Here is a 142,160-nt window from a genome sequence, read left to right on the forward strand (position 1 = left end):
TACGAACAACGCCATCTATATAAAAAATCCAGTGAATTTATGTTTAACACCCCCATTGTCAATTATTTACAAGATTTGGTCACCCGTGAAGTGCTACCAGTACCTTTCAGTCATTTAACTTTCAACCTTGTTGTGTAAGAGGTTGGGTGCAGATTCCAATGCGAAATTTTTTTGAACAAAATTAACAAACAATGCTCAACTGCTCGTAATGAGCGTTTATTCATTTCCACTAGTCTTAATTTCACGGTGACCATTGTCCAGCACACTTCTGTTTCACTGAATGAAGTTCTTAACGCTTAGTAAAATTCCACACGCCATTTTCGACTTTGTACCTACTGAAATAAGGTTTACACAAACAACAATTGGCAAATTAACAGAATTTAGCGTGACTACCAAAAATTATGGCGTGATTTTGTCAGCGTGAAGGAATTTCATTGAGTTGTAACAATGTGTACATTTAATTTTGTATGTTTTTAATTATTGGGCCGGAGTACCGTTGAAATTGCTGCCGTATCCATAGTCCTGTTCTATTGTTTGTGAAATGAGGCACAAGTATGTTTTTATGGTGATTTTAGAATCATTGTTTTGTTTATTATTTTGTACTGTTCTTGTTTTTATTTTCTGCTACTTTAGATTATTATTATATGGCACACTACTTATACAAAGAAGTGTTATGAAATGAAATGAAGTGTAAAATGAAACAAATAATTTTTGTGGTGAAATGTTTCTTGCTGATTATATTCGCATAATGGATTATATCAAGGATATCTTACTATATTCATCTATATGGCATATTGTGAAACAGACTCTTAATTTTCTAGGCCATAATATCTCTTAAAACTTAAGTAACGACCACACATAACATAAACAAAACATGTCATTTGAAAAGTATTCACCTTTTACCCAAACAGGGAACACACAACCACTTAAAATCAATTAAGAACGACCTTCACCATCTGCCATAATTCCAACCCCTCGGCAGCCAACATCTCAACCTTTTGAACCAAACACAGATATTCAATTAACCCTCAAATATGTTGACGACACATGCAACACGTGCCAAGTTTTTGTGACACTCCAAGAAACACATGAGATACGTTGTCATAGGTATTTTATGAGGCAAAAAAAATTGATTTATTTGTTTTTAATTTATTATTTGTGGAGGAAGTGGTCTGTTTAAGTTTGTAGTGATGTAATTTTTTTTATAGACTTGTCTTCAATTTAATGCTAAAAGTTGGCATGACATAAAATATAGGTAATGTATAATTACAATAATATGAATACACGGCAGATTTTATTAGTTTTATCTATGACATTATAACAAGTCCTTCAAAATTACTTTTAGTATACAGTATTAATTCACAATTTAGAGAATTAAATTAATTTTACACACTGTTTAATGCAAATATAATAATTATTTATTCGGACTATAAATACGGTAAGTAAAATTGTTTGCATTCTGTAGACCGCCCGCGTTGATGTCTTTATAAGGGCGCTGTTGATGCGTGGATCCGTAGCAAGCAAAATGCTTTCATACGTAATGTTGCCTAAGGCTTTTCTCATTAAAATACATAATTTGAGGTTACATACACTTTATTTTGAAATAATGTAATACTAGTTGTTCTAATAACGATGTAAATAGTTATAGAATAATGATATGTTAAATAAGACTACGTTAGCGCTACGATGATGCTACGAAAGTTTTAAATTATTAATATTAATTATTGATATTTAATATTTTACTAGAGTTTGTAGTATAACTTATTTACTCTTAATTGTTATTTTAATTGAAATATTAATATTTAACTCGTTAGACCGTTTTGTACAAGGTCATTTTATTTTACGCCATTCGACAAGTTACAACTTGTAAGTACTTGTGTTACAATGTGTGTGTGTTTTTTTATTAAGTTATAGTTATTTTCTTCATAGCTTTTATATTTTAAAGATAGTTATATATAGATTTCATATAAATACTTAATTTTATTTATATTATATATTAAGTTTCATTTGGCATTTATGGTGATAGAAATATCAATTTGGGTAATATTAACAATAAATAACATATTTCCTTATAAATTCATAGCAAAATCCAACGCATGACTTTTTCTGAAAAGGTTTTCAAAAAATCGAGTGCCTCGCATGAAGCGCGTGGGCGCACGGCTTGAGCCGCACGTGGTCGCGGTCTAAATGCGCGGGCGCACCAGTGCTGTGCGCTGATTGGTTGTCGCGTCGCCTCCGCCCCTCCCACCACGGCGTGCAAAACGCTGACTCACGCGCATCGACAAGTGTGAAGTGAAATGAGGTTTTATTATTTTTTCAAGTGTTTTATATTGTTTTTATTTAATATTATAGGTGTTGGTATATTATCATTTGAAATCAACATTTTGTTATAATAAAGTCAGTATTTATCTAATAGATAATTAACTAGATACTGTAACTCATAAAGTGAATTACAAGAAGAAACATGGATCAAAGATGCAATGAACCTCTGTTTTGAATCTCAACTAACTGCATATTACTTACAAAGTACTAATTGTGAACCATATATCTACAGGGTCTATTGTCTACTTATTTAGTGTTCATGGTATTATTACATTGTCTATTATTTAAAAATATAGTACTTAGGCACCTTTGTAAGTACTAACTTGTTCGCAGAAATACGCGCAAGAGTTAATTTAATGATAACTGATGTTACAAAGTTGCGTACAGTTCAATCATAACGTTGTTACCTGTGAATCTAATATTTATTTAGTAATCCTTATTGTAAAGTTAATAAGGATTATATTTGTCTGGCTGGTAAGTGTTGCAAGTTGTGCGTTTAAGAAATTCCTTAGTGAAATTGATTGTTAATCGCATTGATGGTAAAAAATTACTATAAGTGCAGCCGGCAGTTTAATAGCAAGAATATTAGTTAATTTACAAAAATTAATAGAACGAATCAAGTGTTTCGGAAATAATACTTTTATAAATAAAGCGACGGATTTTATTCGAAAATGTTACAAAAAAAAAAAATTGCCATCGACTATCATAGTTACTGATCAAAGGACAAATTTACCAAAATACGGGCAAATTACCCAAAAATATCACACGTAACCTAATGACCTAAACACGACAAAGATTACTTATTGTAACAGCGAAAAAAAAAAACAGAAGTGTGAGACCAATCGGGCGGTGTGACAGGTAGATACCTCCCACCAATTCTTACAGCGACCCCGCCTCGATGTCCGTGGCTGTATAGCCCGCCAGACGTAAACGTGACTCGAAGCGCCGCGCTCATGTATCGCGGGGTCCGCCCATCGCAATGAAGTGCCTGTGGTTATTTGTGATCGTTCTGTGTTTTACGTGCGAAGCCGCAAACAAACCTCGGAGAGGACGCGGCAGCATGTGGTGGTAAGTCGTGTCGCTTTTAGTTGTTCTTAATCTTTGATTTACTCCCCCTAGTACTTATGTTAAGTAGTGCTTTGTTGACATTTTCTAGCATTAAACCATTTAACCGTGTTGGAAAGTTCATTTAACTAGTGTAGCTACAACATCGCATCTTAAAAGTAGTGTAGAAGTCGTGCTTAACCTAACACCAATCTTTTAAGTCATTCAGGTTAAACAAACTAACAAACGAACATCTTTGATCATAAAAATGTGAGTAAAATCTCTCACTATTTGATAATTACTCGTAGTGTCGTAAACTATACGACAGTGTGAGCAATTTGTCGTTATTGTCGTGAGCCTTCCGCATAACACGATCCTCACACTACATTGTAGACATAGTTACCAGATGTTCAACGTAAATTGGGCTCGAAATAATTAGCAGAGTATTAAACAAGGCATAAAACTTGCGTAGCAGTGTGAAATCGATAATAGCATACTAAAACTTAATACTACGGAGTAACCAATTTGTTGTACTGTTTGTAACGGATCGGTCATAAAACGAAATCAATTTAATGACTCTCTGACACAACTAACATAAACTTTCGACTTGAAGAAGTACGTGATAAAATCTGCGTACAATGATAAGTGATGAAGTGGGAACTCTTTAAAGATTAAATATGACATTTCACGTAGTATGTGTCTGTTTAATATCTAGTGACTAATGTGATACTTAAGTTGCTCATTGACAATCGAAGCACGTATGACAACCCACTCATAGCTTGAATATGGGCATGACACAGTAACACGCGTTAAAGTAAATATATTATGTTAAAACTGCTTTTTTGCCATCAGCTGTTAGATTTCATTTTGTTGGTGACAAAATATCTCACGTTGAGTTCTAGGTGACTGACAGGAGCATCAAGTGTTATTTGCATACACTATCACAGAGCTTCTGGTATGCGTCCCATCTAATCCCTTACTGTAGACTTATAAATGTTATAGAATACACATTATTTCATTATAATTATAATTTTAGTGTTAAAAATATTTATTGTTGGTTAAATTTTAGTGGAAATTATTGTGTTATAAAAAGTGAAAATAATAAATAAAGTTTATTAAAAATACATTTCGAATACAAACGAAAAAATTTATTACTTACAATGACGTAAATTAGAAAAAATCACGCAATAAAAATTATGATAATGACGATTAAAAAATAAATTCGCGTCAAAACTCTTTATAAAAATGAATATATTAATGGATATTAGTCAAATTTCCAATACATTATGGTTTAAATGACGATGACATTATTTTTCATCGTATTTATATTTAATTTGTCAATCTTACAAGTAAGTTTAAAGGTCGTATTATTTAACACCTACTTCTTAAGTCATTTATCTTAGTTTACGACTAGAGATAGTTAATCTATACTTATGATACATGCCTACTTACCTACATAGTATAATATATTGATTGATGTCTGTATGTGTGAAAGCGACGTGCTAAAATACAAGAATAAATTTTACTACAACTATATAAATACCGTCGCATAATATTTTAATAAATTTTATAAAAAAAAATAATAATATACAATACAAAATTTATATTTTATTTTATACAATTTTAATTAAATAAATAAACGTATAATAAAAATAAACTGCAATATTTATTCCAAATTGTTTTAAAAGCCGTCGGAAGCCATTAATTTTGTGTAAACATTATAAAGCAACAACACATAAATACTGCACCAATTAGCAATGTATCAAAGGCAGCATTAATTATGTTGATATTGAAAATGCGCATACGCATCCGCGCCGGCCGGAACGTAAACGTTTATTTACGATACCAATAAATGTGTTCAATGTTTAACCATTTTGTACATTTTAGTGATTTTCTAAATGCCATTTTTCTTGTTTTAATGTAATAAGATGATATGTAATTTGTACTTTACTAATTGTAAAATAGAAACATAATATGCATTACTTACAAATAGTTTTATATATCGGTAAGTAAAAGTGAATTGCCTGTGATTATTTTACATGAAACAATTACAATTTAACTTAAACACTAACAAACACAGTCAGAGACATTTAATGATTACTTAAACTTTTACTTCGTAACGATTTTATATTGAAATTAATCGCTAAGACTCTGAGTACCTAGTCATATATACTCAATTCGACTTGTTACCAGACATTCATGCATAATTTAATACAGAAATTGACATTTATAATTATAGATGTAAGAATAGGGCCCGACGGCTTCAGGTCTCTCCCAGTTAACACTCGTGTTTACGAACATAACCATAGAATCATGGCGTGAGAAAAAAAAAACCCATGTAAAGCAAAATGTGAGAAATTCAAATGCCCACAATTGCACATTGTCTTAAAAAAATATTCAATACTATTCATGAACAATATTTGAGTCGCCGCCGGCATTATGCGTGTCTTGTCAAAAAAGCCAATATTATGTTTTTAAAAATTCAATGGATCTTACTGATCTAAAATCAAAGCATTTTATTTCAATTAAACCATAAATGGTGCTTTTGAAATATCAACAAATAAAGAAATAAATAATAGTCTGTCAATCTATCTGTCAGTAAAGCTAGACGCTCGTTCCAAAATGTAAATTCAGAACGAAGAAGATGGAATGAGCCATAGGTTACTCTTATAAAAATATGTTTACAATTACTCTGATACATTATCCAATATTAAAATAATCAATCACAAAGGTATAGGCAGTTATGGGTCGTTTAAAAAATAAACGAATTACGAACTTCTTACTTTATAACACATTTTACCTAAAAAATACCGTATAAGGAATACGCTAAGTCTTCTTTCTGCTTGATGTAAAAATGTTATATCTAAAACAGTGTCTATATAATATAATTTACAGTAAATATAACTTGGGATTTCCCCTAAATTATGCAGACAAGCAAATAGTTTAAACCTGTCAAGTTTAAACAACTTAGTTTAGTCTATGACAGATATTGAAGGAAGTTATACCAATTAAGCTTGAAATTATTTAGTACTAAGTACTAGACTTGTCATGTAACCATGTTGTATTTATAATCATTCTGTAAATTAATAATCATTCTGTAAATTATGTTTCAATTAATTTTATTGCATAAATATAAATGCATAACTATCCCGTTTAAATGTTAAATTAAATATAAATTATTTTTTCAAAGCTATAAATTTTTAAATTAATTATTGCAATATATTTATAATTTGAATTATAAAAGTTAAAAAAGAATGAAAGTTTTTTAAATATTGTGTTCTGCTCTATACTATTTGTAAGCGTAAGGTTTTTTTTTATCTAGTTAATAACTATGCAAACACAGTGGCTCGTGCTATTGCATTGTACAAATACAGTTTATGTTTGTATAATTAATTTAAGATAAAAAAACATGAACGTTAAACTTTGCTATTATTTTGTCTCAACTAGACATACCTAAGCAGTAAATGAAATGAATAGTGAGATTCACTTATACATATTTATAAAAGAAAATAAAAAATACCTGGTAATTGACAATTCTACTTATAAAAAGAAACATACCTAATAATTGATCATGTATTTTATAATTAAACTTATAACTAATTGTCTATATGTGAACGGCCATCCGCCGACGGCCGCTGATATCTGTACCTTTTATTTATAAAATAATCTTAGTTCAATTAATCCGTTAATCATTCATAAATAAATATTAATTTATTGTCATATCTAAATAATTAATAACATCCATTAATATTTATCAATTACAATTATTATGTTAATATTACATCCATATGAAATATGTCCTATATTAATTCATACACGTACGACGACGAGCTGATAAATTAATCGCTTCACTCATTTCAACTCACTTTTGAGTGAATTTTTTAGTTTTTATCTTTTATCGTGAGTGTGAGAATTTTTTTATCCTGCTTTTTAAAACAAAAAGGCTTTCTATTTTAACATATAAACACGTATAAGAGCAATCAAAAGGCTGCGATACAATCGGACGCGGGCCGTCGGAGGCGTGAATTCTTTGAACGAAACTTTTTACCCACTTTCTACAAAAACAGTCGTAAATGTTACGTGAACTGTGTTAATATAGTACTTTGTTTAAAAAAAATAAGATTTATTTCATAATAAAATAATTCCCTTAAAAATAAATAGGTATTATTTGTTATTTTAAGTTTTGTACTATTTTATAATAGTAAAACATGAGTTCGTTTAAATTTTATTGAACTCATTTTAATCTCATTCATCAAGTTAATCAAAATACGTAGCTAATAGTTTTAAAAGCATTAATTAAACCAAATAACTATTTCTACAATTTCGGTAATCGAAAAAAATGATCCAAAAACGTCGAGCAAATCTCTTTAGTTTTATTATTTTGAACATTAATCACTAAACGCAGACACTGTAATAAAATTCAAGATTTTAATAGACACCAATTAATAAAGTTACTTTTTTTAAATAAATTGTTTTTTAAAGTGTAAAAAGAACTAAACTATAATATACTTTATCAAGTTTATATGAAATATAAAGCGGCCACTTAATTCTCTTAGCAGCTGCCGGAAGATGGTATATCGGTTCCATTCCTCTCGACCCTACACTATTAACGCAGACAGATTTAAAAATAAACCAACAACCACTTGAGACACGCAAAAATAAGTTAAACGTTCTCATTATAAAATAAATATCACAAATTATAATTAAGCCATATTTTAGTAACAATAAATAAATTATTTCATTCATAAAAAATGAGAATGACTTTTTATTTTTCAATAAAATATAAATCAGAGAAAGGTAATTAAATAAATAACTGTATATAGAGAACAAAATAATCAATATCGTACTTTTAATTAGGCCGTTTTAAAATATGTGCCCAGTGGTTTAAGCGATTGAACCCCGGGGCACTAATGCCCAACTGGAGCACATAAAATGCCCGTACACTGCCTCAAGCAAAAAAGAAATCGCCACACCTTACTTAATTCGTATTCATCACTCGTAGTCCATATTACATTACGCTCGAAATCGCGTGCCAACGTCACGATACCTCTGATAACGAAAACCATTGTAACAAGACACTTTACTTAAGTATAAAGTCTTATTACACAAGTGTCTTCTTAAATTGGTTTTTTACGTTGATATTTTGACGCCTTGCAAGTCGCCAACAAATTAAATAATAAAGGGCTGATTCGTATGCAGGTCGCGTACGACGAATGAAATCTTCCATTTTAAAGACATATGTCGCTAAATCCAAATTGCAAGGAAGTCGTTTTAAGGTAATATGGAATGGCGTTGATCTTTGAACTGTTATCTCAATCATCGTGTGCCTATTTTCATATACTTAAAGTAAACTTTATATTATAAAATACAAAAGATAAAATTAATCGATTATTTACCTTAATTTCAAAGTAAACAGCGTCTAAAATCCAATAACACAAAAGTAATACACATGTAACGTACAAACTAATCACGGAAAACGGGTTAAAACATTCCTGTAGACATAATACAACAAAACGGCACAGGACGACACTCTTAATTACTCAAACATGGGGACACAGGCCTCTAAAAGACAATATTTTGACATTCACACAGGCTTTATCGCTGTGCACACATCGCGTTTGTTCGTGAAAGCCATTCAGAATTTTTTCCACGAGGACTTTGGTTTGTAGCACTGTTTGGTTTTCTACCAACGTGACAAGTGCAAAGGACCCTATATTATGGTCAAGCAAATATGTTTATCCCTCGTTTTTGTTTTAAAGCACTCGTGGGTGTCAATAGGTATAACTCAGACCCAATTTACTGCACCTACGTACAGATTTATGCTCTTAAAAGATCACTGCACACTGACATAAACTAGATTGATTTATGTCATATGTTAATTCGTGATTCGGTTTTTTACTTATCCAATAAATGTTTGCTACATAATTGTATCCATTAAGTTTTTTCCTTTCACAAGAACTAAAGCGAAATTACCTAGTCTTATAATAGGCAATATAAAATATTATGTGTCGTTTTGACAAATGTGCAAATGAAATAGGTATATCTTATTGGTTGTTAATAGTTACGTCAATACATAATTATTTATTTCAATAAAAATATAATATAAAAAACTAGATTATCGATGATAAAACTTGACCGACGGTCGTCTTATAATGAAATCAAATTAGCTTGCTAATACGAAGTGTAATAATTTGACGTGTTGACGACTAACCTTTTGATAAATATGGTCATCGTAAGTGCTAATGTGTTTATATAATGTACAAAATACGGCAGACCTATTACCGGAGCTCCCACGTAAATTATGTGGGAATTGAGTCATCATAGCCGCGCACCGACCGCCGGCGACCGCGTTAACTATAACTCCTATATCCGTTTCATCTCTTTGTCTATTATTTTAAAAAGTAGAACAAAAATTTTAAAACCATCTCATCGTCTCCATGAATTCTCGAAGGAAACGAGAATTTCCGACGAACACGTTCATATTTACGTAACACTCGACTACAAAGAAAAGCAAATAGAAAAGTAATACGATTTCCAGCGGTCCAAACGCGAGGCACCGCGCGCCAGAGTGCACCGAGGCCTTTTTTTACTGTAGGCCGAATATGTTCGTGAAGCGAGGCCGAGTCAACAGGCCGTGATCTCGATCGCTCTCAGCCCGTGTTTACCCGCTCGGCCCTCAAGGATTAATGCGCGACGCAAATATTTATCTAAACGTCTGCGGATTGACAGTTCGGTCGTCAATTGTTTGTTGTCTTTACCTTTTCAAATGAGCATTTCATTTCGAGTTGCACCCATTGCCTTAAGTGGCGTTCGGGTTGTGTTTGTTTTTTTTTTTTCTTTATTAAGTTTTTCGAACGCCAGGCATTGTCTTTTACAGTGACAAAAGTCAATCTTATCGCTTTTGGACAATGAGATTTGTTTTTGTGACCACTTCATTACGTATTCTTACGGATGTCTTTGTAACCAATCCTATTTTGTTGTAGGGGTATAGCCAAAGCGGGAGAGCCAAATAATCTATCACCGATTTCACCAGGGGTTCTATACATGGACCCAGCAGTTCACGCCACACTCAGGCGGAAACAGAGAAGGCTCGCCAGGGAGAACCCTGGAGTCTTAGCAGCAGTAGCAAAAGGTGCCAGCATGGCTGTCGCCGAATGCCAACACCAGTTCAAATACAGAAGATGGAACTGCTCCACAAGAAACTTCCTCAGAGGGAAGAACTTGTTCGGCAAAATCGTGGACAGAGGTAAGCTGCTACAACACACATTAAACCCAAACAACTGACAAAGGTTGACGAGTTAATACTACAATCACGATTTTATTGTCCCCTTCGCAAACAAAAACCGAACATAAACGCAAAAACGTTTTTTAGCACACGCGTCATTCATTTGTCTCAATTTTGATATCGCAAAACAAAAAGGACAAAACATTAAAAAGAAGTTAAGAAGATAAGCCCTAAATACCCTTCTAAAATACTGAGGAAACAGATTACAGAGCATTGAGATGTTTAAAAGACTAATCTTTAAAAGAGTCGAATTGAAAACCTCTCGTCGTACTTATACTTTTTACATTTTAACCCTGCAAAGAGTACAACGGGGTACAAAAAGGATGTTTTGAATAAATCCCCAATTCCAGTTACAAAGAGAGGCTACAAATTAAGTGATATCTTTAGTTGGCAACCCTTTTAAAAGATTTTATCTGTATTCACCGGGAGGGTAGCGAGGCGGGGGCACATATAAGAGACTCATCAAGATAAAACATCTTGGATCAATTACACGAGCCCGAGTGACGTTTCAGTTCCCGTTTGTCGATAATTATTTTTTACGTCCATTTTTTTATTTATCGTCTTTCGAAATCCGTTTTATGATGATTTAAAATGAAATTTCACTTTTTTATGAATGAGATCATAATCCGTCTTTGATTCCGCATCGATTATTCTATAGTACGTTGAAAAAAACATGTTTTTATACTCCATAAACACCAGTCGCCTATTGCGCGAGCGTCGATTCCATTTAGTTGATTTGAATGGATGTAGATTATTATCAATAGATATAAATCAGCAAATAGATACCCATTAGCTCCACAATACTGGTTACAAAACCGTATTGAATACGCGAGGGACATTACTGGGAGTAATCCCTTTTAGAAGCTTTACTTTATACATCGTTTTAAATTTATTTAACAGTATAAAGACTTAGTTTTCAATTTAAAATAATAACCTACATTTATAAAGGTACACTTCGAAATTAAAATGTTTTAAAACGCAATGCGTTATTGAGTTTTCTGGTCGTGTTAAATTTGTGGGGTCTTTGTTGGGAGTGTTTAAGGTTTAAAATTGTTTGGCGAGCAAGTTTGGGAACGGTACGATGTAATTTTGTTGTCAGATCGGGGCTGCCCTATCTCCGGTGTCCGATTTCGATGCTTTGTACGCGATACGCCTTATTATGAGCCTGTGAACATCTGTTCGGTACAACAAGAATTATTCGCTATAATAGCAAAAAAAGTCAGCTTTGTGATTCACTGTCGTTTGCATTCTTTTTAATAAACTTTTTTGCAACAAATCTTTTTAGTTTCAATAATATAAACATGTTATCTGCTTGCAAAGAAAAAAGTTTGGCATTTTTTCGTAGTCGGGAGCGGATGTCTATGTTTAGTAGCGAAATCTGGAAATGTAAAAGATAAACAATCATTCATATGTTAGTATTAGAATAATATCGAAATTTACTTTGTACATAAACAACACAAAAGTATCTGGCACAATTTCACTTCCTTGAGAAGAAACAAAACTTTAAACTGTTTAAATTACTATCATTATTCGATTACGATAAATTTAAAATGAAAGATGCAAATGTACAAAAATACCAGAGCATCATATGCGGATGACACAGTTATTAAAAATAAAACTGAATTAACAAAAATGTGTTCCGTCAATAAAGCGAAAAAGCTTTTTCGGTATTCGGGTTCAGGGCGAGCATTAGGGGGTTATCATGGAAATTAAGAGCTATGGCTGCCGTATCTTGAGCTAATTCGATCTCATTTGGATCGAACGCAATATATCGAGCGTTCTGCTTCGGTTATTGACCCTCACTTCCAACACGTTAATTACTTACACAAACAAACAGTTTCTATGTCTCTTTTAAGTTGATAATAAGGCCCTTTAGATTCTTAAGTCGTTTTATATATTTTGAGACATTAATAACACACTTCTAGGATATGCCTTAGGCATTAGGATCTTGGTAACTTTTTGTACATGGGACATACTTAATTCAAAATGTAAATGATCAATTCGTTGATAAAAAGTCGATACTCAAAATCAAATAAAACGACGTCAATTTAACTAAATATCAAAATATCTTAAATATCAAATCATGTACAACTAATTCACATTTGATAAATGACATTATTAGCACAAAAAGTTCACACGAAAATAACTTTACGAAGGTCAAAAAATCAATTAAATTCGATTTAGTTAAAGGTAGAATAACAATAGTAGCTTAATATAAATGAACAATTAATAACATAATTAATGGGATTGTACTAATTAATTCAATTCAATCAAGAACAAGGCTGAATGAAAGGTCAAACTTTTTGTGGAACACTCTTTGTGTTTTGATGTCTGTCTGCCTGTCTTAGTAACATACGAAACTGCTTATCACATTTTGATTGAACTTCGTAAGTGTTAAAAAGATCGTTGACTCCTTTGTAATTCGTTTTGCAATGCCATAAATTTATTTAGAAACAGCGATCAAAACTAACATAACAAATGTATTGTTGATACAAACGACATTTTCTCATTAAAAACGAGATGTCATAAACCATTAAGCTTATAAAATATTCATGAAAACAGAATTGGTAACAAATCGCAATTAGGTACATGTTTACACAACGCTAATGTTCATCATAAAGAAAAAAGTCAGCTCGGGTCGTATAGCCTAAGGCGATGTGCCCAATATAATACGATACCAGAGACTTATAATAAACTATTTATATTCTAAAACCAATTAAAGTTATTCATGTTTTCATTGGCGATTAAGGTATTTAAATGTCAACACTCCTACACACGAAAGTCATTGAAAATTCTTCCAACAAACCTCTAGACAACATCACTTACCAGTCAGCTTACACCACAATGAATAACCGTTAATAATTCAGCTGGACATAAAGCCACCCATATAAATTTAAAACATTAAATCATTTAATTCTAGTGCTCGCATCCGAATGATATATAGTTCTTACGCACACAGCCACGTATTTACCATCGACAGCCATAAAACTAAACGCCTAGAGAAAAAAATAAATATTGATATTGTACGAGAGCATACAAACTATAAAAGCAAAGTACCATTTTTCTAAATTAAAAACCAGATATAGCACGGGCTGCGGACCACCATCGTAATCATTCCACATGATAAAAAGACCAAGTCAATTACAAAATTTATGTTATATGCGTGTGCATTTAGAGCATATTACTTTATTAAGGGCATGCGAGGCGGCCGCTCGCCGGTATTACAGACCGACGCAAATACACTCGATAAAAAAACTTAATACATTGCAATTACGTTCATTTAAGAAGCATAAAAACTGAGTCGACCCCGCGGGAGCCCGTCACAACGCTACTCAATAAACAAAAAACGTAAACTCGCAAATGTAATACCCGAAACTCATCAATCGCTAACGGAGAGCCTGGTCCCCTCATCATCACGAGCAGGGCACACAAAGACCCCCTGGATGCGACACCTGTAATTACTAATTTACACGTTGTCACACCATTGACACTCGGACGCGACAACTTCATCTCATTGTGGTGTAAACCTCAAGGATAGTATTAACACAAATGATGACAACGACACAATAGTGAGACCTTTATTCGTCGCGTCATTGTCGAGCCGAGAATAGAAAATATATGGTCCGAGGTCCCGCGGCGAGCCCCCTGCGGTGTAGTTTAGCGATTCCACTGCACTCGTACAAGCCCCACGGAAGCCACGTTTACACCTAACGCAGCTCCTAATGGCAGGTAACTCGGCCAATAAAACCCGACCTTTTTTCAAATATTTCCTGTTTTGGTGTTTATCGTACGCGCACCCGAGGTTCCGACGTCGTGGGTGGATAAAACGTATAAAACGATCGACATCGAAAATAAAGCCGATATAAAATGCCCTCGACGAAATATTTAATGCTCAATTAGATAAGCGTTTTGGGTTTTGTGGCGTTTGAATTGTTTTCGAGATAACGCGCGTTTTGTGAAACTGAAATGAGGCGATTAAGGAGCTGAGTCGTCGGCGACAGACGGAGCCGGCCGAGATCATATTTATCGACGGATTCCCAGTCTCGAACTCCGATCTTTTATTGTTTATGGACAGCTCACTTAAAACGAAATTATTTTCGGTACTTTTTTCTTAGTTTGAAAACAAATGTCATTGTCCATTGTGTGAATGGGTGTTGCGATGCTGCGCTGTGCGCTGGTAGCTAGTGGTAGCTGGCAGCGCTTTGTGCCACTCACAATGAGTGATATACGACCGACGTAATTTTGAATTGTCGCACCGGAGTCTCGGGACGCGGACTCAATGTGAAATTATCACCCATACATGGCATAACGAAAATGAATTATTGCTTTTTATTGCCCCATCTTCCAAGTGCCTTTACGGCGAAATTGCCTTCTTTGCTTCTATTCGTCTCCCAGTACGCATCAAATGCCATTCTTATTTCATTAACGGAAGAATATCCTCTTTTATAAAGTCTCGCATTCATTATTCAGTAGATAAAATATCATTATATTCTCGTAAAAGACATGTTTAGATACAAATAACACGACATCAATGACTTCATCGTAGTCCGATAAAGCAGTGCGAGCCGGAACGATTTCTAAACCGGCCAAACACCGTATTATAAAACCGAGTGATTTATGGATGTTTTGAGTAATTACGTCTCATCAAATTTGAATAATGCAAGTCGTCATAAATAAGGCTGGAGAGGCGCGACGCGAAACCTTTATAAGTCAATCTTTCAAATTAATCTTATGGAAACACCCCGGCGTGATGACTCAATGCGGACAGGAACATATTTAATTAGTACATTAATTTTGAATTATTTAATGGCAGTGGCCGCGGGGCCAGGTGTTCGTCAAATGTCAACAGTGATTAAGTTTTATTTTAACAGTGCGATGCGGCGGACTCGCACTCGGATTTACGAGTTTTTGACTTTTATAAATTCTCAACGCCTCGCCTTAACTGGCAATCCGTCGAGACGGAATTATCGCTTGGTGCTCGCGCTGTAAACCCACCACGGGACCATTTATTATCTGCACAGATAATCCACAGACAGCACTTTATTATCAGTTATAATAATAATTTACTTTTATAGATCCACATTACTCATGTTTGTTCTTATTTGACTGCAATTTGATGGGGCGAAATTGCCTCAATAAAATAATAGCGCACCTTAATTATGAATATTTTATTGCGTGGGCCTGTACCAGAGCAGGGCCAGTAACGGATGGCTATTTGTAGAAGTTGCAGCGTCCGGCTCGGATTAGCGTTGTTTGGCCGTTTAATTAGGCTCGTGTCGGGAATTCACATTATATTAATACCGTGACTAATACGCACACGCGGCCGAAGCCTTTTTACATCTGTCATAATTTTTCTACGTCGCGATTTATTCGCAAAACGCGACAATCGGCTTTGTTGGTCGTCGCACACACCACGATGAAATATTGAAACAATTTATTTATAGTTATAAATGGGTACTTGTGTTTAATGCAGAACAAAGCATCACTACTGTCCGATGTCAAAGAGGTCGAGGTACGGCCGTGAATCATCAATAGACGAGCCTTAAATTCTCACAGACCAATTAAAAATTATTTCCAGTTGTCGTTTATGTATCTAATTGGTCGGGTAGCCGCGTACCGTTAGATCATGTCGGAGATAAAGTAAAAGTAGCGATGTTAAAATCACAGCGGGCAGTGATTCACATCTGTGGTGGCCAGATGTGGCGACATTTATCTACGGGTTATGAAGACGTGTTCGCAGCACGTGGTGCGAGCACCTGCCCGCCGCCGCCCGGTGGCACCCCGCCGCACGACCTCCAACTTCGCTCACTCGTAACGCACTAAAACAGATATCCGTGAAGCCTCCACTTTATAACCCAACCATAAAACTCAAGCATTAACCTCGCGAACCGTCTCCATCCGCAGCCCAGCCCTAGTACACATAGCACATCACATCTAAATGTTAAACTCGATTAGCCGAAAGCTATAATTCCACGAGCATTATTTACGTGTGCCATATTTAATTGGCCTCACCTATACGTTATAGTTAATACGAGCGAACGTTTCCAAGTCATTACAGAAGATAAATGCACGAGTCCGCGACCGCTCGTATGTACGTATCCCTACCTTGAATTAATTTCGTCCGAGCATTGAATGATGGCGAAATTGACATTAAAATTCCCGGTCGAACGTCTCAAGTAATTGCTGAATAAAATACTTTTGTATAACATCCCAAAGGGAAGCACAAAAAGCGAATCCGAGAGCGGTCCGCGGCAGTGTGTGCGCACCGTAATTTATATCGGTGCACGATGACAACTCAATAAAAAAATGATTTCATTTGCTTATTGAGTCCTTAATAAAGATGGCGCGGCCTGCTCCGGGCCCGTTCCACATATTATTATTATAAATAACAACAAATACGCGTTCCTTATTATTTTTACATCCATACGGGGTCGGCGAGTTTTTTCCGAAGGGATTTTATAGTGGTGCGTCGGTGGCCGGAAGCCCACCAAAGGAGCGCGCGAGCCTCACTATATTACTAAATGAATGGCATTAGCCGGCGAGGTGACACGCGATTACACTTGTGTTAGAACGGCGTTAATTGTCAGTTTTATTTTCATTCAGGCATTTAGCGATCAAGATCAGCCCTTAATAGCTTTTGAGGAATTCCGTCATAACCTTGGATGCATTCAGGGCGAGCGTTTAATGAGGGCTCAACAATGGCCGTATTAATCCGCATTATGCCGTAAAATTACAATGTCTACGATGTAAAGTCAGAATATGACGGCCAAGGCATGATCGTCCTCCGAAATCACGTTCTGGTTGTTATAAATCATTAAAACTTATAATCGATATTTTAATTATGTCGTATGGTGAACGGGTTACGTCACAGAGGTCCCGGTGCGGTTAATAATATCGTCTCATTGTGGAGCCGAGCTCGCGTAGACAAAGGCTCGGTATGGTATTAATCGTTAAAAGTACAAGGGCCATTAAATCGATATTAAGAGAGAGAATTCGATGCGCGCGCCGTACCACTTGTAATGATCAAATTTATAATCTCTCGGGTAGGTAAGAGGTAGTTCTTTTATTTTCAATCTCAGAGATATACCTCTCTCTCTTTTAATTGTATTTTATGAGTATTTGATTCTAATGCCGGGCCATTAATTATTTATAGTATTCGATACGGGATGCAAGCATCGATTTATGTATTCGTCCGTTCGGGATGAATGAACGCGATGCAATCATTGCTCAAGTCTTTATTGTGTGAATATAAACTTAATGATCTTGTTGCTTTAAACGATTATAACCTCACTTGATAACTCCAAACACAGTAATTATACTTTATATTCAGTTTACTTTGATTACCCCTCTCGCCCCATTAAAGAATGTATCATTTAGAATTAATATCGTCAGACCCTCGCACATATATTACGAAGAATAAAATCGCGCGGACAGGTCGAAACATGAGATAGAATTTTACGAAGGAAATTAAAAAACTAATGTGCCCATTGCTCTCGAAAAGGATTTTGATACTGTCAACAAATTAAGAATGTCAATAAAATGATACGATTAAAAAGAGCAAAGCCAATTCAATCCCTCGGATTGCAGTTGCTTGATGAGCCCAAATGTTTTGCGTGTTTAAATTATAATACCTAAAATATTTTAAAACGTCGAGATTTTTTATCCCCATACCCGGAGCAATAATAAAATTTGATTAAAATATGGACCCCTCCGCAGTTGGGATGAATTAATTATACGAATACCAAACATGCCAAAGTGAAATATGTGTAACTGCCAAGTTAATAACGTAGGTATACCTACACGTGCTTTTTTAATCAGCAGATTTAATCAAAACGATTATCTAGATAGCCACCTAATTTTCTACGTCCCAAATCTATTATAGCTTCTAAGATATTTCAACAATTTTAAGTAGCTCGCACGACCACTTTTCCTTTCTTCATACATTAGCATAAATTAATGAAACAACATTTCTATTGTCACCAGGTTGCCGCGAAACAGCGTTCATCTACGCGATCACTAGCGCGGGAGTGACGCATGCGGTGGCACGCGCGTGCGCAGAAGGTTCCATAGAATCGTGCACGTGTGATTATTCACATATCGACCGCGTACCGCATCGAACCCGCGCCGCTGCCGCCGCCAATGTGCGAGTGTGGAAGTGGGGCGGCTGCAGCGACAACATCGGCTTCGGCTTCAGATTCAGCCGCGAGTTTGTCGACACTGGTGAAAGAGGCAAAACCCTGAGAGAAAAAATGAACCTACACAACAACGAGGCTGGACGAGCGGTAAGTGTCGAACACTCCTGTCAATATACTTATCCAATCGCCACTCGACGGTAGCACCTTATAAACATCCATAAAACAATCATTATCGCCAATGACGGCCATTGTCATCGCGCCGTGTTTACATTACCATTATGGATGGCGATCGATCGCCAGCCACTTGACATGTCGCGTTGTGTAATATTAATTATGCGTCGGGCGGCGCGGCCCAGCGCGCGACGACTGCGCAACCAGCACTCATTCGTTGCGCTCGCGCATCTCCCTCCCACCACACACCCACATTTGCATATCCACTGTCCGCTCCTGCCCAAAATTCATCAAAAAGGGACGTCAGGCGCCCCGAGCCACCCAGACGCGTCATTAACCGAAGCGCTTAATTCCTGTCACGACAGACGCACTGGGTGTCCAGCTGATGAATATTCACAGCATTCCATCGATTGTTTAACACATATTTGGACACTAGACTGTATAACATACGCGGCCATCTACATGTCAATGAATAAATACCGTCGTCCACGTTCTACGAAGCGCCTGCGCTCCGAGATAGGAAAATATTTACTGTCTCCCATCCTCGCGTCATTTATCTACCTTCTAAGAATGATGAATGTCCCTAGAGTATGATTTATGATCGGTCCACGCGCGGTGACGACCGGCCCACCTCTTCACGATTTGTAACAATTTGCTCGATCGTGAGATGCGATCGATGGAGTATGCTTAAAAGATCATCGATCACACTGTATCGAAGCTTATCGGTGGAATTTAAAGATATTTGGACATCATTATAGACCTCCCCATGATAGAATAAATTAACGTACGAGATATTAATTGTGTTGTTTTGTTCGCAGCATGTGCAAACGGAGATGCGACAGGAATGCAAATGTCATGGCATGTCTGGCTCGTGCACCGTCAAGACTTGCTGGATGAGGCTGCCCAGCTTTCGCTCTGTGGGCGATTCGCTGAAGGACCGCTTCGACGGCGCATCGCGGGTCATGATGCCTAACACTGACCTGGAGTCACCATCGCAGCGGAATGATGCGGCGCCGCACAGGGTGCCACGGAGAGACAGATATCGCTTCCAACTGCGGCCTCACAATCCAGACCATAAGTCGCCAGGAGCTAAAGACTTGGTTTACTTAGAATCATCGCCTGGTTTCTGTGAAAAGAACCCAAGACTAGGCATCCCCGGTACACACGGGCGTGCCTGCAACGACACGAGCATCGGAGTGGACGGCTGCGACCTCATGTGCTGCGGCCGAGGGTACCGGACGCAGACCATGTACGTGGTGGAGCGGTGTAACTGCACCTTCCACTGGTGCTGTGAAGTCAAGTGCAAGCTCTGTCCAACGGAAAAAGTGGTGCACACGTGTTTATAGACTCGCGGACGCTGATGACGAAGTGATCAATGAGAGAAACTTTAGTGCGGAACACATGTGATTGTGACTCAGACTCGAGAGTGGACCTGTTTTCTCATTCGGAGGCAGATAACGGACCTTGTATATAATCACTTCACTTTTTCATCTATCCAAGTCGTCGAAATCGTATATCATGTTGACTTATGTAAATAGTTTCTCTATCACTGTTTATTTCTTCTTTTATACATGATAATTGATCCGGCGTAAAATTAAAGTAAGCTACTCGTTCGGTTAATTTATTTGACTATTAAGTGCGAACATGTGATCTAGTAACTTTATTTTTTTGGACACTGTCGTTCGGAAATTAATGAGACCAGTTTACAGACGATTCATTTCTATCATCGGCTCATTTTGTATTTATTCTAAATTGGACTTATTGGTTTCCTTACGCGGTCAGCTGTGTAATTTATTTATTCGTAGGTATCGTACATACTCGACTGGGCATCCCAAGGAGACGCGTACGCGAACTGATATTTCGCACGAGACTTTATATGATATTACTTAATATCATTCCAAAGTTAATATTCAAGTTTTTCAGAGAAGTTATTTGCAATTATTAAAACAGCGGCAATAATCATTTGAGTTTTACAAATACTTTCTATTTTATGGACGTCCGCGTTGGGTGCATGCTCGCATAACTGTTTTGAGATTCAACAGCGAAATTATCTTGTAATTATAATTTCATATTATAATTAAACCGGCTAATGGAATTTGTGGCTTAATGGCATTTGCATAAAGTGTCTTCTTGGGTGTTCAGCGGCGGAGGTAGCGTTGGGCTTATCAGTCAGTAAGTAGCGCCGTCGTAAAAGTGTCCCACATTACGAGATAAACGCTCCGGAGAATTTTAATTAAATATTAAACGAATTAAATAATCAGTATTATACGTATAATATTGTATGCGTGTTGCGTCCGATACATGCAGATAGTGTTGCACGCGAACCAGGCTGACTCGTTACATTTATACATAATTATGCTCGTCTCTTCATCCGCCCTTAGTGTAAATGCATGTGCTAACAATAGCAACGTTAACTGTTAACGTTTTCTTAAACATAATTGTGTTTGTTTAGACAGGATTGTATAGCGAACTATTCACTTGGCGAGTTTCCATTCAAAACCTCATAATTAACTCATAACTTTTTTTGGACTAACTCACTAACTCCGGTTCTTTCTAGAATCAACTTTGACACTATTGACATAAATCTGCTTTTCCCTTTCGATGACAAATAGTTTGACATTCCAAATTCGGTAGTTTGCCAATTAATGAGGAAGCTTTATTGATCATGCAAGTAATTATATCAACTTGAATGATATTTCATATGTGATATATACATAGTATAGCCAGTAAGTACGTATATATAGGTAGTCTAATCCTACTGAGCTTAAATTGTGTATAATAATGCACTAAGCATACTAACTCGTCAAGTATGTTTTTTATAAAAAAATATTTATTAAAACATGTTTTAATTTATTTTATTTTACTTTAAAATTATTTAAAAGTTTTAAAGTAAAATAACGTGTTAGTTTTAGTAAAAAATCCGATGTTAAAACAATCGGTATTATTTAAAACAGGTATTTGAGTACTTATCGATGTACTGTTATCTATATTTAAAAAAAAAAACGCTTAATAAATCGGATCTCTGTACATAGGTAACTTTTTAAAAAATGTTTCGAAATTCAATGACAGAGTCTGAGGAACTGATACCGCATCGGATTTAAAAGACTGAAGTATTTTTTTTATAATTTTCCTAGATATAATATCCATGACTGGATTTTTCAAAGCCATTGTATTGAATTTTAGCATTATAGCTATTGTGATAAAAAAAAGTATTTTAATGTAATTTAAAAAAAAACCGTCATGAATTTCAAAAATCGATTTGGTGCCATTCTTTTTTTTAACATTTTTTAAACCTGACAGTTGTAGCAGTTTTTAACAAAATTAATAATTCAGCTTAATCGAATTAATGTCATTGTAAAAACATTTTTTTACGCATGTAAATATTGTCTTAATACAATTAATAATTTTAAGTTATTTATGTGAATGTAGCATTTTAAATTGTTAATATTAGGTAAAAATACATCTGAAATCAGCTGAACTTATCTGAATCTCAATTCTTATTGTTTGTATAATAATAAATGTACCTTTTGGAATATATTTCGTCCAGTGACCGCTTTTTGGGGGTTGACACAATTTATTATAATATTGGTTGTACATTAGCAGTATCTATTTATAATTAAAATATTGATTAGTTGTTACTAAAAATATTAAATTGATCAAAAATTTGAATTCAATGGTTTTATTCAATTATTATTATTCATCCCTTTATATATTCACTTCTTATTTTAATAATTAGCAAATTTCGTACTGCCTCAAACATTTTTTCTCACCATTTAAACCTTTCCTGAACTTCAACATATATATTTATTTAAAACCAAAATTTACCAAATCGGTCCAGCAGTTTTCGAGTTTTAGTGAGACTAACGAACAGCAATTGTTTTTTTTATCTATGTAGATAGATAAATCCCTTATTTTTATACAAAGAATACATTACATGAATTCACCAAACTGTTAAAGACCCATCAAGGAATAGTCTTTACGTAGGAGGGAGTAGGGCAAATATATTCTATTCTACAGTCACCACATGCTTTAATCCCTCTCTTACTCTTTTCCCTTATGAAAAAAGTCTTTTGATAAGGTAAAATATCGATAACATATTTCTTACTACTTACTAAGTAGTAAGAAAAATGAAAACACAAAGAAATAATTTATTTATTGCCATTACATAGTTTGAATGTTGCACCATAAAACATTTCATGTTTCATTTCATCACTTCCTTTAAAATATTACACAACATACCAGCGATATTATACAACTAGCTACTTCCACGTGGTTTCACCCGCTCTGCTCAGCTCCTATTGGTCGTAGCGTGATGTTTTATAACCTATAACCTTCCTAGATAAATTGAATATCCAACAAAAAAGGAATCATTTAAATCGGACTAGTAGTTCCGGAGATTAGCGCGCTCAAACAAACATACTCTTTAGGTTTTATATACGGCAGTTCCCCCCCCTCCCCCAAGTCTAGGCATTGATATTGATACAGTTACTAAATAAGACGAAACTTCCTCTCAAGTTAAAAATTATATTAAATGAGGGCCAACTTGCCTGAGGTAGCATAATAGGAAAAGAAGTATACAGCTATATGTATGGAGAGTTATACATCATTTATCACCACCCTTACTCTTCACGCGGGTATGATAAAAGCCGACCTACGATTTGGTAGAGACCAGGCAACAGCACTTCTTTTGGTACGGTATCAACTTGTTGCGCAACTAGGTTGCCGGCAACCAAATCAATTCTAATTGTGGGTACTCCTTATACGACCATGCATGTTAATAAAATTGGCAAAACTGAGCGCAATTGTCAAAGTTAACTTTCCTCCATTTCATCTTCCATCTCCCTCGCGCCTATTATAAAGTAACTCCATGTTAAAAGCATTAATTTCGATATACAACATAATACACCACCAAAGATGTCTCCTCGATAGTCTTCGATAAACGATGTTCTTATTTTAAAATTTATGCGCGCGCATTTATTTATGCAACTGTCACGCAGGGCTGTCTATGTTCCTCATTCCTGCGGTACTAATGGAGGGGATTTGTATCAGTAATTCCTTTGGCCGACATTTTGATTTATTACAAAATCATGTCGTACATTACAAGTGGACTAAGAATTTGAAAGATCCCCTATACATTTATATCCTGAATGTAATTTTCAGCAAAGTGTTTTCAACCAAACTACCATGCAAATAATAGTTCTACTAAAAGAGTAATAACATAATCGCTGTAATTGTAAACGAACTTTCATCAACACAAAAGAAATGCCAACCCTACAGCCATCGCCATTTTGTTTTATTGCAAACGCAACCGTTGTAGTTTTGATAGCGTGCAATTTTCTGAAACAGCTTTATTTTCTAGCTACATTTGACAGCGCACCGAAATTAAACTCTAAGTGCTGCGTTTCAGGGTTTAATTTCGGTTGGTTTTGGGTTGAGAAAGTGAAAAGTCGTTGAGTGTTGGTGGTCGCGAGAGCCCCGAGGTGGGTTCCCACGAGTATCGGCCCCGCTGGAAAATTTATGTTTATGAGCAGAGAAATCTGTCATAAGAGATACAGACGGTGCGGCTGAATCTGAAATAGCGTGAATAATTTTTCATGCAAACGTATTTCGGTCGTGTGAATGGTATTTCTCCGCTGGCGAGCGTTTTTGGGTTACTTTATGCTACACTAACATTGTGCCGGTAGCAGGATGCTCATTTACTTATTGAATGGAAAGAGGTTTTGGTATGTCTTAGGTTCATTTAGATTTCGTCACTGAAGCCCTGGCTTGCATGTTTCCTTTCTTGTACAGCACGCTACTGTAAATACTCAAATTATAATGTAAAGTTATAGAAGCAGCATCTAGTATGTGAGCAAAACCAATATATAAACCAATTATAGTAAAAAAGAAAATAAACATTTATTGGATTGACCATTAAATATTAAGAAATAGGTAATGCTTATCGGAGTGCTTATTTGATTTATTTTTATATTCATAGTATGTTTCTGCAATCGTTACTCAAATGTTCAATTTCATTTTTCATAATATTTTTGATATGCCCAAATGGTAAGTTAGCCAAGAAATTATTGATTGAAAATTTTAATAAAGTCAAGGTCGCAAGCAAGATAATTAAGCAAGAAGTCTCAGGATACACATTCAAAGTATTGACTAAAGATTTTTTAAGAGAGACCCAGACCATTGTTGATTTCCAGAAGATTTATTTTGTTTACTGTTTTTTAAAGGCATCCAAACCTTGGCTTCTATTGGCAAACAGCAGCAATATTACCATGCTGTCAGAAAATCTGGAGGAGCTGACTTTCAACAACCAATTTTAAGTTCAGACTTGACCAGACGTTTACTCCTGGAAGGGGATGATGAAAATCGATATTCAATAAATGAGGAACCAGGTTTTGACCTGACACCAGAAGAAATTAAAAAGTTCAAACTATGGCCTGATGGCATCATTCCTTATTACATCGACGTTGTTTCATTTAGTGGTAAGGAGCGACACTGTTTTAATTGGAATTCTACATTAAAATTAATTACAGTTTTAAGTATTCTACTGTTGTCTCAATTCATAGTTGCTATTTTCATAAACATTTCCTGGCAGACAAGGTTCTTCGCGATCAGATCCGTACATCACTGTCCTGGCTCAATAGCAAGACGGCGCTCAGCTTTCAAGAGCTACCCACACCTCCAGAGGACGGTGAGACTCGCTGGGCGTTTTTCGCTAACCGACGAGGTCAGCTGGGCTGTAGTGATCATTCAATCCAGAATTTCTCCAATACAGGTGTACAGGTCAGTAAAGTAAACCGCTACATGTAATGAGGAATAAATAATAGCACAGTTTTCCTTTATAAACCGAAAATAATTTATATGGAATCAAAGTTTACTGTTGATGCAGTACGTTATTCAAATTTATTCTTTTTTATTTATTCTTTTTTATTTCCTTTTTAGTTAGTACATTTGGGCTACGATTGTATGGGAGGAGACCTAGCAGATGCCTTACTATTACTGGTTGGGGTCCCAGCTCAGCATACTGCACCGGATCGAGATATATATATCAAAGTTGTTGAAAAAAACATCCTTCCCGGTAACATATTAATTTATACGCATTCAGAGGACTAATTTATAGTCCGTAGCCCCGTGTTTGTTGTACTTAGAGTCTCATTTCTCATCGTCATCATCGAAAATTTCTCGACTATAATAACCGGAATTCTTGATTAGTTATTAGTATATTTTTCTTTTTAACCACACACAGCTCTGTCATGTGTTTAATTAATTTCTTTCCAGAGAAAAGATACCTATACAAAAAATTAGCTAACACTGAGTGGTTGTTCCACGACGTTGCGTACGACTATGCGAGTGCTTCTCATTTTGATACCCATAGGCATTCAATGAACGGACGTGCTACTATTGAAGCTCAGGTAATATTTTAACATTAACCTACTTTAGATAGAATAGTCTCTGAAAATGAATGAAATAAAATTAAAGTGGTGATATTTCCCGGCAGGGCAAGTACGGTGACAATATAGGAGGCCAAGCTAAAATTACAAAAAGCGATTTAGAAAAGATCAGAATGCTCTACAATTATATAGTCAAGAAAAAGTCGAGGGAAATTCCTGATTGTGATAAACTTTTCAAAAAAAGCCCGAAATACTATAAACGATTAGACGTAGGAGACGAGCCTAAACCTAGGAAGAAATGTAATAAATATCTTGGCATTGATGAATCTGACGAACATCACAATGATGACCGTGATGATGACAATCTTCCATTGGTACCAAAAGAACCAAAAGAAGACGATGAGAATAAATCAGACCTAAATTCAAAAGAAAACACTAATGATGACAACGGATCTCTTGAGATTTCAACAGAAATGTTGAAAGTAACTGGTGAACTAAAAGCACCAAACATTAAGGACGTACCATCGATTCGAATGCCGGATAGCGATTATGAAACTCAAGAATCTTTAAAAGGATGGAGAAACCCCCTTTGACTTAATTTACACCACATAATTACTTTTATTATCATCTTGGTTGACAATATAGGAGAAATGAGCGTAATAAGCTCAATAGTTAAGTAAAACAGTGCATTCTGCTCTTTAAGCTGATCTCGCGAGATCTGGTCTAATCTGCGAATGAGAACAATCTCGCTTTGCATTTCCTAATCACAACTATCGGTTCTAGTTGGGCTAATATTACACTGAGATCCTATGTTACCTAATGAACCAGTTTTTAGATTAGCTGAGCAGAAATCCCGTATCTCTTCAAAACAGATTATGGCTTTCTTACCAGAATTCTTGACACTTGGGCTTCTGGTATAAAATTATCTCCATCACAGCTGGCAATTATAGCATTAGCCTATAAAAATTACAAATTATTGATCGAAATAGCTTTGTGGCATTTCTCTTCATCTTCTATTATTTTATTTATTTATTATACCTTAGCAGCACGTCCAAATCAATTTCGCAACCTGTCAAATTGGGTATTTATAGATTGGACATTGGTGAACCTCCGAAAACTTCACTCAGACGAAGAAACATAAGCTAATAGTTGTCACTTGAAGTGGCATCTCATCATCTCGCAACTAAATTTTAATGCAATTGAGCTGAAATTTTGTTCATGTTTGTAGTTCGCATTACCGTAAAAACTGAGTTGCTGTAATTAAAATGGTCTAAACCCGCCATAAAGTGGTCTTAAAACTTGTCGCGTAATTTAGATATCCTGATCTTACATTTACTAAAACTGACATTTCGCCACATGGAATATCTTTTTATGTGTCACAACTCTTATTTTTGAGGGGGTAAATCATCCAATGCTTTCTCCCGCCCTGGGTGAGACGAGAGGGAGTGTCAGACTCTTACTGACTAACAACCACCCCTTTCCTACTCCCGCTTGTCAAGCCGGAGCCCCGTAAACCCGCTAGGTAGTACGCTGCATGTGTCATAATTCTACATTTAAATGAAGTGATCGGTGACTAACATTCTTTCTGTATTATGTGGGACAGTACGTATCAAAATATTTTTTGAAGACCTAACGCCAAATAACTTATCTGATGATTTTTTTCACCAAAGTAAATCTTAGTAGTTTATTAAGATTTTACTTTCATATTGGTATCACCTATAATTCAAAATACTGAAAATTTTAATATCAAATAGATGAGAAGTTCAGAAAACTATTATAATTTACATAAATTATATTTCAAATAAATTGCGACAATTTTTAAAAAAAGTTAAGCCTTGTGTGGTTTCTTTTTATTTTTATAGTATTTAAGGCAGGGATTTTTAAATTAAAGTAGAATCTTTTCAACCACATATACATTTGATTCCTGCGTTTAAGACCTTCTCTCAGTTTGGATTTGTAAATAAACAGAAAATTCCAATTTCTTGAATTGATCATAAAATACCAAGAAATAATGCTTATCGTAAAGCCATATTTGATTTTCCTAATAAAAACAATTGTAATAAACAATATTTTGTTTCCAAATTCATAAAAATGACTTTGCAATTGTTACACAGATGTTCAGTTTCACTCTTTATAATATTCTTGATACGTCCAAGAGGTAAGTTAATATTAAAATATATTTCTAAAACTGAGTGATTGTAAGTCTACAACTGAGCTGATTTGGGAAAGTATTATTACGTTTTCCGCTTTTCCAAAAATTATTAATATAAACGCACGTTAGCACTATTTAATTTCAGACGATATGTTATGATTACTTACTGAATTTTTAAAGGCATCCAAACCTTGGCTTCTATTGGCAAACAACAGCAATACTACCATGCTGTCAGACAATCTGGAGGAGCTGACTTTCAACAACCAATTTTAAGTTCAGACTTGACCAGACGACTACTCCAGAAAGGGGATGATGAAAACCGATATTCAATAAATGAGGAACCAGGTTTTGACCTGACACCAGGAGAAATCAAAAAGTTCAAACTATGGCCTGATGGCGTCATTCCTTATTACATCGACGTTGTTTCATTTAGTGGTAAGGAGCGACACTACTTTAATTGGAATTCTACATTAAAATTAATTACAGCAGTTTAAGTATTCTACTGTTATCTCAATTCATAGTTGCTATTTTCATAAACTTTTCCTGGCAGACAAGGTTCTTCGCGATCAGATCCGTACATCACTGTCCTGGCTCAATAGCAAGACGGCGCTCAGCTTTCAAGAGCTACCCACACCTCCAGAGGACGGTGAGACTCGCTGGGTGTTTTTCGCTAACCGACGAGGTCAGCTGGGCTGTAGTGATCATTCAATCCAGAATTTCTCCAATACAGGTGTACAGGTCAGTAAAGTTCGGTTATTCGAAGATTTCTTAGTCGTAGTAGCACGGAGTCTGTAATTGTGCCCAGTGTATGGCAATAAGTTCATTCCCTATAACACAAATGGTGAAAAGTGGGTGTACATTATATCGGGGCATTATGCACCTCTGCCTACCCCTTCGGGGAAAAAGGCATGACATTGCAAAGTTGGCCTTTATAAACCGAAAACAATTTATATGGAATCAAAGTGGACGGTTGATGCAGTACCTATTCAAAGGTATTCTTTTTTTTTATTTCCTTTTTAGTTAGTACATTTGGGCTACGATTGTATGGGAGGAGACCTGGCAGATGCCTTACTATTACTGGTTGGGGTCCCAGCCCAGCATACTGCACCGGATCGAGATATATATATCAAAGTTGTTGAAAAAAACATCCTTCCCGGTAACATATTAATTTATACGCATTCAGAGGACTAATTTATAGTCCGTAGCCCCGTGTTTGTTGTACCATCTGGCCAAGTTTTAAAGCTTACTCAATCCAGAATAAAAACACCAGAAGTGAAAATTTCTTGACTATAATAACCGAAATTCTTGATTAGACGTACATGTACTATTTAAAATCATTGTATTTTTTTTTCTTTTTAACCACACACAACTGTCATGAGTTTTAATAATTTCTTTCCAGAGAAAAGATACCTATACAAAAAATTGGCTGACACTGAGTGGTTGTTCCACGACGTTGAGTATGACTATACGAGTGCTTCTCATTTTGATACCCATAGGCATTCCATGAACGGACGTGCTACTATTGAAGATCAGGTAATATTTTAACATTAACTCACTACAGATAGAATAGTCTCTAAAAATTAATGAAATAAAATTAAAGTGGTGATATTTCCCGGCAGGGCAAGTACGGTGACAATATAGGAGGCCAAGCTAAAATGACAAAAAGCGATTTAGAAAAGATCAGAATGCTCTACAATTATATAGTCAAGAAAAAGTCGAGGGAAATTCCAGATTGTGATAAACTTTTCAAAAAAAGCCCGAAATACTATAAACAATTAGACGTAAGAGACGAGCCTAAACCTAGGAAGAAAAGTAATAAATATCTTGGCATTGCCGAACCTCATCCATCTGACGTACACCACCAAGAATCTACTGGCAACAAAAAAACTACAGAAAAATTATCAAGAAATATATATATCCAACACGGATACATTAATTGGGGAAGTGATTTTATGACAAGCTATGAAAGATAGATAAATAATAAATATAGAGATATTTTAAACATTTATTGTACCATCTGACACATTATAAGCATATTTGTATGTTCGTTTCCCATATTCATCCTATACCTTTCCTTCTCTTTTTGTCGGTTCTCGAGACCTGTGTGTCTCCAATTTCATTTACCATAACTGCCTTATTAGTCTTCTGCAATCCGGATTCAGGCCTGAGCATAGCCCGAGAGCCTGAGGATACTATAACCACACTCCTCAAGGTCAATGGCCATGTAAAATCATGAATGGACGCCGCTGAGATCACAGTATTGGTTTTGGTGGACTTCTCAATTGCCTTTAACAAGGTCGACCACGGCATCCTACTAGATATCCTTTCCTATTCATTATTTTCGATCACTGATGATGCGTTGGAATAGTTTTCTTCATATCTTCGAGCGTCAGCAGTGAGTCCACGTTGATGAGAGTTCATCAAACTGGAACTGGAAATTGGCGTTCCTCAAGGCGGTATTCTCTCGCCTCTTTTATTTTCTATTTTCTTAAACCACTTCAGTGTGCGTACTATCTATATACCAACGACCTAAAGGTAAGATAATGCTGATCAAGTCTTCGGTTTTCCCCATCATTGATTATGCCGATGGTGATTTTACAACCTGAATTCAGAACTCCTTAAAAAATTCGATCGCCTTCTGGATAACTATATTCGATTTAAAAATACGTGTCTAATATTTAAAAAGAAGCTACAAGACGGACATATTAATAAAAATTAGGCTCCTACCTTATTATAAAGATGAGGAACTCGTATTTCTTAACTGACATTTCACGAAATGGAAACTGTATCAAGGCAAAGTATTATAAACCAGTGTTAGCGTGTGTGTGTGTGTGTTACAAATATACATTTAAATGAAATGGCCGGTGAATTACATTCTTTCCGTATTACATAGAAAGAAAGTACGTATAAACATTATCTAAATGAAATAACCTAAAGTGAAATTACTTACGGTTAAAATACCTAATGTTTCACCTTTAGACAATCGTAGTATTTTATTAGGATTTCAGATTCACATTGCTTTTACCTGTAATTGAAAATACCGATCAAAATGCTAAATAGATAAAAAGTTCATAAAACTATGTAAACAATACAATTTTTTATTTCAAATTCGACGATTAACATGTGTTTAAAAATTTATAAAAAAATCATTAATATCAGGAATTGTTAAACTAAGTTGTCTATTTTAAGTTATATAAATTGGATTCCTGTCTTTGATACTTTCTTACAAATATGGAAATAAACAGAAAATACCAATTTCTAGAATTGATCATAAATATCAAGAAATAATGCTTATCGTAAAGCCATATTTGATTTTCATAATAAAATCAATTGTAATAAACAATATTTTGTTTCCAAACTCATAAAAATGACTTTGCAATTGTTACACAGATGTTCAGTTTCACTCTTTATAATATTCTTGATACGTCCAAGAGGTAAGTCCGTCTAAGTTAATATTAAAATCTATTTCTAGAACCGATTTATTGAAAATCGTAATAAGTCAACTCATAAGCGACACAACTGAGCAGAAAGTCTCAGGTTTAAATCCGAGATCTGGAAAAATATTATTAAGTTCACCGGTTTTCCAAATATTTTCAATATAAGCAGCCACAGCAGCAGCAACGTCACGCCTTTAATCTCCGAAGGGGTAGGCAAAGGTGCTCACACATTATGCCGCTATACAATGTACACCCACTTTTCACCACTTGACAGTCTCATATAAAAGGGGGTGAGCCTATTGCCATATACGGGACACAATCCCAGACTCCGTGCTACTACTGAGAAATTTTCGAAAAACCGAATAAAGCCCAGTAATACTTTGCCCAACCCAGTAATCGAACCCGACACCTCTGGCCCGGCAGTCGCACTTGTGACCACTCGGCCAACGAGGCAGTCAATATAAGCATTTAAATTCATATAGATTCAAACTATTGATTATCCAACGCACCTTAGCACTGTTTAACTCTCGACTAATTACTGAATTCTTGAAGGCATCGAAACCTTGGCTTCCATTGGTAAAGAGCAGCAATACTACCATTCTGTCAGAAAATCTGGAGGAGCTGACTTTCAAGAACCAATTTCAAGTTCAGACTTGACCAGACGACTACTCCTGGAAGGGGATGATGAAAATCGATATTCAATAAATGAGGAACCAGGTTTTGACCTGACACCAGAAGAAATCAAAAAGTTCAAACTATGGCCTGATGGTATCATTCCTTATTACATCGACGTTGTTTCATTTAGTGGTAAGGATAGTTGAAATTTTAAACGACAATTATTGGCAGTTACAGCTCCCAAACGAATTGATATGAAGTAAAAAGTTACTAGGACATAATTATGTACACGTATTGAAACCTTCTAAAGCAACCTTACTGGTTTCTGGTTCTCTAATATCCAGTATAAGCTTCGAGAGAATTTTTACACTTCTAGGTACTTCTTTTCTCAAATATTCTACCGTAATAATATTACACTTATACAAAAATTAAGATCATTGGATCTTAATTTTTAAATTGAAAACTTTATTTGGTGGACTTGTGACGTCAGTTGTGTAGGACGTATTTGGAGTACTTGTGAAGTAATGGTCTGTCATCACAGTTCTAGTATTTTTTTTTATAAAGGCAAAAGTTACTTATTATACTACCATCCCATGCAAATAGCTGGATTAAATGATTTAAGTACCTATTCCACCACATGATACTGTTGCCAAAATTCATAGTTGCTATTTTTATAAACGTTTTTTGGCAGACAAAGTTCTTCGCGATCAGATCCGTACATCACTGTCCTGGCTCAATAGCAAGACGGCGCTCAGCTTTCAAGAGCTACCCACACCTCCAGAGGACGGTGAGACTCGCTGGGCGTTTTTCGCTAACCGACGAGGTCAGCTGGGCTGTAGTGATCATTCAATCCAGAATTTCTCCAATACAGGTGTACAGGTCAGTAAAGTAATGAGGAATAAATAATAGCACAGTTTTCCTTTATAAACCGAAAATAATTTATATGGAATCGAAGTTGACTTTTGATGCAGTATTCAAATTTATTCTTTTTTATTTTCTTTTTAGTTAGTACATTTGGGCTACGATTGTATGGGAGGAGACCTGGCAGATGCCTTACTATTACTGGTTGGGGTCCCAGCCCAGCATACTGCACCGGATCGAGATATATATATCAAAGTTGTTGAAAAAAACATCCTTCCCGGTAACATATTAATTTATACGCATTCAGAGGACTAATTTATAGTCCGTAGCCCCGTGTTTGTTGTACTTAGATTCTACATTTCTCATCGTCAACAACATTATCTGGCCAAGTTTTAAAGCTTACTCAATCCAGAAAAGAAACACAAGAAATCTTGATTAGACGTACCTGTTCCATTTAAAATCATTGTTTTTTTTTTTCTTTTTAACCACACACAACTGTCATGAGTTTTAATAATTTCTTTCCAGAGAAAAGATACCTATACAAAAAATTGACTAACACTGAGTGGTTGTTCCACGACGTTGCGTACGACTATGCGAGTGCTTCTCATTTTGATACCCATAGGCATTCCATGAACGGACGTGCAACTATTGAAGTTCAGGTAATATTTTAACATAAACCTACTACAGATAGAATAGTCTCTGAAAATGAATGAAGTAAAATTAAAGTGGTGATATTTCCTGGCAGGGCAAATACGGTGATAATATAGGAGGACAATCTAAAATTTCTAAAAGTGATTTAGAGAAGATCAGAATGCTCTATAATTATATAGTCAAGCAAAAGTCGAGGGAAATTCCTGATTGTGATAAACTTTTCAAAAAAAGCCCCAAATACTATAAACAATTAGACGTAAGAGACGAGCCTAAACCTAGGAAGAAATGTAATAAATATCTTGGCATTGATGAATCTGACGAACATCACAATGATGACCGTGATGATGACATTCATCCATTGGTACCAAAAGAAGACGTACCAATAGTAGACGATGAGAAAAAAGAAGAGAAAGAGGTAACAGAGTTAATGAAAGAAATAAAATCACAATAATTCAGATTTTCATATTAAACATTTATTGTATCGTCTATCACATTATAAGCATGTTTGTATATTTCGTTTAATGTAGCATGTTTCACATATTACTTCGCAACACCATTTAAATTGGCAGTTGCAATTTTCAGTGTCTCTGACAGAGGTTTCCTTGTAACCTCTCCTGCAGCATAATTGATCACAACTATCGGTTCCAGCCGAGCTGATATTACACTGACGTCCTAATGTGCCTAAAGAACCAGTTTTTAGATTAGCTGAGCAGAAATCTGGCGACTCTTCAGAGTAAATGATGTCTTTCTTGCCAGGTTTCTTGATACTTGGACTTTCTGGCATAAAACTGTCCCCATCATTGCTGGCAATCACCTGTAAAAAGATGAAATTTTATTAGTCTTCAAATTGGTACAAAAGCTTTGTTACATTTCTGTCAATCTTTTTTTATTTTCTTTTATTTTACCTTAGCAGCACCTTCGAATCGGTCTCTTAGCCTGTCCCCAACTTCTCTGAAAGTGGGCATCCTCCACCAGCATGTCCTTAGTGTGCACGAGCCGGACAGTCCGTGGCACTTACATTCCATTTTCATATTGTTCTTGACAGCCTGATAACAAAATATTATGACGTCATTAAAAAATCTCAAGTAACTTGTTGAAATATCTTGAAATAGAGACTTGACTTCATAAAAGGTAAAGTTAAAGTTTAGTTTAGCTACTGAGTCATTAGTCAATCGATGTGGTGATCTATTTGACTTCCAAAATAAAGTGATTACTAACCAACCTCCCAGCATTATGGTTATGCAGTTTGATGAGGGTTTTGATATCACTTCGTTTTCTGTAGCGACTATCCATAAATTCTCTGGACTTCTTGAGCCCGAAGCGTACATTATCGCTGCATCCCCCCCATTGCCACCTCTCTGTTGGCACTTGGGATGGGGGGAGCGTTACTGATTCGCGCCCACGGCGTGGTTTTGGTGCTCCCTGAGAAAAAAGAGAATGTATTAGAAATATTAGACCTATTAGATGCCCCGTGAAGACTTTGCTTTACTAGATGTTAAAATTTTCGCAGCAATAGTTAAGGCTAATTCTTATTACCTATCTACTTCTCGAAAACTGCTTGGTATGTATTTACAGTATATCTCTTATTATTAAGCGAATAAGGACATATTAGGAGAAGGAAACTGTATTAATTTCGTCGAAATTTAAGTGTTATCTTACCTTTTCACAAGAGCACTCTAGCAGAGATCCTGCTGTGCACGCCCTGGTAATGGAGTACGTGACGCCAGCGGCTGTGATCGCATTCACGAAGCCCGTCTCCCTGGTGTCTGTAGGAAAATAAAAAATATTATTAAATATGGAAGAAAGTATGAGAAAGAACTTATATTAATAAAATTATAGGTAGATGATGATGATGAAGATTAACCCCAACTTAATGCTAGAGCTAGTAATTTATTTATAATACTTATTGATAAGGTAAAAAAAAAGAAAATCATTAGACATTATCAATACCACTTATCCCCTACTCAGTAATGTAAACAAACAATTCAAACAAACGACTAGTTTTATCAACATAAACAATGCATACTAATACGGCACGTACATAGCGAAACAATACTAGTCATTTTGTCATTTGCCGACAATTTTATCACCGACCATATTAGTCGCGGCCGAAGAGTATAGAAATAAAATCCAGCATCATAAAAGCGAACAAATGATACAAAGTGAAGCTGTTGACCCAAAAATCAATATTCACACGGGTCTTGTAATAAAACACGATGAGCTTCACAAATTGAAGGTCCCATCCATAAAACATGGTTGGGATACAATGGAAAACTGTTCAGAGGAGTTTGCTTACCAACTTACTTGAAGGAAAAGTCTTAACACAATTAAAGAATAGAAAATGAAAGAACCTAATTTATATAGGAGAAAGACGTAGCGTATGTAATAAAAAAGGCCGGTAACCCAACTAAGTGTAAAAATACCGCATCAAAATTAGTTCAGCCTATCGTGAGACAATCAACTACAAACATACATACTTGAAGGTCAAACAGAGAACCTCCATTTTTATTGAAGTCGGTAAAAATCCCATGACATCTAGCTTGTCAATTTGATCACCTGTGTGTCTCATGCTAACAGGCTGAGCTGTAACAATTAATGGCAGGTCAACCTATGTTGGATGAATATTCAAACTGCATGAATAATATGGAAATATCTTCCCCAGACATCCAATTGCATATTCTTGGTGCATCAACTGAATGTTTCTGTTTAGGTGCTATAACAATAACATTATTGGAGTTACTCGATAGACTTTGTAATCTTGTCGTTATGAAATTCAATGAATAGAATACTGAATGCTCTCTGTTTAAGTATTGTTTTGATTTTTACTGCTGTCTCTGCGTCTATTTCATGTGGGGAATTCTAGTTTGCTATTTTTACATTGGAAGACGTTGCATTATGTTATAGAATTGATATGATTGAGTATCTTTCTCTTCCTCTTGTGCCCTATGAACCACCAGAGACTGGCCTAACATATGTAAAGTCTTATAAAAGTTTATTATAGCTGATTGCTGCTGTTTGAATAAGGGTTCCAATGGAGTATCTTGCTTATTCTTTTCCGTAGAAATCTACAATTCTTCACAAAAAGCAACAGATAGATAGACACTTTTATCTTTAAATATTTTGTTGTACTTTCAAAACTACTGTAATATTCAATTTCATTTTATGTTAAAGTCATATCAAGATTATTTTAATCTTTATGACTTTAACATATTATATGTACATATACATCATCAGCCTACACGTCGTCACTGCTCACCAAAGCCTCCTTTCACAAGGAGAAGGCTGACTTTAACATAAATTAATCAAATATAACGAATCTAACTTCTATCTTATTTATAATTGCATCAATCACAACAGTATGTTAATAATCTAGTTCCGATTGTTGCCGCTTCACGGTACGCAGCCATGATAATTGCAAACGGCTTCGGCTATACAGGCTAAAGGCTATTAGCCATTAGCGGACAAAGCACCAGTTTCTATAGCCTATTATGCTGCATTATTGTCATTTCGCAATCAGTTTGATGAGATGATTTACTATGAATACTTAATTATGGTGCCTGTGTTGAAGATTTGTCCGAATGAGTCTCGCTTTGTGTTAGGATGGCAATTCTTGTAATAGGAAGGATGGAAAATATTCTTCATTTAATTCCTATAATTTTTAAAAATACAACATTTACTTATAGGGTGTGAACTTAAACTTGCTAAGGGTAAGTGAAATAAGTAAGTATATGCAGATAATGTTCAAAGGTGAACAAAGCTTACATACTACGAAGATCAAAGTAAGAAACTTCTACTAATCGTAAATGTTCACTGCACCTATGCTTCGTTCTGGGGCTAACAACGACGACGCACGTTTACCTGATTTCTCCGCTAGGTTTCAGTTTGGCGATAGTATTGTGGCATTCATTAAGTTCAGATTAGATAACCGCGGTGCTTGCGCAATGCGGTGCAGTTGACAGGAGATCGGCATCAGCCGCGCCTATCGATCCCATGCTAATTGGGCCCAGTGCGGGACGACGGGACGAGCCGTATCGTCGCCGCATTCCCGTCCCGCCACCCGTCCCCAGAGATACAGTGAAATTTATTGCACCAACAATTTATATAATTGACGTGCGACAAAAAAGCGAGAGTGCACACCCATTCGATGCAGAATTCGAACGTAATTACGCCCCGTCACTCCCTGTCGACGCTCGATTTTCATAGGCATTCTTGATTAAATTTCGACGGACCAAGGATGCGTCCTCTGGAATTATGAGAGGAATGTCAATTTCCAGATATTTCGCTAGTCGTTTAGCAGCGGATAAAAAAGGTGCGTCACTCTGGTGCGGCGCGCGGGGAGGCTGCCGGTGCGCATGGGAACTGGTCCGCCCCGCGCGGATGCCGTGGACGCCACGGTTTTTCTGCCGCGCGCTGCGCTGTCGATAGGGCAGCGCGGTCGCGACACTCGCTCGTCATTATAAATCCGTGGCGGTGAGCTCAGAGCCGCGCATTCCGCGCGCACCGCCCGCGTTATGCGCTGTAATTATCACAAAACGCGGGCCCGACTCGCAAATATGTCGTTGGGAACGGGGGACATGACATTCTCATCACCAAACGCTAACTTTTTCAGGCGTCTCTGGCTTCGAAATATGTTCAGCGCCGAACCACTCCCACGACGTCCACCGCCGATTATATTCGGGGGCCTCGCGACGTGTGTTTTTGTCTGGTCTGCCACGAGCGATCGCGGAATGTCGGTATTTGTGTCCATTGAATAATTCAGTGAAATTGTCGATCGATCAATAAAACCGATGGAATCAAATTGATTCACACTTGAAGGTTGTATGGCTTCAATATCTCGACTGTTTTTGCAACTTCAAAATACTTGGAAGTCGTTCCGCCATTCACATCGAGTCAATCAGTCGCACGTGCGTCGCAGTCGCTCATGATAATGCTGCAATGAGTTTCTGCTCCTGGATAATTAGGAATCAACTTTGTGCGAGCGCTGGACTACTGTAAACACGAGTACAGAACCAGTTCTAGAAGGAAATGTGTAATTAATATGACTAGGAACTTGTTTTAGCAGCAATATCAGACCTTTTTGCTAGTTAGTGGCCATAGATCACTAATGGCTGTCAGGGCTGTCAACGCGATATGATGGTTGATATGGTTGATATCTTCACTGACAAAATTTCAATAACATGAGAAATAATTACGTTGCAATGTGCAATGCATTCATTACGTGGTAATGGACTATCCTATGGCAGTGCATTACGTAACATTCGCAATTATGGTGTATGCTTCTTTGTATGTTCATATGGACGCAGACTCCTTCAACTTGAGTAAATTAATCGGGGATAGCGACGAGGACGATGAATAATGACGAGCCTCGTCTTCCTACAAGACAAATAAAAAATGTATCGTAAGCATTTATAGTTTTATTCCATCCTTTTACAGGACAGATTATAATCCCAAGGCACCAAAGATTTGGACAAAAAATCTAATAGAGAAGCTCTGATTCTGTAATCCGAACTCTGGCATTTAGGTTGCTCACAAAAAATGCAAGTTTTTACCACGTTTTGTTTAAACGGATAATTACAAGCCTAACATATAATCTTCTGTATATAATAAATCGCAAATTACTACATTAATCACCGGTAATATCAACATAAATTATGTTGATATAGAACATTGAATGCCTTGGGGTAACGTCAAATTGAGCAGATAACGCGAGGAAAGACGTCTCGAGATGATCTTGGACTCAGCCCATATGTGAAATTGCTGAGAATTTTGCAATTTTAATTTTATTTATAACGAGTGGTTGGAAGTTATGAGATGTAGCGTGGAATCTTCGTATCTAATGATAATAGTAACTTACATTGGGTGTTATTTTTTCTTGGTTTTAGTAGTTCAATACGTTTTTTAATCTACTTGTAAGTTGTTTTTACATCATATTTTACTTGTTACTACAAGTATGGTGATAACATAACTACTAAGTATGACTCACATAATATTGGCTTGAATAAAGAATTAAACATATTTGTGCTTTAATTAAAAGAATCTTACCACGTTCAATTTCATTCTGAAAATGGTTATTCACACAGAATGTAATTAGATAGCAGTAGATAACATCAAAGGCGTATGCTTTCTTTAAACTCCATAGAATCCAATAAGGTTCCCAGTCTAGAATTTAAGGCGTCTTTATATAATTTAGTTAAACTTTTTCCCTCATCAATCCTTAGCCCGCTGCATCCTATTCCTGGGACAGTCCCACAAATCGGCCGGACGTTCCCGCTAGAAACTGATAAACTTAAACTCGCTCCCCGATACAGATCGCAGTCGCATTCGCTCACAGGGCACTTTAAATTAACCGTTCACGCACTCCCGTTCAGGAATTTTAGATTTGAGATGGATGCAAGCGGAGATCGGGACACTTGTTGCTCGCATCCGAGGGTTAATAAACAGCTGATTATATTACGGCAGACGCTATGTGAATAATTTATTTATAGTTTATTTTCTTGTGAGGATTATTTTATATCTGATGTATTTTCGAATGGTTTGCGTTGTATAATTGTACGTTGCTTCGCAAAGTGAATGCTATTGCGTTTGATTTTTTGTTATGATATAGGATGTTTCTTTTTTTAAACTAAGATTTGGGACAAGCAATGGATTTGATCCTGTTAGACGTTTGATAATATAAAGGTAGTCTTACAGTTAAATTTTCTATACCGATTATTTAAATTGGTGCATCGATGTTCCTATCCATCCTTCAATCAGGCGACGTGTTGACTGTGCTCATCAGCTCACACGTCAGATAAAATCGCTTGACTAGCTTTACTCAATAATTTACTATGATGTATCGCAGGGCTGTTCCTTGCAAAATTCCTTCACGTAATATCTTCATCCCCATTTCTTACGGACTCGAGTGAAACATGCATCTCGCGGCACGATGTTTCCTTGGCGAGATGTCAAGTATCGTGTGTCGGGCAAACTCTGGTGTCGTAAACATGTATGTCATACTCACTACCTACGTGCGCTAACCGCGGGTCGCTCGTAAAACGATCATAACAACCTTTATTACCATTTCGTACCTTACGAAGATGGAAAGCACAGATTAATGCAGCAAATTGATTAGCCAAGATTCTCAGTGATTTCACTTTCTATAAATTCACAGAGACATGAGCGGACAAAGTAAATCGTCGCATAAAAAGAGCCCGATAGCTTGTTTAAGCGCGGATCAGCTTAATGCGAAGACAATACATCGAGTTGTCACCGCGACCGCATCGGAATGTTTAAACGAACGCGACCATTTTATCTCATCTGATTAATTCAAATATTTAGCGCAATAAATACGGGTTGGCGGGGGTGCAGCGAGGGGTTGCGGGCGGCTGTGACGACCGCGGCTGTCGGCGTGACGGCGGACGGCGCATGCGAGCAATTGCGTCAGTGTCAGCGTGTCACCGGCGGGCCATTGTGGCCGCTGTGGCCGATATACGAGCGTGGCGCGCCCGTTGCGGCCGCGCACCTGATTTATCGACGTCCCGCGCTGGCCCGGCCAGGGACGCGCTGTCGCCGCCGAATAAAGCGCATTCTCACGCTACTGAACGCACGCGAACTCACCCGTCTCGTACCCCGTATTTAAATGGAACGATCGTTTCTCATTCCTTTCCCCCAGATATTTTACGTCGGGTAATACGATACGACACTGTCCGGCTCTTTCTGCAGTTTTCGCGTTCGTTTTTTCCCTTGGCCCGCTATTGTTCACTTGTCAATTTCTTTAGCTAATGCGAGTAAGCGTCTCATTATGCGGTGCGGTGCGTCCGCGACGCGCATTGCGTGTTGTGACAGCAACCACCCACCGGAAGGGGCCGAGCGTCATTCAGCCGCACACAAAACGCGAATACTTTATTCAACGACGTCCGATGGCTAATTTGAATGGATTGTGCCCGTTTAATGGGAATAATTAGCTCTGTTAATGTGCGCGCCGGTCGGGCCGGTGGAATATCTCTGTTAGATCGTGTGTGTACGTCGTGCAGTTAACTTTTGTTTTACTAGTTAACGCCTAATTAACACAGTGGTTGCTCTAGCCGGCGTTGCGTCACATTGGAGCACCACTCAGCATGGTGGCTGATATGCGAGGGCACGTTCACGACGTTGGTACCGTATAATAAGCGCAGGCGCAGGCGGCGACACTTCGCAATCAGTCAACTTGTTACGCGTCATAGCGGGCCGTAAACGCATTTCTCACGTTGACGGGTGGACATCGACGAACCTGAATACCGCCGCAACAAACGACTTCCCTCATTTTCCCCTCATTAAAATCGAGCGAAAGAACACTTTAACACAAAGTTATCTCGGAAACGGTATTATAATTCCTTAAAGGTAAAGTTTTGAAAAAAGTAAGTTATCGCCGGAGTTTCCAGCGCCTATGTAGTAGTTGGGTATTTCGTTTAATTTGGCAAGGGGCGATGGTGACAAGTGCGGCCTGTCACTGTGACGGACAGGTCGACGTTGCCAGAGAAAAAATAAAGTGGTGCTCAGCATTAAGTTATGAGAGAGACAGCCTTATTGCTGCTCGTTGAGGCCAGAAAGAGAGGGTGGAATGTCAAAAGGCTCGATTCTTGTGAGTTCCTTGGTCAGTAGTGATGGGGTTGAGTCTACCGACAATTTCGTGCTTGAGACGTCGATTACTGGTCGCGAGCCGATGTTTGACTTTCAAATAGCTCGGTGAGACTATTGTTTATTCCACCACGAGGCAACAGGCTGACATCCGCTGTATCGACCACTTATAAATATTTAGTCGAGCTTTATTTGGAGATCTGCTATCGTTTGTCAGACACGTTAGGGCTTCTAATAAAATGGAGAGTTTTAGTTTATAGGCTTTTGAAAGTTAAATTCTTATAGCCTTATTCAGGTTCGTCCTTTGTGACGGATAGGGTTCACGAACCTTTTTTATAGTGTCATGGCTTTTAGAACTACAAACCTTTTGTTTCATTTCTATATTGCATATGCATTAATAACTACAATTTTCGAAATGACTTCTTTCACACAAAATAAAGCAAAACATTTTTTATAAATAAGTCGGTTTATGATCGCGTAAGTGCTGCGCTTAAGCCAATAATCGATATCGATAAAACTAACGACAGCCGCCCGGATCGTATGCGCATAAGAGTTGAGATTAGATACGAAATGCAGCCCGGATATTACACTATAATTAAGAACATTTACGTGTTAGAGGGCGCCAAATTTATCGCTGCCTTTTTTTTGTCGATATGAAGTCATTCTTGAGTATTTATGTCGGGTTCTTGGGGCATGTGTGAGGTCTTAAGGGTCCAGTAGTCAGGTTATCGTGTGGTAATCTTTACGAGCCTCTGGGACTCCTCGCTGGGAGCTGTCGACAGTTAATGGTCGCATGAGATTAGCCCGTATAGTCCTTTGGAGTTGGGATTCGGAGTCCGTGTTTGTGGCTTTGTTTATAACTTAATTAGGCTATTTTGTTTGAGTGGGAATCGGACTGGGTTCGGCGTCGGCTCTAGCGAGATAAGGTGTCGCGGTATTTACGATTTGATATCGTTGCTGCCGTTTTATGGTGTACGTTGTTTTGATTGGCTTTCTTGTTATTGTATATAAAAGTTGCTTATCTTAAAATACTGTGCCTGTAATGCTCGACGGAGCTTTTAACCTGATGCAAGTGCTTAGTTTTGTTTAGTTTTCGTTTTACCTAAGATTTGTTTTGTTCACTTCATTCATTTAAAGTTTTAGTAAATTGTGAAAATTTTAGTAATTTTGATGGTTTCATATCGTAGATCAGAAGATATCATTAAACCAATAGGTGTATCCCATAGGCGCCAAACATTTTCAACCTACTTAAATGAACTTACCCTCCGACTCAAATGCACTACAAAAGTGCCCAATAGGACTCATTAACAAGAGATTTTCAATAAATTAACGGTACCCGTATTAAGTGAAACATTTTTTAAACGGTCCGCGGTCACAAGACAGCTGATAAAGAAATCTACACTAATAAATAAAATTGGAGTGTCTGTTTGTAATATTGATGTAACCGCTTTTTACTACATGCGTATTTACAATATACTAAAATAATACTTATCCAATTTTTGTCTATCTGTCTGTCACTATGTCTGTCTATCTGTTTGTTCCGGCTAATCTCTGAAATAGCTAAACCGATTTTGACAGGAATTTTATTGGCAGGTAGCTAAAGTACCAAGAAGTAAAGTAGTCGTAACGTACTTTTATTTTAGAACTAACATATCATATTTTAGAAAAAAAAAATAATAACCAACCAAAATTCTGACAGAAATCATTATTCTACGCGGACGAAGTCGCGGGCAACAGCTAGTTTAAAATAAAAATGAAAACCTTCTTTCATTGATAAAGTTTTGACACATAAAAAAGGAGTGTACGTTGGAATGCAACAACCATCGAGTTACTAATGAAAGGAACCAATTAACGATTATTATTTTTTTTCTTGAGACCACTGCTGGTATATACAGGCTGATTTGGAAATGGATTTTCGATAGAGCTGTTTGTTATTTTCGAGTTTCTAAATGGACACAGAGTTGGTTTGTAGAAATACAATAAAAAATAAGTTTTTTTTATTTTAATGTTTTATTTAAAATACACGCAGTTCCACAGGATGTTCTCCTGTGTCGTGTGCGTTTACAATTTCACATACACATGACACTCAGACTTGAAATAACAATTTGTGGATCACATAAAGAGTGCGGCAATCGAACCCGCTACCCGATGCTCGGTAAGTCAATGCGCCAATAGGTTTTATAATTTTAAGAGTCACAGATTTGTTTATAGGTTTAGTAAAAAATAGATTCATCCTTTGATGCTATTATAAAATACTCAATACTTATAATATGAGGCTAGACATTCAGTGGATGTTACATTATACAGGTATTATTTGCAATACCCACCCTTTAAGTACTAAAAGTTATAGTGGGTACAAAAAGTTAGGTAATAATAAAATAATTACTCTAGTAGTATATTCAAGCCAAGTATTAACTGCTCTATAATTAAGTACAGTAAATTATTCATTTATATCCAATAAAAATTCAATACGATCAATTTATTACATTATTATTTATTGATCAGCAAACCGACTGTTTTAATACGCGCAAGATATTAATTAAATTCGAGTAATCGCCGCCAATTTACCAATACACAGTAATTAAAACGCTGCACCACATCAACCTGTACGTGTTATTTTTTCATGTCACCAAGTGATAAAAAATCCGGGACTAATTCAACTCTGTAGGCTGCGCCCGCGCCACCCATCGCTGTTCGCATCAATTTATAGGCTTTTAACCTAATTTGTTGACCGTACACCCCCTCCCACCCTCCTCGACACCCGACCCAGACCCACCGCCCACGCGACAGCCATCTTTGTTTTACTTTTTTAATAATTAATTTAGTATTGATGACGTTCCATCGTTATCTTCAAAATGGATTTTAATCCTGGATTTAGAAGCTCGAGGTTTCAATTAATAAGATAACGCTGATCCCATTTTTGCTAAAAAAAGATGAACTTTTATGAGAAACAAAAGTACCAAATTAAGCTATCATGCCCAGCAATAAAGAATCTAATTAATGTATTTTACATTAGCAAAATGGCTGTCGATACCCAACAAAGTCGTAAAAACAAGCATTGACTTTTAATATCCACGCGTATTTTATATTTTATACGTTGCTATATGCAATAAACAATTTAGGAGTATACATTTTTTTGGTTAATCCGACCAAAAAAGGTGTGTGCACAATCGCGGATAAGTTATTGAGGTGTATTATAAAAGCCTTAGGCTGGTATATTTTATAAATATTTTGTGTGCACCCAAAATTTTGACAAATACCACTTAATTTACGCTAATGAATCCGAAATGAATGCATGTTGACGACGAATGGTCGGGCCGTAGTGTTGCGCTACTATCGATATTGTGTAGGCGGGGAATTAATGTTCCAGATAACCTTCCGAGACGGCAATTACGTGAGAAACGTAATTGCCGTCTCACTAAAATTCGTTACCAAATTATGATTGACTTATACAAATTAGAATGAATCTATTTGATAAGGTGAAATTAAGTTTTGAAACCAGTTATTTAAGTTATAAGAAATACTAATTGAACATTTCTATTCAAACACAATTAGATACTGCAACAAAACTGAAATCTTAGCTTCAAAAATTTTCAAACCTTTCACCTTAAATAAAACCAATTACAACCTTAAAAGAACACAAGAAACTAGATAAGTACAATTTTCATAAGCCTTCTAAAACTACAAACAAAATCCAAAACAAAAAATAATCGGCAAAAAGAATATCGACATCATTAGCCTCATCCCTAAACCATTCGTATAGATAAACGACCGCTCGCATAAAAATCAACTCGTTCGTCCTAATCGAATTAGGTACCGATATTCATCAGTACGATTTAACACGTTTTGCATTCTTTTGTCCATCGACTAATAAAGGTAGCAGGTAGCAATCCTCACATGAATCTATATCTTAAATGTTGATGAACTCATCGCCCGTCGTATCGATAATTTATATATCTATCGATGCTTTTGAATCGATACCTTTTGTTCGGAATGGTTTTACGACACTGGTTTGTGATTAGGAGCGATTTTTGTTTCGTAATTTGTGTTTTTTTTTTAGTTTAAAGGGATAATTTTGTATGGTACTACGTATGCTTTTCCACAGGCAGTCAGGTTTTAGTCGATGTAAGACAATTATAATAAAATGAAATGTTCTGCCTAATTAACCGAGTGCCTAAACTAGCAAGTGTGGCTGTCGACCAAAGGAAAGGCCAGACAATGTGATACATTAATTGGGGAAAGATTCCTCAAAAATAGTGCGGTATTAGGGACTGTTACCGTCATTTGGCACTCATAATACAACTTAACATGTTTGTTACTGCTCACAAACATATTAGTATGTATATTAATTCGATCTCCTGTCTAGACAACTACTTGTCTAAACTCAATATACTATAACCATAGGAAACAGTAAGTATTTATTTATTGACAAACAAGCCACGACTAACCGATTAGTTTCAATTTTTCAAGAGATCCAATCGTGCGAACTGTGTGTAAACTAGAATTTATTATTAAAACGTGAGCTACAGAATATTCCTTAAATCTTTAACCTTTGAGTAACGCTTACTATCATTAGAAGCCTTGTTCCTAACACTTAAGTACTATGTATAATATATCAAACCTTGTATTAAAAAAAGGGTAGACATAGATGTCAACATATTTTTAAGAAGCATAATCATCCAATGACATCTCTCGCCTAGTAAGTGTCAAACTTTTACTGACTAAAAACCACCCCGTTCCTACTCCTGCTCTTCGAGCCGAAGCCCTGGTAACCCGCTAGGTAGTCTGCTCATTATAGTCTACTGCTGCCTCATGGGCCTCTTGACAAACCCATGTCTTGAGTAAAGATTATGACCTTTTATATAGGAAGAGGAGACCCAAATCCAGATCAACATAAGCCTGTACTATTAAAGAAAATATTTAGGTGTGGCGACACAAGAAAAGTATAAACCTAGGAAAAGTACTACCCAATATTCAAACCAGGGACCTTATTCAGCAGTTGTAGTTGTAACCTCTCAACCAGCAAGCAGTAACGAGAATATTTATTAACAAAACGTGAGGTACAAAGTGACATTTCATATATTCCTTAAACCTTAACCTTTTTGTCGTGAAAGTACGTTGTAAGTATTAAAACATTTCGTAACGTAATATGTTTTATAAATTACAATATTCAACGAATTTAACTTACAGTCACGATTTATCATTAATATCTGTTTAATATTTGCATATAGTTAGGTACAGTTAGTTTGTTTTCTATTCTCTTTGGCGTATTCTTAGTAAATGCTCAGTAATTGTGACAACATAACTCCAAATGAGACATCTTTCGGTTCTTTAAATATTCTCATTGACAGCGAGTCCTGAATTGTGCCTTATGTACAGTCATAGGGTTGCCCCATATTGTGCCCGATGTATAGCTATAGGTTCACTCCATATTGTGCCTGATCTACAGCCATAGGGTTGCCCCATATTACATCATCATCATCATCACCATATCAGTCAAGACGTCCACTGCTGCTTATTACATTGGACTAACAATATAACCGATAAAAGACGTGTTACATATTTTAATATTCGCATCTATTCGCATCTCTGGCCACCCCTTCGGTGCATAAAATCTATGTTAAGTACGTAATGTTATAAAAGGTCTTACCCCTCATGAGTATCTTCCTCATACTCCGTCTCTGTGTGGTGCAGTTCCACCGCCTGTTTCTGAACTGGTGAGCGCACTCCGTGGCTCCCAAGGTCACTCCCTTGGTGATCTCCTTCAGCAGCCCCGTCTCGTTCCTGCAGATCTGGGCCAGTCTGCCGCGCGTCCGCCGGTTCTTTTTGCAGATCATCCGAGGATCTAATATGACTGCGCTGCCAGACGCCCTAGGACAAATAAAAATATATGTTTAAACGTCTCTAAAAAATGTATACAAGTACTACTGACGTAGGATAAAAAATGCATAATTTTGGAAGTAATGTTTATTTAAGAATTTTTCCTGTTAATTACAACTCAATTAGTTGATCTCTATCAACATAAAAAGTACAAAGAAAACAACCGTATGGATCCAGTGCAAATAACAAGTCTAGATAATAATAAACGAGCAATTTGATCATACACAAAAGACACGATATTTTCAAATCGTCTAGTGAACACAATATTCCTGTCAATAGATATACAAGTCAAAAGATTTCATAATCACAGAAATAGTCATAAAAGTCGACTCACTCAATACGACTAGTGTTGTTCTTCGACTCGGTATCGATTTACGAGCCGCCACGCTTCGCGTCGACAGGCGAGCGCCAGGTCGCGTTGATAGATCCATTGTTTACTTTTACTCGATTAGAGTTCATTGTCAGACTATCGAGTGCGAAGCTAGTTCGAATAAATTTAGACTTGTCTGCTTCCCGGAATCGATTCTCGAAGAAAGTCGATACCGTTATAAGTTGGTTACAATATCATCCGTCTACCTGACAGTGTTCCATCAACTGATTTGATAGCAATCGGTCTTCATTCGCTCTAACTAGAACTGTTTATGCAGCACATTTTTCAAATGTTTCCTCTCTCGAATGTTTTACGTTAAATACTTTAATGTAATACAAATTCTTAGCGTCTCTATATTTTATATTCATTCAGATTTCGTCTGCACGAAAATATTTACCATGTGAGTCTTATTTTAGATACAATTAAAGAGGTTTAATTTTGTAGTCTTATTACGGGTGTTGCAATTTCTTGAGTAGGTAGGTACATACTTCTAAATCCTGTTTGTAATCAAGATGTTTTTGTTAAATCAAAAGTATAAGCATCTGCAGCATTTTAAGACACGTGCGATAGTTTACGTAAAAATTAAACAAACATTTTTTTATTCACTGTTAGACAAAGCTCTTGGAATTTAGACAAAAAATCTATGACCTATTTTAAGGAATCTCGTAAAATGTCTAGAATTAAATAAGTACTAACTTTTATACATCGTAATTTCCTAATGAACTTTGAACCTAAAGGTAATGGCTCCAAAAAAACAGGCACATCTTTAAAAATAAAGGCGAAGAAGTAAACACAACCATTCCGACTTCTATTCTAGAGAATATTCGAGATTAACAGATTAACACAAATAATCGTGTACTAATTTATTCATGGTGTAAAGACGGCCTTGTTACAACTACAGCAAAAATGTACACCAAGTACAACAGTAAAAGTCAAGACGCAGGTGAGTTACGATCACAACAGATACTCTGAATTGCAGGTTAGTTTACAAAATGATTTTATTAACCCCCACAGATTAGTTCTGTTTACATTTTCCGAACTCGTGTTTTGTAATACTTCATACAACGATGATAGCGTGTTGGTAACGTTTGTACGCTGTTCTGAGTGAGTTTTTTGTGTTTTCTGCTTTGCTGGTATAGTAGAATTTTATACATGTCTTACAAAGTTACAAGTCCTGTCGATTTAGTGTCGTTAGGATTGTTGTCGTCAACTACAGCTATATCAACTGAAATCATTCATGTACTGGGGCAACGTGAAACGGGTATGATTCTCGCAAGGAGCAACGGCTTTGTGTGATCCACAAATGGTTGTAGCGGGTTCGATGTGATTTGTATGTGAACTTGTATCTGTCTAAACGCTACCATAATCCATGAGAGAATACTAGTTAGAAGCAACGTTAATAATATAGTTGTCCAATTGATTTCATCGTATTTCACGATGATAGGTCTACTCACTACTGATGGGTATAACTTGGGTGTCTAATCAAGGCCCGAGTGAATAGGTAGCTTATGGGCAGACGTGATTTCACCGTAGGCCGCATCATCACGTTACCATCAGGTGAGATAGCGGCCAAACGTCGACCCATTAAATGTAAAAAAAATTAAAAATTACATTACCTGGTAGAAGACAGACCACTGTCCCTTGGTTTGCAAGTAAAACTCACATCCACATATCTGTCCCAAAGATTGTATCAGATGATCATACCTAACGGACCACGAGAATAAAGCTAAAGAGAGTGCACCTGTACTAGCACAGTATAAACATTAGGAAAGCAGTTGGCTGGCCTCAACCACCGTCTTCGTAATCGATCTACGGAAACATTTACATTACTATCGATCCAAGTTTCATCGAAATGCTATAATATGCTAATATCTTTATTATGTGATGATTGAGTGTATAATTTATAGTTCCATAATATCCCCATACAACACTATAACGTCTGCGTCGATATATTGAACTCTTTCCTGTGAGTAATAAAAAATATTTTTTTTTAGAACTGCAATCCTGATTTCCAACTAAATCAGTGTATTTATGATTAAGTCTGGGAAATTATTTCTTACTAGCTGATGCACGCAGTTTCGCTCGCATGGAATTTGATTTTTAGGTCGTAATTGTTGTTTGTAAGAATTTTCTAAAATAAAAGTCTACCTAGCGGGTTCACCGGGGATCCGGCCTGAAGGGCAGAAGTAGGAACGCGGTAGTTTTTAGTCAGTAAGAGTCTGACTTCCTCTCGCCTTGCCCAAGGCGGGAGAAGCCATTGGATGACTCCTTATACCTGCCAATATAATCCCCGTCAAAATAGGTGCAGCAATTTCAGAGATTAGCCAGAAAAAACAAACAAACAAATAGACAGACAAAAATTGTAAAAATATTTTTTAACATTTAAGTATCAATATTACAGACACAATTTTATTTAGACAGACGGCAAAAGTTTTGCCAATTCTCAGACCTATACGCATAAAAATTTTGGTAAAACTCATTCGGTGTTCGGTAACTAACATTGTGACATGGAAATTTTGTATAATAGATTACAAATGCAGAAAGTGTTTGATTGCACCTCAAACGTCTATACCAGCTAATCACATCAATAATAATCTTCATTAGGCTTCAAAGTTCACCTGATCATTACTTGTCGATATTATGAACTGGAATCATGTCCAGTCTAACTGGCTGAGTCTATAACAAAGTTGGAAAAAGTCGATTAAGTGTTATGCTCACATTAGTAGTGGATAACTGGGTAACTGTTGGTGAAACGACTGTTAGAGGCTCATAACGGAGTGTCTCATCTCGTCTTGTCTTGTCTCGTCCAGTCTTCGGGCGCCGATTAGCGGTATGCTTTCGCTCATTGGCACTTCTCAATGGAAATTAATGTTCTATTACTAAGTCAACTGCAATTTAAAACAAAGAACTGTAATTTATTAGTGTTAGTATATGTTTTTTTTTTTTGCTTTATTTATGAGTACTTGATTTCGTTTTTATTATTGGTAGATTTAGTTTGTATTGGAGTGGAATTTATTTAAGTTTGTTTTGCTGATTTCTGTTTTCTAAGTGAAGATTTATATTGTTTAAGTAATACTGCCTGCAAAGAATTCGTAATAATTGTGACTAACGTTTATCAAAATGCAAACGACATTTCCCTACTTAATGTATATTCAAAGACCTTTACTTGCTCGATAACTAAATAAAGTTCGATAAACATACAGACCAATAACTCAGCTTTCTTTACCCAAATAATCATTATTATGTTTAAAATATTTACATTCGTGTTTCCCAATTTCCTAACATTTTCATTAATGAATAAATTGATGTGTTTTGCTGAACTAGTTTCAAATTCTATGAATTGGAAGTTCTTCACATGTATATTTCGCAGTAAGGCGTTCCATTGACGGATAGTTACTGCAAATATCACAACTTTAGAGTTGCTTTACCTACTATTTTCCAATATCTCCAGTTTTGAATTTGAATTATTAAAATAATGGCTATTGTTTTTGTATTTGTAATCTATCCTACGATTTTGGAATTTTTGACCTGAAATTCCAAATTAAGTAGGTTTAGGTAACCTAACAAGTTTGAGGGTGATTTCCATCCACATTTTCATTGGCACACATAGCTTAGCACTAGTAGAAACGGATTCACCTGAGATAATTATGTTTTTTTTTATATGGAAAGATGCAAGCTATGGATACGTGCTATGTGTGATATAGGTTACGAGTGGTGTACCTATGTGCAGAGCAGAGTACCTACAGCAGCTACTTTGCATCTTGATAGCACATCTTACTCGCACCGTTACATAGCTTAGTATCAGTGGAAACGGTCACATAGTTTCAAAGCTTAGCTATTACATCCTCGCAGCATAGCTAAATAGTACATTTCTGGTGAAAAAGCCCCCCAAAAATGTTGCAGTATGTTTCGTCCAGTTCCATGCAAAAGTATTCCATTCCATAATTTAGCAAATAAAATGTGGGCGTACAATTAATAATCATCATCGACATTTCCCTTCAGGGAATTTGGACGTAATTTTATATAATTTACGTATTAAACAACATTTGTTTACAAAATCAATCTTCATATACTGTTCTTAAGGTTGATTTGTCAGGTATTTGCTACTAGTTAAAAATAAAGATGAATAGAACGACCAAGCTAATGACCAACATATCTTGATCTCTCATCACGTACGATTTTTCTTATGATTGAAGGTCAGGTTTGATTGGAATTGTATAACTTCATTTGCTGTTTTCTGGAGTTTTGCGTCATGTTAGATCGTCGTTAATAAAGCTTACGTTAGCTGAATTGTTTCTTGAGATCTTCCCACGCATGCGTAGTCAGATCGTGATAGTTTGATGACAAGGTTATGGTTGGTGACGTCATAGTAAAATTAGTAGCCTTGTACGTAGCGAATCATTTTTATAATTCTAAGAGGAAAAGCAGAAAATCTGGTATAGGTATTTTCCACTGCGTGAGTGCGTTTTTGGCTATATTATAGAGCTTAATACATTGTTACAATGTTGATGAAGATGGTTAATTTAAAGTAAACCAGCCTGCTGATATTTTTAAGTATCACATTTGTAATTTTTCTATTTATGAAAATTGGTTTAGATATTTAGGCATATGGACGTAACAAACAAATATATACAAATTGGGCTGTCGTGTCACTTTTTACAATAATTGATATTTTAGGTTATACTTTTAAAATAGTTTATTTTTTATTTTTTTCAAATTCTTCGTGCACAAACATGTGGGCATAAGGTGGGCTTATTGCCGTAGGCATTTTTTACCAGCCAAACCTGATCTATTACTATATTACCCTAATATACTACTAATCAGGATTCAAAATTAATACCATATTATCTAGACTTACGCCACACTTTCTTAAGTTAAACTACTTAGCACATTTCAAGTTAGAAAATCATCATTACAAACGCTTATATTAGCTGAATCAATCGATGCGCTGGAGTGGCGTCTCAATGCGCATGCGTTGACAGGAGGCGATGTATGGCCAATGGGGAAACGCGCTTATGTCTTATGGGGTAGGCAGAGAATCAAGTACTTGGCGAATGTCAGTGTAGCTGTTTTGTTCTTAACAAAAGAGGAATGGAAATAAATAATTGTTTTGTTTATTGATGTTTTGATGAATGGGGTGTAGGTATTGCAGTGAGATTTAAATAAAGTCTCTCTGTTTGGTTGTTTGTAATACTTTGACTGGATAGTTTGAGAATTAGTGAAAGATACTTACCAATACCTATGCTAATATTCTAATTGAACTATTGATTCCAGTGCTTGACATCAAACTGTCACTGAAAGCTGAAATCGAATTTCAAACAACTACACTGTCATGGACACTGTCTATACGGAAAATGTACAAAAATGCTTTGATAGGCTTTGAAATCCAATCTAGAAACCATCTATGAAGAGCCAAAATCGCCCAATGACTTCTCCCACCTTGGGCGAAGGGAAGCAGTCTCAGACTCTTACTGAATAAAAATCACCCCGTACCTACTCCTGCTTTTCGAGGCGGAGCCACGGTAATCCGCTACGTAATCCGCAGACTTTAGAAACCTTGCCGCTCATACTTTAGCTAATAAGACACCTAATATCTTCACCAATAACTTCAGCAAACCATTTGTCACTAAAATTATTAAAAATATGACTTTGTTGCCAAATATTTCTAACTCAAGGTCACACAATATTTTATTATATCCTTATAAAAAACCTAATTCATACTTAAATGTCCCAACACTAAAGTAAGTGGGCGAATAATCCGTCATATTAATATTGATTATCAATAAAATACGTAATTGATTTACAACTTCCATAAAACTAATAAAATTAGCAGATCTATGCGAAAATTTGATACCAATATGTTTATTATTATTGTATATATTATGGCAATGTGATGTTTATTGGACAGTTGGCTGAATATGTTAAATATGTTTGTGACCTTTAATGTTAACGAGATATAAAAACTGGACATTTTTACATTTCAAATTACTTTGATTAGGTATTTGGTTATCACCTGGCTCGTGATTATCCACAGCTAAAGTATAGTTCTCCCAAAAACAAAGCGGTTTGTCATAATCTCCATGTTTTTTAAGTGGGGAAAATCATCCAATGACTTCTTTCGCCTTGAGTGAAGCGAGAGGGAGTGTCAGACTCTTACTGACTAAAAACCACCCCGTTCATACTCCTGCTTTTAGAGCCAGACCCCGGTATACCCGTTAGGTAGTCCACAGCACCAGGATCAGGCAGCAGCCCAACCGGGCCCATGTAGTGGTCTGATGGCTCTTTGAAGCGCGCGCGGAAGCGTCACGTACGTACGGGTCTGGTTCAGGTGACGAGCTACCCTTGCTCGTCGTCCACAGACCTATAAACTTCTAGTTTCTTAGAAATGATGGAATGGTTCAGTGTATGAATAATGGTTGGTGATAACTTCATGGTTTATCAGAAAGCTGCTCGATTTCTCAAAAAAGTCTAATGCGTAGTCTGTTAGTTAGAAGCTGTACATCTAGCACTACCTATAAAACCAAAGATGTTATGTAGTATAATAACACCCCCAACACACCAATCCCATTTTATTTTAGAACACCGCTTCACTCTATATGCCGAATATTATCACCATTTATTCATCTATATATATAAAAATCAAATTGCTATTCCTTAGTCTTGCTAAAACTCGAGAACGGCTGGACCGATTTGGCAAATTTTGGTCTTGAATTATTTGTAGAAGTCCAGGGAAGGTTTAAAAGGTGAGAAAATATCAAATAATTGACGGAAAAACCCTAAAAACTGCCCTTTCCTTTATCCCATACAAACGTTTTCTAACTAATACGTAGAGTCAATTTGAGCTTTATTGCTATTGGATAAAGTTCATTGTTGGATAAATGCTATTGGATACTAAAAAACAAATGCTATAGATTCCCTACTAATATTATAAATGCGAAAGTAACTATGTCTGTCTGTAATTACGCTTTCACGCATAAACCAGTGAACCGATTTTGATGAAGATGATGATTTTGGTACTGAGATAGAATAGACCTTACTTGATACTTTTTATTGCAAAAAAATAGCGGAGAATGGGTAAAAAGAGGGGATGACTGTTCATATGTAAATTCATCATTTTAAAAGCTGTAACAGTGAAACTTTGTATTTAGACACTTAAAGATAAACGAAAGAACATGGTCTACTTTTTATTGCAAAAAATACGGGAGAGTGGGTAAAAATAGGGGATGAATGGTCATATGGAAATTCGTCATTTTTAAAGCTGTAACAGTGAAATTTTGTATTTAGACACTTAATGAGGAGCGAAAGAACATAGGCTACTTTTTAATAAAAAGGGTATAAGGCGTAGTATGTTTGATAGAGGAGATTAATGTTTGCTTGAAAATTCGTCATTTTCGTTAATACGTTGCTTGTGGCTTCACTCGCGTTCGATTCTTATTTAAATACACATATACTTATTTAAATCGCCAATATCCCTACTACCATACTAATGTTATGAATGCGAAAGTAATCCTGTTTGTGTTGAGGTTACGCTTGCACGAATGTTTTTTTTTTGGAATATAACAACGAAACAATGTATTTTTTTATTGATAGGCAATATATAGGAAATTAAAGGATAATAATATAGATAACCTTGGCTACTTTTCATCATGATTATAAAATGATGAATCGGCGGTCGTGGTTTCTTTGGAATACATATCTTTAAAAATGCTAACAGTAACATATTCTCAAGTAATTCACATTTTAGATGACATACGGCAGCATTTTGACCACTAACACCACTACGCGGACGAAGTCGCGGGCAAAAGCTAGATTCGATAAATTTTCATTTGTACATGTCAAATATTTGTTGTTTCTAAATTCAAATTCTGTAAATAATGATTGACATTTATGCATAAACTATGAAAAGGGTGAATAAACAATTGTCTGTATTTTTTTTAATCTATTGAAAATGTTGAAAAGTGCATTAAGCATTAATAGAAATTCCTCAAATATGAATTATGCGTGCGTTCAGAAATAATGACAAATTATCAACAGTTACGCGTGTGTTCAGAAATTTATTTTGTGTGTAAGTTTCTATTCACGTTTTCGAACAAACGATGCTCTTTCAATATAGTCTATTGGTGTGAATGACATTGACATTCGTATTGCGCGTTTTTTTAAATATTATTATGCAAAATTAAATGTATATTTTTCAATATTTCTGAGAGATTATCTTAATATTTCTTCGAGTTTTAAAGACTAAGAAGATTTTTATTTGCTAATAAGTGTTTGTTAATCAAGGTAAGTTCACATCCTCATTATTGATTTTTAGTAACTTTTGGTGACTACGAAATACTACAATTTGGTATACACGGTTATGCAGAAAATGTATGAGAGCTTTTTATTTTCAGTTGGAATTTCGTTTTAAACAATGCTACCAACCAGACGTACAAGCTTAGGCCGCAGAACTCGAAATACGGCAAGTCAAAGAAATATAAGAGCAAATCAAACTAATGAGCATCGCGAAGCGCGAAATGAACTTGAACTGAATCGATATCAAGATAGAAATGTTGTGTTTAATCCCCACAAAGCTGCATTCAGTTATAATGTGGCAATTGATTACAGTTCAGAGCAAATTGTTGCTATTGGACTAATGAACATTGTGTGTCCACATTGGGATTGAAATTAAAAAATGAAGCCTCTGGATTGTGTTGCGCCAGCGGCCAAGTCAAATTGACGCCATTGGTACCGCCACCAGAGCCACTACATTCATTGGTTAATTTTTTGACTCATATCCAGCAGTACAATAATTGCTTTCAAATGACATCATTTGGGGCAACAAAAGTTATACGAGACAATTTTTTGCCTACTTTTAGCAAGTAAGTATAATGGCAAACGTTTTTTTTTTAGTTTTAAAACCATGTAGCTGGTGCAAAATATGTCGAGTCAGTGATGTGTTTATTTTGTAAACAATAAATCAAATACATAATATAATAGTCTATAATCCGAAGACTTAATCAGCCACATTTATAACATGTTGTATTTTATAGTGGCATGAGCAAGATGTTCTTGGTAAAGCCTACTACCTAAAGCTGCCGTGGAAGGCTGTTTAATGTCGAGGTTAAAAGTAGTTTTAACTTGAAATGATGTAAAGTATTGTGGCAGTATTTTGCGAGCCACATGGTGGTACAATTTGCTATACAATTGCCTGTATACATATTTATATTCTTGCAGATTCAGGGATTCAAATATATCATCAAACAGGTTCCTTATTGCCAGTGCCTGTTGAAGACTATACATTTTTGCAAATATATTTTATGGACAATTCAGCAAGAGAAGTCGATCAGCGTTGCGCACACAACAACTCAGTAAAGAGATCCATTGTGATGAACAACTTCAAACATTTTTCCTTCAACATTGTCAATCAAAATTGTCATCAGAGCCGATAAGGCGCCTGCAGGACAGTGAAATGATTGAATCCTATGAAATAAACACTATTATGAAAATATATTTTGTTTTTTTTTAAATTAGTGAAGTCCTTTTCAGGTATAGTGAGATCAGGAAATTATAGATTCATTTTTATATGGAGGATATTTATAGATTCCAATTCAAATTGAATAGGGACTCATACATAACTCAGCTATACAAAATAAAGTAGAGCATCATTGCTACGCGAAAGCGGTACGAAGTTCGCTGGGTCAGCTAGTTCAAAATATAAATACCCAAATCTATTTGACAAAAATACTGGCAGAAAAAAGCAAATAGATAATGTTGATTCTAGTTTTCCTATCGAAACTCGGTCAGTAGCGAATCGTGGGCGTGATATTCATACAATGACAAATATAAAATTCAATGTCCTTTACCTCATATTTACATCATCGCAGCCAATTTTAGTAGCTTCAATATTTACTTATGATTTATATGGCAAACTCAATTCCAGTACAGTTAATATTACGTCACTATACGGTACCGAATTTATTTTGGCGAAAATTTACGTGTTTCTAACACTAGGATGCAAGTATCAAAATTATTTAGCCACCAAAGTAAAAATGAACTTTGTATCTATAGTTTTAGAGTAAGATATTGAATGTGGTGACGATAAATGGAGGTTTGCCAAAATGGCGACAGACCGGTGTGTGCTCAGACGAATAAATTAGCTGTGATAAGTAGTATGTCAATTAATTATTCTTCAAAGCTCCATCTGGTGTGGTTTGAAGGTAGGAAGTAGTGAGATTTAATGCCACCAATACTAAGTATGTAGTTGTCGCATAGAATTGAACTGAGGAATTAATAAACAATCTAGTGTTCAGTTTGACTGTTACTTTAATAGTTTATGATAACATCAAAGAAACAAGTGTTCGAATAATTTAAATCTAAAGTGTCGTCTTTTGTTTTATTGCAACTTGAATGAATGTGAACTGAATATAATTATCCTAAACCATGATGCGGGATAATAACGGGGTATGAAATTAAAATTCTATTTAGTCCGTCAGTTAGGTAATGAAAAAACATTAGACATGTATTTTTTATTTTGTCATATAAAATAATAATACTTAGATAAAAATAATCAAAGTTTAGGAGTGAGAGCAAATACGTAATTTTTACGTATAAAACGTACCTTGAAGTGACGTCACGCAATATTCAAGATCAATCAATATATCTTCGAAAGTCCGTTCCCATAAAAAAAATAGTATCTACAAAACGAACATTAAAATTAAAATTAAACATCTACCCTATTTTCTGTAACTTTGGTAACAGTAATCCCCAAGTCATCTGCCAAGTGTGGGGATAATAGCAAGTACTCCATTCTAAGTCCACCTTGTTTAGTATTTAACATATACCGGTAGATGATGAATTAGAATATTGCACTTTAGTTCATTCATGACGACTATAAAAAAGTTACTCTCTATTATATCAGTAGTTATCAATTGAAATAATATTAATTAAAGAGAACGCCTTTTCAGTGTTCCAACTAGTGCGGTTGTCTTGATATTAAAGACCAGCTTTCTTTCTCCTGGCCTTTTTCCAAGTAGAGTAGGATGATAACATTTGCTAATCCTACTGCATCTTATTCAAATTCTGCTCGGTTTACTTTACGTTGAAAGATTGCCATTTGATGACATAATGTGATAGGAAGGGATGATACATAATATATGTATGTAGTTCTTCAGATTTATTTATAAAACAAAATTCTTTATAAAGCCATCAAAATGTGCTAGGAATATTGTTCTTCTATAGTAACTACTATAAAACATTAAATTGATAAGGTCTTATGCATGAAGTTGTTCAATAAGGCTATTCGACTAATTTCAACATTCGTCGGAGCCCATATTCATTAAGCTGCATGGTCAACCACTGACGCCGTGACTAGTCTATTGTAGACAACCGATCATCATTGGTTCTTCTAGGTTTATCTCTTTGGTCCCTATCTTTTAGATTCAAAAAGCAAGTGCCATGCAGACCCCTATACTATACAACTTTCTATTATAAGCAGAAATTTAAAACCGGCAACGCACCTGTAACGCTTCTGGTGTTTCAGGTATCAATGGGCGGCGGCGATTGCTTACCATCAAGTGATCCATCTGCTCGTTTACCGGCTTATTCCATAAAAAAGCTATCGGTAAGTATTGTAGCATCTACTCTCCAAGCCACTGCACCAGCACTGCGTGAACCGAGTCATACCGAATATGAATTTGATACGATACGAACATGTATCCAACGATTGATAGTCATCCTTAACCTCTCGTATATAAGACAACAGTAGAAAACACATTGTGTCTCGCGTAGATCTGCGTTCCGGCATACGAAGGGTTAAGCTGGGTACTCACTTAGCCGTGTAGCACGTAACGTATCAGATACAGTATCCAGTGAGTACGTAGGCACGAGCCCGCTGCGAGCCGTTCGCGGAAAGAGCGCAGCGAGCAGTGGCCCACCGAGTATATATCAAGCGGTATCACTGCAAACACAAAGGCGGCTTGTAGCTATAAACGCTGCGGACCGTGGACTAGCCGTACCCACTTGCAGGTTGATGCTGTATCTGATACGTTACGTGCTACACGGCTAAGGCCTAGTTTCCACTGACGCGGAGTGGGGCGGAATGCTCGAAATCTCCGCTCCGCTTCAATGGAAAAGATTTCGAGCATAGTGATTGGTCAATTCGTGCACCGCTAAGCTCCTCTCCGCCCCGCTCCGCGTCAGTGGAAACGTAGCAACGGCCGTAAGTGAGCACCCAGCTTTACATTTCACACGAAATGATCTGACGTTACGCACCATCTGTCAAATGTCAACCGTACGATGACGTGTCAGCCATGTTTAACCCTGACCTATGACAACAATGGCGCTGGCAGTGTTGGCACGCCGTCCTGTCGTTACAGAGATATTTACAGCTAACCGCCCCGAGATTTATGTGTAATTGAGATTTTATATGTATCGAATTAAACTATTTGAATTATACTCGTACTGATTGTACGGTGTACGCTTGGCATGATAGTGAAATGTTCCAAATTTGTTGCTATTGTATGCATTTTGGAAGGTTTAGAATTGATTTCAGTGTGAGGTAATTAGTGTTTTAATGTATGTGCTTTTTGAAACTTCTAATCCAAATATAGAACCAGAATACGAGAATCTACCAATCATATTCATTGGTACACATAGTGCAGCACTGAAAACAAACTCAGCTAAACTATATTTTTTTATATAGAAAGTGCTATGGATGGCTTCCCTATTATCGATACATTGCATACTCCAGCTGCGCATCTTTCTCGCACAGCTACCTCCATAGCTTAGTATCTGTAAAAACGGCCACATAGTTTCACATGAAAATCACCCTAACTGGCGCTTGTCAAAAACACATACATTTACCAAAATAGAAACATCCATCACCAAATTCCCTAATTCCTAAGTCTCATAACATTAACCAACTGAAAGCCTTTTAAGCAGGCATCAGGACAGGTCTCCATTGAACAAGGGTGACAATGAATGACAGTGTTTGCGGAACACCGGGCGAGGCGCTAACTTGTGACTTCGGCACGATTAGCGGCAGCATGACGACTTAACTGTAAACATTATTACCATTACTATACACAAATACATTTAGAAAAACTTTTAAACACAAAATGAACTTTATTCCTTTAGGAATAAGGGTAGGAGTGTCTGTCAACAATCCGCAATCGTCATACTAGATTGCCCTGTCATTGTGAATGTGTAAACACTTTTAGATGTTATGTGGCTATGAGCAATGTTGTCCTAAGGGTTTAGCAGTCACATCATGAACTTTCATGGTAGGTACGGCATGTCGCACTGTTTGTACTCTCGTTAAAATTGGGTCTGAGACCATCTCATACACATTGTTAGGGCATTTTACGCTTTCGAAAGTGATAACTGTGTTAGCTTTCGATATTTTGTCGTTTAGAATCTTTTGTGTTGTTATTTTAGTGATTTATGGTGGATATTACGACATGTAAAATGATAAAGTTACGTTTTTAGTATTTGGTGTAAGTTAAACAATTACTTCAAGCACGATGTTAAGTTAAGTTTTAGAAATAATGCGTGACCTCTTTGCTTGCAAATGTCAGAATGATGTAGAGATAAAACCACCACAGTCAAAATTACACATAGGCACACAAAAATAAATCCTAAAATTATCATCAAAGCGTCTATTTTCGACCACAGACATCTCGATAGAGTGTGCCACTTCCATTCTTCGGCCCCAATCTTCGACCATCAGGGTAATTCGTCATCCATGTGTATTCAGCTCTGCAGTAGTTTGTGTCAATCCATAATGGTCTGGATGCGATAATTGGTGAAATACTACGCACAATGACGCACGCCATCCTCTGAAAGTAAGGGGGCATTGACTATGAATTATTCGCAGATACGACTGTGAGGTTGGAAGGAGATAATCTGCACTTTGTGTTGCGTTGTATGGTCTAGAAAAGTGAGAGATTGTATTGTTGGTTTGTTTGTAATAGGTAAAGTTTTTGTTAAGAAATTCGACTTCAATTCTTGTAATGTCAAGTCTCACTACACACCAGTATTTAACAAGATTATAATTTTTGGAATAAGAAATTATATCGAAAACGAAAGTTATACATGAGATGGGTCGTTAAAAAATAACTGTCTTTCAGCAACATGAATTCATACAAAAATATCAATATAAGAACAATATTTTCAACATTTCATCATGGTAAGGAACTACGAGAAACATACACATATGATGAAAAATACCTACTTTCACATGAATCTCCTTTAAGTCTACTCTTTAAGTCAATTAGGTATATCTTTAGGAAACGCCTCAATTCTACCTACATACCCATCTGTCATCTCAACTAAGCTACACGAGTAAGAGATAGTTAGCGATGGGCCGCTAAGCGGACTGCAAACGTGTGCGGGTGGCTGCGACAGGGCATCGCACCGAGTGCTAAATGAACTAGTTCCATACACACCGGTATGCTGCCTCGTTTTTTTTATCATGTAGGTAAAATTGGGCGCATTTTCATTTCAATGAACTGTCGTATCTTTTTTTGAGAGTATTTTTTGGTCTCTAGATGCTTTGTTGCAATCGATTAGTAATTACTTGGTGGATTCTTAAATAACGTAACATGTATATTTGTTATAAAATATACAAAGATCTGTTATCTATTATAGAATTTAACCAGTTATGTCCAATTATGCTCTCTTACAAGATGAATATGGGCATATACTAGGTAAATCGGCTAATTTTTGTCTTGAATTATTGAAGTCCACGGTATATACTAGGTACAAAGGATATTTGTCTATTTCATAAAACATAAACCTAGCTACGAGGAAGCCATTTTTACATGTCTACCTTATTAATGTGCTACGTAAATACTGTTACGTTTTATCGACAATTTTACTAAAGAACTTTACAACAGCTACAATTAAAATAATTATCAAATATCGATTCCCCAACAACATTAAAATTCCTAATCCCCAAAGGCAGGCAACGCAAGTGCGTTGCCAAGTGGCGTTACAAGTGTAACGCCTCTGGTGTTACGGGTGTCCATTGGCGGCAGCGATCGGTTACCATCAGGTAACCTGTCCTGTCGCTCGTTTAATGGCTTCACTACATAGTATAAAACAAAGTCGCTTTCTCTGTCCCTATGTCACTTTGTATGCTTAAATCTTTAAAACTACGCAACGGATTTTGGTGCGTTTTTTTTTAATAAATAGAGTGATTCAAGAGTAAAGTTTATATGTATAATACATGCATAATATATCACCATTGCACCCATGCAAAGCTGGAGTAGGTCGCTAGTATAATTATCATAAAACAAAATAGAAAAAGAAGAATTACAAACGAATTAAAAGCATAATACTAACATGTACTGTTTTGCCAGACGAAAAAAAATAAGATTCATCTTAAAATTCTGCAGACGAGTCTCGTCGTTCGCGTCGATCTCGGTCCCGTATGTAATATTTGATTGAAAGTTAAATAATAAACAGGACGCCAATTAAATCTAACGCCAGCCAAAATTACTATACAATGTGATGAATCAATCTGTTTTCTATCACATTTTTTCACACCATCCACCAAACTTGTTGCGTCAGACGAATTCTGATGAACTATTGAGAGTGGAAATATATTAATGTATTTTTATTGTTTGTTACATGTTTCTGATTAGATTCTGTGTACTGAGTATGAAAATCGAAGTATCCAGTACTGACAAAAGATCTACTAGTTTCGAGTCACAGAGGAACTCTTCATCATGACCAGCGTGCGCAGACGCGGCGTGACTCGAGACTAGTAGAGCTGTAGGTGTAGAGCTTTTTTCAGTTTATTTGCGTAAGAAAACCGTTATTTTTAATGTAGTAGACTTCATATCTGATTTAAAAATAGGAAAAATAATCTATCGAAATAAAAATGCGCATTCACACTAATCGTCACTAAACGATTAGCCATGCTCCGTTTACTACACAAGCCAGTAAAGTGACCATGTGACCATAAATAAACAATTAAACCAAATTAATACATTAAACTAATACCGTTTTGTTATGATTATAGTAACAGTGCTTCGTTATCTGCCAGTTAGGTTTATCTGACATTGCGACTAGATTTATAACGTAATTAATTTATTTACTTCGCATTAAACTGGCTACTATCAAATGTTAAGGGGTAGAATGTACGATCAACGTGTGTTTGGATTTACTAACTATTTTTATTGAAATAATTACAGCTGTTTAGGAGTTAAATTTTAGAAAAGAAGCTAAATAAACACGAAAGCTTATGTATGTAGTTTAAAAATTGAAACTTTTGGAAGTTATAGTCTATAAGGCAGCAAATTAAACAGATTTACTTGATTAACGAAAAATTACGGTTTACTCACGTAAATTAATGGAAAAAAGCTCTACTAGTTTTCAGTCACAGAGGTACTCTTTATCATAATCAGCTGTGCGATGTCGCCGCATCTACGCACGCTGCAAGAGTCCCTCTGTGACTCGAAACTAGTAGAGCTTTTCTCGACTGCCATTACACTAAACCATACCATTTTCATAACAAAATCACAATAGAAAACAATTCAACTTAACACTAACACCATCTCCTCATCAATAAAACAAAACACAACGTACATACAAATTAGACAAGCAATTCCCGAGAAACTAGCCAAAGACAGACATACACTGTTAACACTGTTATGAAGTCTAACCCTTAAGTAATATAATAAACACGGTAATATCCGCTTTTGTAACCACGGTGCGGTCAAAACATTGGGGATACCGGTTGCGTAACGACAATAAAACTTGATAGATAACCCACTGTTAGATATGAACAAGTACCTGGTTAATTGGTGTTTATAAACGTATATACCTTTACAAACACGTTCGTTTTGTTTTTGAAGAAAACCAGAATTTCTGAATGCAATTTGTCAATGCGTTGATGGTTGTGGTTTTAAAAAGTGGCTGCCGTAACGTATGAGGTACCAATGACTGAGTATTTGATTGACATTGTTATAAAATGTGAGTCAAAAGCTAGTATGAAGCTTAGAATCTTGCTTCTTACTTTAAAAACTCAACTCTCAAACTCAAAAAACATCTCTCAGCTCGACTCTGATATTTAAAAATATGATAAGGCCTCAATTTAAATTGGTTTGACTTCTAGTCTAAATCTAAGTAAGAATATCGTAACTCCTCTATTTCTTAAAGTAGTTACAGCCAGACAGTCGATAGTCTATCTACTATAGAAACACGTTGAATTGCAGAAACTACATCTCATTTAAGTCTCTAAAATGTATTCCGGTAGAATTTCTAGATAACGATAAGCTAAACTTAAATATTGTCAACACGTATAAACTTTACAAATAACCATTAATTATTAAATAAAGAAAAAACCTTACCAAAAACGTCACACAAACTAAAACTATAGATAAAAAACTAAAAAGCTAAATTCGTCAGCTAATCGCCAATTAATTAGCATGCAATGTTGCCATCTAAATAAGTGGAGACATTATACACTAAGTAGATCTAATAACACCTATTTTTATCTGGCAACACATTGATCAACATTAACACGAACAAAAAATGCAATTAACGATAGTACGTAATAACTAGCCAGTTTTGTCGACTGTTGTGGGCGAAAGAGGGACACACCTACGTCGTCTACTGGTGCCGGTCGTGGACAGACAACTATAAGCTATATTGAAGCTATACTCTTCTTTCTCTTGGTGTTCTTCCAGCTAAGATTAAGTAAAAATCAAAGAAGGTTCTCAGTTTCACTTGTATGTATGTATGTATGTATGGTTTGTGCGCGATTATCTCGCATTCGGTTGAAGCATAATATTTTTCAGACATAGGAGAAGGTTTTAAAAACATAATGGGGAGGCAGGTCCCTTTAAAAAAAATGTTTTAGTAAATTATTACATGGAGCAAATTATGATCGTTGACAGACGCTTATATTATTAAAGCTTTATAATAAAAAAGCTCAATTTAACTAGAAAAGCTTCGGATGATCGGATTGAAAACTAAGCTAAACTATCTCAATTTAAATTGCTCAATGGACTAAATTTACCTTGAACTAGGACTAACTTAACGAAAGTTCTAACACAAGCCTTAGTATTAGTTTGTTTTACGTGTATCGAGATCAAAACGAGACCGCATTAGGCACCTGATTGGTTGATTCATTCCATCAGGCCAATCAGGGCGCCAAATATTCATCGGTAATACGACTTAATTTTGTATCTTTAGTCCAGCTTACATGGCTTAATCCATATAATGCAATTTATACACAACCTATCTAAAATGTCAGCTATACAAGCTAATATACCAAGCTTAATATAGCTCTCCGTCTACAACCGGTACAAATAAATAGATGTCCGTCTAATAGCTAAGTAGTGTATCTAATTTAACGCATCATTAAGTAAATTGCAGTATTACGAAACTAGGTTTAGCCCACGGATTTCTTTGGCTTCCGGACTTTTTGGGGCACGTGTCTTTGAAGATGGGAGTTTAAGTTGTCATCTTACAATCCGGTTTGGTGTTGCTTGTTGCCTCACTTTTAATTTTACTGGTCGGTTGTCTTGTAGTAGACGGTAAATCAGAATATGAGGTTTGATTATTCTATAGGTTAAGTTGTGAACTGTTTTTCTATGACACATAGGTGGTTACTAAAGATTAAATCACTACCTAACCCTCTAGAAGGCCAACTACGCACTTGTAGCTGCTATGGAGTTGTCGGGTGCTTATAGACGACAGTGATCCCAGAAAAATGTAGAAGCAAAGATTCTTGCAAACTATTTATAAAACATAATAGTGTGCAATCTCTTATTTTAGTGCCTGTTTTACCACTTCCATATAAGTACCCGATAAACTTATATGACAGATAGTTCTGAATTCAAATTTATCTGGGACATAACGACTATCCAGACTTTTTGAAACAGGCGCTTAATGTGGCAATACTAAACTTTGGTGACACAAAAATCACCTAACTCAGGAACCAATTCCATGACTACAAGCTCCACAGTGGCCTACAAGTTAGCTATCAAGTTAATACTTAAACTATAAACCTCTAATTTGTATATTTATCGATATTTAATGCAGTCTTCGATCTGCGAACATGGCCGGTTATATTTATTATCGGCTAATGGCAATACATAACAGAAGTCGTAATGTTGAAGTTATTATAGAGATAAATAGTTAAGTCTAACAAGGTTCCCGACTTAACTGAGCGTTAACTAGATAAATATCATAAGGATTTCGATAATTTAGTAATACAAGCACGAAGGTAAAATATAGTTATCTATATGCCGAAATGATAAATTGAGTATACATTATTGTTAGAACAGCATAGACATCAACAGTCACAATGCACTGCTAAACTATAGACCTCCTTTATAAAGCAGAATGAAGAAATGGTATAAGCCGGCAAACGAGCAGACGGATCACCTGATGGTAAGCAATCATCACCGCCCATGGACACCAGAAACACCAGGAGCGTTACAAGTGTGTTGCCAACCTTTCGGGGGTTAGGAATTTAAGGGTTATTGGGAATTAGGTGTTTGGCAAGTAGGCTGGAGATCTCTGTCTTTGATACTATACCCGCAAGAAGAGTTATACTATAAGTACTCACTAAAGGTAAATATATCAACCACAAAAACGCTCGTGTTCAAAACCAAAACGCCAAAAAACAAAACATGCAAAAATCAATTTCATTTAACACGACCAAGTGCAACCAACAACAAGTATAAAATACTCAAGCACACTCAATTACGATAATTAAGTTAATCCCGTGCAAAATCCATTTATAACCTTTGAAACTTGAATTAAGGCTACCTACCAATTTATTTGAAAATAATCGATGTTCGTACAAGCAAAAAATCATTTATGAAGTTAATATTTTCTCCGCTGCAATATTAACATCAATCCATCAATCTGACAGGAACTTTCAAATTGCTAAAATTGAGTCATTCTTCTCAATTATGGTGCGTTCAGTGACCATCAGGGTTTGGATGGGTTTGGACGGGGACGTCCAGACCCCATTGACTTACTGCCCACCATAAAATAGGGTAAAGTTGTGTTTAGAATGGCATTTCTAAAAAAATATCGTAAGATATACTAAATTAACTAAAAATCACGGTTTACTCACGTAAATTAATGGAGAAAAGCTCTACTAGTTTCGAGTCACAAAGGGACTCTTAATCATGAGCAGCGTGCGTAGACGCGGTGACGTCGCGCAGCCTACTCTGCGCGACTATCGACGTTGTTTTTTAAGATAATACACAGTTGAAAGGTGACGCAAAATTTTATACACACAAAATAACTTCCCAAGACCTTTTAAAATCATAAAACTAATACTAATAACCTAGCAAAAAACACTCGACACTATAAATCTTCAATGTTCACACTAGCTATGACTTTATTAGTCCCCAAACATATTATTATATCCAATAAATAAATTATTATTTTCAATATTTACGACCAACAAATAATAATATGCAGGATACATTATGAACGCAGCGTTGCGATGGCAGCCATTTTTGTTGATCGTGCTCGAATCTCCTAATTTAAGCCCAGGTTTGATTAATTGCAAATTAAAGTTCTTTGCGGTGGTGCCTGTCGAATATGACTTTATTGAATTTCATGGCAAATGATTAATGTGGCAATAAGTAAGTTATTATTATAGCGATAAAGGTTGTTATTTAATGTTATTGTTGTAATTGTGCCGTGTGGTCCTTTGCGAGTGGTGGTGATGGGTTTTCTGGTATTATTGGATGCTATTTTAGATGTTAAAGGTGGGTTAAGTGAAAGTGTATAGTAGAGTTTGAGTTACGGATAAAAATGTGGCTTTGGGTTTGGTGAAAAATAATGTACTCTGAACGGATCTTTTTTTAATTTACTTTATTTGAACAACTAGCTTCTGCTTCACCCACGTTTCCACAGGATAAAAAGTATCCTATCACCTAAGTCAGTTCAATCCCTGTCTGTATACGAAACATCAAAATCCGTTCAGTAGTTTCAGATGACTTCTCCCGCCTTAGGCGAGACGAAAGGGAGTCAGACTCATACGGACTAAAATCCCCCCCGTTCCTTCTCTTGCTTTTTGAGCTTAAACATTTAGAACAGGGCGTTTCATAATAAATTATCACCGTTTAACTCACTTTCTACGTCTAGATTGCGGTGAAAGGAAATGTCAAACGAGAGATCTAAATAAAGATAATTTTTATTAGCTATGTAAACTAGGTAAACACGTCTAGTAGTCGTATGTTTAAAAATTTATGCGTCTAACTTAAAACGTATAAATTAATTCGTTAATTGGTGCGCTTCACTCTGTAAGGTGGGACGCGGATGGTGTTTACAGTTGTGGGCTCTCGTTGTGGCTTGAAATTAGTCGAGTACTCACAAATCCAATATGTGAATTTCGTTATAAATAGCAATGAACAAGAGCGTTGGTAAAACAATTTTATCTAAATATTGATTAACTTTTTAATATTTTAAAATTTTCAAAATTAAAAATACAACTGACAATATCAAAATATAACTTGATTAACATTTAACTCGATAGAAACGAAAACAATTTTATTTTTTTATAACTTACAAAGTAAAAGAACAGCTTTTTCACTGACAATTATTAATCGAATTTGAATTTTATTTTTTATTATGATGTGACCAGTTGACGCCCGTGGTTTCGCTCAAGGTGGATTACAGACTTTATGACTAAAAAAGTACTCTAAGTTACTTAATAGATCTGTCAATAACAATACCGTCAAAATCGGTCCAGCTATTCCAGAGATTGGCCAGAACAAACAGATAGACAATTCAAAAATATTACAAAAGTATTATTTTGCGTATGTATAGATAAGGTAAGGTAAAGTTTGAAGTACCTAAGCTTTTCATCTGTAAAATATTTTTTCAAATAAATTTTGAAACTTTGGGGTCTATACAAAGCAAATAATTAAATATACATACGACAAGCAACCTGCACTGGCTTTACGCTCGTACCCTGATTTTTCACTTTCTAGGTGAATTTTGTCAATAAAAACACATTTATCAACCTCAATACAGCCATTCACGAGTTATGCTCAAACATACATGTTAAATTCTATTTTTATTACAGATTGGTACAGACAATATTTATATGACACTGAATCACAAAGACGTGTGGACCGTTGAAAATCATCTGACATCGCTTCCTAGTTATAAATTTGATAGAGCAATTATTCTGCATCGTTGACAAAAAGGTGATTGGTCATACTGGATTGGTTACACCTTAATGCTTCTTGATATTAATAAATAGTTATAACGGATCACCCAAATGTTGGTTTTGTTCTTTTTCTACCTCTTTCTGCAGCATTGAGAGACATTTAATGATTACTTTTAAACTATTTTGTATCGAAAACAATTGCTTAGGACTGAGTTAAGTAATAATTAAATGACTCTGAGTACGGCACTTCGACTGAATATTGGTGTTACATTGTTTTTACGTAATTGAACCAATGAAACAATGTAACCAAGAATTGTATTGTGAATCTGATTGGAAAAGAGTAACCTATGGAGATTCTTGCTCGTTTTATAGCCATAGGAATCTACACTTTGGCACTAGCAAATAGTTTAACTAGAGGACTGACCGATAGACTTTTATTGTTTTCTTTTTGACATTCAAAAGTTTCTTTCTAGTTTGATTGAAATAAATGATTTTAATTTTGAATTTCACGTTATTTTAAAAATGTAATAACATCGAGATAAAATTTTGATCAAATGTAGATTACGGTCTAGCATACACATAGGCCCCTTTTTATACCACGGCAACGCGGATGAAACCGCTGGCAGAACCAATATACTTATATATTAAATCAAATTAATAATATATCTACGAACAATGAACATGGTTATTCTCGAGACAGTACATTCTATCACTCGTGTAGAATAAGTAGGTAATGCTCCAAACGTGATCCGGAGAGCCGTTAAAACTCCCATTATTTATTATTATGACATATTGACGTTAAGAAAGTTGTCTATAAAACATATATAATGCTTTCATCATTTATAACTAAAAACATAAATCTATGCAAAGTCAAAGAAACTATGAAATATATCTATTGGTATAATCATCATTATTTAGTCATTCAATATGTTAGCTGTCTATCTATTATATTTAAATCATTTAAGCCTAATATTTTACGCTTTCAACAAAAGTTGTTGCGGATTTCTTCAAATGTTTAGTAAAATATTCTGTGGTAAAAGACTCGTCTTCCATGACATGGGATTTTGAATCTTCTCTGTTACTCATCTGGTAATATGTGAATGGTGCATTTACATAGCATGGACATCTTTAAAATCCTTTATTTCACTTCTGGTAGGCTATTCAAGAAATAGAGAACTAGGTAAGTTCTTTTTAATATTAGGTCATGTCTCATCTTAAAGTAGTGTATATCAATTTATCTACATTCGTTTACTTTTGAAATCACGGTTTACTCAAGTATATAAATGGAGAAAGACCCTACTAGTAGGCTGCGCGACGTCGCCGCGTCTGCGCACGCTGCTCATGATGAAGAGTCCCTCTTTGACTCGAAACTAGTAGAGCTTTTCTCCATTAATATACGTAACTATGTCTCACGATAGTTATTATAAAAACTATAGATCTTCATTGTTCAAAATATCTTCTTGTATGTCAATCATTGAATATCCTAAATCCTAAATACTGCTTATAGTTCTATAATATTTGAAAATTTTCACCAGTTTTGAACATTATGTCTTGTTTCTAACTAATTGTTTTTTCTACTAGTAAATGCCAGTCACCGCAAGAAACCTGGGCATTCTGGTAAACTTGGTTAAACTCACTGTCAATCAATTCAAAACAGGTCACTAAAAGTGGATTATTTTCTGTTTATAAACAGGTACTCGTTCCAAAGAGAACACCAATGGAATAAAACTGTTTACTCCGTTAAACAGGTCTAAAACAACTTCAAACTCTAAGCTATTGCTATTAGTTGGATTAATAGAATACATTACATTACACACAGGGTACCTATTTGATATAGAAACTAAAACAAAGAACCAATTATATTGTGAACCTGATTGAAAAATAGTATCTTACGGAGTTTCTTGCTCGTTCTTCTCTATAGAAATCTACACTTTGGAACAAGCAAATAGCTTTACTAGACGACTGACCGGCAGACAGACATTTTGTTTTTTTTTATATTGTAATTATAAATTTGCTTTGACGTTCAAAAGTGCCTTACTAAACCTGCAGTTAAAATGTAATATAGAATCTTTCTTTATAATGCAAGTTTCTGCTACAAGGAGCTTTAAAATAATAATATAATATTTCATAATTGTTGGTCTGTTTCCATCAACTGCTAACATCGCCATCCCGTATTGGGCAACCGTAGCGATTAATGCTCAAACCTTCTCCGTGTGAGAAGAGGCCTTTGGTTAGCAGTGACCACTTATAGGCTGTTGATGTCAGCCAAAAGTATGTAATTAATTCGTCGCCGTTAATCTGGCTTGCTTTGAATTAAGAAGATTTCTCTCAAATAGTCCAAAACCTTAGGAAATATTGGGATAAAAAGTAGCCTATGTTACTTGTATGTTTATAGAGGCGCCCAAGATACAGGAGAAAATCGTAGTGTTAAAAAAATTAAAAAGGTTTGACAGAATTATCATATTTTGTTGTTCTGTTATAGCTAGCTTACAAGCTATCGTTTATTGGTTCCAAATCTAAAAAACATCAATTATTATGAACATATAGTTTACTTTCGTTTAATTTCATACTCACTGATGTTTCACTTTCATTTTCTATAGTTAAAAAAGCAACCATTACTTACCATTCTTTAGAGATTAATAAATAGTATTTAAACAATAAATAGCTATTCTTATGGCCTATTGACGCTTTAATTTTAAGTCTAATTAAAATCTACATTACTTAGTTTTAGTCACATACTGTTTCATTAAGACTTTAGTATATTAGTTACTTAGTTGAGCAGGATATTGCTATATAATTATAAATTTAATTATACTCATTAAAGCAATACATTATAATTAACTAGTAGGTAAAGAGTTCCTCAATTATAATTATATTGAAATTAATTTTAATTAAGAGATTTTAATTAAGATTTTAATATGGTGAATGAAGTCAGTAAGGCGTTGTTTTCACTTTCATTATCACTCTTCATTTTTCATTTAAAATTGAATAAAATGTGAATAATAACGTCTAGAAACCATTATTATGTCAATTTATAATTTAGCTATCATTTCTAGTTAATAAATATTTAATTTTATCATTAGTTTCCTATAAAGTCTTTAGACTTTTCACACAATTTCTACCGTTGAAAAGTCTCTAAAGAAATAAATAATTAACTAATCTAATTAAAAAGAATTAATTAGTTTGAGACATAAGAAATACTCACAAAGATGGAGCAGAATAATTAGGTTCCTAACCAGATTTAAATCGAAACATTTGGTTCCACATAAACAAAAATATCCGCGCGACGGAGACGCTACACAATCGAAACGAGAATCAACAAAAACTTTGAATAAACAAAAATCAGCTGTTTAGGCTCACGATTCATATTAGATTAGGTAGTGAAGGAACCGTCTGTCAGTTTGGTTATGTTTACTTTACGATAGTGAATTTTATATCAGTGATTTTGCTCTTCAGACAGCTTTCCAAGTACTCACCACCAAGAGTCGGTGATGGGCGCGAGCAGCAGCAAGCAGGCGGCGATGACAACAGGCCGCATCTCTCGACGGACATCACTGCCCCAACACCTCCGCTGTAACCATCTCTCAACAACCAAAAAACACCCAAAAAAACCTTCTACCCCAAAACTCCGCCCATTTCTATTCTCTAAACGACTCGATTTGTTTTTATGCTATTTTTCTGTATAGAGAACGAAATGCGTTCGATTTTTCTAAACAGTTCCGAAATTTCGCGGCGTGGCGTGCGTGGATCCCTGTCGGTGGGAGATCGCGGCGCGGACTGACGCTCACCTGAGCCCACCCCGCCGCACGCGCACCGCCAAACGATTTTCGCGCTATTTTGGCTAAGATTTTAGCAGATTAGGCTTCGCGTGATTAGTGATATGAAGGTGGGGATATGAATTTGTTATATTAACGATGTGTGTGGGCGAACCACTAAATTATCTCTTTTGCTGCATTAATTAAATTATGAACCTCTTAATAATCCAGTTTTGCAGCTATTAATGCAGCCAATGTCAGTTTAATGGTATCATAAATAGATTTAAGAGATTCGTTTATAGATTTAGATGTGATTAAATAAAAAATCGGAATGCATATTTTTTAGAGCGGTGCACAGGTGTTTAACTTTCCATAGGGCAGCACTATGTTAATACGAACCAGACATTGCCTGATTTCGAGTGATGGACAGTGAGAAGCGTTCGGAACACATTCTATAATTAGAATACACGTGCGAAACTCTAATTGTGTTAAACAAACAATCTCGTGTACCTACACCTGGCGTTTCTATGCGTCTTATGACATTATTAAAATGTTACTAATTTTACGTGACACACATTTTGTATCACGGAAAAGATCGTAAGGCGTATTATTGTAAGACACGTTTTATTTCATATGTTGTCCTAATGTGGATAATAATACGCTTTTTGTATTCAGGCGAAGCTTTAGTTGTTGACGTCATTAGTAGTAGATCATCGAAGAGTTTGCTTTAGTCTTTTATTACACTATTAAAGTAAGAAGCAGCACCTAATTATAAACAATAGTATATTTATTACGGTACTCGCGTTTTATTGACTTCACGATAAATAAAACTAATAGTTTTACCAATATTTTATTACCGAAACTCTTGTGTGTTGTTGTGGTTTCTTTTTTAATTGTTTGCTTTGATTATGAAGGAAGAAAGTATGATGAGATGACATGATTAGTTCCTTTTTATAATTGTTATTTGTTGATTAGTATTGTCGTCTGTTTAGATGAATAAATTGTTATTAATAAATAATTCATAGTTGAGACTATTTTTACTGTATTAAAATTGTAGACCACACTGATTTAAATATATCACGTTTTATTTATAGCACATAGGTAACTAGATTACCTAGACTTAATTATTGATTTTATAATTACGGCAATACATCTGAAAATGTATTAACTCACTGTTTTATTTTCTATCTGTTTCCTGATTTAGACTTACATATATCTAAACATACCTGACAATCACTGATCCCTATTTGTAAGTTATAGGTATATAATACAAAGCCAAATGTTTTACACTAAAAACTAAACAAAAAACAAACTCATTTCAAAATCTATGATATGATTTCTGTAAATAATCATAGAACTCAAAAATTGAACAATGGTTACAAAAAGCTATTCAACTTTTAAGCATTTATTAATTATTCTAACAATCTTTACAATTAAACAGACTATTTCCTTTTAGACAAGCTGCATAACATCAAAAAAGAGAAACAAACAATAATTCAAAAAATGTAACATTTGCAGGAAAAATATCGTCGAGTAATGAAAATAATTTCCTGAATCTACGTACGAGTATGTCAAACAAGAATACTTAGGTTTTCCGCTCCTGTCTGCTTTGAAGTATTATATCTGACATTCTCAGTAATTATTCTTTTGAAGTCACAAGTTTTTCAAATTAAAGTAAACATTTCCTTCAGATTTTGACTGCAATCACGACTAGAGTCAAAATTATTTCTTTACGTTTTCCCATTCTTAGTTTTACTAAATCTGAAATTATACTCATGAATAGTTCATTCTTAGAAAGAAAGCAAGAACAACCGTTAACTATGCTATAACACACAAGTCAAGGATAACACAGCTACACAATAAAATTAAAGGTCTTATGGTTCTAAGGCACTAATGGTCAAAGCGCATACCTAAAAGGCCGGCAACGCACTTCTAACTTTTTTAGAGTTGCAGGTATCCATGGACAGCAATTGTCAAACAACACCAATGGACTTTAAAATTTATTGTCATTGATACTGAAGAAGCGAAAGACGTGTATCAGAATCTTAACAATTGGCGTTCAATTGAATCTGCCTACACCCACGGGAAGGTTATGTAAGTTATTGATACTACAAGTAATATTTAAAGGTCCTACTATAGTTGTTATAGTTGATGGAATATCAGAAATTAACCATGATCTCAAAAAACACACCAAAATTGTACCATCATGATATCTAAGTTCAGAGAAATCTCTCATGAACGCATTGTCAAATGAAGATATCAGACTTACTCAGAGTACATCAAACTACCCCTTAACACAATATCAACCTTCTACTATTTGAAATAAGATTGCAAATTCATAAACAAAATATGTATAGAAGCACTACAAAGTATAAAATACGTGACAGACCAAAAATAACTAAAATATTACACCTCTCACTACCACGAAGTGTCATATTCGTCTAGCAACTCAATACAAGTGCCCGCGAATACGAATATGCCAATTATGTAAATAGTGGTCAATTATCACGACCATACTTGTGGCCAACGGTAGGCGTATGCCCTATATGTGGTTCTCAAACTTTTCCCAATATGTGTAACAAATTATTTTTCTTTTTTATGGAAAACGAGCAGACGTATCACCTGATAGGAAGCAATCGCCGCCGCCCATGGACACTTGAAACACCAGCAGCGTTACAAGTGCGTTGCTAGCCTTTTGGGGGTTAGGAATTTAAGGGTTGTTGGAGAATCAGGGATTGAGAAGATTGGGAAGGGGGAGTAATTAGGCTTCCGGTAACCACACTCACACAACGCAAGCGTTGTTTCACGTCGGTTTTCGGTGAGGCCGTGGTATCACTCCGGTCGAGCCGACCCGTTCGTGCCAAAGCATGGCTCTCCCACACTTACACTCACATACATATGTAACGAATTACGTACAAATTAATTGTAGGTACAAGTCGTTTTTGTTTCGTGAGGTTAAACGGATCTGAGTTCTATGGGATTAAAAATAGATACTATTAAAGATAGACTATGACTAAAGGAATGTAGTGTTAAAAATCTCATTAATTTACTATTTCATTACATGATGACGAATAGATTTATCGGATTATTATCATATCTATATTTGTTTCAAGACGACTAGTCACTGTATACATGATTCTACACTCTCACTTCAGTTTTGCAGAAGGTAAAGTAATACGAATGTATTTCTTCTAATCTAGAAGTTCTGAAGGCTTAAGTACGGCAACGCACTTCTGCACGATTGGCGCGATGGTTGGGCAACCATTTGCCGAGCAACGTGTAGCGGGTTCGATTCCCGCACGGAGCAACTCTGTGTGATCCGCAAATTGTTGTTTCGGGTACGGGTGTCATGTGTATGTAAAATTCTATGCTTGTGTACGTATCCATGACACAGAAGAAGAAAACTTCTAACTCTTTGCGTATTGCAGGTGTCCACGGACAGCAATAGCTTACCATCAGGTGAGCTTTGCTCATACGCGGCACGTGCAGGCTTCACAAAAATCGCATACTCTATACTATCCTCTTCATACGCTATACGCTATCATAAAGACCGGACCGTCATTGATACACTCAATTAAAACCTCTTACTTTTATCAGACCCAAACTATAAACCAAAACGCAATTTCACCAAGCACTGGATTGCTCCAGAGTGCATTAAAGTGATGCATTGCACTGTCGAGCAAATAAACGGACCTTTCTTTAGCTTTCTCTTTTAACATGTTTCAACAAGTACGCCATGTAGTGACGTGTGAGCAGAATACATTTGTTACCATCCTGACTCTTCCAGTGGGTGTCGTAAGAATCGACGTCATACCACATATTAACAGCCTATAAGTGTATAAGTGACCACTGTTGTCCAAAGGTCTCTTTTCGCATGGAAAAGGTTTAAGCATTAATTACCACGCTTGCTCAATGCGAGTTGGCGATTTCAAACTTATAATTAGAAATTATAAGCAAAGGTTTCCTCTAACCTGTTTGTCATGCATGAAGATTATGGAAAACTTTTTTGTAGATGAGACTTATGAGCTTGTTTAACATGAGATCACTGTCGGACCTTAGTACACGGACAGTGGACTCTCGCGAGCTTCTGATGATAATGATGATGAACATGTTTGAAACAGTCAACATGTTGAGAACCATTGTCTTATAGCGTTAATAGCTACAGTAATTACTGTTGTTAGAAGCGTTTTGCTAATTCCCGTAATATTTTAGCAGCAACAAGCTCAGGTGGTGAACAAAAAATCAGCTAATTGTAAACTTGATTCAGTTTTCTTTGGGTTCAGTATACTTATGTAGAATTTTAATATAGGCCTTAACCATAAGACAAAATGAGGTGTTAAAAAACTGATTTTCCTTAGAATACACCTATTTTCTGTTCGCTTTTTTGTATCAACGTAGTAAGTATTAGTATCAATTTATAAATAGGCTACCATACCAGTAGGCTACAGTATGGGGTACTTCAAGATAAGAGTAACTAGGTTCCCCTAGAGTCAGCAAAGTGTTTGTAATGCCCCAAGTGTTGCAAGCGTGAGGAAATATGGGCTTGTAATTTCTAAATTAAAAGTTTGAAATCGCCAACCCGCATTGAGCAAGCTTGATGATTAATTCTCAAACCTTGTCCGTGCGAGAAGAGACCTTTGGTCAGCAGTAGCCACTATATAGGCTGTTGATGTAAATGGGTCTTGGTTCTCACATCTGTAGTTCTAAGAACATCTTATGTAAGCACAAACATTTATTTCTCAGTTGCAATTTTTAACTTTTAAACAACTATCAGAAGCCGCCTACGAAGTTAAATGATGCGTGCAATTAAAAGTACCTAAGTATCTATGATAGTCTAATATAATTAGCTTAATATGCGATAAACTGTGCATTTGTGAATATGCATTAAGATTAAAATGCAATAACTGTTTGTAATATTACTGCTTCTTGCATATTTTTGTAAGGTCGTGGGGTCATACGTAGCTGTAAGCTTTAAATAAGACAGTTAGGTATATCAGAGCCAAAATAGGATACTCCACATGATCATGTTTCTCAAAATTACATGACATGTTCTTTTATTTTCCTATTTATATTATGTTTAGATGTACATGCTAATTAAGAGGTTATCATATCCCAGAGCTGCGGTCTGCCTAACGTGTTATCAGGGCTCCAAAAAATAGGGCTAGGAACAAGGTAGTTTTTAGTCAGTAAGAGTCTGACACTCACTAACGCCTCACCCAAGGCGGAAAAAGTCATTGGATGATTTTCCTCCCTTAAGAAAAGAAGTTAACATATATAACTGGTGAGATAAATTTTCCCATCTTTGAAACTGAGTTGCTATTGAACAAAAGCCACTTCTTATCTACAGAAATACTAACCCTCAAATGGCAAACCGGCAACGGCATTTGTGGCGCCTCTCGGGTTTCGGGTATCCATTGGCAGTGGCAATTGGCTTACCATCAGGTGATTAGTCTGGTCGTTTGCTGGCTTAAACCATAAAAAGCAGGGCTACTGATATATTGCACCATTGCACAAGACAGATGTGTGATTTCAGATAATTCAGGTAACATCGTTAATCAGTGTTTAAAGGGATTTTCCTATAGAACTACTGAACCCTAGAACACTGGACTTAAATGAGGTCTACAATTAGCCGCTAAATACAATGTTTTACCGTACCTACCGCTGTGCTATAGAATTGCAAGAAAAATACAATTTTATTCATTGATACGATACTTGTGATAATTAATCTGTAATTTGATATCAATTACGTTTCTGTCCCTTATAAATAAGTAAAGGGTTACACTGTCTCATTAGCCAAGTGTTTGCAAGAGTGACTGCCGGGCAAGGGGTCTCGGGTTCAATTCCCAAGCGAAGTAATACTGGGCTTTTTCGGTTTTTCTAAAAATAATGTGCACCTCTGCCTACCCTTTAGGGATTAAAGGCGTGACTATATGTATGATATGTAAAGGGTTCCACGAGCAAAGCATAGTTATTTTAATATTTTGCAAAGGTGACTTACTTATGCAGCTTGTAGTCATTTTTGTAGAGAGAAGTTTTGACTTAGTTTTCCTTAACATTTTGTTAATTATTTCAAAGTCACTTCTTAGAATGTTACAGTATACTATAACACGAAAATTCGCTATATTCAAAAGAGAAGTAATTATGTTATTATAATATTTAATTTGCAGACATTACACTGCTCGGGTATATTCCCATAAAAGATATACTCACCTTTCAGTCTCCAGACGCTCTTTGTTACGAAATGTTTATTGAAAACTTTCTATGCAATGCTGCAAACAAGTCTCCAAAGAACATTCTACGTATACAATGGCACGTGACCACACTGGACCACACAAAATTAACCAAACTCAATAAAGACGCCAAACAACCATCTATTATTTCTACTAAGTACCAAATACTAAAAGTAATCCGAATTAAATAAAATCAATAGAATCAAATCTAGCATACTTCCTAAAGCGTAGAACATACGAGCGTATCGTCACGGTATTTCATAGAATAAGCGCTCTCGTCACGGTGTAGTCTAGGCCTCTTAAAACACAAACAACTCGAGTGTGTACTCAACTTAAAACGGTTTTGATGTCCCAGCTTCAGTAGACCAACTATACGTATAATTGTCTGAAGTATGCTCCTGTTTGTTTTAGTGAAGTGATTGATTAGGCTCCCACGGTTATCGATATGTTTTATTGTGTGTTATAGGATTGGTTTGTTTGACGAGTAGCTGCAATTGTGGCTGCTGAGAAATGTGTTTCAAATTCGAGACATGACCAGTTCCTAAAAAGTTTAAGCCTTCTTTTTTGAAGACGCCATTTTTTGCAAATTATAGGTTATAAGTGCTGAATATAATTTTACAAACAAGGTACTGGTTAGTACTGATACCCAAACTAAGCTGTGAATGCACAAAAGTATCATCTAAGCCTTACATTACAATAAAAATCCTACGATGTGTTCCAACCAACTACACTCCCAGACTCCCAGACCACACAGCGTCAAATAAACTCGAAATTAATTCAGTTTTATTAGAGAAAAAATACATAACAATAAAAGATAGCGGCATCTCACCGCTAAAAGTAGTCATAATTGCAAAACTTAACTACATACTTAGCTCAAGAATTAATAGACAGTCATGACAACTTAATAAAAAAACAGTTAAATTTCAATAAAGTTTCTATTCATAGAAATCGGTTAAAATAAATACTAATTATGGCTACTTAATGATGGTTTTACAAGTTTATATTTGCATATCATCACGCATGTTTTACAGGGAATATGGTAGAGTCAAGATATGGCTATAAACACTAACATACACAAACTAATATTTTTTCCATGGTAGACAGAAAACCCTAATGTGTGTCCAATAGGAATCAGAAAATCGTAGTAGTATCGATATATGCTTTTTTTAGTATCATCACACAATGTGTCACATCAGTAATTACTCTTCTAGTTTAGAGAGACAGAAAAATGATTGAAATCATCCTACCTACAAGTACTGAGCAGAACGTCTTAGGTAAGGAGGACAAATGACCTGATAAAAGTCATAGACAGTTGTAGGGTGCTGGTCACTTAATCCGGCCTATTTAGAAGTTAGATAACCTAGAAAAAGTGCTACTGATGGCAAGGCGAACGAAAAGAAATCCAGAGGCCCAAGCCTCATGCCCTGGACCGATCAAATCAGCGCTACTCTAAACACAACAGTCTTTGACGTCATTCATACAATAACAGGACAATATGGAGAACGACAGTTCACGAGAAGCATCGAGATCACAACCCTCAGCAGTAATGACATACGACGAAAGTATGAGGATCTAGAAATTATTGAGGGTTCAGCAGTTGTCTTGTACCTAATCTGATGGTGACGCTGATGAAGCATACGTCTACTTTTAGGAATTACCAACCGTGGTCTTACAATACTTTTTCAAAGACGATTAATAATCAAAATTAATTCATTCGACGGGTCAGGTCATGTTTTTTTAACAAATTGAAATCAATTTAGGTGGTCTCGCCATAGCCAAAAGAACGATATAATGTTTTAGAATCTCAATTAAATACGGCTCACTCAACGAGAGATATCTAACAAATCAATTAAGTAATGCAAAGAATTCATTCACCTTTAGTGTTGTGGGTGGTGTTCGTTTTTCGGGGATTGTCGATATCGATATGCTACTGATGAGTCGATAAATAAAAATTCTCACTGGTATTAAATTATACTGGTTCACTGTGCTATTCTTAATTAATAAGTGATTAAAAATTATTGAATGCTAGCTTTGTAATACATTGTTTTTAGAACAAGGCTTAAGCTTATAGTTAAACTTAAATATAGCTTTTAACAACCCAATTAAATAAATAACTAATTTACAATCTCAACAAAACCTGGAAAACTTATGCTCATTCATGTAGAGTAAATTCTAACAATTTTATATCACGATTACTGTTCCACAATAAAAGTAACCAACAATACAATCGGCAATTAAGATTAACCATGACCATTATGTAATCTAAATCATAAACATTAAATCATACTTCCCAACGCTCATGAAATATTTACAACCAATAAATGATTCACTAAAGAAAATTAAATAAATCATCGATAGCAAAAACCAACACAAAAACAAGACAAGCGCATCACTAATGTTATCGCGTCATCGATTAAAACATTTTGATTAGCTTTCAACTTACGACCAATGTCATAAGATATGATCTAAACGAAACGTCTTAAACGCCATTACGGACATTCTACAAACCGTCTTTACAGTATTGGATGAGTTTTAGAAATTAAATTCCATACATTAGACGCTTAATATGGTACTAGTAACACAAAGCGACGGAGCCACCCCAGTCAAGTGACTGTGCAGGAATGTCGATAGTGATCAGAGATTATAATGTCGATATGTCTTGCAATAGCAGTCATTCGACATCCCTATTGAAGTCAGTTTGACGATAATTTTAATGAATTGTGACTTATAATGACGCATGTGGAAAGGATGTTGTGTTGATAGCCTCTATAGCCTCCATAGCCTCAGGATACCATAGGAGGATGTAGTGTAAAGAAGATAGGTTTGTAGTTGTTCGATATAAATATAAAAGAGCTACATTGTGCGGACATCGATTTATTGTTGATACTTTATTTGTTACTCTGTGGAAGATTTTTCAGACTAGATTTAGTTGACATTACAAGCTCTACGGTTTTTTTTATGGAATAGATGGCAAGCGAGCACACGAGTCTCTTGATAATAAGCGATCAACGCCGCCCATGGACACCCGCAACACCAGAGAAGTCACAAGTGCGTTGCCAGTCTTTTAAAAAGGAATATGCTCTTTTCTTGAAGGTTTGAAGGTCGTATCGATTCGGAAATACCGCCGACTACAGCTCATTCCATAGTTTTGCTATGCAAGGCAGAAAGTTTCGGAAGTGTTATACCAAATACTACCCTTTTTTATGCTATACTGTAAAAGTGAATTCGCAACATAATTAATACTGAATCTAATTTTTAGTACCCATCTCTCTAAATCCACATTTGATCGTAATAAACCACAAAACCAAACCCAACACACCACTTTTAACAACCCACCAATAAACATTTAAAATGTTCATCAAAATCGTGTGAAAACTTCAACAAAACACCACTAAAGGGGCATAAAGAAACGAAATCATAAAACAGCCCTTTTATAATAAAATAAGAAGTAGCATTTTTCAAACATAATGATCATTAACGGTCAATGTTAAAAGTTCTAAAGTGAAAAAGTTGACTTAAATCAATTGTTCGGTGTTCCTACAAGTGAGATTGTGGAAATAATTAGTGCCCCTTTGAAAAATATTCATTTACAACGCGTGATAAATATTTACGACTTATTGTTCGGATGGAGCGAAAGAATATTAGTGACCTGTTTGGATAAATTATTGTGTGACGATAACGTGTCATGATGTTTGGAAACAATGATTGAGGGATTGGGTTTTGAAAAGGGTGCTGTGAGGCTAATGAATTGGATTTATAATTTCGTAAAAGTTAATAAAAGATCACAGTTTTTACTAGGAAACAAATTGGAACTAGGTATTTTGTTACTTTTCCTTGAATGTCCTTTTTAATTGAGAGCATAACCTTAGCCTTTTTTGTGGTGTGATGTCATCTAATGATTGAGACGAGAGGAAGTGTTAGACTCTTACTGACTTAAAACCACCCCGTTCCTACTCCTGCTTTTCGAGCTGGAGCTCCGGTAAACCCGCTAGGTAGTCCGCAGCTCTGGAGTCCACTGACCATTGACTTCCAACCAATGACTTCCAGATCGGTTTAAAATGGAAACTTTCATTATGAATATCCACACAAATCGTACTGAAACCAACAACACACATTTATTAGCGGGCTAACAAACATTTAACAGTAATTTCTTAATAACATAATATTTTATTAGCCCCAGTTCTCGGGGTAATGACTTAGTTAATTAGTCGCCTTACAAGCTTTTACTTAAACAATAGGCCTGATACTGTTTCTACTGTTCCATATTATTATAGGACGTTTGAAGTTTATGGTAAACTAGCTTCCAAAGCGGTTTTGCTCGTGCTACGGGGACGGATATAACGCTGTTTTAGTAATTTTTTAAGGATGGAAAATCATCCAATGACTTCTCCCATCTTGGATGAGGCGAGAGGGAGTGTCAAACTCTTACTGAATAAAAACCACCCCGTTCTTACTCTTGCTTTTCGAGCCGGAACCCCCGTAGTCCACAGATCCGGATGATCATCTGTATCTGTCCTGTTTTTATCTAGAATACAATTAACATCACTCAATAGTTTTTGCGTAGTAAAAGGGTCCCAAACTTCTGCAATTTCTATAAAGGCATCATCACAACCTTTTGCATTTGTATTATTAGGCAGAATTAGAAAGAAGACGTGAATCTTTAGACATTTCGTAAATTATAGTCTCACGTTAAATCTAGTCCATATGTTGTTGATTAAAATAGAATCGTATTGCTAAATAGGAGTGGAAATTGTTGTTACTAGCAAGTTCTTGAGTTTTTAAATTTTCATGGATAGTACTCAAGGTCCAAATCTCGGTATACATACAGCGTATGTTCTCTGTCTCAAGCCAATCCAACCAGGCGATGAACCCAGTAGATTAAATCACTAGACCCATAAAAAAGAACTTTAAACTTTCCATCCAGGACGCATTTCGGTCTTTGGACCCTACAATACAATTTACCTGTCCCAGGGTTTTCCCTCATACCCTATTCATTATATACAGCATGATTCACATCAATAATGAAGCAACGATCATTGCCTGAATCATTTCCTTCCCCTAATAGTTCATACGAACTTCTGACGAAACTTTTTTCAAAGAACTTTTTGAATTTCTCGTGAATTTTGGAACATATTTAGGTATTTTCCAAGTAAGTTCCTATTCGTTTTGGCTTAAGTAGTCGGTGATTCAGAATTTAAGTGATGATTTTGTGGGGATTTCATTTATGATTTAAGTTATGATTATAAAGGTATAGGTAAGTGGCTATTAGCTTGTTTATCGCCAATGGCTGGAAATTAACTTCTACCCCTCTTATGTTTAAACTACAGTACTAATGGATTCAGAAGGACAGATTGTTCTCATGTATTCGATAGTAGTGTATTAAAATTTTCCATCTTTTTTAAGGTATACACTTGGGAGAAGCAGAACCAAAAAAACTCTCACTTTAAAGGTGATTAATTCTTTCATACGACATACGTTATCTATACTTATAATAAATCTGTAGAGAGGTCAATTCTGTACATGAAATATATTTCCAAAATAACTATCAGCGGGTGATTAGTGATCGATACTGACGCCAAAAATGCAATCAGAAAAATTTTTGTCTGTCTGTCTGTCTGTCTGTCTGTCTGTCTGTCTGTCTGTCTGTCTGTATGTTCTTTATAGAAACAAAAACCACTCAACCGATTTCAACGAAACTTGGTACAATTGTTCTTCATACTCCTGGGCAGGTTATAGTATACTTTTCATCACGCTGCGATCAATAGGAGCGGAGCAGTGAAGGGAAATGTTGGGAAAACAGGAGAACTTTCTCCATTTTTTAAGATTCCGTTGCGTGTGCAGACTTAATGGTTAAAGCTACACAGAAATCATGTATGACGGAAATGTTCTCCTTAAAATTGTTTAAAAAATATTCTACGACAGCAAATGTCTATCTTTTATGGTTGACTCACAATAACACGTATAACTCCCGATAGCTTAGCAGTTCGGAGATTTCTGACTATAAGTATTTGTCTACTCTTACGTTTATAACACTCTCATTCATTCATTCATATTATTATAATAAGTCTGTAGAAGGGTCAATTCTGTACATTGAAAATATTGAAAGAATAAAATAGCAGGGGGTGTTACTGGATCGATACCAAACCCAAATATGTGATTAAATTTTTTTTTGTCTGTCTGTGAAACTTGGTATAATTATACCTTATTATCCTGGGCATAAAATTGGATACTTTTTATTCAGTCATTCAAAAAAAAACTTGATTTTTCAGTTTTATTCTACAGAACGCGAGCTCAACAGCAGTAGCTCAATAGAGGGATCTCCTTAATTATTATGGGCCTTGCCGTATTTGGGTCCAATAGATATTTATAAGATGTCATTGTCAGAGTTACTCAAAATTGAGAAATAAAACTTCCACACGAAGACCGACATCCGCGCGGACGGAGTCGCAGGCGGAAGCTAGTCAATAAATAAAATACTTGAATCTGAAACATTTATTCAGAAAAGAAAAATCGCTTGTGACTCTGTTTCCTTGCTCTCAGGTGTAGTTATCTAATTTATACTTATTGTCAAGATTCAAGACTGTCAAGTAAAATAGAACTGCACCAATTGTTGAATTGACACTGCTGAGCATAGACCTTCCAAAATCACTTCTAGATCGGCTAGTTAAAAGCGACGTATGAATCGATACTGATGAACCACAAAATAATCTTCTATTTTCACAATTTTCTCCAACGAAAACATTGATGATATACTAATGAGTAGGTAAGTTAAGAAAAATATTTCAATAAACAAAAATAGCCACCAAAATACTGACAGAAGTCATTATTCTACGCAGACGAAGTCGCAGACAACAGCTAGTATGTATAATAAAAAGAAGGATAAAACAAAATGATTAGATGATGACAGACTACCAAACGAATTTATAAATCGTATTTAAACGTAGCAGACTAATTTGCACCTACACTAGACAGTTGGACGAACAAAAAATTTATTCCAAGAAATCAAAATTTGGAGCAGCGATCGACGTTGTCAATCATTTTGAGGCATTTCCTCCTTTTTTTTTCACTATGAGTCATGTGAAATATCTTTAGGAATAAACTTTAATTCGGTCCATTCCCATGGAATGCTTTACAGGAATATTTTTGTATGAGAATTTTGGCGCTTCACAACGCCGACGATTCCCATGTCAACCTACCGCATCCGAATTTGGAATGACAAAGATTCTTGGCTCCTGGTTTTTATTTATTTTTAATTTGAATTAATAAAAGTTGGAGGTCGCCTGTGAATTTAGCCTATTGTATACAGGGTTAAAGGGTAAGTCGACCTAAATCCTTTAAGACGTGATAGTTTACATCATTCCTGACTGATTTGACCATGGGACCCCATATCCCAAACTTAACCGTTTTCAAATTATCGGCATTTTAACTTTTTTGATAAAATTTCCCATTTTTTTGGCTATTTCTCCCTTGTTTTGTCTTTGGTGGCTAAATTTTGTTTTGTTTTTGCTTTTTTGTGTAGTAGATTAGTTGCTTTATTATTTAGAAAACTAAAACTGTAAATAACTGTACCAACTGAGTCGTAGCAGACGATCGCATGTTAAAAAAAGTAAATAAATTTGTGATAAGTTGTTTTTATTTGTAAGATATTTAAAAAAAGGCTATGACAACTGTTCTGCAAATGTGCGTTAAAATATCTACAATTCTTCAGCTTTCTGATAAGGTATAACATGATAGGGAATAATTTGAATTCTTTGCCAAAACATCGATGAAGTACTACAAGGTAGTAATAAGAATATCGATATTTAAGCTTCAAATTTAACTTGAGTCAGATAACAAAATAAAACAAACTGGTTCACTTCACTTCAGAAGGAGTGTCAGGGAGTGGCTTTTTTTGAGTGGAGAAAATCACCCAATGTCTTCTCCCACCTTGGGCGAGGCGAGAGGGAGTGTCAGACTCTTACTGACTAAAAACCACCCTGTTTCTTCTCCTGCTTTTCGAGCCGGAGCCCCGGTAAACCCGCTAGGTAATCCGCAGCTCTGGATCAGGCATCAGCCCTACTGGGCCCCATCTGTGGTGGTCTGATGGCTCTTTGAGGCGCACACATAAAAATCCATAGGGGTTAGGTCTGAACTTCTAGCTGGCCACGGTACAGGTCCGCCTCTCCCGATCCACTTATTGGGATAATTAGTGTCCAGTGCGGGCCTGCGGACGGCGAGCAAGGGTAGCTCACCGCCCGAACAGAACCAGACCCGTGCGTGCGACGCGTAGACTCAAAGAGCCATCAGACCACCACAGATGGAGCCCAGTAGGGCTGATGCCTGATCCAGAGCTGCGGATTACCTAGCGGGTTTACCGGGGCTCCGGCTCGAAAAGCAGGAGAAGAAACAGGGTGGTTTTTAGTCAGTAAGAGTCTGACACTCCCTCTCGCCTCGCCCAAGGTGGGAGAAGACATTGGATGATTTTCTCCACTCAAAAAAAAGCCACTCCCTGACACTCCTTCTGAAGTGAAGTGAACCAGTTTGTTTTATTTTGTTATCTGACTCAAGTTAAATTTGAAGCTTAAATATCGATATTCTTATTACTACCTTGTAGTACTTCATCGATGTTTTGGCAAAGAATTCAAATTATTCCCTATCATGTTATACCTTATCAGAAAGCTGAAGAATTGTAGATATTTTAACGCACATTTGCAGAACAGTTGTCATAGACTTTTTTTAAATATCTTATAAAGAAAAACAACTTATCACAAATTTATTTACTTTTTTTAACATTCGATCGTCTGCTACGACTCAGTTGGTACAGTTATTTACAGTTTTAGTTTTCTAAATAATAAAGCAACTAATCTACTACACAAAAAGCAAAAACAAAACAAAATTTAGCCACCAAAGACAAAACAAGGGAGAAATAGCCAAAAAAATGGGAAATTTTATCAAAAAAGTTAAAATGCCGATAATTTGAAAACGGTTAAGTTTGGGATATGGGGTCCCATGGTCAAATCAGTCAGGAATGATGTAAACTATCACGTCTTAAAGGATTTAGGTCGACTTACCCTTTAACCCTGTAGAAATTGTATGTGGGGCAAATAAATTGCTAGATATTATTTGCACTTTGGGTACTACTGCTTACCCTTTAAAGTTTTGGGTGGCGTTGTGTTGGATTATGTGTTACTGTAAAAATAAATAGATGCTTTAATATTTATATCATAATAAGTAATAGTTTGACGATCCAATTATAATTAGGTGCTGTGTTCCCGTAGATTCGTAAAAAAACTTATAAAACAATTATAAACAAAGATTTCAATGTCTTTATACAGAAAAATTGCAAAGCATGAAAAGTAAATGTAAAAAACTGAAGATCAGATATACAAAAAGAATTGCACTGCCCGGGAATCGAACCCGGGTCGCAAGAATGGGAATCTTGCATGATACCACTACACCAACAGTGCTCGAGTAAGACTGACGAAATACTTATGTAACTAATACATACTTAAAGTTTGTACAATTTTTACATACAACAATTTTGTACTATGTTTTTCATTCTACCCTCAAAATATTATAATGCATGCAAAATATAATAACGGCAACTGCAGCAAACATTTGTCTACCCACTAGACTTCACTGAAATATTAATTTTTGCTTGTTTTTGTTAATTTTATGAATATATTAGAGATCTTACTAATATTATAATTGCGAATGTTCGTGTGTATGTGACTTTGTGTAACACGTAGGACACTTTTTATCCCACGTAGGCGATGCCGCTTGCAGAAGTTAGTATCAAATAATATCACACGTCTTTTTCCCAAAGGTCGTAGACAGAGACGTCATACTGTATTTACTTAGAATATTTCACCAAGTTTATTTGTTATACCTTGTAGAACATGTTCACTTCGAGAAAGTAGTTGGCACGACCTGGTCAATACCTTTAGTAGTACAGCTCGTACTTTTTTTGAGACTTAGATCATCCAATGACTTCACTCGCCCTGGGCGAGGCGAGAGGGAGTGTGTTGTATTCATGATCTTGTTTTGAGTAGAAGGACTGCCAAGAGGGTTACCGGGGCTCCGGCTCGAAAAGCAGCAGTAGAGAAGGGGTGGTTTTTAGTGAGTAAGAGTCTGACACTCCCTCTCACCTCGCCCAAGGCGGGAGAAACAAGTGGGTCCACCCTCAAAAAAATAAGCCCAATCTACGAACTACTAAGTCAGAATTAGGTAGGAAAGTACCACTTTATTTAGCATCCAGATCGCCAAGACATTGCGCCAATGATACACAGATCATCCTGATTAAAAAAAAAATATGACACCTGGGCTTTTGATCACATTTTCTCACACTGTCATCGGTTGCATGCCAAATTCGTCACACCTTAAGACTGAGTCGTATTTATATAGACAACAGCAGAACAAGCTATCCCAATATATCCAAATTTCCCATTGAATTTTTAACTCTAAAACATTAATAATAAAGTTGACAATTCTTTGAAGATATCAAACAGTTTAGGGTACCTTAATTCGCTGTTCGTACAATATTTTACAGACATTAAAACTGCTTAATTTATCCCACCCCAGTGTCGTTTCACAGGATTATATTAAAGGGCAAATAAGTAATAAATTCATAACTTTATTTGGATGTTGTTTTTTTACTTTTTTGTTGTTCATTTTAATGACTACATTTAGTATGATTCGACTTTAGTTTTGGCCCACCCTGTGTGCAGTTTAAACATTGTTTTTTATGCAAAATTAAAATACGTGGTTTAAAGAATGGCTGCTGAACACAAATTCTAATCCAAAAAGGTGTTGTTGGATCTTTCAGTAGATACCTAAGCATTATCTGAAGATTCTAAGGGTACCTAATACCTATAAATTCCAGATTTGAGAATGATGCGTGATATAGGCCATACCTTACATACAGATATATGGTGATACCTAATCGATTTATACTATTAATACATATCATGTGTAGCCATTAACTACAAAGACAGTCCCTACCCATAGACCATCAATCAAGACGAAGTATTATGTAAATCACACTTGCAATAAAACTAAAATATTTCCAAAACAAATTTATTACCCTAAACTGTGTTTCACACGACAATTAACACGTCAATTTCTAATTAATACACGAAAAATTTATATGCGATCAGAAAAAAAAAGTGGTTTTACTTCAATATTTGGAACACCTACTGGCTAACGCCTAAAGCAAACCGGACGCGGACATGTAAACACATGGATGAGCGCTGGCGCAATAAAAACGCTGTAAAATTTTGATGTTTCTATTCAAGATCGTCTATCTCACTCACACGTGTTACCGAACCCTATCTCCGTCCCTCTCTACACCTGAGAATGCCTCAGATTATTATCAATGCACTTTACAGAAAGCAGATGACTTGTACTCGACCTGACATTTATGTGATTTTGAAAGTAAATCGTGTAGGTTTAGAGGCTATAAGTAGCAAATAAACGAGGTGTCAAGTGATAAAATTAATAAATGGACCAATTCATAGTTAGTTACTAGAACTCCTATGTTTGTGTGAATTATAACATTACCTATAAATGTTCAGTGATAAAGTTATGCTGTGTGCTATGTTCAAAGATATTTTGGTTACAGTTTGGAAATTAAAGGCACTTTGATGTTCTGAATCGCTTAAATTGTTGTCGAATAAATTTTCCTTTTTATTCCTTGACTTCATCTTTGTTCGTGTGTTTCCAACAACGTTTTTAAAACTAATTAATCTTGAATTTAGCTACTCTCTTTAAGTGAACTATTTAATTAATAAGAGAAAATTCGATTAAATCACGATCTAATTTTAAGTGAAAATCTACTTAATTTCCTAAGCTTGCAACCCAGTGCGCCACATTTTATGCGTAAGCGCATCGAAACGCTCCCAGCACAGAATGATGTTAAATAAATTAATTTTGGGTGCAAATTACTTGAGCTGCCCTTTAATCAAGAATGCCGCGTCATTTTCTAACTGAGCTTCAACTGGGAGTTAGGATAATTTGGATGTGATAGCCGTTACATTTTTAATACTTATAGGTTTTATCAAGCGATTGGCCGGCAAACGAGTAGACACAATACCTGATGCTATGATATCGGCGCCGTCCATGGACACCCAAAAACACCAGAGGAGTTACTAGTAGTTTGGTAGCTTTTTGAGGGTTACAGATTTGAGAATTTTGGTAACGTATTAATAAGGTCGCTTCATTTTTGTTATCTCATTCTTTGAAAAAGTTAGCGAAGATGGAGATATTAAATATACCGTAGTATACACTAGGTGTGTCGATTAGGAACTAAGTAGGTGTAAAAACATTTGAAAGTACCTAATTAATGCAATGGGTGCATTAGGAAACTTCAGATAAATTCTCCAATATTCATTTTTGAGAATAACGATCAGAATAAAAAGCACATCTTTGCTTAATACAGTAATTCACAAACTATAACAATGACATCATGAAATAAGATTTTTTAACCTTCTAATAGCCTCTTAACACCAAAAACAAAGCTCCCTAAATAAACAAAACCTACTCCATTACCGATACCACTTCTCCACATACTCAAGTCCAAGTGCCTTCTCCAAAGAACAAAAGCTCATGTCATCGGCTGAAGCGATCATAATCTGATAAGCAATTTGATCGGAATGCGATCGCAAGAACATCGATATAGTTCCCACCCAAATGAAAGGGTATTAGCGAAACATATATTTAGGGGGGGTCTAAATAATGCAGGTTTTTGCGAAAATTAAGAAATCTTTCGTATATGTGTTGTGATGAATTCGTTTTGGTTGAGGCGGTGGTTGGGTAACTGGCTGATGTGCAACGTGTAGTGGGTTCGATTCCCGCACGGAGGAAGTCTTGGTGTAATCCACAAATTGTTGTTTTGGGTGTCATGTGTATGTGAACTTGTATGTATGTAAACACACTCACGGTAGAGGAGGAAATACTTCTGTGGAGCAACATAATTATAGAAAAAAATAGTTGTGTGGTTGGTATTTTTTGCCAGTAAACGTGCAAACGTTTCACCTGATGTTCACCAGAGGTGTACAAGTACGTACGTGGCCGGCCTTTTGGGGGTTAGAAATTTAAGGGTTATTGGGGAATCGGGGATTGGGAAGTTTGGGGTCTAAATAACCCCCGTATTTAGACCTCCGGTAACCGTACTCACGCAACGAAACACAACGCAAGCGTTGTTTTACGTTGGTTTTCTGTGAGGCCGTGGTATCACTTCGGTTGAGCCAGCCGGCCGACTCGTGCCAAAGCATGGCTCTCCCACATTTATATGGCAGGATTATGAAAAATCATTATTTTTAAGATAATCTCATAACCTTCTTGCAGTCACTTGCTCACGTCATATATGTACCTTAAGAGCATATTATATTTCCAAGAAACTATTGAGAATCGAAGCCAATAACATAACGGTTACAAATACTAGGTACTGAGACCAATGTCATCAAAACACCATAAATTATTAAGAAGTTACTGCGAAACGTTTAATTGAAGTATAAAGATCACATCAAATTAGCACACAATTCTTATAATTAACACATAGTACCGTATATAAAAGAGGTAATACAACAAATACTTAATAAAACATAGGTAAAATCAACGTCTTTTATTTATCCCCTGAACGTATAGAATTGCATATTAAATTATATGACACTTATTTTTCATTTATTACGTAGGTAACTAGCTTCAGACCGCGGCTTCGTTCGCATTCCCATGGGATAATGTGTGTCTGCCTATTTGTTATTCCAAACCATAATCTACCTCTGTTCCAAATTTCATCCCGATCCTTTCAGCCGTTTTTACGTGATTGACTTATAAATATAAACATAAACACACAATCTCACAAATTGTCGCATTTATTATATTAAGTAAGATGTAAAAACAACCTTCATTGTCATTGAAACTCCTTGCTCGATGGTCATGCAAATTTAGGTCAGATTTAGTTTACAACAAACCAGTCTTGAATTATATAATATAGGTAATCATCATGATCAGCTCATAGGTAACTTTTCCACATCTAGACAAAAGCATCTTCGCATAAGAAGAAGAAATGAGTATTACATTACCTAATCGTGTATACATAAACACATACAAAACAAATACATAACAAACAACCGACATAAGTAATACAACAATAAACCAAAATAAAAATAAAAAAAAACACGAACAAAAAACTCCATTGAGCCGCAATGACTAAGCTATCTCCCACAATAATATAAAAATTACACAAGAACAAAAATTAATTATACGACAAACTGATATTACCCAATAACCGTAATGTACTACAAAATTATTGGTTACTCTCTATAGATTTAAAATAATTCTCACGGAGAGAGGATTGACATGATTATTAATAACGATTCAAGAGAAGGAGCGATTGACACGTTAATACATCGCTTACAAACTTAAAAAGAAAGCTTGGATAAGCCAAAATAACTTCTATTGTTATGGAGTTAAGAGTGTTTCTAGTTGTGAGGGATAACTTTGTATTTAGGCTAAGCGATGGTTATCAGTAGACCATTCCGTAAGATATCTTCGTCGTCTGAACACGAAACGTTTGAGACAAAGTGATTTTGACGCGCCATATCGTAAAGTAATTATTTGCGTATCATTCTCTATAATTTTCAATTTTAGGGTTCCATTGAACAAAAAATTATATGGACTCGGACCGATCCCGATCTCGATGTGTTGATTAATTTTGACGTAATGCGTCAATAATAATTATGTGGTGGGTAATTTTGAGGCGATTTGATTGTCTAATAGCCTTCTATTATGAAGGAATTTATTACATACATTAAGTGGTAACCAATTAGAGTAGGTTAATATTTATATTGGTATGTTGGGTACATAATACATTATAGCGCTCATTTAATATGATGATCTTATAGGACTGAGTCGATTGAGTTTGATGACTAAGTAGGTATATTATGTATTTAGGAAAAATGTTTCTCTTTGTCTCGTTAGTTCCACAATAATGCAGAAAATATAAGAGTGTATAAGATTTAGGCTATTTTCATGTGTGTGTGAGTTATGTTCAGATTCGTACCCGATGCATGATAAGCTCATTCTCAATTACGTAATAACGTAACTGATGAATAGGGGGTGCTATAACGAAAATGAACACCCTACCTACCCCTTTGGGAGATTAAAAGGTATGATTTTCACGTAATACTTTTCTCTAGATAATATATGCAAACATAGAATAATCATTGTATATCAAAGACGATTATAATAATATGCGGCCATATTGAATGACTGATGAAGTGATGACCAATAAATAAGTATGCCAAACATTTGGCACACGTATCAACTGATATTTTGATAGGTATTATCACAATGGACGTATTATAGCACCTTACGTCAGCTGGCTAGGCCCCGCCCAAACCACGCCCACCGCTCCCCTCACCCCGCACCCACGCATTTCCAGCTTTTTCAATTTCGAATTCCATAGTTTCGAAATTTGAAATTTCTCGCCGCTAAACAATTCGCTGAGCGGAACCAGACTTGGAAACAATGCGACTCCAATGACTTTGTTGTTTTATAAAAAGATTTTCTTTTTCATTTATTTTTTTTTAAATTACATTTTTCGTCTGGCATTTACGAATAGGTATTCTGTTTTTGTAATTTTGAAAATACAATACAATTTACTTACTATTTTGGGGAAATGCGAATTGTGATTGCGAAAGCAACTGTTTGTTAGTTTGTAACGCTTTAACATCAAAACTGCTGAGCCAATTATGATGAATATCAACTAAGAAGTGAAAAAACAACAAAACCACTAATTCATATCTTCAACAATTGCCAAGATTCTCATACAAATGTACTCAAAACTTTTACAGATGGAGAAAGTCAAAACAGCTCAAGAAAATGGAGTATCACTATTAAATCAGCTTAAATTAACACTAGACGACTAGATTAGTAGTCTAGTAGAAATGGCTAACAAACTGATTAGTCATCGGACCATTAATTCTGTGTACCTATTCTATTGAATTGATTTTCAATGTACAGTTTCATTATTATCTATAGACCGAAGAGATACAAGGTTATGAAGATATTGAACAATTCTGACTGCACAGGGTAAGAGTGTTTTTTCTCCAGAGATGTGCTATGCGACATTGCATCCAATCATATTCATTGGTACACATAGCTTAGCACTGATGGAAACGGACTCAGCTAAGCTATGTTTTTTAAATGGAAATGTGCGTGCTATGGATCGCTTCCTTACTATCGATCAGTCATCTTCGTAGCATAGCTACATAGTACATCTCTGGTGGAATGGCACCTTTAGTTGGCTATAGTGCAACGTGTCGCAGCTTAACAATTTTTTGTGTGTTGTTTGGTATATTGCAACCGTTTTTTGTGTGATGTGAGACTGCTTCTATAACTAATTAATTTGTTAAAGACTAAAATCAAGAATTGTACAGGATTCAGTATCACAAAAATCAATAACAATTTAAATCTTACTAAATAAAAGCTCATTAACAGTCTACAAATCACCACACCGATTAATTAAAATCGTTATCGTTCCAACTTCCCACCGCAATAAATTAATTATAATCGTATAAACAATACACATTACCGGATATACACAACACACGAGTAGAACCAAAAACAAAACCACTCCTACAATTAACTCGCAAAATCCGCTTCAATCGAAGGCCATATAAAAAGTCATTGACCCCAAATTAATGATCTATAGACTATAATCTATACATTAGGACAAAACTGTTCAAACAATAATAGACATGCAATAGGTGCACGCACAATAGACCAATGAATTGGGTCTTGACCACAATGGATGGTAATTAAACTAAAGTCCAAATATTCTCATGTATACGCGGATTGAACGCTGGTGGTCGCAATGGTATCATAATATTAACAGATAGTTCACGCGGTTGTGGAGTTTCTGCCTACAATGTTATTGCACCATAGATGCTTCTAGTATTTACTTGATTCGTAGAAGGCTAGGAAAAAGAATGTGAGTAGTGTTTGTAGGCGTAATTAGTATCGTTGTCAAATTATACACGTTGTACTTGGACCCATACTTTATAAACAGATATAATTCGGTAAATTTAACATCAAAACTACCTGCACAGTAGAAGAGTCTAACACATTTTAGGTTAAAATTAATAAAATGCAAAACTTAGAGAATATGGGTGCTTTTCTACCAGGGATGTGCGATGTTACGTTGCTGCGGATTCGTTTGGCTTCCAACAACCATATTTATTGGTACACATAACTTAGTACCTACTGGTGAAAACGGACTAAGCTAAGCTATATTTTTTATAAGGAAAGATGCGCGCTATAGATGTGTGCTATGTATGGCTTCCCTACTATTCATACATCGTATACTTGAGCTCCACATCTAACTCACACAACTACATAGCTTAATATCGGTGAAAACGGTCACATAGTGACACAGCTTAACCCCATCACAAATTAATTTGAACAACACAGATAAATTACAAACAGAACACAATCACCCAATTCATTCATAAAATACACCAAGAACATTAACAAATAAAAATCACTGCCACCAACAATCTTCGATGTACAAATAAATAGCAACGATTAATTTGTCGCATCTATCATTGGTTTCTATTCTAGTCTATGGCATGACTGGCATAGTGCGGGCGTTCCCACAACGAACGCCATCGCTCACCGGGCGAACTGATGAAATTAGATCGATTAACATGATAAATCTATCGATTGTAGAATCGATATGCGACTGACAAATTACGCTGTGTCCTGTCTGTATTCGAATAAATTTAGTTGTTTTATTTAATGGTTTATGGGTTTGTAAAGATTTGAGAGAGAAGTTTTAATTAGTCTTTTTGCTTCAATGTTTACAAGTGATGTACTCTATAGTACAGAGGATAGGTTAAACGACTCCCGTGTTTATAGGTTTTCAAGCATGTATCTCTGTCTTGTATCAATTTTTATAAGTACGTAGGTTGAAAAAACCTAATTAATTCACCTTCACCTTTTATTTTTAATCAAGATTTACGTAATCTAAATAGGTACGGTACTTCAATTAGGAACACATTGAAATAAAATATTTTACCTAAAGCTAAAGCTAGCTTTCTTCACAATTTCAGATCATAGTTTACCAATCAATTTCTTTTACAACACTATTTTTACTTTAACTCCTAAAAAATCCCCATAAATAGTACAAAAACGATGAGTTTTATAACATCGTGGAATATCTATACGTATAATCACGGTGGCACGCAGGCTATGTGAGCAGGGGTAATGAATCAGAGGCTGGCATTCGCTGTGCACTGACGAATAACTATCTAATTGACTCCGAGAAACTCTTACATTTGATTATTTTTTACTTCGTTAGCGACCGGTTCTCTATAATATTATTTTCGAAACGTTTTACTTAGTGATTGTTTGTTGTTTAGTTAGAGGATTAAAGGGGTAAATAAAGTATTAGAATTGAAGTAGGGGTAGGATAGATTGTTTGGCTGAAACTCGAGATAGACTAAATAAAAATTCCAAATAAAAATACATAACACGAAAAATCGTGACTGAAGAACCCATGTGAAATACTGAAGCTATGATGAGTAAATAAGCTCTAATACTAGTTTACAAACATTTGAAGAATCTACTGTGACACTTCTACGAGTTTCAATCTTCAGTAATAGCATCAGTTTAGCAAAGAGCATTACATTTTGATATGATAGTATTTTTTTCTAAAGGCCCTTTCCTCTATTCTACTAATTTTAAAATTGTGACTTATATTTATTATAATATATTTCCACTATCTATGTACATTACACATACTAGAATACTTGAATACTAATACCACCAAATGATAAGTAGAAACAAATATGAAATAGGCGAAAACAATCCTAATTTAAACCATTAACCGTATTAGCTCCCTTGTTTTATAAACAACAAACAAAATGTACTAAATACCACCTTCTTCTTCATACATGGTAGTAGCACGCGACCAAGGCAAGCTACCCAAATAAATCTCACAATTTAATATAGCGAATAAAACCTTATATATGAATGGCAAATTACTGTCTAGAATTGTGTGGGAATGGAATTAAAGAATGTCAGGTAAAGCCAAAGAATTTATACAGACCTGCAGTAATGTGTACTGTGACTTAATATTAATATACTAGCTTTTCTCTTGCGGTTTTACCTGTGAAAAGTGGTTTCTCTCTGGAGTAAGTGTGGGAGAGCCATGCTTCGGCACGAATGGGCTGGCTTGACCGGAGTGATACCACGGCCTCACAGAAAACCGACGTGAAACAACGCGTGCGTTGTGTTTCGTTGTGTGAGTGAGGTTACCAGAGGCCCAATTACCTCCCTTCTCAATCTTCCCAGTATCCGAATCTCCAACAACCCTTAAATTCCTAACCCTCAAGATGACGGCAACGGACTTGTAACGCCTCTGGTGTTTCAAGTGTCCATAGGCGGCCGCGATTGCTTCTGCCATCAGGTGATCTGTCTGCTCGTTTACCATAATTATACCATAAAAAAGAGTAGAACTTCATTTAATAAAAATATTGGGATGAACAGTGCCCTATAGTGCGCTTTGAAGTACAGTACCTAAGCTTTGGCATATGGGGAACGATTGTTTAATTTGAAATAGTTTGAGAGCATCTCTTGTCTCTTCTCAAGAATCTCAATCATTTAACATAATTATAAACAATTATTCCATTTTGCATACAAGTTGTGGAATTGTGTGAGAATAAATTTAGTCCCGTGTTTCAATTATCATTCACATTGGCTAGAGAGAGTGTTTAGAATGCTAATGAAAGGAAATCGATGGGAGAGATACTAGTGTCAAAGATTATGTAGGTGCAGAGTGGTTGGTAGGTAAAGAATGTGAATGAAAATGAGTACAGCATGATTTAGAGTAAGTAAACATTTTACTTATGTAGTTACATTTTAGATTTAAGCACGGGTACTATTCATTCGTCATTAACACAGGAGATGACAGGTGTACTGAAAATTGTTTGTTTTTTTTATAATGATCATTAATTAGCGGCTTAACATCACTATCATAACCACACGAAAGAAAACAATAAAAACTTAAATTAGAAAAAGCATACGTATCCGTGCAATTAATACCGAGTACACACACGAAAAAATCAAGATAACAACCACACCTCGAACATAACCTTTACCAATTATTTGCATTTATTTGTGAGCACAAACAACACGTCTGCACAAATTACAAACAGAATAATCTACACGATCGCGATGCGTGTAGGGCAGTCGGGGTATTTTATCAAGATGGCTAAATGCTCACAATTAGTTCATGTGAAATGTCGCATACGCATGCTAACGAGATCCCGCCTTAACTTGTACGGTACGGCGTACGCACCGGCCGCCGGACGCACGCCGCACCGATCGCCCGGCTATCGGCGATAGGCTTGCTACAGTATTGCGTTTAATTAGTCGCGAGTTTATGGGAATATTATTTTCTGTTTTTATATAAGTTATGTTGTAAGTTTGTTGAGTACTTAATGGCAGTGATACTTTTATGGAAGAAGTGATTTTACTTTTAACTTAGTTTCGAGTAAGCATGATAGCAGAAGTTGTGGCTTATAAAACAGCACTTATAACCTCTCTGAATAAAGTTCTAAATTTATTAAAAAAATCTGTTCTTTTAGTTTAACTATTTTCTTAAATAATTGTACTGATCATTCAATCCATTACAGTTAAAATCATTCTACAGTGCGTTTTTTTAATCGCAACATCTGTCGCACCAACCCTTTCTTATGCAGACGGCCTAAAATATCGCGTTCGACCCTTTGCTGATTTATAGCTGTTTTATATAGCCCTAAAGTTATCTAATTGAGTCTGTGAGTCTCCACAATCTTTAGTTGAAATAATTAGCGTTGTTTATATGAATATTCTTTGATGAATACATGTGTAAAGTTTAAAAAGTTTGTGTTTATTTTTTATTGTGGCTTAGTTATTAAGGGTGTTCTGTAGTAAAAGTTCTATGTGTCCAGATTCCAGATTTTAAAGAATCACAGCAGATATGTTATGAATTAAAGTATAAATAGGTGACATAACAAAAAAGTAGAAGTCTATCATTTAAATGGGAAATATTATAAAAATAACTAAAATTTCATAAATATACGAAGACATAAAAATATCCCCACACTTCAGATTCCTGCTCATAAACACAATACATTCACAAAGCCGCAAATATAAAAAATATAGGTATTCTTATTATGGGTAATTTGAAAATGTGGCTGGCAACACCACACGCCGCGAACATTTCCCAGTCAATATTGCGGTGACGCGATACGTTCGCGGGGTAATTGATAATAACAGAAAATGATGCATGACAGTAGCTGCAAGCGATGTGTCGGCTGGCAACACTTAATCGCCAGTAAGGGTCGATTGTGTTGCTGTATAAATAAATTTAAGGTACATGATCTGATAGTTTTTATATCTAATCATTATTTTGTATACTTCGCAATATATTTTGTGATCCGGAGCTGCGGACTGTCTAGCTGGTTACCGGGGCTCCGACTCGAAAAGCAGGAGTAGGAACGGGGTGGTTTTCGTCAGTAAGAGTCTGATACTCCCTCTCACTTCACCCAAGCCGAGAGAAGTCATGGGATGATTTCCCTCAAAAAAAAAACACATTATGATATCTCTGCTGTATTGGGTCATGGAGTCTGCTTACCATCATGTAGGTTACTAAGTATGTTACTACTGATAGCAGTGTAGGTATAAAAACCTTCCACAATACAACATTTAACTTTATTTATTACGCAACAGCCAAAATACTAAGATTCGATAAACAATTAATTTCCTACATCACAATACTTCTTCTTTATGAATACTGACTTGAATAACATTCGATAAATAGATATTCTCAACATAGGTATATGTTTTGGACAATCAAAACACTCAAATCTATACTCTTCCGTAGCCCAGACCCTTAATATAAGAGAAAAGTTTTCCCTCAATCTTACCCTGGTCACCTCTAAATACGCAATAATCTTCCTGCCACATAATCGACACTGGATATTTATTTAAATATGAGTGTTTAACTCCTAATGATGGCTGAAGGCTGCAATTGCCGACGATGAGGCGTGCCACCTCATACATTATTAGATACCTACGCATGTGGAAATCGTAGCTGTGTGGAGCATGAGTAGGTAAGTAACAGAGGATTAACTTGTTGGATAAGGAGTTGGTTTTAGCTATCATGACTTTATTTTTAATTTGAGTGCCTACTTTCTAAGTGAAGTTTAGTAATGAATGTTAATGTAATTATAATTAAAAAAAAAATTGTAAAAAAATTTAGCTGTTGAAGAATTGTCATAGAGTATTTCCAGCATAATACTTAATTGCAAGCATTTGAATTGAAAAATTCTATAGACTTAAAACTCATTTGAACACAAGCAGAATCTACCTTCAGTTAACTAAAGTTAGGTTTACCTAAGTTAAAAATTATTGAGACTGGCCTTAAAATAATGATTATGGAGCTAAGCCTCTACTATTACTTACTCATGTCAAATTTTACTGCGTAAAGCAAACGTGCTAGTTACGTGCTTGACGGTTTGATGCTAAAATTAGGTGCTGTACTAGGTGTAAACACTACCTTAGGTAAAACGTTTAAAATACATTCGTAACGGTGTTTTGTAGAGAAATTCTTTGATTTACTACTAAATAAAAGACGCTTAATTATTTTAAGGGAAGATACAAATTATATTATTATATTAATCTGCTTAGAATATTTTTAGAGTGAGAATTAAGAAGAAGAATTGAGTAAGAAATTGTTGAGAAACAATGAGTAAGAATTGATTGAAACCAAGTGACAGTTTGATTACGACTGCAAGTTCAAACATTTTTAGCAATAGCACAGAGTCTAGAATTCTATGTGTTTGTTAGCACCCTATTTTTGAGAGGGGAAAATCTTCCAATGACTTTTCTTGTTTTAGGCGAGGCGAGAGGGAGTGTCAGACTCTTACTGACTAAAACCCGTTCCTACTGCTGCTTTTCAAGCCGGAGCCCCGGTAACCCGCTAGGTAGTCCGCAGTTGTAGCCGATTAAAAGACTTAGGACAACTTACAATAATATTTCCTCTTAAAATCTAAATAAGACTCCAAGGTAACTGCAATACATCTGCAGTTTATAACAAAGTGAACTAAAGATAAATAGTGGAACATAACTGTCTAGTAGTGTTAATAAAACCTGAGTTATTTCAGCTTGCAATTGTTAAACCAAATTGTTATTCTCAATCCGATTTATACTAACAAATATTCTGGTTATAGATTTGCGTCATCCTAGTGTAGGTGAACTAGTAAAGCATTCGGTTTCTCTTGTTAACTGATTTCGGTTTGTATGTATGTATGTATGTTTGTCCACGATTATCTCGCGATTGGCTGAACCGATTTTGATGCGGTTTTCAGAAAATATGTATGTTACACTTTTGAGTGAGTATAGAAACATTTTCTGGAGCATTTCTCTGTAATGTAACGTTCTCACGAATGGTACAATACAGTTCAGTTTCCAAAGCATTTTAATTGGTAAAAGGATGATACACTAAATCATATCATAGAGCGGCTCATTATTCTGTTACTAGTATCATGTTATAGTCTATACTCACCTTTTGGAGCAAGTTTTAGAACGTTATAACCAAATTCAAAAATAGAAGTACATTGAATTCTGTATTTTTAAAGACAAGATATATTTAAAGTAAACCAAATACAGGCCATGATCTTTAAATCGGTTACTTCTTTGATCTGCTTATAGTAAACTGTTTGTGTCTAGTCGGGATAGCCCGAGTGTATTATTAAACGTGAGTAAAGTCGTATAAATATTATTTTAACTGTCTTTCCCATCCTTTCATTGTTATTTTACAAACATATTTAGGTACTTACTGCAGATTTTTGAAATGATTCTTATGAGTTCCTTTTCATCTATTAAATCAAAAGATCTAACTACATACATACATAACTTCACGCCAGTCTTGCGTGGGGGTAGGCAGAGACAATGGACCGCCATTTGATCTAACTTTATTTGTTATTTATCTCCGACCCTCTTACTTTTGCCTTATTATATTATTTCGATAGTTTAAATACCAAATCATTGTTTCTGACTACCTAGGTATAGGTACCTAAAACTCATCAATATACACAAAGAAATATATTCGTCTGTCATAATCATAATATGCGCGTAAATTGCACTGTTTTGGCTGACTCTCAGCCCAAGTAGGGACGCGTGGCTAGATCAAAGCCAACATTAACATATACCCTGACTCCGCATAAAGTAAGCTAAAAATATGCCGACAGATGTTTGTGTTACGTCAAAAAATTAATGTTTGAAGTTTTTTGAGAGTCGATATTATTATAGTAACTGTAGTATTTGATTGAGTCATAGATACTATATATATATAGATATTATTATTTGGTGAAATAGATCATGAGATTATAAAGTGATATTTAGAATTTGTGATTTTTTTTCTAATAATTGACTGTGTACATTTTCTGTTGGTTGATTCAGATTTAGCTTCGAAACATACAAATTTATGCTTTAGCACTTCACTATTTGATTATCTCCTTCTATAGTAAGTTAGGAATGCAACTCCCCCCTAAAATATATTGCCATATTAAAATATCGAGCATCACAACAGCGCCCAACAAAAAAATATTGCATACAAAATACCGCAGAACAATAAACTAAAATGCTATTATCAAATATTTTGTATTCATGATACCCTAAAAAAGTAATAAGACCGTGACATGACCCTCTGTCACCATTGACATAGAGAAGTCTATTAAATGCCCTCAAAACTATTATTACCTAAGCCAAAAAATACTCAAATAGAATCCCTAACCGAATTGCAGTACGACAACGAATTTTCAAGCGAATTTTTTACACTGTGGCTTTTCAAATATCCGTTTTCTTTTTAAAAAAGAGATGGTATTTTAAGCTTTATGTAACAGTAATAGGGTTTGTAATGAGTGTAATTGTATTGTTGTTGGTAATTAATTGTTATTGCGCACGCGACGAAACCGCCCTAACTAAGGGGTTGATGTCGCCCTCGAGTTAAGGGTTGTTGTGACGTACGATTACAACCCTCTCGATTATTGAACAATTCGTCATTCATGTTCGTTCGGACGCTGGTCTCAGTGAGATGACGTAACGATTCGTTTTTTTTTTTTTTTGTTATAAAATAGGACGCGTTGTCAATTTGGAAGTGCACTTGGACTGATTTATATCTCGCAGTGGAACAGTGATGTTGAATATATTGAAAGATTTGCTTTTAATGGTGTTGGTTGGTTATTTTAATGTTTTGTACTTAAGCTAGATTAAATAATCCAACGAAGAGTGCGATTGGTAAGTAAGTATACTTTTTAATTAAAAATGTAGTGAATTTTTATAATTCTAGTTATGTTGCGTACTGGAGATGATACCTTTAGGTAAGTATAAATATTTCACAACGAAAATCAATCCCTAATACCAATAGCAACGGGATATTGTTTCCCACAGTCGGGATGACGCGTGGGGCGGCGTTTTAAACGCAGGGATTGCGTCCAGTGGGCCACTGTCAAACGAGAGCTCACCGAGTTCACACGACCGACCATAACACATAAAAATCATCTGTTCCGTGCCGAAATATAGGAAATAATCGCGTAAACGAGGATAATGACGCAAGTAGGTGGGGCCGCTCCGAAGACGCCCCTCTAGCTTTTTTTTTCTCGACGTCTGGGCGGCGCGAAGAGAACGCCTCACGTCCCACGCGCGCAACGCACCGACATGCGCGACCGAACACGGGCGCTATACAAACCGACGGCAACGCGCCGACGGTACACCGACTAAATACGTAAACAAACAATAAAATGCGAATAAAAAACACGCGACAAACATACACTAAATATAAAAAAAACGACGCGGGATCCCCTAGTTCCAACGACATACAAATATCAACGAAGTTCATACAAAAAGTTGTAAAACTCACGTTCTAAATTCCAGTTTGGACCAAACAATAACATTTGGACTCGTTTTCGGACATGTTTTGACGTTCAGTGACAGAAACAAACTAGTGCGTTGTGTCAATTTTCGCGGTAAAAGTGACAAGTTGTAACGATGAGCCCGCGAAAAGAGGACCTAGTGTTGCCAACATGAAAAAGCTTCGTGTTTTTATTGGGAATAACAGAATGCAAAGGACAGTTCATGCAGCGATACTTTTCTTATTGGTATTTTTGTTGAATATAGCGAGGTAAGTTAAGTATTTATTGAAACTCAAAAATATTATGTATCCACCACTTATAGAGAACATAGACAATACTTAAATAATACGCATTAAAAATGATATTAATGAATCCCAAATACATTCAGAGACGAGCACGACATCTCATTAAAACGTGGGGTAATAAAACAGTACAATAGCCACACACATGCACAAAGAAAATAAGCCAACAAGCTTCAAACAAATAGGGGTGCAATGAATACGAAACTAAAACATCAGACGCCTAATCATGCAAAACGGTCCTAAGTAGACGGGCGACTAATGAATAATGATCTGCGTCGCGTAATGTATGGTAATGAATGTAAATTTAAAAGGTGACAATCATTTTGTCGGCCCACCCAATAGTGCTGCGATTTACGTAGTATGTAAATGCGCCGATATGCCACTGCACGCGGTCGCATAATCGTAGGGCTGTTTGGTTCGTGATTGATATTCAGAGCCGCGGAATTAGCTGATACTGGATGAGCTTCTTTTTTAAATGCGGACCGGTTTTTGTTTTTGTTGAAACTGTGATTTTGGTGGTTTGTTAGTGGATATTCTTGGTTAAGGGATTGATTCATTTTATTGTATGTGTGTAATTGTGTTTGGTCGAACTTTAAGTTACACAATAAAAATAAGTATTTTGAGGTATATATACAAGCAATTATGAAAGCGATACGTACCTATTTATAGTTACCGAGTACACAAAAATGTGAGAGTCAAATATATTGAATATAAACGAGGTAATATTTCAATTGACTTAAGTGATAAGTTTAAAAATTCATCCAATTTCCATTAAAACTCTTCACTGCATTCTCAACGAAAACCACTCAAACCCGGACACCGTTCGAATTTCGAATTGGATTCGAATTGAAAGGTCAACAACCAATTACGTTCAATTAGTGCCGGACTATGAAACGGCAAGTAAGTGATACATAGATAAAATAGATACAAAATTTACTTTTTTATTTCTATTGCCAGCATCGAAAATTTAATGGTTCCACGCCCGTTTATTTTAACCATACATTCTAGTTCAATCCGATTTTATTCACCGAAAATCGTTTCACACACTCAAACTTGCTAATTCGAACGTAAATTCGTCAAAATGTATTTTATTGGCCATCATAAAAGGTGCGAAAAACTTACTAGCATGCAATTAGTACACTTTTATCTGTTCAAATATCGTGAATAGAGAAATATGTTTGGAGTCGAAACGATTCCCAATATTCTTAGATTTGCATGGTCGACTTTGGATTTCATGGTATTTTGGAAACATGTTAATTTTTATCGTTATTACTAAAATGCGTATCCGATCGTTTTCAATTCTTTGCCTCATAAAATAGCTCGGTGCATATGAACTTATAATACTTAAATTTTTAATTTTTTCAATATTAATTTTTCGAGACGTGAGCAATGACGTCAGCGTCTTCATTCAAGCCGATAAATATTTCTGCAAAAGAGATTGAATACTACTTTTTAATAGATTTAACTTAATACCTGAAGATATCAATTAAAATAAAACAACAGTTAAGATTTTATATGTGTTAATAGCTTTTCACAAATACATATTATCATTTATATTTTATTGGAAGTCATAAATCACACACATTTTTGGATCATGGAATTATCAAACAATTAAAGCCACTCCTGTGAAAATATTTCTCATCGTTTGCTGATGTAACTTAACTAGATTGTAACTTTTACATTATTATAACTAGTTTTACCCGCGGCTTCGCTCGCGTTAAGAAATATTATTATTAATGGAATTTATCAAAATCTTTTCTTAGGGGATGCCTAGGTCGTTATAGCTTTATGCATACAAAGTCTCAGCCCGATCGGTTTAAAATAGATAAAGTGTTATACAAACTCTCAATCCCTATTCTATCCCCTTGGGAGTAGAATTGGTCAAAATCCTTTCATAGTGGATGCCTGAGGCATAAAATCTACCTGCATACGAAATTTCAGCCCGATCAGTCAACTGGACCGAAATTAGTATCACACTATCACACTAATACTATAAAATAATGTGAAAGTTTATTTGTTTGAATGATTGTCCGTCAATCACACTGGAACTACTGAACGGATTTTAATGAAATTTGGTATACAGACAAAGTATGAGCTGACTTGGGTGATAGGATACATATTACTAGATAGAATCCTTTTTGTCACACGAGAACGCGGGCGAAACCGCTACCAGAACCTAGTTTGGAATTAAAATATTCGTTTAGATTCTTTAAAAGGTAAACATATAGCATGCATCACCACAAGTGCAAACGTACTCTTGCTACGTGTAGTTATCAAACGACAATAGTTTATTATTTAGAATGACTTGACAATATAATGTTTAATTGAATCCTGGAATTATAACGTCATTTAAATGTAACTATGTGTATGTTTTATCTATTCTTTTTGCAATACAAAAATTCCATAATGAGTAATGACACATTGTTATACCAAGAAAATTAGCAATACCTACTAGAATCCTAGAGTTGACAATGCAAATAGTAAAATATTTTTTATTGTGTATTTTCACATTTATTTAATTGGAGTAAAGAGGATAATTACTCTATGAGAGTTACTAACTTGACTTTTGACTTTACTGATGTGTAGTAAAATAGGTACCTATTTTTATGGTATAAGCGAGTAGGTGGATCACCTGATGGTAAGCAAGTAAGCAATAAATACCGAAATACCAGAGGCGTTACAAGTGCGTTACCGACCTTTTGGGGGTTAGGAATTTTCAGAGTTTTTTGGAAATCGGGAATTGGGAAGATTGGGAGGGGAGGCCTCTTTACCGGAGGCCTCACTCACACAACGCAAGCGTTATTTAATTATCGGTCTTCTGTGAGGCCGTGGTATGACTCCGATCGAGCCCATTCGTGCCAAAGCATGATTCTCCTCATCAATATCATCTTATCAAAAAACATACAATTAAGCAAGCAAGTGGTACAAACAAATTAAAAATTCTGTTTCTGTTAAAAAATATATCACAATACGATGAAGATTTGTAACATAAAATGTATCATTACATGAATTTGTTTTGTAGGGGAGCATACTATTCGATCGGGGAGCCAATCTCAATTCAATTAGTTGTCCATTTTCCGATGTTGATGCCCCTTTCTTTTGTATCGTTTCAACAGAAGGATACGTGTATTCAGTATAAGCTTTATTAATTATCTAATATCGCTAGAGTAAAAATTTTTCTTCATTTTTGCAACGTATATAATGCTGAAAATAAAGCAAGGATATTAAAAATATAATCTTTCTAACTAGGTATGTAATAAGAATATATAAAAAGTACATATTTTATTTTATAGTGTAGGTACTCACACCACCACAATTCTAGTGTATAAGTAACCAAAACTTTTTTTTTTTTATGAAACAAGCCGGTAGTCGAGCATACGTATTACCTGATGGTAAGCAATCGCCGCCGCCCATGGACACTTGAAACACCAGAGGCGTTACAAGTGCGTTGCCAACTTTTTGGGAGTTAGGAAATAAGTAAGTAAAGTAACCTCACTCACACAACGAAACACAATGCAAGCGTTGTTTCACGTCGGTTTTCTGTGAGGCCGTGGTTTCACTCCGGTTGAGCCGGCCCATTCGTGCCGAAGCATGGCTCTCCCACACTTATTGTATATAACTATTGATCTCTTCTATTAAAAAATAAAAAAAAAAATGAAAATCTAATAAATATTTTTACGGTAAAGGCAGTTCTCATCAATAGTGCGCTAGTGCAAGACACGTGCTGCCATCTAGTGTCAGTAAAAAACAACATAGTCACATCTAGTAAAATTTAAATCCTTGTAAAATTATTATTCAAAATCGATGTTATAATACAAGTATCTATTGGCGGCTTAACGTTTACGAATATTTAAAATATAAACGACATGGGATATCAGGATATACTTTACCAACATACGAAGAACTCTCATTGCACTAAAAGCTAAACATTAAGAGGTCTAGATATAATGGATATATAGACCAATATGCTATGTCGTTGGTTGACAAAAGAATAATTAATACATGCTTAAGTTTTATGAAAAGGGACTCGTAATAATTATAATTATTTTTATTAGTATTCATAAAATTATTAACCTGAAATGACTATGTTTTAAATAAGGTTTAGTAGATCGCTTTTATTGGTTATTTATTACTTCCTTTCTAAAGAATGTAAGGGTATAATGAATATGCGTGTTATGAATTAAAGGTATTAACATAATAATTAACTGTTTCATTCCCGGAAGGTGTAAGTATGTGACGTCATCCTTTCCATCCAGTACATAGGTAATATTATAACGGGGTAATTATGTAAGTAGGATATTTATGGGCATGGTACCTCATGGATTTCAAATAATATTTTAAATCGAAGATGTGTTTTGTTCAAAGACGACGACGAGCCAGTAATATTAGCTCCTAGTTATATTATTATTTTAATCTTATATCCTAATATAATATCTCTGGTGGAAAAGCAAGCACCCTTAATGTTTAACACAAAACTACTAAGATAAAAGATAATCTACTAAGCTTTTTATGATTTTTATTTTTCTCACACGAAAATATTATAATAAATCTCGCGTCAGATTCTCAAAGAATACACGAGATAATTTTCCTTTTTCGTGTGTCGTCGAATGCGTTTACAAACATGCAAGAACACGTTACACTCACACATTTTGTTGAAAAGGAATCCAGAAATATTAATGAATGACAGTATTCATTACTACACGCTAACCTATATACTATACTGCTAATACATAGGCATATAACAGTAACACAGGTGGCGGGTAGGTTGCTAGAAAAAATAAAAACAGTACTGAAATGTCAACAATATGGAATGGTAAACGTTTCCTCCTCTGTTTTATAGCGAACACTTGCTACAAAGTATCACTAGGTGTCAGGAATGTGCAGGACATGTAGGCAAATAGCTTCGCACACGCTATATTTTTATTCTGTCGTAAATGTAATTAAATCTATAAATGCAAAAGAATAACACGGAACGAAAGAGTTTACAATATTTTATTTTAAATGTTGGATACCTTTTTATAACACTAGGATTTTCTCCTGTGTCGTGAATGTGTTTAAAAACATACAAGTTCACATATACATGAGACCCAGACCTGAAATAACCAATTGTTCATCACGCAAAGAGTTGCTCCGGGAATTGAACCCGCTACTTACATACACGCCAGTCCACCAGTCACCGTGCAGTTAAAGACTTAAACGATATAAATATTTGTGGCAAAAAATTAAGAGAAATTTTGAAGCTTCTTGGTATGTCACATAAATATTCAGATCTTCTTATTTTAGATCGAATAATCTTCTAGCGGTTCCTGTTTCCCAGCTGATGATAAAATCCTTGAAAAAAAAGCGACACATTGACAAGTAACAAGTGACGTGTGTGATTTCTACAACTTTTAAAACCAGCAAATTAATGAGGCAACCCAAAAAGTAATACGTCATAAATCGACAGTCAACAATCAGAATTTGGTAAAAGGAAAAGTCAAAAGTAATCGCCGGCTCCGCACGGTGGTCCGAACATGCGACATTTTAATCAAAAAGGGAAATTAAACCACTTTCTAAAGGCACAAGAGCTCAATAAAAAAACATTAAAAACTTTTTTATCATTACCACGCAAAGAGCAGGACAAATTAATGCATTTTAAATAACAATATATAGCAGTGATTTTCTCGATAACACACTTTATACTGCGCGTCGGTAACTAGAGATAAGCTGATATTATCCAATTTATGCACATATTAACACTTATCGGACTAATTGCTTCTGTTCCAACATTTTTCAATGTACCACAAATTAAGTGTATCTCATAGAAGAATATAAATCCTCCGGTAGGTGTATAGACTTAGTATGTACATTGTGAGTACATGGAATTTCAATCAGACTCGTCCGTGCCATGTGAATAAGGTCCTATCTACTGAGTATAAGTAGGGGATTTTGAACCTTGTTTGGGTAAGGTTAGGGTGGGATTTTGAGAGTGTACGGTAAATGTAAGGCATTTTAAATCTCAGTGTTAGAGAGGATAAAAGTATTTGCAGAATTGTCGGCACGCAGCAAGCAGCAATGTAAGTAGCTGTAATTTGTATTGAAATAACCTTTCTGAATGGGGTATCGTAGCATTTCATCAAGCCGACAACGGCAACGGATTTATTATTTTTTACCGTCGACGGTATTAAAGTACGAAATTATTGTTTTTATCTCTACATGTGGAATTTTTAAAGTAATTATTAAGAGTCGCGTCGTGTTTTAATTGGATCAGTCGGGTTTAACGACTCTGGAAGAGCTGTTAGGCGTTTCGCTAAATCTTTTGCTTGTGTGGCGAGTTTTTTGGAACCAAACTTATATTGAAAACGTTTACATTTATTGGGATGTAAACATTACGATTGAAATGCCTTTGTAACGGGCTCGATTCAATGTAATTGAATTTAGTTTTGTATTTTCATGGCATTGTTGTGAGTTCTTGGCATCAACAATATGAATTGTTTTCAAGATGGATGTCGCTTTAAAGAAGTTTTATGTTTAGAATTGACATAAGCCATTAAATGGTTTTTTTTAGCTTGACTCACAATCGAACCCACTACACGTTCGGCGGCAGCCGGTTGCCCAGTCACTGCGCCAACCAATGAAACAACCATTATCATACTCATAATTACATTACTACAGCACATAACATACGTTATCAGTGGACAAAACACTACATGCTTACATATAGACGCACCCTATACATGTCAGACACACCGTGGGAAGGGACGAGATAACTCAACAGTTATGCAAAGACGGAAAACTGTATTTAAACTTTTATTTACAATTGTTTTTAGTGTTCCTTTGTAAAGGTTTTAAATGTCTGTGTGTGTGTGTTAATTCATGGTTATTGGACTTTAATTACTTTATGATGTATTAACTAAAGTAATGTTGGGATTTTGGGATTTAAACTATATTTATGTAGCTAAAGGGTTAAAATTTCAATGACTGGAAATATCGGAAAAACATATGTAACAATTTCGATTATAACATGGGGAATGTTCACGAACTTTCTTTTTACTCATCGTCACATTTAGTTGATACGCACCTATTTTTATTTAATAAAACTTTGCTCCGTTTTAAGGTAGTTAATATCTTTATTGTAGAAGCTGCTACAAAAATTTATTGTAATTGTAATATTTATCTTACAAAAATCAGTTTTATTAAACTAATACAAAAGACTTAAACGCGCGTTCACAATAAACTTAAGTTACATAACTTGTTATTTTCGCTTCTACTGCTGTTATATCCTGCAATATCCCAAAACTCTTTTCATGTAATGTATGTATAGTATTTACTAGCTTCCGCCTGCGACTCCGTCCGCGCGGATGTCGGTCTTCGCGTGTAAGTTTTATTTATTCATTTTGAGTAACTACGACAATGACATCTTGTAAATATCTATTGGACCCAAATATGGCGAGGCCCATAATAATTAAAGAGATCCCTCTATAATTTATTATACCAAGTTTCATCGAAATCGAACCGTTAGTTTTCACGTGATGCCTGAACATACAGACAGACAGACAGACAGACGGAAACATTTTTAATCACATATTTGGGTTTGGTATCGATCCAGTAACACCTCCTGCTATTTATTCTTACAATATTTTCAATGTACAGAATTGAACCTTCTACAGATTTATTATAATATGAATGAATGAATGAGAGTGTTATAAACGTAAGAGTAGATAAATATAATCAGAAAGCTCCAACTGCTAAGCTATCGGGAGTTATACGTGTTATTGTGAGTCTACCATAAGAGATAGACATTTGCTGTCGTGGAATATTTTTTAAACAATTTTAAGGAGAACATTTCCGTCATACATGATATCTGTGTAGCCTTAACCATTAAGGCTGCACACGCGACAGAAGCTTAAAAAATGGAATAAGTTCTCCTGTTTTCCCAACATTTCCCTTCACTGCTCTGCTCCTATTGATCGTAGCGTGATGAAAGGTATACTATAACCTGCCCAGGGGTATGAAGAACAATTGTACCAAGTTTCGTTGAAATCTGTCTAGTGGTTTTTGTTTCTATAAAGAACATACAGACAGACAGACAGACAGACAGACAGACAGACAGACAGACAGACAGACAGACAGACAGACAGACAGACAGACAGACAGACAAAAATTTTTCTGATTGCATTTTTGGTGTCAGTATCGATCACTAATCACCCGCTGATAGTTATTTTGGAAACATATTTCATGCTACAGAATTGACCTCTCTACAGGTTTATTATAAGTATAGATAAAGGACATCAACCATGCTTAGTACAATTCTGGTCTAAATTCAAAAGTCCGGCCCTGATACAAAAATATAAAAGTCAGTATCATCTGTTGATGTACCTATTAATTAAAAAATTAAAAATTATGTATTTGATAATTAACAAACTAACTTTCACTTGTTGTCATTCTCATCAATTGTTATATTACCTAATAATTCCCATACAGAATCCTTACACCAAAACCTCTCACTCTTGACCATACCAAATTAAGAACATACACTACAATGATAAGGAATGTTTGTACACAGTTAAATAGTCATGTCAGCCTCGCCCTTAAACTATGTACTAACCAAACAAAGAGGAAATTAAATATTACATACCTCGGGCTCTGATTGTCATTCTTTTGTTTCTTATTCTTGGGTGAATGAATGAAATTGATGAGAAAAAAGTGTAGTTCATCTGAATGAGTTTTCTAATTACAGAAAATATACTAGGTCTTAGCTTTCAAAAATCTGGTATATCATAAAATAATATGATTATGAAGAATACTAACTACCTAACTACTTTTCCTAACTGACCAAATCCAAGAAATCTCAAGTTCAATTTGAGAAAAAGCTTACAAACACCAGGATTCTTGAATTTCAAATTTCAAATTTGGAAATAAGCCTCATATAACCATTATCATCAGCTTAATATCAATTGACTACAGATACTCTGTAAAAATCCATTCCGCCAAAAACTCTGTTTACCACAAATGATAAAAATACTGGCAAAAAAGAAAAAAAAACAATAAAATGTAAATGTTGCATTTTTAAATATATCAATCTGGTCAAAGATCTAGAACTGTTAACAGACGAGGCGGGTAAAACCGAAACGTTGACATAACACATACTTACATGGATGTAAAAAAACACGTGCGTACTTTATCAGTGTCGATCGGGCGACAGTCGCGTACATCAGATTCGTCAAGTACCTACGTGAGACCACAATTTTATTTAATCTATGACACTTCCTGTCATGCCTCATCTAGTTCTATGATTTGTAGTTTTTTTTTTTGGAGTTCTATATTTTTATGGCTGTTCTGTCACGATTTTTGTTTTTTTTGGTAAAAAATATTTTTAAACTTTGTTACCTATTTAGTATAGCTTAGGTACGAGTTAGAAATCATGCTTAACTGTAGACTTTCCATGCAAATAAATAAAAATAAATATATTTTGAATAGATTTTTTAATGAAATTAAAGGCATAAGCAAATGTCACTACGTGAAGATGGTCATAGGCCAAGTTCATTCATGAAAAGAAACATATCATAAACAAAAAAGAAATTTATTACACCTACATACCTTACTCTTCAGAAACTCCATGGCACACCAACAGCAACCGTTCCAAAAACAAATCCAATCCATATTAAATTTCGAAACTCCATAAAATTCCATACAGCGTTCCAACGGGAACAATTCACAGGCATGCAGGGCGAATCTCATAACTTTTCCACCGAGACTTAATTATAAAATCGTTCCAAACATTATTGAAATATTAGCTACCGACGGACCGAACAAATTGTTTCATCCAAAAACTATTTGAACAACGCGATATCATCGGTAGCCACTATAGCTGAACAAATTCATAAATAAATTAATTAATGTGACTTTAATTATGAGAATAGACCAATTAGTAGGACTTAGTAGTGTGGCGTATTTAATATCATTATGTTATGTGTAATTTATGGTAAAGTTGCCATTTTGTATAAGCAGCGACGGGGAATTAATTAGATGGTTATTTATTTAGTGCTATTTTTGTAATGTTGCGACGATGGAAAGTTTATGTAGTGGCCTTAAATGCCACAATATAGAGCCTTTACCAATACACTCAGAGACATTTAATGAATACTTAAACTATTCATCAGTAACATTTTAATTAAATGACTCTGAGTACGGTGTTAAGTTTTATATACCTGTCTAAAGCGCGATAAGTCTTGTATTTCTTTGGTCCCGGACAGTAACAAAATTTCAATAAGCATAAATATTAACACTAATATCAGACTATAAATAACAAATCCAAACAAGCTTTTATTTCACAACCAATAAGATTCAATTTCACCTTACCTACTACACCACCCTATACCGTTAGCTTTTATTTCCCAACTAATAAGGTTCACTTTAACTTTATCAGCGTCCTTATAACACCATAAACCATCCATATTGACACTACTTAAAAGCACTAAAACAATACCATTACATTTCAGTTCCCGAGACAACATGCTACCAACACATGTGAAGCTGAGCTCGGCGCTCACCTGTCGCCTCGTGGGAGGCTTGACCAGAGAACAAAGATCCGTCTGCCACGAAGCACCCGATACAGTCGCCATAGCCTTCGAGGGTCTACAATTAGCGGTCAAGGAATGCCAGCATCAGTTCCGTTGGCACAGGTGGAACTGTTCTAGCCTTATGACCAAGAGCAGTAATCCTCATAGTAGCTCTATTATGAAAAGAGGTGAGTTATAGTGTACCATTTGTCTATGTGATTAAGGTATATTTTGTAATGTCTAGTTTGCTTCCATATATAATTAGGCAAAATTTATTTCGACTCTCATTTTATTTGCGTATAATATTGTTTTTTTTCTACTCAACTCTTGGGCTTACCATAATATCTACAACTAATAATAGTTGCTTTAAATCAAAAGAATGCTTCAAGGGACAGATGCATGTAAAACTAATGAGTAAAAGGGTCCCATAAACAAATCAAGGCGACATCATTTGATTATCTTGTCACAGTAACAAAAGACAAACGATCTCCCTTGAAACGATAGCAGCGCCAATGAAAACTTCAAAAGCACAGTAAACATCTTTATTTATTAACCTTTTGTCGTACTAAAGGACCAATAACATCATAAGATTATTTCCCAAAACGTAGGTGGTAGCAATCATTGTCAATTAATGCCAAAACCAGTCCCACGTTAACGTAATACCATAATACTCTTTTTATATAAGTATATTAAAATAAACGCAACTAAAAATTTCAAACCAATCGCGATCAACCATTACAATCCGAATTTATTACGACGAAAAATTATTCACGCACATTAAAAGGCCACCGGTGAACGGACATCTCCACGTATTATGCTCTTAATATACGTATTTACTGAATCGTCCGTCTTTATGTCTATCTCCGGGTGTGAAAAGGCTTTGTCGACCTCGTTTTTTCCACAATCATCGCACACGTTGACGTGAAAATTTACGAGCATGGAAGATGGGAGACAACAAATAATAAGTTGGTGGTGGCCAGGTGGGGCTCGCACCCGCGCCCCGCGATTTCACGCTACGTGTGGGTCCCGCCGGCCGGGCCCCGCTCCACCGCCACTCCCGCCTCGTCCCTCTAGCCTCAACCAATTAATATCTTAACTGGAATTGCCTGGACTCGAGTACCAACGGAGTTACTCAATTTTCTCCACGCCCTTTTATTGCTGTGCGCTTTTTAATAACAGTTCGGAATTCTTCATTAAACTCCATAAGCGTAGATTGGATAATACCCAATTTGACAATGAAGTAGAAACATTCACATATCAAATGCAATTGAGTATTTAGTGAAAGATTAAAGTTAAGAATGTTATATAGTCCATTGTATCGTCGACATTATTAGTATTGGTAATACCCGTAACGACACCTTCCGGCCCTTCAGCGACACGACTGTGTTTAAATTGAAAAATTGTGAAAAAAGCAGCGTAACTAAACACTTAAACATCTTTCTTAACGTGCCCATTGTCGGGATCCCGAATTGAAACGCCGACAGGAGAGTGAAACGAAAAAAGTGAAGAACAAATCGAGATGCTTTTAAATAGGATAATAGCGATCGATGATCGAAGAAGAAAGATAATAATGATTCCGGACCGTTGGCTTTTTTGTCCGAACGTGTAGGATCGATGAAAGAGCGCAGTGGACGGATGGCATTCTGGATAGATCACGGGATTTGTTCCGCTTCCCCGAGATCCTCCACACGTTGTTAGCGCTCTTGTACGTGACGCTGTTACAATATACTGTCAAATATTTAATGACTTTTGTGGGGCTAATGAGCCTATTGTCGGAAAAGTTTTCACCTCGGCCGTTAATAGTAGGATGGTAGGCGAGATTAGCGTGAGATGTGTGGGTCGGCGCGTCGGATGGCGGCGGAGTCGCGTGAGAGAATGGCGCGCGTCGGGGCACACAGGGTGGCGAGCATGCGTCGATACAAATCTGACGGCGCGAGCGCACGTGACGTGAATTCATGACGCGAATGTGTCATAAAAAAGTGACATTTATTGGCGTTTTATATCAACAACATGTCGTCAGGTGACGAAGTGCCGACGACAATGTGGTTATGATGTTGCAAAAACACGATGCGTTGTTACGTCTTATCTGACGGCGTGTCGTGGGAACTTAGTCTGCGAGGCGAGATGACTTTATTAAAAGAGAATCGGCCAATTTTTTATGAGTCTGTCATGTTAATAATTGAGAGACGAAATATCGCGCTTTGAGTGAGACGTCAAAAATGTGCGGCTATAATTTGCGGTTGCGCCGAGTCCGGTATGTCAAGTCGAGTATCAATAAAGCGCCATCATTGACCTAAAATAACATCTCTTAAAAGGATTTTAAACAAAAACTTGGACGTGTCGAAATGTCTCAATGCGCTGTAGCTCAACCCTCTAATGGTCGCGATAACATCTTCCTCGGTGCGTTACCGAATCGTGCTCCTTCAGATGCCTCACAACTGTGAGAAAAAACACACAAAAGGCCCATAAAAACATGAATTTGTCCAAAGTTCCCAGTTTTAGACGTGACATCGAGTGGGCTTTTTGTTTGGTTCTTTTTGTTCCCTGTCGGATTATGGGCTCGCTTTTAAGGGTTAATTAAGTCAAGAAGAGTATTAGTGATCTTGCGGAAATTTAAAACATGATGTGGGAAGATGATGATTCATTGGAGAGGATACAATCATGTTGATATTAGTTTTATCGATGAACAATCTGATTGAATTACAAACGTGCTTCATTTTTATTTGATTGTATTCATCGACTGAGATGATTTTATGGTTTGATTTGCTTTAACTGATGACTAACTTAATCTATCAAGTATAATGTAAGTGACTGTCGACTGACAGTGACTCATGGCACTTTAGCCTTATCCAGTCACTTCAGACATTCCCAGTATTTTTTTTTGTACATAATACTGTCTTGCACAAACCGCAAATGAGTACCTATAGTATTAAAATCACAAAAGGATGGCTATTGCCATCTTCTCATAGAGCTATTTAAATAAATCTACTTAATGCACCCGAACATAGAGATATTAAAGTTAAGTTCCTTCGTGTGTTATAGAATGTAGCTTTGCACTACTGTTATTGGCTAATTATTAATCACTACCCCACACAATCAGCTGTAATTTACTTATCACTTGTTAAAATTGTCAAACAAAACATATTCCAAAATAACGGCAATTGGCTCTTTATAAAGATACCTATAGAAGATACATCTTAACCTCGTTCGATAGAGAGTCAATACCGGTCAATGCAAAGCTCATCAAACTATCTAGTAACATAAACAAAAAAAACAATAAAATCGTGACGTCACACCAATTTGTATATCGAACCAAATCTAATTGCAGCACGTGCGAGCCCTACGGATCGTAAATTAGTCTTAGTGACGTCACGACCGCTTTACCGTCTGGTTTTGGTAATTAACAATTCGCAACAGAGGCCAAAAGGTACCAAACGGGGCTTAATTGGTACCAAAAGGTTTAATTGGTACCAATACCCTTGCAGCGTCAAATATCTGCAGGACTTAGGCAGTCTACACACGGAACGCATCGGTCATCGGACTTAAGTTTTTAACCGACGCAAAATAGACCTAACTTACATTGTTTAGTTGCGTTTTACGAAATTGATATTGTAAAACGTTCTTTATTACTAAGAATTTTGTTTATTGGCTGTGTCTGTATCATTGTTTGTACCGCCCCTGACATTGAAAGCTCTTCCAAATACCCATTATGTAAGTGGACTGGTTACGATTATCGGTTTAAATAATTACGTCCAAATCGTCCTTAGAAAGAATATCAAATAATAATTTTCTGATACACAACTAAACGGATACATCTACAGCACATGCACAGTTTGGAATCAGTTAAAAGTATTTACAAAACAGTCTTCAATGCATCTTAACATAAGTAAGTAAGCCTAGTCCTACGCCATGGAACGCTCGGTACCAAAACGTTGTATATCTACCATAAAAAAAAAAATCTAATTTAGTCCTGTGCATAAGACAGAAATGTTTTTAGCACATTCCGTTTGCTTAAAGATCTTTACTCTAGCACTATTATACTGAATGGCAATACAGTTTACATAAATAGGTTCCATTTACATAATAATGTGTCTTAAAAACTTCAATGATGGGCTCAACAGTAAAAGTTTTAATTATTTCCATAAACGTTTGGTACAAGAACACTATGGAAGAAAGCTTGGTATTGGTTCTCAGGCCCTAGTTTGTGGATTGTGGCAGTTTTCTGCTAGTTACGTTGTTGCCATTATGATCTCATTATTTCTTTCTTGTAGTATCTTTTCAGCCTCAAAGTACCAAGGCTTACTAAGTACCTAGTGGTACTTTTTATGCGAGTAACAACGGGGTGTATTATTATAATATACTTTTTAATTTTCCATGTATCTCTTGTACGTGAGGTTCACAATTCGACCACCCTGTCATCCATATAAAGAACGACAAAAACTTAAGTAATCATTACCAGTAATTGTATGAATAATACGAAGTATTTCCAATAATTGACAAGTGAAAAACTCAATGGAGTTCATTCATTTTGGCGCCAGATTTATAAGCTATCCAGTTGGAAGCGAGAACCTACACTAAAAACTGTTTTAAAAATCACAAAGTGCACAATCGTAAATCACGCATGATGCGCGAGCATGCGCGTCGGCCGCGCAGCGCGCGCGCATCAAAAACAATGTTACACAACACGGAAAAAGACGACCACCGCCGACGCTGCTCGGAAAAACCTATCATTATGCGCATTCGATTAAATAAAATGTCCGCGTTCGTATACGCTTAAGAATCGGAAATGAAATAAAACGTTCAATGATAAAATTGAAATTTGTATTTACTTAGGCCGTTGATTTTTTGCAAGTCGGCGCCGCATCCCCGTATATGGGACGAATGTAGATTTACCAATTTAATCCGAGGTTCGGGGAATCGAGGTGGCGCTGCGGTCGCGGCCGGCCGACGTGCGCTGTCCAACTGTCCTACTGATGGACAGGTATAAGTAATTAGGTCCAGAAGCGTTACTTGTTTTTGCTACGTTCACCAACCGACCAACTTTAAATCGCAAATGTGAATAAAACTGCTTCGATTTCAACATTGTGTACCTACTTATGGGTAACACGAACGCTATTGGACAGATAAATTAATATTTAAATTGCAAATATTGGTCCCATATTAATTATACAGCAACAAATTATAAGAGGACAGAACTCGTTGTAGATCGAGTGTCGTAAATCGCCGAACGTTTTTTTATGCGTCGACTCGTAACAAAAATAATTACATATCATGCATTATTAAAACAAACACGTACAAAAAGCTTTGGTACAAGTGTAAGGGAAGAATTTAAAATCTGTCACCCGTTCGAAATTCAGAGCATTTCGTTGGAAAAAGTCGAAAACGAATAATCGGAATTCATTAAAGTCGATTAAAGAATTCGGCACGGGTATCGGACCGAACGATATACGACCTTAAGGCCGACTAATTGGCGCAAATTGACACTAAAACGTGGGATGGTAGTAATTATAATATGGCCGTGGTATAATGCGGCTTGGTTACCCTATATAGGTATGTTCCTGTTTGATTTTAAACAACTCCACTCAAATAATTGTTTGTGTCTACTTAGAATTCAATAAAACTAATTTTCAAGCCATGCTTAATTAGTTTTACGGGTGTGAGAACCCTTTGTGTGGACAATGCTAGTCTCATTAAAGGAACTTGGCTCAATCTTCGTTTATTTGTGTTTTAAAGTGCAGTTTGTCATATGCGACATGAGAGAACAAAAATAAATGTAAATAATATCTGTCTAAATATAACTCATCACACGAATGCCGCCAATTTTGCAATCCCAAGACGTCCTTTGGCAACGAGGAGCAAAAACTTGAATTAATTGCAGAATACCATTAAAGAATATAAAATTACTAAAGTAGAGCAGATGACGGCCTAATTGGTACGCTATTAAAATAGGAATGTTGTATTTTATATAATTTAATAGTTAAATATATGAAGGCATTTTTATATTTCCATGAGTATAGTACCAATAGTACCATAGTGACTCCAAATGTGTCCGTTACTTTTAAATCCCTCAGTTTTTACATACACCTAATTATTTTCCAGATAGTTCTAGTAAAATATAAACCACAATTTTCAATTTCGTCTAAATCGAAAAATTAACTATTTAAGATTTGGAACCTGATTACTAGGTCTTTTTGGATCCCATCATCAGCTATAAACATAAGTACCTACAACTAACCTCCACAATCGATGTCACTACTTTAAATTCATAAAGCATTACTAAAAGAGGGATCCAACCGATTATTCGGTCCGCAGCACAGCTTTCTACATCCCGTTACGAAATCTTTACAAGACCCGAGTTCCCATTTCAAGATAAACAAACTTTGGCAAGCATACAATAATTCGTCGATAACAGTACACCCGAATCGATACATAACTTGGAATCATCGAAATCGATCAATCGAGCGTGGTATAAATCGCGACGCATCGATTCTATCGCGTCTCAGTCGATCGACAAATATAAATTTGTCACTGGCCGGTCGGAAAAAGCACGGGCAGGATGGGTAAAGTTTATAAATAAACAATAACATCACCCTATTTGGATGGGACACCGTAACATACATCAGCTGTTTATATTCGATCTGCCGTGATAACCATAGTCTGATGCTGCTTTTATAGCACACGATTTAGGGTCCGATTTATCGTGGGGTAAATCAAAAAACTGTTGCTTTACGCACTGTTATGTTACACTCAAAAATGAGTAATTAGTAACTACATTTCTACTTTTCTAATAGTGTAGAATTTTAGACATTCTTCCACGATAATTTTTTGTCTTCTTGATTCCAAGTAGGTAATGTCTGCCGTACTGTATCCGAAATTGAAACAAGCGATTGTACTCAAAAGGCGAAATAGTAATTTCCATGACTGATGAAGTTTGCATAAATTTTAATTAGCTATTTAGAACTTGGCGTTAATAAATTAGGTTATTTATTTAGTTCATAAAAAATAAGCCTATAATTAAATTTAAACAGTCGTACATTATAAAAGACCTTAATACAGTATTAATTCATTGGACGGACGATCACTTGACGAAGATAATGGCTGATTTATAATGATTATCATCATATTAAACGTGATTCATTCTAAATCATGTCTCCGAGTTTTTGCGGCGAGCCACCAACTAGAACTTGGAAATCACGGGTACCAAGGTGAAGATATTGTTTACTTATAATGTTCATACTTCTTGGATATTGTTTAATGTTAATTTACTTTAAATACATTAATGAATATGATTGTTCTAAAGGTTCTAAATTTCAAATTGTTTTCTCTATATTGATATTGAGCAAAATCAGACTTTGCAACGCCTATTATCCCCGAAGGGTAGGCAGAGGTGCACATTACGGTACGTAATGCCACTGTGTCATACATTGGGCACTATTTCAGACTCCGTGCTACTACTGAGAAATTTTCGAGTAAACGAAAAAAGCCCAGCAATAATTATGCCAGGCCCAGGAATCGAACCCGGGACCACGTGTCCGATAGTCACACTTTCGATCACTCAACCAACGAGGCAGTCTATTGCCTAAAATAGGCATCATACAATGGTTAATTTCAGTTAAGAAGTTAAAGATTTCAAAACAATTTGATTAAAAATAAAGAAAGTAGGTACATCCAAACATCTTGATTACTTACATTAACAATTTGTAACAAGCTACAATAAAATCAATACAAACTACAATTAACATAACAGAAATAGTACTTTACAGTAATTTCAACGTAAAATAAACAATAAAAAATCATCAGGTATGATTAACGTAGATATAAAAACCGATTACACGAAATACTTGAGAAAATAAAACAGCCATTATTTTAATAAACCATATCTCTGGTTGTCAATTAGGCTCACTGTATAGAAAGAACCACTAATCCGTACAGATAACAGGGATCCTCGAATTAATCACTCGATACAATCGTTTTAATTTATTCGATTCATTCGGATCAAATATATCGAGATAAAAGTTTCGGGTGCACTCGTGGGAGCGAAGAAAAACGACGATTAAAATAAAAAACTTACTAATTATGTGGACACTTAATTAGTAATTATGAATCGATCCTTTTTACTCGATTTCGAATACTGATACGATCGGAAGATATTTAGATGCATTTATGTAAGCACTAAGGTTTTATTGATTGTTTATTTTAACATTACATTTTCTTTTTGGCTAAGAAATCATTTCTTATTACACGGAACTTGGTAAAAGTGGGTGTTACATTGTATGTTATGTATCCATTCGAAGCTTCACTGACAGACAGACTGACGAACAATTCAATTTGACGTATCCAAAAGTGCCTAATTTAGGATTAATTTAAATAAATGCTTTGACTTTGGCTATATGTGTTTCTCTACATAACCCACCGATGGTTAAAAGGTATAAAAGTTATGCTAACTAGACGAACGAACTTGCATGGGTCACTACGACCTCAACACGCACAAGTCACAAGCACAATTAACATCATACAAAATATTCGCCTCCAATAAAATTAACGGGCGACATAACCCTAGATCGATGCAACAAAAGCAGGTGGACCCACCATAATTGCCTATTAAAGATGGCACTAAAACTCCAAAGGGCTATTCACGTTAACACAATGAAATAGCAAGAATAGCACAATTAATTTAAAGACAGACCTAACTCAAATGCAAATCGGTCGTCATACTGTTTATGGTAAAAAGATTACATTGTGCAGTCCGACCAGCTTATCTGGACATCACGCGAACGGATTCACTATTTAATTTATTGGAATAAAACAGATAAATGGTGGTTGCTTTCCGCGTTCCTCTTTTGTATGGGAACGATGGGTTCGGTTTTTGTAGGACTGTATATGTAATTGTATTTGAAACGTAAATGTTTTGTATAATAACTACCATGAAAGACTACCTCGTTGGTCGAGTGCCATACAAGGGGTCTCGGGTTCGATTCCCGGGTTGGGCAAAGTATTACTGGGCTATTTTCAGATATTTCAAAATTTTTTTAGTAGTGGCACGGAGTCTGGAATTGTACCCAATATATGGCAATAGGCTCACACCTTATTACTTAATGGTGAAATGTGGGTGTACATTGTATAGCAGCATTACGTGCCGTTATCTGCACCTCTGCCTACCCCTTTGTATAGAAAAAAGCCCAGTAATACTTTGCCCGGGAATCGAACCCGAGACCTCTTGTACGGCAGTCGCACTTGTGACCACTCGACCAACGAGGCAGTCATTGTATTGGAAATTGTATGGTATTTAAATTTATCATCATGTCCTCATTATGTCACACACATAATTCTCTTTGGCAACTGCATAGTTGTACTTCAAAGCATATTCTGTCATATATTTAGTTGCATTAATTGCTTCGAATTAATAGCCGTACATATATTTCTCATTACAAAGTTTATAACAACTCGTAATTAAACTGTAATGATACGATATGGCTGTGTTACTTAGGCACTATTTCGAATGCAAATTTGTGTCTGAATTATAGGTACTGTTATCATGTTAGGGTAATTTGACACAATTGATTGCACTTCGGTGCGGTGAATCGGCCATCGGTTTTTTCCGGGGGAAAATCATCCAATGACTTCTCCCGCCCTGGGTGACGCTAAAGGGAGTGTCAGACTCTTACTGACTAGAAACCATTCCATTCTTACTCTAGCTTGTCGAGCCGGAGCCCCGGTTAACCCGGTTGGTAGTCCGCAGCTCCGGATCACATGGGCCTACTCCGGTTCTCGAATCCGGAGTTTCGTTTAATCTTCGGCCGTAGGTTTTATTGATTTACTAATAGAATTACTTGAAATAACGTTTTATTTTTAATTTTATATCAAAACCTATTTATTTATCTTCATTTCATTCGTTCATTTTTGTTCACAATCTGCGAAGTTTCGGACGAAACTTCGTTTTTCGTTGAATTAGAGTAGGCCCCCAGATTATCTTCTTTTACATTGCGGGCAATTTTTTCTGTTTTCTACATACGAATGCAAAAGATTTTCTTTAAAGTAACACTACAAACCAGTCCTGCTTTAATTCTAGATCATTCTGGTCATATTACTTCTATCGAATGTGGAGTAGAAGCCTCTATTTTATGTATGATAAATACCGTATCGCGATATCATCGGAATGCGCTGTACACTGTTGCTTCAGATTTATTGGTTATGCAGTAGTTATCTGTTAAAACGGTAATGGACAGCGTTTGAAATGATTTAGGTAATTTTTAACTAATGTTTTTGACTATTCGATAGAATTGTTAGTCGATTGGTTTTGATTTTAGTCTTTTTTTGGTAATTGAATTAATATCCTTTTAAAATTCTTTTCTAGACTTTTCACCTGTTGGTATATATTGTGAGTCTCATATATTAGGGGGTGAGCTAATTGCCATATACCAAGCACAGTTCCAAACTCTGGGCAATCACTTAGAGATATTTGTTAAAATAATTATAGCCCAATATAACTTCACCTAACTGGTGATCACAAACCCTACCCCTTGCATAGTAATCGAACTTGCGACGAATCGATCAACGAAGCAGTCCTAAACTGCAAAATACACGTAATATTTTGAACTGTTTTTCCACACAAGTGAGAAAGTACAGGAATGTAAGAAACGCCTTCCGTGTGACGAGCCGACCACACACCGAATAAGGGAAATAAAGAACCAGATACATGTTGAAGCAAAGATATACATAGACTCTCTAGATATGACAAGGAAATCTAAAATCAATATATGTAGTTGGGGTTCAATCATTACATTTTGAGTTTGAAAGAAAATTTTAAATAATAATAGGCGATTACCTAATAATAGGAAATATAAAGAAAAAATCTTTACAATTTGGAAATTATGAAATAACTATTTTTACTAACTCATAAACCTATATTAAGTCATTGAATAATAATGTACTTTCACACAGAAATAAGCTCAAGTTTTATCGATTTGTCCCGTTCAGCATAATTCGCCCATTTAACTATATACGATTCTCAAATAAAATCTAATTTAGAATTAGATTTATACAACGTGTAACAAAAAGGGGTATACAAATCAATTTAACGGTTTCTAGATAACATAACAAACGATACGGGAAGGGTTTTTAAACTCATGTTTTCATGGTACCAAGTTATGAATTTTCCAAATCGCGGCGGCATGCGAATCAAAATTAGGTAGACAGGTACTAGGCGATCAGATTGACGGAGGAAATGTTTCATAATATTAGCGAGTGATCCCTGTAGTGTTGTGACACGTTTGTATGATTTGAAATCAAGAACTATCCGATCTGATTGGTACTAATTTTTTTAAACGTATTTTAAGCTGAAACTTTGTGTAGAGATTCTATTCAACCTGTATTCATCAGGGCTTCTTGATGTATATGGGTATTTTACACCCTGTATATAGAATTAGCTTTCTTCACAGTACAAGACCGATCAAACAAGCAAACTCTAAGCACATCTAGAATCTCAACATCTTGGCAATCTGTTTTTAACCCTGCGAACGCGAACGCATAACTTTAAAGCCCGGAGATAAGCGAGTCCTATTCAATATTCAAATATTTATTCATTTTCCTCGGTTTACATGATCACCTAGTACCAATGATTTGCTTAACAGGATTAGTTAACTTATCCTGCTTATGCCAATGAGAGCAATCGGGTTTAAGCTTGGGTGGCCACCTAACTTACCGTACTTTATTGACATTTACGAAACAATCCAGTTTTGTAATGGTTTCTTCACTTAGATATCTGAATAATTTACATTTGTATTTGTAAATTCTGATTGAATCGTTATAAATTAAGGCTTGCCAACAACTTGTTATCTGTTTGAGCTAAACTTAGCTTGTTGTCAGTTCATGAATTTGAGATCGCTTTGGTTGAATTGTAAATGCGACAGTTTTGTCACTTGACAAAATTATCATGTCATAAATGTAATATGTAGGTACCTATAATACGCAAACTTCTCTAAGCATTCCTTACTAAATGGTATCATGCCATAAACGAATACTTAACAAAATCTATCTTTTAGGACAAAACTGATTCCTAACCATTGCACAATTACATTACACTCACTCCTCTTTTCCTTCCCACAGGTTTTCGCGAAACGTCTTTCCTCTACGCACTAACAGCTGCCGGAGTGGCGCACTCTATAGCCCGCGCCTGCGCACAAGGGCGCCTAATATCTTGCGGCTGCGATCCTTTAGGATACCGGGCCTCGCATGACCCCCGCGGTAGAGCGAAGGTTAACAAATGGGAATGGAGTGGGTGCTCACATAACCTGGCTTATGGCATCGAGTTCTCCAAGAAGTTCCTCGATGTACGAGAGCAGGTGGACGACTTGCAGTCCAAGATCAATGTCCATAATAATAATGCTGGGAGATCGGTGAGTTTTTTTTTAAATATATTTTATAACTTACAACATTTGAACCTTTAAGGAACAGTGAGTAAAGTTCCTTATGAAAAGGAGGATTCTCCTACCAGACGAGGAATCGTGTCTGGCGAGCTTTCTGCCCAACTGTTGTTTTATCCATGTTTATTCGCAAGTAAACTTCATAGATGTGATGTAGGATTTATGACGTCAACCGTTGATTTATTCGTCGATCATCTATGTGCGATTTCTGTCATCTGTCACTTGTCATGTGTCGCAAACCATTTTCTGTACTGTTCTTTGGTATTTCAGAAGTTAAGGTATGATAGCTGCTTTCTAGCATCCTCTAGCCAGAAACTTATACAAACTTCCTTTGGCATTATAAATATTTTCATTTTCCTCAATTACATTTCTAATACCATCACAAAACATAAAATACCAAACCAACTTCTTTATTACACTTCAGATCAACAGCATCCGTATATAAATAACAACTAGACAACTGCATTAAAACATTAAATAAATATTAAAAGAAAATACACGCGCGTGCAAGAATGAGCCTCTCCAATTAACTTTGATGTCATATTCAAGAGAGAAATGCGAGAAGTCAAAAGACACCGCTATGACACAATGACACTTCAATTTACTTCGTTAGACAACCCTAGCTATGTATGCTAAGTTAGTGCTGGGGTGAATTACAAATAGGATATTAGTGAAGAACAAAGTTATTGCGATTTAATTACAGTGAGCTTTATTGATCAAGAAATGTATTGCTATAAAATATGTATTGAAATTTTCAATTTATATATGCTAAATTTAATGCCACAAAATTTATTGTAGCGTAGCTCTGACCGGTAGTGCTTTAATTTTTTACGCTAGATATTAAGTAAATTGTAATATTTATCTTTATTAAAACATTGGGCATTTTATGGCCTAAAAGTTTAATTTTAAGTGAGGGGCGGCCATGCTCCTCGGCAAATGGCTTTAAATCGGGCCGCCGGCTCGATTTCGGAATTATACCACGGCCTCACCAAAATCTCATACGTGGAACAACGCTCTGGTTGTGTTTCGTCATGTGAATGATGTTACAATAGCCCTTAAATCTACAACAGTAACGCCTCAGTATTTCGGATAACCCCCAATGAACTGGCCAAGCAATGCAGTTGTAACGCCTCTAGACTTACGGGTGATCCTTACTTTATACCATACCGAGTATACTTTTGTGATAATCTTATACATTACAGTTTATTATTAACCATAATGCAATTGATAAATAAATTTATATCCATGCTCAGAGCCACCAAAACAGTTTTCCATTCCAAAAACTTTCAAAACCTTTAAAACATCTCAATTATTGAAATAAACTGGTCATTACTACACAAGAATGCGACCTATAATTTAGTGACGCGACAACCACAAATTAGCCTCTGAGGTAACCGTCAATTTTCAATTCGATTTGAATAGGAATATCGATGAAGTTATTATTCGAATAATCGATTATTTCAACTTACCGATTAATTTAGTCGACGGTCTATTAAGTTGGTTTGATCAAATCTTCGTCATGGATCAAATAGATTGACAATATGATAACTGTATTTGACAGAGGGTTACTGAAATACTCGCATAGTGTGCCTATAAAGATAAGTAATGTAGACATCTATATAATTTAAATTACCTATCAAAACCGCAAGACCCTTATTACCTGTAACTAACGTCGCCCTTTCATAGAGTTACACACGCTTAGAACTTTATCATGATTTCAGAACGAAATCTAATCCGACAGTTATCAAAAAAATGAAAAAAATCGACTAAAATTTTTAAAACGTCACATCACTAGCACCCCTACAACAAAATTACGTAGGTGTACAAGATTATAAGGGAAACACGTAAAAATAACACCCAATTTATTCATGTCAATTTGGCCTCTGAATGGGTGAGGTTTTAATAATATAATGACTCGTGTGTGTGGTCCATTCGTTTAAGAAAACGGTTGAAATGTCGACGATGTTATTAGTCGAGTAGTCGAATTACTATTGTGTCAGGGTTGCGGTTAGTCGATTTTGAGATGGCGTGTAGATTGTATTTAGATTCTAATTATGGTGTTATGTTTTACTTGTTTAAGTAAAACATTTTAAAACGAATTAATCCTGATATCCTAACATTCACCCAATAAAACAATGTTTATTTGTAAGTCCTTATTGTGTAATATCATACCAATTCGTGTTAATTGATTTCATTAAACATTTGCAATTTGCTGTAGGTAGGTACAGTAATAAGTCTCTATAAGACTTAATATGCCTTAGTTTATCCTATACAATGATCTACTAATAGCAATAAATGAATTTAAAGATTTTTTTAATAACGCCCTAAAAAGGTGAGTCCCTACATTCGACCAAAACCCATCGCTCAATCCGAACGCACAGGTACTTAAATAAAAACGGATCACACTTAATATGATCGTAGGTGTCTAAATTAGTGAGCTAAGGCGTCAAGGCAACACGAGGTTATTTCTCAAAAATTGTAGTGAGGTAAAAGGGGCGTGGCCTTAGTAAATCGACTACGTGGGTGGTCACCGGTTATGGCGGTACATGCCTATAAAATATGGTATTATATTGCATTGGCTGATCGTTTTGTGTGATCACACCCCGTTTTATGTGCTATAAACTTTGTCATATACGGTATTATGGTACATACGTAGGTACTTAGCTACGTGCGGATTTTTTTTTACTTGTATTATTTTTATAGTCCACCATATGTTCGTCGCGGGAAAAAAACGAGTTGCTAAATGAGTATACCGGTAATATTTTTTTTGTTGTTATATTATAAAAGGTCCTTCTTGTTATATCGCTAGGAAATAATCAACAGTAAATAGCACGTTTACCAAACACCCAAGCGAATTTAAGGCCTCCTCCTCCTCCTCCTGCTACCTAACAAAAATTGCCTTCCCTGAAACCTGAAAAAGTGCTCGACTAACCAAAAATCCAACAATTTTATTCTAAAAGTGCTACTACCAATGACTTCAACATATTTAATACATTGCACTGTTACAGTAATCCATAGCTCATTTATTTTTCAATCCACAGCAGCAGTCGCGTCTAGATTACACACATTCCGACACATCGTATCTCCTTTCGGAGTATCATTATAATTTCCTCACTGACACCTAAACATGCCGTAAGCCCTGATTTGTGGCCACCAACTAATGCTACAAGCATTCTGACAACAGTACCGGACAGTTGAACCAAAATATCGGGACCTACCATGCAGGATTACTACAAATAATTTAATAGGCCCCTTCCATCTAATAATAAACATGTCAAACCAAAGTTAAATACTGCTCGACAAACTCACATTTGCAGGCGTAACGTCATCAATTAACACGATTCTCTACCTTAAGTTTTACACAACAAGATTGGTGTTAGATTAGACCGATGACATAAATAATTTGGTTAATAATATTATATTAATGCCCGTAACCAAATCTGACATGAGACCGGCACACCACGAGCCGAGCTTACTTATTAAGGGGATTTACGATTTAATACAATTTACGTTCGTACTATCGTTTTTTTAATACAAACACGACGCTTAAGTACAAATTATTTAATTTGTAATGCGTTTGTAGTTGTTAATTATTGGAGAGACGGCCATTTAATTTATTTTGGACCCACCTGAGTCTAGTGACATTTATAGCGAGATAATAAGGCTGTATCTACAGTTGTAGTGTTCTTAATTTATGCCCGCTGACAAAGAATGGTGTTGTTAATCAGTTTTGATCTTTATGAACAATGTGGTATAAAAAGTAGGTTACCCATTATGGAGGTTGTGCCTTACATAAATATTGAATATGGTGGGCAAAACCTGTCAAAATTAACATTGAGTGAAAAACGTATGGAATGCTAGTAACCTATATCGGAGAACTGGTGAATGGGAGAGACTTGGCTTTACTTTATTTGTTAAAGTTGTCACGAGCTATGTAATTGATACGGATAGAGAAGCCGTTTTGAAGGCAGATACAGAGAAGCAGACAAATGCGAGTATCAAAGCTATACGCTGTTAGTGTAACATCTACTTTTCATCAGTTATATTACTAGTCTCAAATAATAGAGGATAGTCCTTGCCAAATGCCAGACATAATTCCAGGTTATTCGAAAACCCGAAAATTCCCTTAGATCCAAGTTTGAACCCCAAACATCTTAATCATCGAGACATTACAGTAAAGCCAGCCGTAGAAAAACAATTTTCCTAGATGAGATGAGCCACACAACTTAATGTAGTAATTAAAAATAATTTACAACTAAACACAGAGCTTTGACGTTTACGATTATTTGATCGGATGATCTTTAAATAAAACGGCTACTTACAATGTTGCCATTACTAAAATCTACTGCCAACAACAAGTCGTTAAAATATTAAACGTCGTAGAATTAATTTTTATAGACGCTATATGTTCTCCTCTAATTAAAATTTCATTGTTTACTAAGTAGTTTCCATGTAATTATGATTTCATGGCGATTATAATAATTTTATGGAAAAATTATTCATTATTATTAATTGTGTTATTAAATTTTAATATACACAATTCAGAATGCTAATTTACAAGACTTTGATGTTTTGGTTTGAAGCAAAAAATAGATAGGTACATAATTATTGAAACTGAAATATAATAAAACAATTGTATTTAAAGTTGGAGTCTATACATGTATTTATAACGTACCTACATGCAAAAAGATAATCACAATAATTGAGATATAAAAATAACATCTAAACATTTAACAAAATAATACAGAACAATTAACCCACAGTCTTCCAAAAAAAATACAAACACAAGACTTTGAAGACGATCTACATCTTCCGCAAAATACCCCTTGCATCACTAAATCCGCACACGAAAAACAAGAGACATACACTAACCTAAAGAAAAACCATCAATTGCAACGATCAGAGTAAACTCACCCACTTTTTGTTCATATACATCAAATATTTAATATTACATATTACGCATCAAGCCGTGAAGGTAAATTGACCCATTAATGTGAGAGCGAAGCCGGTGGTCCGACCACACTTGACCATTGTTCGGGACGGTACCGACATTTTGTTTTGTGGCCACATAATTAACAGCCTCCCAGTGAGATCTGTTAGACACGCTCGCTTATAATAACCCCTGCGATGATATTTTTATTAATGTCAAAATAAAGTCGGAACTCCTCACACCGTATCGCAACAGGTGGCTTCGTTTCGTCAGATGGTGCCATTTTATCGTCCACCTGGAACCTTTAATCGCCAAGATTAATCGTCAAAAACCACTCGATAAATTGCTTCTCTTTTTTAGCACACGTTTGTTCGAAAGGCAATTTAAATCAAGTATATCTATCGTTGTTTTATAAAGCCCTTGTATTGTGTACAGAAAATTATCATAATTTATGAATAGGAGTTAATCTTTGCAAGCTTTGTATCGTTTACAGATAATCCATAGAAGGTAATCGGTTCTGGTAATTTAGATTAAGTGCTATTCGATTGCAATGCAACTCGGTATGCGCTAAGCGATTGAATTAATGTTATTTGTTTATGCGAAGTGGGAGAACCGAGCAAGCAAAGAATGAATAAGTTTAACATATTTTAACAACGTATTGATGTATCTGATTCTTTATTAATTACCGACAACTGTAACGGGTAGCGTAAGAAAAATCACGTTAAAACTCAAAATCTTTAACGCCTTAACCGAAATATGGTTTAACATCCAAAATAGATACAGGACGGTGTAACAGACAGTCTTCAAGCCTTCCCAGCGGGATCTATAAAAGATCTCGGCTCGACCCACACAAGAAATTAGGTACCACATTAGAGAGCCGAGGTGATAATTATGTTATAAAAAATCTGTACACACACATGAAGAGTTAATATTTCGTTGTTTCGACGACTGAAATATCGATTCGAAGATTGTTTTGTTAAATTTTTTTTGGAATGTTATTAAGGAAGATGAATTGGAATTGACGTGTTTTGTAATCATTGTTTGAATTTGAATTAATATTCTGTTTTTATGAGGTTTCGTGATATTGTGTATTAGCTTATTTAGATCTGAGTTACGTAAGCTGTGAATGGTAGGTTTGTTTAGAGACTGAGAATAGACAAATTAAGTCTAACATGAGCATATTTTTTATCACAGTACAACATCTAGTCCCTGTTAAAATTAGTAATGTGTCGTTTATTTTTTTACACTTCGCTATCATTTATTCTATCCGTATTGTATTTTCTTTACTCAGTACTTCAATTCATTTAGTGCATGGTTTCCTTTTCTTTACATTACATTATTTTCTTCAAGTCGTCAAATCTTTGTTCTTCAAGTGTTTTCGTCCCTCTGTCTCTGATAATAATCTTAAACTTCTAAACAATATTATTTCAGGTAAACATACTGTTTCCTGAAGATTTCCTATGAAATTGACATTGAAATTAATATAAGTTTGTAATTCCTTCAATTCAAACTAGTGAACAACCAAATAAACACGACCTCTCTTTCGAACAAGTTTACGTCATTCCGTAACAAAATTCCCGCTTTATATTTGTTAGGGATGTCTCAAAGACAAATAAATATAGAAAATCAGTTACTATCTCTTAGCGTAGTGGGCGTGTGTGATTGCAAACTGAGCAGACTCTGAAACTCAGTCGTGATATGCAGAAAAATACGTTTTTCTACTTATAGACCTCCATTATTATATAATTAAATATTTATATTTCGTAATACTACACATTGTCACTATCTCATGAAATTATTCAGCTCTGCTTATGATATGTTCAATAATTCAGTAAGGCTAGGGTCCACAGTTTAGAATGTAGCCATTTTAGACTTACTTAATATCATTTCGCACTACTCTAGTGGCCTACAATTCCCTTAAAAATTTAAAATACATCGTTCAAATTTGCTCCAAAAGTGTACCAAATACCTATCCATATATAAATACCTATCTAACTTCTTTGACAACCCTATCACCGTTAGAAGCTGCGCCTTCTCCGTGTGCGGTTAAACTAATGGTTAATTTGCCCGTCAGATTAAGCACGGTCATCTTAAACCTATTAGCGTTGGTCTGTTAATCGGCAGCGAGATTATGTTGTGATTCACATTTCACAATGTTAACCAAATGTCCGGCTGTTTGTTTATCTATAAGCTGATTTGCTTGGGGACAGGAACCTCTATTAGGTATGTGTCATTCGTTTTATGTTTGGTGTCAAGAAAACTAAAGAATAATTTATATCCTAAGCAGAAACGTGACAAAAGAAATGGAAAAGTTTGTTGGCAGGACAACCTACTCCATTGAGGCGAAGTTGATAAAATTGTGACACAAAAAAGATGAAAGATGTGACACGAAAATGAACGCGTCAATGAAAAAAATCCGAGAAATTATTGACAAAAGCTATCTAACTATAGATATGAGCAAAAGATTTTTCCCAAAACATTACATTCGCAAATAACTAAAAGCAGACTAAATAACACATAAAATTCTTAATACACTAATTATCTCAAAGCCAAACATCAAAAATATCAAAACAAACCTTAATGAGCCATCTCTCAACAGCAACACAAGGAGCACATAAATAAACTATAATATTTTAACAGCACTTTAATGATAACACGTTTAGTCTGCACTCAGCCACTCAAGGGCCCAGACGTCATTAAGTAAATAAATCAAGTATAGTGCTTAAACGTAATTTAGATTGATGATAGGTACCCGATGATTGAGTCCTTTGAGGCTTCTAGTGTTTAATTAAAAACGGTGAACTTCTCTTAAACCGTTGTTTATTTTTAGCACTTAAATTAAATGATTTATTCCCAACGCATGTACGTAAGTGGGTAAACATATGATTAAAATCGTTCTCATGATGATTCCCTTCGAGTTTGCTGATTTAATCAAACGTTTACTATTTCTGTTGGATCTCGTTTAAATTAATACCTAGGTAAGGGTTGAAATGAAATATTGTTTGTGGAGCTGCATTTATTTTAATTACAATTTTTTTGCAGATGCAAATGTCTATCTTTAAGAGCGTATTAAAATTCTAGAACGATACGTTAATATTGTATTAGGCATTAAAGAACAGGTTCAGAAGAATCCAACATTAAGATTCCCCATCACGTTTCAAGTCGTGATCAAGTGCTATAAAAGTGAATTGAGCCGTGTTGCATATAGCGCCACAATTAGGAACTATTGGTAGTGGCGGAGGCCGGAGAGGCCTCGGGCTCCGCATTAGCCGACCGTATTTCACGAGCCGCCCCGTCGAGGTGAGAACATAATAAGCAGTTCGGAACCATTTTTAATATTCCGGCTTCATTACAACGTATTACAAACGTCTTGGGTGGTGAATTCTATCGCGAACGCTCTTAATACCACGCTATTAAGGTCCGCGGCTCGAAGGGGCGTGAAGGATGCCGATTTATTTGAATTTTTGCTCCGACTCAATTTAGGAAATTGTTCGGCCGGCGGCTCTGGCGAAATTAAGACGTCAGTTTGATTGCAGTAAGGCGTTTAATTATGTAAATGTTAAGCTAGTGGTGGGTGGCACAATCAGTGTGGAGTGTCGATGCGGTCACGTATGGAGACAACGGATTTACGATGCGAAGCGTTGGGAGACCAACTTCGTATCATATTATTGTTCAAGTTTTTTACGTTCGGTTGCGAATAGTCTGTTGTTCTGGTGTCGGGTAAGGGGTAATTTTGCTCATGATATGTGGATGCTGAGATTGATTTCTTTGTTACCTTTTTATCCGGACAGGTTTTTGTAAGATTTATGAAACGCTGGTTGCGTGTTTTTGGTTTTTGTTCGATTTCTGTTCTCATTTTTGGGTTTACGTTGAAATCTGTTTGTGTAGTTTTTAAAATAAGTATGTTTTATGTTGCTGCATCTAAAATATGTAGCTTGATCTTGACTTTTAATTGGTTACCTTAATAGATAACCAGACAAATAAATATGACATATCTATCCCTTACTTACAGATTCTGTCGTCCCATATGGAGGTGCGATGCAAATGCCATGGGTTGTCAGGCAGTTGTCAGCTTAGGACATGCTGGAGAGCTACGCCTGACTTCAGAGCTGTAGCATCTACCATCAAAAGACAATATAGAAAGGTCAGTTGATAAGAAAAAGAAGAATTTTGAATAAAGAAAACTTAATAAGTTGTTAAAAGGAATGAGGCAAATGCGTGTCTAAATTGGCCTTTTCAACTTCCTAACTTGATTGGCTCCTGTTACTATAAACATCTGTAAATAGTAAGGAATCATTTTGTTAATTCTTTTTAATGTCATTCGCAACAGCTTTCTGACGATAATCTAGGCCGAATAAAAAAGGGGCCATTAAACTGTAAAATGCTTTTCATTTCGTAGGCTCTAATGGTAGCTCAAGAGGAGTTAAATAATAGTCCCTCTGTGCTGAGAGGTAGACCCAGAGGCAGGAGGCGAGGGAAGGCGCGACCTGCTCCGAAGACCAGCCTGCTGTTCTTTGAGAGGTAAGTTCATAATTACAAATTAATTTTAGTCGCATCTTTGGAGCTAATATCTCATTTGTTTTTGTAAAATCTTTGTAAAAATACTCTGTTACCTGTAGAAAAAAAAAGGCATTCAGGTTTATAAGTTAATAGCTGGAACTACTGATGAAAACGGGTTGTGTGCTATCTACCCTAGCTGCTACTACAGCCCTGTTATCTACCCTTTTGAGTATAAGACGCGTAAAGATTACCATTGGAGAAAAACAAACCCGTGAAATTAACCTTCTCAATTCCATTTCATCTTCAGCACTTCCAAACTAAATTTATATCTTCTAGATCACCAAGTTTCTGCGACGTGGACCCTCGAACGGATTCAGCTGGCACGTCAGGCCGGGTCTGTCGCATCGGACGGACGACAAGAACAGGATCGTGTGATCTACTCTGCTGTGGACGAGGCCATGCCTTGATCAGGAAGTCTAGTATAAAACCCTGTAATTGCACCTTCCACTGGTGCTGCAGAGTCGACTGCGAACGATGTCGTGATGACAAATGGATTGCCATTTGTAAGTAGTGTTGTTGAAATGGTCCAATGAGGACATTTCTTTGGAGACCACGTGGACTAAATGGTCCAATGGGGTGTTGTTTTTGTAGTAAGCGAACGCGGGAATGGAGAGTAAGGAAATTGGTGACCGTAACTTCTTCCATGACATTGAATTCAATGTGTTTTTGGTAAGTTCAAGATACGGAAAGTGTAGGTATGTAGATTCATCTGGGTGTAAGAGACCTTCCAATAATTTTCGAAGATTTTCATCCTTATTACAAAACAATAAGATTGGAAATCCTATGTTACCCACACGTTTTCCACACCGCCTTCGCTTACATATCACATAAAAGATATTCTGACTTATTTAAACGTCTAAACATTCCACAATATAATACATGACTTCTAGATTTCCATGAAATAAACTGTAAAGTAGTATGTATAGGTACCTACTAGACATAAAAATCATTCCTTTATGTACTTACATTCCTTTAGTAAATAACTTGTATATTTATTGCAAATATGAATTACCAAATACACGATATTGTTTTAATTATTTAACCACACAGTTCATTTTAAATACTTTAGAAGTTCTACTTATAAATTGTAAGCAAGTATAAGAAATGTGTACTTATAATAAATCACATTTAATATTTATCACAACGAATATAATATTCACAAGATGTGTCGGGATTAGGAAATGTATAAAAAATATTCCAATGTTAGTTTTAAGTTGTTAATAAAATCAGTATTATTCTATAGACAATCTTAAACACTAATTTATATATCGGAGTTTTAAATATAACACACGTAACAAGCACCGCTCCAACCCAGCAATTAAATAGTCATTTAAACTTGAACTTTAAATCGTATATCGTATGATATGTTTCATAACGTCAACCAAACAAAAAGGTGGCAAGCGCACTGTAGCGCGCTTGCAGCCTTTTTGCATTGTTTCCAAATCAAAAACGCCGTGTCGGAGCCATGTTTGTTACCTGTGTTATGACCTTAATTCATCCGTCATGTATATTTTCTCTATTGCACTTATAGAAAAACGGATTAATTTGTTATTCAGTCTAAATAATAATAACATTTCACACAGATTTTCTTCACAACATAGCCTAATTGTTAATTCATGCAATGAAGGTTAAAGATGACAAATTGGCTTAATTAGATTCGAGGTTTAAGCTAATGAAAGACACTTTTAATACGTATAATAACAATATAGTAAACTTAACTATTTGTACTTTTGTCTACCTTAGAAAATGGCGTGCAAAAAAGTAGGTACACAATATTTTCTTTCTATTGTCATTTTTTAATGGCTTTAAGACAAAGGCGTCAATGGGATAGATGACTAATTTTTATTTTAATGTCCATCTTGTAAATTATTTTAAAACATTAGACACATATTTTTCGTTCTGCCATGTACTTTCGAATATATATTGATCTGAAATAATACGTGACGTCATTTCTAGGTAAGAAATGACGTAGGTATTGGCTCCCATTCCTTAACTTTGACTCGTTTTATGTAAGCGTTGTTAATGACAAAAAAAAAATTGTGTCAAATATGTTTTCATTGCCTAACTGACAGACTAAAAAGATTTTTCCATATCCCATCATCATCCCTATTTCGTAGTGTGAAAACTTTATTAATTTCACAAAGCATTTTTCAATTTCCTTACTGTATAAATAAATCGAAACTACAAAATAGGTATAATGATATTTTTGGGAATAAAAGAGCTGAGCTGTGTGCTACTTTTTTGCACGCAAATGTAGTTAATGTTGTATTATGTAAATATCAATGTAACTGCGTAATATTGTACTTAAGCATTCCTGTTCCGTGATATTTATTGAATTAACTATTTATTGTAGTTATAAGTCTTTGTACCGACGGTTTTTATTTAAGGAAATAAAAAGAATCTTGAACGAAATCTTAGTTATTTTAGTAAACTACATTACTTACC

At 35.6% G+C, this 142,160-nt stretch overlaps 5 protein-coding genes and 1 non-coding gene across 7 annotated transcripts; 4 read left to right on the forward strand and 2 right to left on the reverse strand.

Moving 5' to 3' along the window:
- Positions 1-3,226: 3,226 nt before the first annotated feature.
- Positions 3,227-22,626, forward strand: LOC118273642 (protein Wnt-1). Its single transcript, XM_035590721.2, has 4 exons — positions 3,227-3,390; positions 10,350-10,612; positions 18,635-18,933; positions 19,776-22,626. Exons 1-4 carry the CDS (start codon positions 3,302-3,304, stop codon positions 20,301-20,303), a joined length of 1,179 nt encoding a protein of 392 aa, XP_035446614.1. The 5' UTR covers positions 3,227-3,301; the 3' UTR covers positions 20,304-22,626.
- Positions 22,627-24,850: 2,224 nt separating this feature from the next.
- Positions 24,851-27,332, forward strand: LOC118273641 (zinc metalloproteinase nas-6-like). Its single transcript, XM_035590714.2, has 6 exons — positions 24,851-25,002; positions 25,179-25,433; positions 25,547-25,734; positions 25,894-26,029; positions 26,230-26,363; positions 26,450-27,332. Exons 1-6 carry the CDS (start codon positions 24,936-24,938, stop codon positions 26,933-26,935), a joined length of 1,266 nt encoding a protein of 421 aa, XP_035446607.2. The 5' UTR covers positions 24,851-24,935; the 3' UTR covers positions 26,936-27,332.
- A 1,012-nt stretch (positions 27,333-28,344) lies between these two features.
- On the forward strand, positions 28,345-34,515 carry LOC126910619 (zinc metalloproteinase nas-6-like). 2 transcript variants are annotated; one of them, XM_050701056.1, is made up of 7 exons: positions 28,345-28,500; positions 28,675-28,839; positions 32,649-32,738; positions 33,238-33,425; positions 33,552-33,687; positions 33,933-34,066; positions 34,153-34,515. In XM_050701056.1, the coding sequence occupies exons 1-7, from the start codon at positions 28,434-28,436 to the stop codon at positions 34,507-34,509; spliced, it is 1,137 nt and encodes a 378-aa protein (XP_050557013.1). In that variant the 5' UTR covers positions 28,345-28,433; the 3' UTR covers positions 34,510-34,515. The 2 variants fall into 2 exon arrangements, with proteins under 2 accessions (XP_050557013.1, XP_050556957.1); XM_050701000.1 differs by lacking the exons at positions 32,649-32,738; positions 33,238-33,425; positions 33,552-33,687 and adding exons at positions 29,045-29,232; positions 29,515-29,650 and having other exon boundaries at positions 28,675-28,929.
- Positions 34,510-74,886, reverse strand: LOC118273643 (protein Wnt-6). The gene is made up of 6 exons (XM_035590722.2): positions 74,512-74,886; positions 48,304-48,524; positions 35,718-35,824; positions 35,277-35,480; positions 34,964-35,104; positions 34,510-34,872 (listed from the first exon to the last, which is right to left on the reverse strand). Exons 1-6 carry the CDS (start codon positions 74,571-74,573, stop codon positions 34,552-34,554), a joined length of 1,056 nt encoding a protein of 351 aa, XP_035446615.2. The 5' UTR covers positions 74,574-74,886; the 3' UTR covers positions 34,510-34,551.
- A 15,509-nt stretch (positions 74,887-90,395) lies between these two features.
- On the reverse strand, positions 90,396-90,466 carry Trnag-ccc (transfer RNA glycine (anticodon CCC)). Its single transcript has one exon. It is a non-coding gene; the product is annotated as a tRNA-Gly (tRNA).
- A 16,102-nt stretch (positions 90,467-106,568) lies between these two features.
- Positions 106,569-141,031, forward strand: LOC118273644 (protein Wnt-10a). Its single transcript, XM_035590723.2, has 6 exons — positions 106,569-107,229; positions 117,744-117,991; positions 129,909-130,198; positions 139,168-139,299; positions 139,555-139,676; positions 139,992-141,031. The coding sequence occupies exons 1-6, from the start codon at positions 107,132-107,134 to the stop codon at positions 140,224-140,226; spliced, it is 1,125 nt and encodes a 374-aa protein (XP_035446616.2). The 5' UTR covers positions 106,569-107,131; the 3' UTR covers positions 140,227-141,031.
- The last annotated feature ends 1,129 nt before the right edge of the window (positions 141,032-142,160 follow it).

Source organism: Spodoptera frugiperda, chromosome 1 (genome assembly GCF_023101765.2).
Source record: "Spodoptera frugiperda isolate SF20-4 chromosome 1, AGI-APGP_CSIRO_Sfru_2.0, whole genome shotgun sequence".
Classification (NCBI taxonomy): domain Eukaryota; kingdom Metazoa; phylum Arthropoda; class Insecta; order Lepidoptera; family Noctuidae; genus Spodoptera; species Spodoptera frugiperda.

Coding starts and splice junctions, on each gene's coding strand:
- LOC118273642 (XM_035590721.2), top strand. CDS start 3,302: ATGAAGTGCCTGTGGTTATTTGTGATCGTTCTGTGTTTTACGTGCGAA. Junction 3,391..10,349: donor GGACGCGGCAGCATGTGGTG/GTAAGTCGTGTC, acceptor ATTTTGTTGTAG/GGGTATAGCCAAAGCGGGAG. Junction 18,934..19,775: donor ACAACGAGGCTGGACGAGCG/GTAAGTGTCGAA, acceptor TTTTGTTCGCAG/CATGTGCAAACGGAGATGCG.
- LOC118273641 (XM_035590714.2), top strand. CDS start 24,936: ATGTTTCTGCAATCGTTACTCAAATGTTCAATTTCATTTTTCATAATA. Junction 25,003..25,178: donor ATTTTTGATATGCCCAAATG/GTAAGTTAGCCA, acceptor TGTTTTTTAAAG/GCATCCAAACCTTGGCTTCT. Junction 26,030..26,229: donor TGAAAAAAACATCCTTCCCG/GTAACATATTAA, acceptor ATTTCTTTCCAG/AGAAAAGATACCTATACAAA.
- LOC126910619 (XM_050701000.1), top strand. CDS start 28,434: ATGACTTTGCAATTGTTACACAGATGTTCAGTTTCACTCTTTATAATA. Junction 29,233..29,514: donor TCTCCAATACAGGTGTACAG/GTCAGTAAAGTT, acceptor TTTCCTTTTTAG/TTAGTACATTTGGGCTACGA. Junction 34,067..34,152: donor GTGCAACTATTGAAGTTCAG/GTAATATTTTAA, acceptor ATTTCCTGGCAG/GGCAAATACGGTGATAATAT.
- LOC118273643 (XM_035590722.2), bottom strand. CDS start 74,573: ATGCGGCCTGTTGTCATCGCCGCCTGCTTGCTGCTGCTCGCGCCCATC. Junction 35,481..35,717: donor TAGAGTGCTCTTGTGAAAAG/GTAAGATAACAC, acceptor CTTTTTTCTCAG/GGAGCACCAAAACCACGCCG. Junction 34,873..34,963: donor GATTCGAAGGTGCTGCTAAG/GTAAAATAAAAG, acceptor ATCTTTTTACAG/GTGATTGCCAGCAATGATGG.
- LOC118273644 (XM_035590723.2), top strand. CDS start 107,132: ATGAAAAAGCTTCGTGTTTTTATTGGGAATAACAGAATGCAAAGGACA. Junction 107,230..117,743: donor TTTTTGTTGAATATAGCGAG/GTAAGTTAAGTA, acceptor ATTACATTTCAG/TTCCCGAGACAACATGCTAC. Junction 130,199..139,167: donor ATAATAATGCTGGGAGATCG/GTGAGTTTTTTT, acceptor CCTTACTTACAG/ATTCTGTCGTCCCATATGGA.